Source organism: Spermophilus citellus, assembly GCF_964194105.1.
Source record: "Spermophilus citellus genome assembly, chromosome: 4".
Taxonomy (NCBI): Eukaryota; Metazoa; Chordata; class Mammalia; order Rodentia; family Sciuridae; genus Spermophilus; species Spermophilus citellus.
The window spans coordinates 67,086,112-67,208,007 of NC_138185.1; the positions used below are offsets into that span (position 1 = coordinate 67,086,112).

The 121,896-nt window shown below is 41.5% G+C and overlaps 1 protein-coding gene across 1 annotated transcript; it reads left to right on the forward strand.

Annotated features, from left to right (window-relative positions):
- The first annotated feature begins 16,940 nt into the window (after positions 1 to 16,940).
- ABHD2 (abhydrolase domain containing 2, acylglycerol lipase) lies at positions 16,941 to 120,249 on the forward strand. The gene is made up of 12 exons (XM_081289868.1): positions 16,941 to 17,092; positions 40,399 to 40,498; positions 42,858 to 43,057; positions 77,081 to 77,256; positions 81,791 to 81,958; positions 95,560 to 95,743; positions 105,314 to 105,406; positions 108,703 to 108,813; positions 110,678 to 110,747; positions 112,212 to 112,296; positions 114,211 to 117,404; positions 117,556 to 120,249. Exons 3-11 carry the CDS (start codon positions 42,864 to 42,866, stop codon positions 114,405 to 114,407), a joined length of 1,278 nt encoding a protein of 425 aa, XP_081145994.1. The 5' UTR covers positions 16,941 to 17,092; positions 40,399 to 40,498; positions 42,858 to 42,863; the 3' UTR covers positions 114,408 to 117,404; positions 117,556 to 120,249.
- The last annotated feature ends 1,647 nt before the right edge of the window (positions 120,250 to 121,896 follow it).

Sequence of the window (121,896 nt, forward strand, 5' to 3'; positions counted from 1 at the left end):
GCATGAGGCAGGCAAAGTGGCTACTATTACTACTCCACATTTTAAAAATTAATAATCAATATTTATTCTTATTTATGGGGTATGGTATTATCATTTGTTATTATGTATATAATAACAAATCAGGGTAATAAACACTTTCATATTTTCAAATACGATCATTTCTGTGTGTTGGGAACTTCTACATTCTTTTGGGGAAATACTAGGGATCGAACCCAGGGATGTTCTACCTGTGAGCAACATTCCCCTAGCCCTTTTTATTTTTTATTTTGAAATAGGGTCTAAATTGCTGAGATTGGCTCAAATTTGTGATCTTCCTGCTTCAGCCTCCTGATAAGCTGGGAGTACAGGTGTGTGTCATTGTGCCTGGAAAACTTGAACCCTTCTTCTCTAGTTTTTTGAAAAATATAATTAGTAGCTGTAGACTATAGTGACCCTACTGTGCTACAGATCACTGGAACAGCTCCTCACCAACTGTATTTTGGTACCATTAACCATCCTCTTTCTACACTATCCTTTCCCCTTACTAGCCTCTAGTGACCGCTATACCATTCCCCACTACTATGTGGTCAACTCTTCTAGCTTCCACAAATAAGTGAAAACATGCAGTATTTGTCTTTCTGTGTTTAATTAATTTCCCTTAACATAAGGTCTTCCAGGCTCATCATATTGCCACAGATGACAAGATGACATTCTTTTCTAATCCATTGTGTATAGGCATGCATGTAAGTGTGTATCTACATATAGCACGTTTTTTAATCGATTCATCCATCACAGACATCTCAGTCTACTCCATATGTTGACTACTGTGAATAATACTGCAGTGAACATGGAAGAATGTATCTCTTTGATATAATTTCACTTCCTTTGGGTATATAACCAGTAGAGGGATTTCCAGGTCATAGGCTTATTTTATTTCCTGTTTCTAGAGGACCTCCATACTATTTCCCATAATGGCAATACTAATGGGCATTCCCAACAGTACATGAGTGTTCCCTTCTCTCCACATCCTTGCCAGCATTTATTTTTTTTTGTCTGTTCAATAACAGCTATTCTAACAGGAGTGAGTACTATAGCTCTGCCTTCCATCTTAAAGGAAGGGTTGCCTATCCTTGCCTTCCATCTTAGAAGAAGGGTTGTCCCTAGGCCTGTACAAGGCTCATTTGCCCCCACCCCTCAAAAAGAAAAAGATTTAGCCTCCTTTATCATTCTACTTCTGGATCATTCTCTCCCCTCACCAGTATCTTAAGTCTGTTTCCCACGGGCTTCTCTTGTCTTTTAAAATACCCTGAGTCCCCCACTCCGCATCACTCACCCTGTTTCCATGCTGTCTCCTGCCTCTGCTCACTGAAAATATTTCCCAAACAGGTGGCCTACAACTGTGCCAATTCCTAGGTTTTCCAAAGAAAAAGCCTCTTCCCTTGACCCTGATCCTAAGCTTCACTAGGTAGAAGCTAAAGATTGTCTAGGGTGTTTGAATGGCTAAACCCAAAAGTTCTTCTCAGTAATTATCTCCTTTAATTCAATTGAACAGACCTGTTTTAGTGCCTACTATCACTGGGTACAAAGATGAATCATTCACCATTCTTGATCCCAATGGGTAGAGTTCAGGAACAAATATTATATAAACGAGTCAGTACTGTTGATAAGATAGGAACTATGATGTAAAGTGTGGATTATGTGGTTCTCACCCATGGCAGTCAGCCTTATCACAGGAACTCCCATATGAATAATTTTCAGATGAACAGATGAATGAATGATTGGATGAATGTGTGAATGGCACAGGAAGATAAAGAAAGGCTTTGCTGATGGGGTGACGTTGTAGCAGAGTCCTGAAGGATGAGTAGGCTTTTCTAGGCAGAGGAGTGTGTGGGTAGGTCAGTATTCCAGATGGAGTCAAAGGTATGGGAAGAAGAGACAGCATGGCACATTCCAGAAATGTTGATAATGTAACTGGCTGATGTGGAGGCTGTGAAGGGGAAGGGGAGGAGGGGAGGTAGGAGAAGGCAGGCAGAGAGGAGGCAGAGGTACAAAGAGATGTTGAGGAATCTTTTGTGCCTCTAATAAGAGTCGGGATATTATCATTTGGGCAATGGAAGGTTATTCATGGGTTTTAACAAGGGAATCCACTGATCAAGATGGCATTTTGGGCCAGGACTGTGGCTCAGTGGTAGAGTGCTTGCCTAGCAGGCGTGAGGCACTGGGTTCCATCCCTGGCACCACATAAAAATAAAATAAAATAAATAAAGGTATTGTGTCCATCTACAACTAAAAAAATTTAAAAAGAAAAAAAAGATTGCATTTTATAAAGAGGATAGAACTGCTTGGGGAGAGGGTATGGGGGAGAAGAGCAGAGGGCTGAGAACAGAACCCAGGGCTAAAGAGTCAGCCACAGGAAGAGGAGCTCACAAAGTTGGGAGGGGAATCCCAGGGGTGCCTTGCAGGCAGGTGGGCCTGGCCATCAGCATCTCAGCCCACCAATAAGTAAAGTAAGTGGGACTGAAAACCAATCCTGGATGTGACAGTAAGAGGGTCTGGGGACCTTTGCCACTCTAGTGGAGCATTGGGGGCCGGATAAAAACACAGCAGTGGACGTGCAAGCCTCAGCCCTCCCCATCACATTCCCTCCATCCTCAAGCCTGTGGTTCATGTGTCTGCTCCCTTCTCTGTCTCTCTCAAAGGAAAATCAAATTTTAAAAACATCAAGCCACAGGAATCCACTCCTTTGGCCACTCACTGAAGGTTACTTTTCTCTTCCTCCTATTTTCATTTTTTTAAAAAATTCTTGTTTAACAAAATGTTCAAACACATGCACTACAATGAAACCCAGGTAACCATCATACGCTTTTGTGTGTGTGTGTGTGTGTGTGTAGGGATTGAACCTGGGGCACTTCGCTACTGTGTTATATCCCAAGTCTTTTTGAGACAGGATCTCACTAAGTTGCTTAGGGCCCTGTTAAATTGCTGAGGATGGTCTTGAACTTGCAATCCTCCTGCTTCAGCCTTCTGAGCCACTGGGATTACAGGTGCCAAGCACCATCATACACTTTTTTTTTTTTTTAATGTTTATACTTTTAACACACACCTGCAATCCCAGCTGCTCGGGAGGCTGAGGTAGGAGGATTGCAAAGTCAAAGCCAGCCTCAGCAAAAGTGAGGCACTAAGCAACTCAGTGAGACCCTGTCTCTAAATAAAATACAAAAAATAGGGCTCAGTGTCAAGTGCCCTGAATTCAATCCCTGGTACCCCCCAAATATATATATGTGTGTGTGTGTGTGTGTGTGTGTGTGTGTGTGTATTTTTTCCTAGTTGTAGATGAACAAATACCTTTATTTATTTATTTATTTTTATGTGGTGCTGAGAATCAAACCCATTGCCTCATACATGCAAGAAAAGTGTTCTACCTAACACTAAGCTACAACTCCAGCCCCATCATACACTTTTAACGATGGCCAACTCGTGGTCAATTTTTTTCCCCAGTACTGGAATTGAAACAATGAGTGCTCTATCACTGAGCTATATATACCCCAGCACTTTTTTTTCTTTTTCGTTTTTTTTTTAGACAATGTGTCACTAAGTTGTTGAGATTGGCCTAAAACCTGAAATCCTCCTGCCTCAGCCTCCTGAATTGCTGGGATTATAGGCACTTGCCACTGTGCCCAACTCCTGTTGCCTCTTTTTGAACTTTATATAAATAGAACCATACAACATAGGTTATTTTGTGACTGGCTTATTTGGCTCAACATATTGTCCAGGTTGTGCTTACAGCAATGGTTTGTTCTCAATGCTGTATAATATTCCATTAAATATGAATATACCACAATTTGTTTATCCATTCTAGTATTAATGAACACTTGGGCTGTTTTCAGGCTTAGGCTATTACATACGGTACTCTTTTAAAAAAATATTTATTTTTCAATTGTAGTTGGACACAACACCTCCATTTTATTTATTTTTATGTAGTGCTGAGGATGGAAACCAGGGCCTCACACTTGCTAGGCAAGCACTCTACCGTACTTATTATGAGCGCTCTATACAGTACTTTTATGAATATTGTTGTTCATGGATTTCTTTGTGCATATACTTAGGAATGAGAGTTGTGCATGCTTGCAGTTGCCTAAGTTTTATTCTTGACTTTACTATATACCACTTGTGTGAGCCCATTATGTTCCTTGTCTAGCCTTAATTTCTTGATCTGTAAAATGAGGTCAATAATACCCACCCTGTAGGGTTATACTGAGAATTTCGTGAAGTTCTTTGAACAGTGCTTGGCTCTTAGTGAGGATTTGATAATGATTAGCTATGATTATTCTTCTCCTTACCTTTCTTGTGATCACTTCTCAATCTCCTTCACAGTTTTCCTCCCCCTGCCTCCTAAATGTTCTGTTCTTCAAAGTTCAAGTTATCCTAGCATACTTCCCCCATCCCTCCCTCTAACTTATCTACTCCCATAATGTTCACTGTCTTATACATGGATGATTTTGAAGAGTGTTACATGAAAAACTATGATTCCAAATCTCTGGGTCTACAAGCATCACCAATCCAGTCTTTCTGGTGAGGATGTACTATTTGCTCTTTCCTAGAATTGGTGTGTTTCCATAATCTCACAAACTCCCAACCAGACTTGTGTTTCTCTTTCTTGGAATTTTTTTGGGACCACTATGGAATCATCTCTGACCCTTCCTTCTCCCTGGTACCATATCGAATCTGCAGGCAAGTTCATTTGAATCTCCCTACACTTGAATCATTCTCTTCTTCATGTTCCTTTTTGTGACATCGGCTCGTTCAGTCCTCGATCACTTTATACCTAGACTAATCTAATGACCTGTTTGCCCTCCTTCCTGGCCCACGGCTAATTTAATCTGAACACTGCCTCCAGAGGAATCTTACCACATGCTGCTGCATGATAAATAATCCTGACAGGGCATATGACTTCTGGAATGGGGACATGAGGAACTAACCCTGTGAACTCTCTCCCTATAGAAACAACAACCACAACTGGTGAAAATTGTTTGAAAATCAAAATCACAGCAATTAAAAAACCTCTGGAAATTGTCCTAAGGGCATATAGCAAATTAATAATTTTTTCTTCAAGAAAATCTACTACATTTCAGGAAGAACACTGAGAAGAGTTGCTACCAATTCCTTTTTCCCACTGTATTCCAGACAGTTGAGGCCAAGAATACAGCCTACCTTTGGCCCCAGTTCTCCTTGAGGAGAGGCAGTCTGCCCTCCAGGTCCAGGTCTCAAAAGCTCTACCCCAAGCAAGATTGGCTAGCCGGTCTGAGGCTCCCTTCCTACACTTAGCCCCCACTTGTAGGTAGAAGCTCTATTTCAGGCTAAGAATATTGGAGCCTTAATCACTCTGGCACCTGCTTGCTCATGGGGCAGAGAGTCTATTCTGGGTGAGGCCGGCTAAGATAACCCTGAGCTACTCCCCCTGTCCAACAACCTCCTCATTAGGCAAGACTGTCACTCTGAGATAAGAGGGCCATTGTCCCTGCTAGGTTCCTCCAAGCTCTAGAACAGTATACAGAAGTTTTGCCCAGGGGGAGAATATAACCATTAAGAACAGGGTTCCAGAGCTATCATAAGAGCAGATGAACAGGGCTGGGGTTGTGGCAGAGCAACTTGCCTCGTACAGGTGAGGCACTGGGTTCGATCCTTAGCACCACATAAAAAAAATCAATAAATGAAATAAAATATTGTGTCCGTGTATAACTAAAAAAATAAAAATAAAAAAGAACATATGAACATTGTTCCAGAGTTATCAAGAAAACACTTTATTTGGAACACAAAGTGGGGAAGTTCAAGTGTAAGGGTGCTCTCAAAAGCAATGGAGATTTTATTGGGAAGTAAATAAGAGGAATTTGGGAGCTCCGTTAGAGCAATGAGCTAAACTGTAGACCAGTGTACCAGAGAGAACCAGGAAAGAGTCAGTTCAGAAAAGCCTTCTGGGATTGGAAGAAGCCCCAAAGACTGATCTGAAAGACTACCCCTGTAAAGGAGCCAAATTGAATTGAACAAGCCTGAAGCAATTGATATCCCAGGACGTTATCAACCAGTAGAAAAATCAGCTGGCAATTGATGGAGGCTGACAGGATGTGATACCACAGCAGGCCAACAGCTTAATAGAGAGGTTAGGTAGGGAGGTGAAGAGAGCCCTTTGAAGACCAGTGACATTCCAAGGTGACTGTGTATGTCATGCCCATGGCTGCACCCTCTGAGGGGTGGCAGGAGAATCCATGCACTATGGAGAAATAGTCCAGTCAAGTCACCATATGAATAAAAAAGCAAATGCAATGGCAACAAACCCCAGAGGGGGAAGTAATCAAGATCCAAAGTTGCTATCCTCTATTACCTTAAGTATCCATTTTGAACAAAAAAAATCATGGCCCTTACAAAGAAATAGGGTTGTGTGATCTATACACAAGGAAAAAACCAGGCATCAGAATGAATGTCTTTGAGAGTTCCCAGATGTCTGACTTAGAAAAGACTTCAAGGCAGTTGTTATAAATATTTTCAAAGAACTAAAGAAACTATGCTTAAAGAAGTGAAGGAAAGCAGGGTATGAGGGTGCATACATATAATCCCAGCAACTCGGGAGGCTGAGGGAGGAGGATCCCAAGTTTAAGACCAGTCTTGGCAACTTAGTGAGACCCTGATTCAAAATAAAAACAAAAAAAGACTGGAAATACAGGTCCGTGGTAGACTACCCCTGGGTTCAATCCCCAGTACCACAAAAGGAAAGAAGGAAGGAAGTCAGGCACACAGGCAATATCTCACTAAATAGAGAATATCAGCAAAGAGATAAAAAAAACATGGGGATGTACTTCCATTTCTATTCATCCTCAACTCCACATAAAGGTATTGTGTCCACCTATAACTAAAAAATAAATGTTTTCAAAAAAGTTGAAGGGTCAACACTTCCCAATTTTAAAACTTATTAAAAAATTATAGTAATCCAGACAATGCATAAGGATAGACATATAGATCAGTGGAATCGAATTGAGAGTCCAGAAAGAAACCCTTGTATCTCAGGTCAATTGATTTTTGACAAGACTGCTATTCAATGGGAAGAATAGTTTTTTCAACAAATGGTGCTGGGACAACTGAATACTCACAGGCAAAAGAATGAAGTTGGACGATTCCCTCACACCATACACAAAAATTAACTTAAAAATGGATTGTAAATCTAGATGTAAGGGCTAAAACTATAAAAGTCTTAGAAGAAAATACATAAAATACATCTCTATGATCTTGGGTGGGGCAGAGAATTCTTCTGACATCAAAAGCATAAGCAAGAGTAGACACATCGGGCTTCATCCCATTTCAAAACCTCTGTATTTCAAAGGATTTAATTGAGAATATGAAACGACAACTCACAGAATAAGATATAATATTCATATATCATATATTTGATAAAGGATGTGTATCTAGAATAATATAAAGAACTCTTATAATTCGTGTAATAAAAAGGAAAATTATATATTCTACAGTGGAGATGGACCCTGAAAACCTGATGTTGAATGAAAGAAGATAATTATAAAGATCACACAGCACATTATTCCATTTATATGACATGTCCAGAATAGCCAAATTTATAGCGACAGAAAGTAGTCTTAATGATTGCTGGGGTGGAAGAGGGGATGTTGCAGGAAAATAGGGAGTAATTGCTAATGGGCAAGAAGATTCTTTTTAGGATATAAAGGATATTCTTTTTAGGATATAAAGATGTCCTAAAATTGATTGTAATTATGGTTGCATACTCTGTGACTACTCTATAAACCATTGAATTGTATACTTTGGGTAAATTGCATGGTATATGTATTATATCTCAATGAAGCATTAAAATAATCATGATAAAAACAGTGATTATCACTTATAGAACACTTACTATAGAGTGAGCATTGTATTAAAATATTTCACATGCATTATTTCACTTTTCAGCATTATGAAAGGGGCACTATTTTTTCTGTGTTATCAATGAAGAAACTAAGACTCGTTAAAGCCTTAGATCATTCGATTATAAAAATACAACTAATAAATATACCACAGTCTAGATTGATCAGATAGAATTCAGATGGATCCTTTGCTTCTAAAGTGCATGTTCTTCAATTGTTTCTCATGCATTAGAAGAAGATAAACCTAATTCCTTTCAATTTATTTAGTGGACATTATTAACTATCCGTGACAAGGTAGGCCTTGTGTTTCCACAGAGGATGAAGATTAAGAAAAAAATTTACCTTTTTTTTTTGGATACTGGGGATTGAATCCAGAGGTGCTTTACCCCCAAGCCACATTCCCAGACAGGGTCTCACTAAGTTGCTGAGGGCCTCACTAAATTGCAATCCTCCTGCCTCAGGCTCCTGAGTTGCTGGGATGACAGGCATGCATCACTGTGTCCAGCAAAATTTACCCTCTTAACCACTTATAAATGTGCAACTCATTGGTATTAAGTACATTACATTGATGTGCAACCACTACCACCAGTCATCTTCAGAACTTCTTCATCTTCCAAAACTGAAAACCTATACCCATTAATCACTAGCTCCCCATTACCTCTTTCTTCTAGTCCTATTCTATCTACTTTCTGTCTCTGAATTTGACTATTCTGGGTACCTCACAGAAGTGGAATCATACAGTCTTTGTCCTTTAATGATTGGTTTATTTCACTTAACATGATGTTCTCAAGGATCACCTAACAGGCTGAATAATATTCCATTACATGCATATACCACATTTTACTAATCCATTACCCCATGAATAGACATTTGGGTTGTCTCCTTCTTTTCCCAATTATGAATAATCCCAATGAACTTTGGTATACAACTATCTATTCAAATCAAATTTAACTTTTTAGGTGCCATGAGTGCATTGTGGATGGTGTAAGAGATGATTTTAGGGTAGCATATGGAAGAACATTTTAAAATTTAATAGTTAGGACATGATTTAGTGTAATTAGAATAATTACAATCAACACACCAAGCCTGCAATATCACAGATATTGCTTCAGTCCACAGGGTTTCTCAATCTCAACATTATTGACAAGTGAGGCCAGGAAATTCTGTGTTGTGAGGTGCTGCACCCTTAGGATGGTTAACAGCATCCCCTGTCTACACACTGGATGCCAACAGCTCCTCTCCACTTGTGACAACTAAAAATGTCTCCAGACATTATATTTTAAAAATATTTTTAGTCATTGATGGACCTTTATTTATTTATTTTTATGTGGTGCTGAGAATAGAACCCAGTGCCTCACATATGCTAGGCAAGCACTCTACCACTGAGCCCCAACTCCAGCCCTCTCCAGACATTATTAAATGTTATCTTAGCAGACCCAAAAGGGTCTACAAAGAAACTACTAGAGCTAATAAATGAATTCAGCAAAGTGGCAGGATATAAAATCAACACACATAAATCAAAGGCATTCCTGCATATCAGCGACAAATCTTCTGAAATGGAAATGAGGACAACCACCCCATTCACAATATCCTCAAAAAAAAAAATGCTTGGGAATCAACCTAACAAAAGAGGTGAAAGATTTATACAATGAAAACTAAAGAACCCTAAAGAGAGAAATAGAAGAAGATCTTAGAAGATGGAAAAATATACCCTGTTCATGGATAGGCAGAACTAACATCAACAAAATGGCGATATTACCAAAAGTTCTCTATAGGTTTTGATTTTGCCAATCAAAATCCCAACAGCATTTGTTGTAGAAATAGATAAAGCAATCATGAAATTCATATGGAAAAATAAAAGACCCAGAATAGCAAAAGCAATTCTAAGCAGTAAGAGTGAATCAGGCGGTATAGCGATACCAGACTTCAAACTATACTACAGAGCAATAGTAACAAAAACAGCATGGTACTGGTACCAAAACAGGCGGGTGGACCAATGGTACAGAATAGAGGACACAGAGACCAATCCACAAAATTACAATTATCTTATATTTGACAAAGTTGCTAAAAGCATGCAATGGAGGAAGGATAGCATCTTCAACAAATGGTGCTGGAAAAACTGGAAATCCATATGCAACAAAATGAATCTGAATCCCTTTCTCTCGCCATGAACAAAAGTTAACTCAAAATGGATCAAGGAGCTTGATATCAAAACAGAGACTCTGTGTCTGATAGAAGAAAAAGTTGGCTCCAATCTACATACTGTGGGATCGGGCTCCAAATTCCTTAATAGGACACCCATAGCACAAGAGTTAACATCTAGAATCAACAAATGGGACTTACTCAAACTAAAAAGTTTTTTCTCAGCAAGAGAAACAATAAGAGAGGTAAATAGGGAGCCTATATCCTGGGAACAAATTTTTACTCCTCACACTTCAGATAGAGCCCTAATACCCAGAGTATACAAAGAACTCAAAAAATTAAACAATAAGAAAACAAATAACCCAATCAATAAATGGGCCAAGGACCTGAACAGACACTTCTCAGAGGAGGACATACAATCAATCAACAAGTACATGAAAAAATGCTCACCATCTCTAGCAGTCAGAGAAATGCAAATCAAAACCACCTAAGATACTATCTCACTCCAGTAAAATTGGCAACCATTATGAAGTCAAACAACAACAAGTGCTGGCGAGGATGTGAGGAAAAGGGTACACTTGTACATTGCTGGTGGTACTGCAAATTGGTGCAGCCAATTTGGAAAGCAGTATGGAGATTCCTTGGAAAGCTGGGAATGGAACCACCATTTGACCCAGCTATTCCCCTTCTCGGACTATTCCCTAAAGACCTTAAAAGAGCATACTATAGGGATACTGCTACATCGATGTTCATAGCAGCACAATTCACAATAGCTAGACTGTGGAACCAACCTAGATGCCCTTCAATAGATGAATGGATAAAAAAATGTGGCATTTATACATAATGGAGTATTACTCTGCACTAAAAAATGACAAAATCATGGCATTTGCAGGGAAATGGATGGCACTAGAGCAGATTATACTAAGTGAAGCTAGGCAATCCCTAAAAAACAAATGCCAAATGTCTTCTTTGATATAAGGAGAGCAACTAAGAACAGAGCAGGGAGGAAGAGCATGAGAAGAAGATTAACATTAAACAGGGACGAAGAGGGGGGAGGGAAAGGGAGAGAGAAGGGAAATTGCATGGAAATGGAAGGAGACCCTCATTGTTATACAAAATTACATATAAGAGGAAGTGAGGGGAAAGGGAAAAAAACAAGGGAGAGAAATGAATTACAGTAGATGGGATAGAGAGAGAAGATGGGAGGGGAGGGGGGGATAGTAGAGGATAGGAAAGGCAGCAGAACACATCAGACACTAGTATGGCAGTATGTAAAACAGTGGATGTGTAACCGATGTGATTCTGCAATCTGTATACGGGGTAAAAGTGGGAGTTCATAACCCACTTGAATCAAATGTATGAAATATGATATGTCAAGAGCTATGTAATGTTTTGAACAACTAATAATAATAAAAAAAGTTATCTTAAGGGACAAAATTGGCCCCCGTTGAGAACCACTAATTTAGAATGAGACTGAAGAAGGTATTCCATTTTAAAAGTAAGTCAATTTAAGGAAATTGTTAGGTAAGTCATAGAGGAGGAAGTACAAGACAGTCCAAATTATGAGCAGGGTTATGAATACCCCTGGAGTTTGGGATCCATGCTCTGCACTGTGCTAGGATATCCAAATATCAAGTGATTGAGATGAGGCCACTAGGATGAAGGCATTAACTGGCCTCTGCCATTGGTCCCTTCCACCTGTTCATCATGCCTACTGATTTTTCACTTTGGCTCTGCTTGGGACAAACGATCTTGTATTCTTCCAGTAAGAAGAGGTCTCTGTTCCCGGAATGCCACCACCCCACCCAAATTTAGCCCCATGGACCTTCAAGCACCAGCTCAAGTCCTCATGAATCCAAATCAGAAGAAATTGTTCTCTCCTGTGAATAACGATTGATGACCTGATTATACCGTATTGCTTACTCCTCGTTCATTTAAGCTCTTGAATCTTCAAGTATTTCCTCTTTGTCTTATACTCCCACCTATGCAAGGATGGGACTTTATTTTATGGTTTTGTCTAGCTTTCTAGTACTATATGTCTTGCTTATTAAAAATATTTATTACCTTGTTAATTTAAATGTAAGGTAAAACAATATAAGAGTCTCTAAAAGGATATAAACAGCTTTAAAACAGCTCAATAACATGAATTTATGCAGGAAAGGGTATGTGACGTACTTATTTGACACACAAGTTTTATTGACTCTTTTGGAATTGATAATATGAAGAAGTCAATTTTTATTGCTGTAATTAAGGATGACATCAAGAAGAACAATGCATGGTGACTAAGAAGTCACCTTTAGCCAAGCATTTGTCTCACTCTGTATCTGATTATAAGACTGGAACACCTTTCTACATGTGTGTGTATGTGTGTGTGTGTGTGTGTGTGTGTGTGTTTCATTTTCAGTGTTGGGTCCTATGTATGTAAGTATAAGAATCATCATAAAAATTTATCATTCAAATTGGGAGGATTTTGAGGATTACCCCAGTAGGGTGCACTATTAAAATTTTGCCAGAATGGTCCTTTTCATTATTTTATTATAGATAACCTCACATATAAGTTTAAGGAAGCAGCCCAAACCATAGACAAGGTTGTTTTCATCATTATTTTCATTGAGCAGCTGGAAGCTTTTCCCAAGTACAAAAGGAGCCAAACCCCTGAATTTCATCATAGTTTGTCCTCACAGAACTACTGCAAAACGGGATTTAAAATTTCTAAATAAACTTAATCTTCATTATCAAATGAAATCTATCCAGGAGACCTGAGCACAGGGCATTCTGAACCCCCTGCCTGGACTGCCCACAAGCAATACTGGATGTGACAATAGATTCCTCAGTCTGAGTCATGTTGGGCATCAGGGGAATCCAGGCAGGCCACTGGGGCTGTCGCTTTCAACATTTTGTCAGTCTTATTCATTTCCATTTCCTTCACCACAATTTTGTTGATGAGGTCTAAACTCAAAACCTTAACCCAATCTTTTGAACTGTTTTTTTTTTTAATAAAGATAATACAAAAGAAAATTGCTTCTTATCAGGTAGTAGCTTTTGCTAGTTTTAAAACATCCTGCATATGTTGGCGTGGGGTGTATATAAGAACTCTCTGTCCTTTGCTCAGTTTTGCTATAAACCTAAAACGTCAAAAAATAAAGTTACTTATTTATAATCTCATGATCACCACTTCTGAGGGATAAAACTTAGAAATGGGTTAACACCTTAGAGACAGGTCTTGTTTTGCAGTGCTGGGAATGGAACCCAGTGCCTTGCACGTGCTAGGCAAGTTCTCTACCACTGAGCCACATCCCTAGTCCTGTGGAAGTTTCTTAGTGTGGGTTCCTATCATAACTACATTTATTAAGAATTAACCCTATGGAAGGCATTGTTTGATGCACTTAATATCTACCTACTCATTTGCTTATTCATAGGACCCCATGAAGGTAGCATGTTTCTGTCATCTGCATTTTATTGAAGAAAGTAGAGCACTGAGAGAGACTGTACCTGCCCACAGCCTCAAGGTTAAGGAGGGCAGAACAAGGATATGAGCCTCAGTAGTAGAGAGGTTCCAAAGCTGATGTTCTCAACAATTCTCTGAGGACAAAGAATAACTAACAAACCAAGTAAATTGCTGGTTTTGCCAGAAGAGAATAAACAGAGCATATTATCTGTCCTGGCCACGGCTCCCTGCTGTCTCCCAGGGTGATTTGAGGACTTTCTCAGGTTAGGAAATTCTGCTGAGAGTCTCCTCCCCACCCCACCCCCCATTGAATTAGTGCCAGTTCTACTTCAATAAAGCTCCAGCCAACCCAGAATGTGAGTAGGAGCTCGCTTTCTCTCTTCTCTTTATAACAAGGCACTCTCATGCTTTTGGAAATTTACTTTACAGCCATGACACAATACCTGGCTTTCTCAGGCCAAGGCTCACCAAATCTTCAATCTGATAGACTAATAAACATGAAGGCAAAAATAAGGCCATACTGTCTCTTAAATGGCTTCCCACAGAAATGTTTTGTAGAGAGCCGGGTGTAGTGATGCATGCCTGTATTCCCAGGGACTAAGGAGGCTGAGGTAGAAGGATCATAAGTTCCAGGCCAGCCTTAGCAACTTAGTGATTCCCTAAGCAACTTAGTAAGACCCTGTCTCAAATTTTAAAAAAAGGGCTGAGCATGTGACTCAGTGGTAGAGCACTCCTGGGTTTGATCCCCAATACAAGAAAGAAAGAAAGATGCTTTGTAGAATGAAATATTGTGATTAAACAGAATATGGCAAGAGTCACAGAACAGGGGAGGAAACAGAAATCAGAAGCAAATATGAAAACAGTTATGTGTAGGAAATAATAATATATCATTCTTTAAGCCACCAGAATTGCAGTGAAGACACACATGTACTTTCACTCTCCTTCCTCTGCCTGACCTCAGTTTGTAGCTCTTGTTGAGCTTCAGAGACACAACTATGGTTTTCAATTCCTGAACTAGACATCCCTTCTAGAACTCTTGGCTAAACCTATGTTCCTGAGATGGGAGGAAAAATCCATTTGCACAATGGTGAGCCCATCTGCAATTCACTCCAAACAGCTGTTTTGTGTGGCTCTGAATCAAGCTGGAGAAATCATCCCTGATTTCAAGAACCATTTCATGCTTTTCAGGGCCTAACAGGACATCTCAGTCTTCCTTAGCAAACATAGGCAGGAACAAACCTGCATTGGACCTGGCCTGTTACCTAACAGCTCTTTCCTGGTTCTTAGGGTCAAGAACCAGGAAACTGTGGATCAGAACCAAGCATGCCCATGCATGCATACACATAGACATCTCTGACTAATAATAAATCTATTTTTAAATTATTTTTAAAATTTTTCATTGACAAAAATTGTATATATTTATAACACGACATTTTTTTAATATTTATTTTTTAGTTATCAGCGGACACAACATCTTTGTTTTGTATGTGGTGCTGAGGATCGAACCCAGGCTGCACGCATGCCAGGCAAGCACGCTACCACTTGAGCCAAATCCCCAGCCCATAACACAACATTTTGATATATGTAAACATTGTGGAATGTCATCAAACTAGATAACACATGCATTGATTGCTTCACATACTTATCTGGTGACAAACCTAAAGATCTTTTCTGGAAGTCTAAATTGTTTTAACACCAAGAGTCAAGAGCTTGGAGTGGGTGGGGAGGGGTCCCTCACTAAAATTCTTTGCTACAAAAGCCTGGGTTTGTCTTTTCCAAGATGAAAGAGAACATAGAAAAATAAATGAATGTTGAGATGAAGCTTCATTTTAGGTCATATGACAATTGGATTAAAGATATAACAACAAGCCAAGCATGGTGGTACATGCCTGTAATCCTAGAGACTAGGGAGGCTGAGGCAGGAGAATGGAAAGTTCCAGGTTACCTCAGCAACTCAGTGAGACCCTAAGCAACTTGTGAGATCCTATCTCAAAATAAAAAATAAAAAGGGCTGTGAAGTGCCTCTGAGTCAATCAACAGTACAAAACAAAATAAAAATTAAAAAAAAATCAATGGCAAAGGATTCTTTCTCCTCCTTAACTCTAAAGTATCATGGGTATGGGTTCTTTCAAAGGTGAACACAAAGGATCTGGGGCTCAATTCAGCCTGAAGAGACTATTTCTTTCCATACTCTTAGATGTCCACACCTTCAGAATGGGGAATGGGCTTCAGGAGTGTCTGATAAATGTATTTCCTGCAGTGATTTTTGATCCAGAACTGAGTAGCCACTGAAGGATTTTATTTGGTCACAATTCACAAAACTTGATCCAGCCTGGTTCTTTGTCACAATCCTGAAATATACCGAAAAAAATTAGCATTGCTTCAAATACTACTTCATTTTATTGGCTACATGGCTCCTCCCATTGCATCCCCTGCTCCTTCTCTTTCAGCCCCACTGTGCCTTGGTAGTGTGTCCCTGTCTGCCCCACAGGAATTACATTTCAAGTCTCTCAAGTGTTCTATTCTTAGTAAAGCACATGTATTGCAAAAGCAGTTTCAGGCTCATAGAATTTTAGAACTGGGCCTACTTCCATTGACGGATGGGGTGAGTGGGTAAAGAATCAGTCCTGATGAATGCCTAGGCACTGTTAATGTTTACCAGAGTTAGTTAATCCTCTCAGCAACTACTAGTGCTACCTCTAGTTGCCAAATGAGGAATCAGGGAGAAAACAAGTGACTTTGCCCAAGCCCACATCTCCAATTCTAGGTCTGACCTTAAAGGCTACATTCTTCCAGGAGGCCTCCTACTGGCAAGGGGCTGGTTAAAATCTAAAAGGATAACTGAGTCCATCTGGCCCCTCAGATTCCTGTCCCCATCCCCTTTCCCCAGAGGTCTCTGCCTCCACATCCTTTCATGTCCTTCTGGCTGGGCGACTCATTACTTTCTCTCCTCTCTCTTGCGTTATTATCCCAAATGTCGACCCCTGTGTTCTGGGCTGGCTACAGGTGCTTCAGTGGGTCTGCTTGGGCCCACCAGAACCCTGTAGCTTAGCTACCAGCCGACCTTTCTCCGCCCATCCTCAGATGACACCTGACCTTACCCAGCCTCCCAAACCAGCTTGCGGTCACAATCGCCCCCTCTCTTCACCCCACCCTAATCAACATCAAACACCACCCATCTCGTAGCTTGAGCGCCCTTTTCCAAGCCCCCTCCGGGCGGGCCTTATCCAATAGCGTCTTGGCCCACGGGCCAAAGACGTCAAAAGTAACCAATAGTTAAAGAGCTCTCCAATAAGGACCCCCGCCTCCATTCTGAGAAGCAGCTCTACTAACCAATGGGCTGCCAATCAGGTGCAATGGCTGCGTTAGGCAAGCAGAGTAACAGTTGATCTACCCAATGAATAGGCGGGCTCCTGTAGCTGGGGGCGTGGCAGAGGCGGTAGTCAGGGGCGTGGCGGCAGTTGCTTGGGCGGGGCCGGTAGCGGCGGGAGCTGCACTGGCCAGGGGTTCCGGCTGCGTTTCCATGAGCGCAACTGGCAGCGGCGGAGCTGCGGGAGCCGGACTGGGGACCAGCGGGGCCACTGTAGTCAACGTCACGCAGGTAAAGCCTTAACCTAGCGAGCTCCGCGGAGCCAGGATCGCGCCCTGGTGCCGTCGCGCCAACATCCCGGGCCTCGCGGTTACCAGCGTGGCTCGGCCCTTAGTACCGCAGCCTGCGCGCCCCGGATCCTTAGGGATCCTCGCGGTCTTGTCACCTGGCGCCTCCGGGGTCCCGCCATCTGGCATTGAGGGGGGTCCCCAGGGTCGGCTCGCCCAGTGGCGGAGACAGCCAGGACCACGGAGGGATACGCCTTCCGGAAGGTCCTTTGTCCCCTCCTGCTCGGAGAACCGAGGCTGGAGACAACTCCGACCGCGGCCTCCTGGCTGCCGTCCCATCGATGCGCACTTTTGGGGCCTGAGAGGTCTGGAGAGGTATTTGCCGGTCCACACTTGATAAAGAAGGTCCAGGATCCAAACCTGGAAGGAAAGGATTGAGGGTCCTGTTTACAGCCGACGATATTCGAGGGGGACTCTGCATTTGGGTGATCTGGGGGCGCACCCAGTACCAAAGGGTTCAAGTTCTAGAGAGGCAGTTTTTGACCCACTTGGAGGTGTACTTATGGAGCTCGGCCCCATGCGGGTCTCTGTTCTAGGCGCTTAATGGGTTTTCCCCATAACGAGAGCTGTCCAGCAGCGCTGGAGGCAGCCTGCCAGACCAGGCAACCAGCGCCTCGACCTTGGAAGTGTCCAGGCCGAGGCCGGATGACAGCCACCTGTTAGGGATGCTTAGGAAGGACTCCCAAGGGAGCATTGCATGATCCATCTGTAAGGACTCTCTCCATCCACAGATGCACTATGGCTGACATTTAATGCCTAGATTGAGGATACTTATGGGGGACCAGTAGGTTCAAAGTGGGTGTTGAATTTACCCATAATGAATTTTGAGGTTTCAGCTCTTGAGAGTTGGTATAAGCAAACAGAATGGATTATATGAAAAGATTTACCAAAATATAAATAACCAAATGGTTTACTTCTTTACAATGAAATTCCTTAATTTGAACTATTATGGATTTAGTCTTTCTAATTCCTCTCTCTTGATTGTTCCACCTCCAAACGTCAGTTTCACTTGCATTCCAGTAACCAAATCCAGAGGCAGCTTCCAGAACAGGCTTAGGAGAGGACCTGAGATTGCAGTCTAGCAGAGTTAATATGATCTGTGCCCAGAGCTTTTCATGGACCATTTGGTTATAACCATATTAAGCAGAGTCTAAAAGAGAAACCATTTATTTTGCTCCTTTACTACCTTCTGTCATTTGCCTGAATAGAGAGGACATAATCATCTGAAGGTCAGGAGGCAGAGGAACAATCTTATAAAACTTGCTGCCTGCTTGAGAATGAATTTGGTTGAATAGACAAGCAAAAAACACACTAGTCTACATACTGCTGATTACCAGCATGAACTTGATGGAGCTCATCTAATTCGGTCTCCTCAATGTGCTGATGAGGAAACTGAGACCTGTGGCAATCACCAGGCTGGCTGGTCATCAGAGAGCCATGACTAAGGGCTGATTTATATACCTAAGATCTAGCCAGTGCATGACTTGCATTTCATTCCTAGCCTAGTTCTTTCATTCTCAAGTTCTAGGGGAGACCAGGGAGATTAGGAGCACAGACCTGGTGGCTGAGTGCCTGGGTTTGAATCTTAGCTTTGCCTCTTAGTAGCTGTGTGACTTGGGGTAAGTTCCTTAACCTCTCTATGCCTGTCTCCTCACTTATGACACAAGAAAATAATGTTTAGGTTAGAAGATTGTTTTAAGAAGTGCATGATTTATATTGGATGCATTTAGAACAGTGCCTGGCACACAGTAGCTTCTATAGATTTGCTAAATAGAATGTTTTGATGTCCCTTTGTACAATTTTTCTTCGTATCTACCACCCAATATTTTCTATCAGGAGCTAATTCCAACCCACCCCACCACTTATTTTTTAAACATATTCCAAATTTCATTTTATCATAGTCATGTGCAGGGATTTCCAAGTACCATTGCATTTTTATCTTACGTGTTTTTCTTTCATTGACTCAGATAATTCAGTTTCTCTCTTGTAATTACACTCTTCTTAGATGCCAAGTCTTTTTTATCTTTAAGGGGGTGGGAGGGAATCTGTCAAAGTGGCAAAGTCCCTAATGATGCCAATCTCCATGGAGTCCTTTCACGTATAGAGTCCCTCTGTTCAACCTTCCTCTCTTACTGTCGGTATGATGCAGCTTGATTATAAATGGCTGAACATTTCTAGATTAAGATTTCATGAACCACTGTATTAAGTGCTTTTCGGAAGTTCAGGGATCGAGTGTCAAATGCATTTAAGCAAGTTCCTTAGTCATTTGAGTAGGGGGAGCAGCAGCAGTACCGGCATGACCTGGCAGAGACAGAAGTATGAGATGGATTCTTGCTGGTAATGTAGCTTGTTCACTGATTTATCTGCATTTTTCCTGTTCTTTTCAAGGACTTGAAATTAACCAGAGGGCAAATTGAATCTGTGGTCTTTTCCCTCTTGTTTCAGCCCTTTTTACTTTCATTTTCTTTCCCCTCTGTGTTCTTCATGATTTTGACAAATGGGTACCCTCAGTTTACCAGCTCATTTCTTTTTAATGGAAAGATGTCTATCACCTTGGGTTTTTTTTTAATATTTATTTTTTAGTTTTAGGGGGACAAATGTCTTTATTTTACTTTATGTGGTGCTGAGGATCGAACCCATTGCCTCTCACATGCTAGGCGAGTGCTCTGCCAACTGAGCCACAACCCAGCCCACTGTCAAGTTGTTTTTTAATTTTTTTTCTCTTCTCTGTTTTGACCTGTTTTCTCAACTGAACCCAATACAACCACTGTCCATTGATTAGCACTTTCTTTTGTGTTATTTCTCTGGAGCTTTGGTAATCTAGCACTTGGCCATTTCATTTCTTTCTATCTTGCTCTTTCCTCAGCACATTGTAGTGGAAGGGCTTCTTGTTCACCATTTTCCTTGCTTCATTCACTATTACCTTTCTCTTATTGATCTCTGGCAGGCCCACATACCCTACAGTGGGTTCCCACCACCCTTGCCAGAGATCCTTCCTGCCCAGAACACAGCACAATTTCCTATGGAAGACAGGAAGAGTCTGTCTTAGTTTTTGGCCTAAAATCCTACTGTGTGAAAAGCCCTGGCAACAGAGACACTTCCAATATAATGGAATTCCTTGTGGCAGAATTTCTGCTTACAATATTCTGATTTTATTGGATAGTGGATTTTTAACCTTCCTTGACGAGTTTAAGGATGTAGATGACATGGGACATGAGGTGTTCTAGCATTCCTGTTTCATGTTGGGCTGAACTGTCCCCAGGAACAGAGCACTGGAAGTACAGAATCTCTTGATGTGGTTTGTTGTTAGAATTTTACAGCAGCTTTTCATGGTCCAGCATTTTTTGATCAGTGCATGATTAAGGCCATTTTTAACCTCTGTGCTTTCATTTTGTTGTTGTCGTCGTTGTTCTTTGTTTGTTTTCTGGTGGTGCTAGGGATCCAACCTAAGGCCTCATGCATGCTGGACAAGCACTCTACCACTGAGCCACATTCTAAGCCCCCATTTCTATATTAATAGTCTGTAGATGCTGATATTATTTCCCTTAAGGATCATTTGTGCATCTGTGCATGTGAGTTTTTGTTGTCTTGGTTTGGGTATTAAATCTTTTCTGTTTATAAAATGGCTGCTGTGGACAGATGAGGAGCCCTGCTGTTACACTTGGACCCATTCTCTGTTCTTTTGAGTAGTTAAGTAGATGGCCTTGGGTTTGCCAGGTTTCTGATTTTCTTTTGTTTTCAAGTGGCAGTTCATTAAGTTCAACAAGTTGAGCATCTGCTGTGTGCCAGGAACACAATTAACCAGATTAACAGCAGTATTTGCTTTGTTGCAAAAAGACTATTTTGTTCTTAAATTGATTTTATTTTAAATTTAAAACTATTTTTAATGTTTTTAATTCAAAATAGGTATGTGAGGAAAGAAAATATTTGAAAGGCACAAAAATTTGTGTAGTAAATATGTCTCGGTCCACTCCGATCCCTGCCACCTGGTTTCTCTCTTCAGAGGCAACCGATGTTACTAATTTCTTCATCCTCCAGAGGTAGTCCATGCACATCTAATATATTTTATATATCTAGTGCAAGTTCACCGTGAATGTTCTGTGCACCCCATCCTTTTTAGGCAAGTGGTGGTGCACTATATGCATACTATTTAGATCCCTGCTTTTATTCACTCAATATTTCTTGGCTATATGAAAAGAGCTTCCACGTCGCCTTTTTTAATGAAGGCTGTTTATTTGCGATATCTTGTTTTCTGCTTCTGAGGATGTTGAGAAACCAGTCTTATTTTGGCTGCAGCTTCATATGGAGATTTTAAAGCATTGTGTGGTGAGTTGGGGACAAATATTTTTCTTCTCTATGTTCCATAGCCTAAACCTGAGAAGAGGCTGAGTGAGGTAGAAAGTTTCTCTGCAATGTTACCCTGTGAGGGGAGAGCAGGGGCGCTGGAGAATGAGCAATGCATTAGACCTTGAGCCCTCCACCTTGATCTCTGGGCAGAATGTACTGGAATTGCCAGGGAAAGTTTGCTGTTTTTCTCTCTGGTCTCCAGAGAAGTCTCTTGGCTTCCCTAATGCACATGTCCAGCATCTCTGTTGTGTCTGACCCTTTATCCTGCACTGCAGCATCCACAGTGTTTGTCCTCACCTTTGAGTATCAGAGAGGAACCTTGCCCTTCATCACCGGACTTCCTGTTTGGGGAGTGTTATTAAGTACCCCGTTAAATTACCAGCTGTTGCACCTGTTCCTCTGTGAAGCATCTTTCCTAAACTTGTATCTGATTTTTGTTGCCATCCTTGGAGATATTTCCAAAGATCTCCAAATCACTTGACCACTGCCAAGGTCTTACCCAAACTAGCCTTGCTAGCAAAAGCTTTCACTGACATTGATTCTACAAGAGAGTTTTCAGGTTCTTCATATTTGAATTTTCTATAGTTATGTTTGTTTTAAATAACCACGCTGATTTAAATAGGGTTTTCTGTGGTTCCCAGATTTTGCCTGTGGGTGTTCGTTTTCTCTTTTCTTTGAAAGTGCCTTAACCTTCATCCTGCTTTTATTTACCTCCAAGTCTGATTTAGAGTCACCTTGAAATTGAATGGTCAAGATGTTAGTCAGCCAGGCTAATCTAGAGGCTTTATTTCTTGGTCTTTGCTCATTGTTGGTGACCACGTTATCCTTCAGACACTGTGTTGTGTAGTGTGAGGAGAGGGAGTAGTGTTATCAGTTAAGTATTTTCTAATCTTGCCTGGATAAAAGAGATAGAGCAACTTTTTAAAGCTTTTATCTATCTATGCACTTTATTTTTAATATTTCTTTTTTAGTTGCAGTTGAACACAATACCTTTATTTTATTTATTTTTATTTGGTGCTGAAGACCAACCCTGGACCTCACATGTGCTAGGTGAGCGCTCTACTGCTGAGCCACAACCCCAGCCCTCTATGTATTTTTTATTTTACATATTTACATTTACTTTAGTCACAGGCAGTGAAGAACAAAAATCAGGAAGTTCAACAGAGGATTGTCAATTTTTTTTTTTTTTCAAATACAGCAATACAAAGGCCCTAACTGGGCACATGGTACATGTGTGTAATCCCAGCAACTCAGGAGGCTGAGAGAGGAGGATCACAAATTGAAGACCAGACTCAGCAACTTAGGTGAGGCCTTGTCTCAAAATAAAAAATAAAAAAGGGCTGGGGATGTAGCTCAGTTATGAAGTACCCCTGGGTTAAATCACCAGTAACCATCCCCCACACCCCTGCCAAAAAATGTCCTGAGGTCAATATCTTAGGATAAAGAGCACAAATAGATTGATAAAAAGATTGAGTTAATGGTCATTAAACTGTGACATTTGGGAAGGCCTGAAGTAGAATATTCTATTGTAGGAGCAGTTCTAGTTTCTCAGTTTCCTTAATGCCTGCTAGTGTCTTGTTAGGAAGTCAGCCCACTCATTGAATCCAGCTAACCCACCAGCAGCATCACAGGGTGGGGTTTTGTGTCTCGAACTCTGGGTGGTGCAGACCCTACAATGTTGATATGCAGTTATAGCATGTTGTATTGATACGAGCTAACATTGGAAATTGTCCTGATTGTTCATGTGTAAAGTGTCATGTAGTTCTTAAGGAGGAGGCTGAGGAGGGATCTCAGAGACTCCCTGGATTTAAGTAAGGCCCTTCGGCCATGTTTACATGTTGGTTCTTTTGAAGTGAGCTTAAACCAATTAAACTCATGATTTAGCATGTCAGGTGATGGCTCAAATTCTTTCTTAGAATTAAGAGTGATTTCTCATTCAGGTCCCTGGCATGATGCTGTCTTCCTGTAGCACACTCACCTTGTGCTAAGAATTTCCAAACTGGGTCCAGGATATGGTGTTTTTTTGTTTTGTTTTGTTTTGTTTTGTTTTGGTACCAGGGATTGAACCCAGCAGTGCTTAACCACTGAGCCACATCCCCAGGGCCTTGTGCATATGAGGCAAGCACTCTACCAACTGAGCTATACCCAGCCCATTTTTATTTTTGAGACATGGTCTCACTAAGTTGCTGAGGCTGGTCTCAAACTTTTCGATCCTCCTGCCTCAGCCTCCCAAGTCACTGGGATTACAGGCTTGTGCCACTGCACCTGGCTCCAGGATGTGTTCTTGAGGTTCCTAGAGTTACCATTAAGTGAAGAACACTTGGTTTTTTGGGTTTCATGTTAATGATAGTTGGACATATTTTCAAGGCCTATCCTAGAAAATTAGAATATCTAATTATATCAGTCCACCCTCATAGCTTCAGTGCCCCCTGATTATAAATGAATTTCTGATGAGTTGGAGCCAGGTCAGCCTCAGTATAGAGAAAAATACAGAGATGGGTTTAGTAAAGAAAAGAGGCAGTAGCATCCAGTGAAGCCAAATGATAGCTCTCAGCACTGTGGGGATGAAGGCCATGGCAGCTGTCCCAGCTGAGAAAGGTAGCATGAGAATAGTCATCACACCTGTGTCAGGTTTAGTGTAGACTCTCATAGGACCTGCCCAGGAGCAGGTGGGACCACACTGACACTGGATGATGGTGGCAGGCATTTCAGACCTGAAAAATGGTGTCAGTCTTGTTGCATTAATATATTTCATCTGAATTTTACTGCTTGGGTCATTTTAGTTGTTTATTTGTGAATGTGCTTTGGTCTCCTTAATTATAAATGTGCTAAAAGAAGTTTTAGTTTTAGGCTCATACAGTTTAAGAAATAATGTGATAAATAATAATTAGATGAAAATAATTCAATTTAAATCTAAGAATCAAATACAATGTAATTTAATCATGCATTTTTGACAAGATTAGTTTTTCCCCTTAGCAGGGGCCATTTGATACCTAAATTTGAAAGATCCCAGTGCAGGAATCTAAGCTCTGTGAGGTTTCCAGTCTTATTTGCATCATGTATGGTTCCTTTCCATGTGTTGAACAGTGTGGAAATATGAGTTGAATTGAAATGAAGAGTTAGTTGACATCATTTGGTTTTTGTCTTAGTGAAATCTTGTTTGCTCAGATCTTGAAAGTGGTAAAGTGATTTGGAGAACTTGTATAGGTTTGGGGAAGATGCTTTACGAGAGAACAGATGCTAGTTATCACTCCTATGTATACATGCAAGCAGCGTTTATTGTTCATACCAATGAAAGGGAACCCTCCCCAAAGTAATTTCTTCAGTTATTTTTCAGTTATTTATTTTTGAAGAGAATAGTAAAGTTCTCTTATTGATATTTGTATGACCTAAACAGTTATTAAGAATGATAGTAGTTGACAGTTGCCCAAACTTATTTGCCACAAGTGACTCATAGCTCAGGGACTATGGTGGCTTGACTGCAGCCAAACATTCGGAGCTCGGAACTCAGTGGCTACCAAGTCTATTTATCCTATTGTTAAATAATCATCTATTCATTTATTAGCTTTTTATTATGAGAATTTTTTGGGGGGGTGGGTTCCAGGGATAGAACCTAGGGACACTTAACCACTGAGCCACATCCCTCCCCACTGTTTTTTGGTTTTTGTTTTTGAAACAGAGGGTTGCTAAGTTGCTTAAGGCTTCCCTACATTGTTGATGCTGGCTTTGAACTTGCGATCCTCCTTCCTCAGCATCCTGAGCCTCTGGGATTACAGGCATGCACCACACACCTGGCTTATTGTAAGAATTTTAAAGTCATACAGAAAAAGGCTGAATTAAACAGTGAGCCCCCGTGTTCCCTTTACCCATCACCAGCTTTAACTATAGTCAATTCACGACCAGATGAGTTTCTTCTATTCTCTTAGCCACATCCCTCAACCCATATTTATTTTACAGTCGATCCCAAACATCATACAGTTTCATGTATAAATATTTCCATGAAATCTCTTAAAGATTACGCTTTTTAATGAAACATTTGTTATTATATTTTAAAAATTAACAATAATTCCTTTAACATCCAGTATTTAAATCACTGTTCAAATTTCCAGTTGTCTAAAAATGTTGCTTATCTTCATAAGTTTAATGTTTTTGAATCAGATTCAAATAAGAATCATACCCTGTGATTGGATCCACTTATTTATGTCTCTTTTTAAACTACAGGTCCCCTTCCTTTGCTTTTCTCCCCTTGCCACCAGTAATTTATTGGAAAAACCGAGTATTTTGTCCTGTAGAGAGACTTATTTACTTTTGAACAGGTAAAACATTCACATGACATAAAATTCAACAGATACATCATGGTAAGGAGGGCAAAACCTTTCTCCCCAGAAGCAATCAACATCACTAGTACCTTATATATATTTTTTGGGTGGGGGGGATATTTCATGCATAGCCCGGCAAATGTATGTTTGCATCATATCCTTTTTCTTTCTTTTTTTATATAACTAGTAGCATATTGCACATGTTATTCTGCTCCCTCTTTTAGTTGAGGAAACCACAGTATTCCTAGTATGATGTGATTGCTCTAGAGTCCTCAGAGCTGGGCAGTGCTCATTATTTTCATTTGTTCAGCAAAGATTTACAGAGCCCTTTCTCTGCTGGATATGCTGGGCCTCTGCTCTCAAGGTCTTCCCTGGGGCCTGGATACCTTGTACCTACCATTGGCCACACTAGGAGTCTTTCCCTGAATACACACTAAGCTCCCTGTGTGGCCAGCACTGTATTCACACTGTAAACTTTAGCTTCTCAGATTCCAAATTCCCTGGCTGCAGTTTCTTCCTCTTTTCTAATCATGTAAATAAAGTGCTCACTCATTCTTGTCAATGACATCGAAAAACGTATCCTTCTAAATAGTGAGATGATGGAACATGCCCAGTAGATTATAGCCAGGGATGTTTTTTTCCAATTTAGAAAACAGTCCCTTTCCCTCGGTCTATAATGAATATCATCCATCAGTGATTATTATTGACTCGACATAGCAAACTAGACGTTGCACAGAAATTGCAAGAGACATCTTGATTCTGTCACCAGGGAGCTTCTAAGAGGAGTCTAAATTTTCTTATATCTCACTGGTGGGAAGAAGCCTGACAGAGCTTCTGGTGAGAGGGCTGAGTGGTAGGATCCATCCAGCTCTCCAAAAGCCCTCTCATGGATAGGTACCTTCCCCTCTATATTTGAAGAAGTTTATTCAGGCTCTGGCACAGAGAGTGCCTCTAGCCTCAGTTTCCTTGTTTACATTCATAATAAGTCACAAGGCTGTTGTGAGCACCAAATGAGGTAATGTCTGAGGATGTACTTTGTTAAGTAGTAAATTATGTACTTGGTCTCCACTGTCAACACAAATTCATTTTGTGACATGTCTGAGGAGTAAGTGAGGTAGTGCTTTAAAATCCAAACACTTGATAAATTGTAGGACTACATAATTTGGACATTTTAGTATCTTTTAGTTTTGCCCTTTATTTAAAGATTTGGCAAGTTAAAGATAATGATGTCAGAGTCAGAGAGCAATATTGGACCCCAGGGAAGTCATTGATCCCTGAACTTGGGGTGCTGAAAGCAGCTGATGGTCTGCAATGGGGCAAGGAATATGTGCATGCATGGTCCAACTGTTGTCTGTAGAAGATGGTTAAGTTGGGGCTGGTAGTGTCTACTCAGAGGCAGGATAGAGACCAGACTATCCAGATATCTGGCTCTGGATTGGGATCCTCCATCCTTGGTGGCTGGAGCAAGCCCCTCTGCCTTCCTTGGCAAGCACTGCCACTGCCAGATTCACATCATGTTTGTGTTTTTAATTTTTATTGTAATAGCAGGATGCTCTGGTGTAGGGTACTTGACCTACTCTACCTTATTTGTGCCTCACAATGACTCTTCAAGGAAGGTTTTATTATCCCCACTTAATGGGTAAGGAAAGAGAGGTGCCACCGTTAAGGAACTTGCCCAGTCACATAACTAGTATGTAGTATAGCTGCAGTGTGGGCCAGATTGTGTGCCCCCTGTAGGAGCCTCCCTACCTTGCCATCAGGGCACACCAGAGGAAACCTCTCAATAAAGCATGAGTCTTTGTGACACCAATTGACTATCTTTCCACAAATTTGACAAAATTTGAATACCACAGACATTTGACAAAAGATTTTTCTATTTTCCTTGGATGCTAAAAAGGAACCCTATTTTTTATAATTCATAGTATCTTGGTCTAGGTTTACTTAGGATTAATGCTATTCAAATTTATAATTTATGGACCAAATAAACTCATGTCAGTTGGGAAATACCCTAGGCAATTTTGTTAGATGTTTGGACTGATTAGCCAAAATCATGGGTCTTCTAATAGTATTTAATATTTATCTGAATGCCAATAACCAACGGGTAGGTTTCTGTCTCTCTTCTCTTTTGGGACCTTTCCTTCCTGTTGCTTTCTTTCTTTCTTGTTTTTTTCCCCCTTTCTTTGTGAGACAGCAGTTTCTGAAGTAGATTTATAACTTTCAGCCTGGTAGTAGGATTCCTTAGACAAAAGGAAAGGGGTGGAAGCAATATGGCTTTGGACGATAGCTCTTCTGAATGATAGAAAATGGAAATTTTTCATTTTGGATGGAAAGTTATGTGCCTGAACTTCAAGATCATTCTTTAAAATCTCCAAAGACTGCTGGACAGTGGGTCACATTCTGCTGTTCTGTCAGTGCACAGTGATGTGGCAGTTAACTCATAGAGGCCTGAACCTTGTAGCCTGAATTTCTCTAGTATTTGTAGTTGGTTCTTCAGGATTTAGTTTTCTTTTTTTTTTTTTTTTTTTTTTTTTTTTTTTTTTTTGGTACCGGGGATTGAACCCAGGGGCACTCAACCACTGAGACACATTCCCCAGCCCTTTTTTGTATTTTATTTAGAGACAGGGTCTCACTGAGTTGCTTAGGGACTCACTAAGTTACTGAGGTTAACTCTGAACTCATGATCCTTCTGCCTCAGCCTCCTGAGCCACTGGGATTACAGGTGTGTGCCACCCTATGTTAGGGAGACTATGTATTATACTTTTATAGCCCACACCAAAGTTAGAATGCAGGGAGTGCCTTTGAACCTGTGGGGAGCAAGGTAGAATATCAGAGGGGAAGGGTGTAGTTTGCTAAACATCTCCATCAGTGGTGTTGACACTTTTCTCCTGGGTCCTTTTCACTTGCAAACCACTGCTTTCTCTATGAAGGTGCTGCCAATTTATGCAGGTGAGTTAATTTTTGGTTAATGGCAACATTTTGTATTCCAGTTTTAAAGAAGCATTTGCCCTGTTCTGATGAAACCAACTTCCTCGATGACCACTCAATCACCTCCCAATGAGGCAACAATATGTGTACACTGGGAAAGTCCAGAGAGGAAGCTCCCAGGATGGGACAGGGGCAGAGTGGCTGAGCATCTGCTTTCTGTGGTGTGCCCGCTCTGTATAGCATCTTTCTTCCTGGAGGCAGAGCAGAACTGGGCTTGGAGCACAGCCTGCCTATTATAGTCGAAGTTTGGAAAAAACCAAAGGACGAAGGCTGCTGGTAGGCTAGGGTGGCAGTGGGACTTGCCCTCAGGCTTTAAAGAAGGCTGAGGACATTTGTTTCCTGAGTGGGAGGCAGGAGGGAGTGAGGCCCAGAACAACAGTGGAGTGTTTGTATTGGACGGGTGGAGAGACAGGAACGTTTAAGGGTGTGGATTTCTGTCTCTTTACTTGCTTCTTTAAATGGAAAAGCAACCCATTTAGTGCAAACCCTAAAATATACCAACCTGAAGAGCTTCCTCTTGAATTTTTATTTTTCTAGACTGTTCAGTATCCTCAGTGCAGGGAGCTGATGAAGCCAAGCTCCAGACTGCCTGGAGACCAATTCCCATCCTCTTCATGTATTCAAATTCTCTAGCAGTTGCTTTAAAACTAACATTTTTTTCTAATCTTAAAATATTTACTAAGGCAGCTTTCCTCTGAAGAGTTCAAAACATTTTACAAACCAAAACATTTTTTAATGCACAGAATTTCACCAACTTTCCATCAGTAATCTGTAATGGAACTTCCTCTCTCCCATTTTTTAGAAGAAAACGTAAAATTTCATAAAGTTTAGATGACTCCCAAGATAACTTGGCAGAACCAGGATTCAAACCTAGGTCCTTTCTTTCTAAAGCTTATGTTTTCCAGTTATACCACGTGGGGTCTTAGGCTAAGCTTCAAAATCCCCAGAGAGGGCAAGTAACCCTCCCAGAGCTACAGAGCACAGTGTGCTCAAGGAGAGAATAATTCTAGATGTCGTTGGAAGCAAGTAATGCAGAGACATAAGTGGGATCCCCTCCTTCCTCTGACCTCCAGAATCTAACACTTCTGGGTCTTTCTACTTGGTCTGTGACCTAAAATTGGAGTTGAGACTCTTTCAGCTCTCAGCATCAGTAGGAGTGATAGCAGAGGCTAGATAAGGACTCCCCGAAGGCCCAGCGTTAGTGCCGGCTTGATGAGCATCAGATGGATGGCTCTCCCACCCTTTCCTTCATTTTTAGCCCAAAGACCTGAGCACAAATCAGTCCTCCACATTTATCTGCCTTTTCTGGTAAGCATTTGTTTTCTAAGACTTGGTCACAGTGGAATCCATGTGACCTCCAAGCCTGCAGCTCTAAACTGGCAGGAGATCCTGTTTCTACTCAAAGCGTCCGAAGTATTTATAAACCAGAAATAAGTAAAGCATGCCTAAAATGCCATGCACACTGTATACTCTTGCCCCTAAAACATCCCCTCAGTCTTGGAAGGACGAGGAGACTAGACTTTTCCTATTGTCTAGCCTTGTGTTGAAGGCCCTGGTGGTCCATTCCTGAGGGAGGGGAGCTATTGCTCTCACAACTGGCAGAATTCACCAGACAGCCACTGAGCTGGGAGAGGGAAGAGAGGGAGGTGAGAGAGTGAGCTCAGGCCTGCCAGGCCTGGGGGAGTGGACAGAATAGGTCTCTCCCTTGCTGAGGTGAAGGCCATGGTTTAGTGAATGATCATCTGCATTATAATGGGCTGCGAGTGTACATGTGTCCATTAGAGGCCTAAAAGCATTTGTGTTAGCCAAATTCTGTGGTGCTCTGACACTGGGGGCCTGGGAAACCAGAATGCTCAGGAATGGGAACTGCTAATTTTTATTTTCCCATTAACTGTAGTTATTAAGATCTGAGGGAAACTTTCTTTGCCTGCCTTACTGAGGTCCTGGGAGTGAGTGGTCCTTCAATCAAGTGCTGTGCCAGGCACAGAGACCTGCCCTCCTACCCATTCCCTGTTTCCTCTTTCTGGAAGCTCCTTTGCAGACACAGAAGACCCGAGGATCTGGGCTGTTCCTTGGACATGTCCTGGAGGTTTCTTTTGTGCAATAAGTCTGGAGATGAGCTTCTCTTTGGTTGTATCCAGGTCTTTTAAAATTCCAGTAAACTAGATTCTTGAGTTCACTGGGTTCTGTTAACCTGAGATTTTGCTTCTGATGTTGCAGAATTCAATTATAGTATAGGTTTTTTTTGGTTTTGTTTTTGTTTTTAACAATGTTTAGAGCTGTTGAATTTCTCTGTTAAGGTGTGTGTCCTCTTAGAAAAATCTAGACTCTCAGAGTATATACCTGCTTATGTTCTTTTTTGTTTCTTTGTTTTTTCTTAGGGTGGATTGGTTTCTCAGGGACAGAGAACCAGTTCTGGTTGAGATTTCCTAAGCACCTTCCTTGTTCATTTTTAGAAGATACTACTCTTTCCTGAGGTTTCTTTGGGAGTGGGAGAGGCCCGCTTTGCTGCTGTACTTTAGTAAGGGCATGTAAAGTGCTCAATTAAATGTGCATGTTGAACTGGTGACTCAGGCTTCAGATATTTTTAGTTTAGTGAGTTTCTTTTGTGAAAACTCCTAGGTTAGTAGCCATTTCTGACATTTCAATATGAAGTTCACATTTTCTTGCTCTGGTTAACTTTTTTTTCACTAGGAACTTGTAGGCTGTTTTCTGAAATGTCAGCAGGTTGATTATGTGTGACCTTATGACTTTGTGGAAGAACATGGTTAAGTAAAGCTGTTATCACCTGAGTGAGTTTACACAAAAAGGCAATTTCAAGGTCTTAATTTTGAACGAAACATAAAGCAACATTAACATAGGTGTATTTAATTGTCAGTTCCTCTGCTTCTCTGTTACCAAATTGTATTAACTTTGGACAATCCCTTCCCCTCATAGCACCTGATTTGTAAGAGAAGTGGGATGAGATGGGAGGGGGGCGCTTCTCCATTCTGTTGCTTTCAGCCTTCTATGCCAGTGCACAGGGACAGCTCCCACCTCCTAGGTGATCTTAGGAGTTGGCCGTGTTGAAGGAAAGCAGCTGGGTATTCACTGCCTAGTGCTCAAAAATTAATGTGTCAGCTGGGTGCGATGGTTCACACCTATAATCCCAGCTATTCTAGAGGCTGAGGCAGGAGGATTGCAGTTTAGTGAGACCCTGTCTCAAACTAAAAAATAAAAAGGACTGGGGATATAACTCAATGGTAAAGCACTTGCCTAGCGTGCATGAGACCCTGGGTTTGATCCCCAGCACTGCAAAAATAAGTAAACAAATGTCTCTTGACATTTCTTGAAAATAGCGTTGGTCTTATGTTGTCAGAATTTTTCTACCATTTGGAGTTGGTGGTGGTGGGAGGGAGGATCTTTCAAAACCCAGAGTACTGAGCACTCTGAACACTCTTACCCACAGAACTCTGTGGACGACATACAGGCCTAGACCAACATAGATGTTTTAAGAGGTGGTTCTGTGAGCTGCTGGCTCTAGTGCTCACCTCCCCAGTGACATTAAACCTCACTGGAAGTGGGAACAGGGCCCAGGTCATCAGGAGGTGCAGAGCTCTCGGTAGAGGAAGCCGTATCTCCAGACTGGCAGTCCCTTTGAGGCTCTCCAATGCCACAGCAGTGAGTAACTTCAAGGGCTCAAAGATATGTCTTGGGAGGGGTGCTGGGCTTTCTCCTAGAATTCTTCTGTTCTTTTGCCTACCTCCTGTGGCATGGCTTTTGTTTTTCCATGACAGCTCTGACTTCTTTGGTTAAATTGCAGATAAAAGGGAGAAGCTGGCCCTTTTCCTGTCTGTTTTTTCCTCAGAGGTATCCTGTTGCCTACATTAGTGTTGAGGCATTTTTGGCCACCAAAAAGAATAATGTGGGATGGAAGCAGATCATGTTTTTATGCCAGTGTTGGGGTCTTCCGTTGTCCTCCTCACCCTCGCAGGGCAGTTTTGAGGAATGAAGCTAGCCAAATCTCTAGTGCTGACCCTAGGGGTTTATGTGAAGGTCTGGAGAAGGGCAGCCAGGCCAGGTAAGAGGGGATTTACCTGCAGGAGGAGATGCAGGTGAGGGGGCATCCTTTTCATGGGAAGGAGAGAGAAGGGGTGTGTGTGTGTGTGTGTGTGTGTGTGTGTGTGTGTGTGTTGGGAGGAGGGCGGTCCATGTGTGCATTTCAAGAACCCCTTTTAGCAGAGAAAGAGGAACAGCATAGCTTGAAACTATTAGGAGACTTAAGGATCACCATTTATTATCCAGTGATTTTTTTTTTTCCAGTACTGGGGCTGGAACACGGGGCCTTGGACATGCTAGTCAAGCACTCTACCACTGAGCTACATTGCCGGTCCTTTTTATTTTTATTTTGAGACAAGGTCTCTCTAAATTGCCTAGGTGGGCCTCAAACTTGCCATCCTCCTGCCTCAGCCTCCAGAGTAGTTGGCACACAACACCATGCCTAGCTTTTCCAGTGATTTATTAGATCTAACATGGCTCCTCTTCAGAAGAATCAAGAAGAGTATGTCTTGGGATTAATTTTAAACTTTGTGGAGGAAGTCAGAGAAGTCAGTCAGCTAGACTTTTGTTCTGGTCAGGAAAGCGTATCTTTTATTGTAATTTCTGTCAGATGAGATAGTTTACTGAGCAAAATGGAGGAGAATTCAGTATTGGCGATGGTAATAGCTAATATTTTGAGGCACTTATTGAATTAATATGATAGAATTATTGGCAGAAAGAACATAGCCTAAAATATATAATTGTTCAATTTATTTGAAGACAGAGCAGAGGCCCTGAGGGTTGTTCATTCTTATGAATTTTATTTTATATGGTCTAAAAGAAGTAGACTGCAAATCATGGGGAAAGTACAAAGTACAGAAATAATTTTTGCCTCTTTAGCTGAGGACTGTAGTTCTGTCCCCAGAATCTCAGGCATTTTGAACTGAAAGAGAATCTCTGGCATTGTCTATTTCCAAATCCAGTCTTCTCATTTTGAAGATGAGGTCTTTAGGGTCTGAAAAGTTAAGTGACTTGTTGAAGGTCACCAGGCATGAAGGGACAAAGCAGCACTAGGACCCAGGTCTCAGAACCTCCAAACTGGTGTTTCTCTGAGCACAGTGAAGAAACTGCGTCTCCTGTCCCTGTGCCTCCATCTTAAAATGATGCCCTTGGCCTCTGGAGAGCAGTGAGAAGCATGGGAGGTACAGTCCTGGCCTTTCCCAGAGATGGAAATACCAGTCAAGTGTGTGTTAGAGACAAAGGACAGTACTAAAAGCTCCTTTAATGACTAGTTGTTGGGCACTTGGCAGCACCTTGGGTTCCTTTGTTAATATATAGACTTCAGATGGAGTTAACTATCACCTATAGCACCTACATCCCACTTATACTGGGGTGGAGGTGGGGCCAGGGAGAGATTGATACAGATACACAGGAAGCCCAGCCCACCACAGAGATGGAGACACTGTGGACTGGGAGCACATTTCCTTTCCATCCTCACACACCCAGCCCTCCTGCCCTTCTGGGACTTTTTTTTTCCCTATGTAAGCTGCTGCATGTTCATTTCATTTTCTAGGTAAATTTCACCTACCTAGAAAAAAGGGAGTGAAATATAATACAGTAAAATTTGAGTTTGTTATAACCTCTAGAACAAATTCAGAATATTTATATTTAGTGGCAGGTCAGTCTTGGAAACCACACCATAAAATAAAATGCAAGGTAAATTAAAATGAATGTGATGAGTTCTGTTTTAAAATTGCCTGTTAATTCCTCTTTTGATACCTAGATAAATAGTAGAAATGCATTGTACACACATACACACACACACACACACACACACACACACACACACACAGGCTCATATACACACTTCTCAGTCCTACATTTCATACACCAAGGCCCAGTTCTAGATCCATAAGTCCTTTACTGCTTAATTTTTTCCTGGACTAATTATTCTCAACTCCAAGTTTCTAAAGTACATACATTCTTAACATAAATTTAATTTCTCCCCAGTTAAAATGCGAACTCTACTTAATTGTAGTCCTGCAGAATGCTAGGCACACAGTAGGTGGCCAGGAACTTAAGCCCACTGAGATTCAAGGGAAGAGGCCCTAAGGACAGGTGGAAGAACAGATCTGTTCCTCAGCTCAGGTCTTGGATCAAGGCTGCATATTTGGATCACAATAACCATAAATTGCTCATTGGATTGCCTTCCCCAAATTGAATTGAATTTTTAAAAAAATTTTCTTCCTTTTTTTTTTTTAACACAATACCTTTATTTTTATGTGGTACTGAGGCTTGAACCCGGGCCCCGCCCATGCTAGGTGAGCGCTCTACCGCTGAGCCACAATCCCAGCCCTGAATTGAATTTTTAAACCTTGGCATTTTTCAAGGGTTGCCGAAATTAATTCTCCGCTGCATTTGCTTTTTTTTTTTTAAAAAAAAAAAGGTTGTAGGAGGACACTGTCTATCACATCACTCAAGGTCCTTTTATATAAAGTCCCACAGATTTTTCAAAAAAATAATTCTGTGCCAGAAAAGCCCTGTTTCCATTGAATTTGTGTTATGTGTCTTGGAGTAGGAGCATCTATATTAGCTCTCTTCATCTTGGGAAACCATTAGATTGACTGGGTTTCCCTTCTCCCACTGACTGTCAGAAAGCTCAGAGACCATCTAAGCTGGGTCACATACATATTCTTGCATATGTTGACATGTATTTTCCTTGCTTTAAAATTTTACTTAAATTTTGTTGCATTTTAAAGCTTTTTTTTTTTTTTAATATGCTGGGGATTGATAAGCACATTGCAGGATCTCATGCATAGTAAACACCAGCTACATCCCCATTCCCAGCCCTAAAAGCTTTTTTTCTAATAACAAAAATAATTTTAAGTCATTGTGAATTTTGGAAAATAGAGAAAAATTTTCAATATTCTTAACTAGCAATTCTAGCATCTTGAAGATTTAGGTATATAGTATTTCCTTATGTGTCATTGGAAATTGCAGAGTTAAAGCATACAGACCTAACAGTGGTGTTAAACTGTTCTCTCATATAAAAGATCTCCTGAGGCAGGCAGTCTAGGTCTGATATGGTGGCTCCACTAAATCATCAGGGACCCAGACATCAGTTTTTCTAATCCACTGTCCTCTTAATGGAGTGATGTTAAAGTCACTTCATGGCCTAAGATGGCTGTTAGAATTACAGCCATACTCTTTGCATTCCAAGGAGACAGGAAGGAAGAAGGACAGAATGTTATCTTCCTATCTTTAAGGAGCCTTCCCAGAAATCAGACCAGTCCTTCCAGAATGGACCAGAATTTAGTCACCTGAACTCACTAAGCTGCAAGGGAGGCTGGGGTATGTCATTTCTCAGGAAGGTGCAGTGCTAGGTTCTGCTACTAAGGATGAAGGAGAGACTTACATCTTGGGAAGCAGTCAGAAGCCTGCCACATTTCCAAGTCATTCTCTATGCATATCTAGTCAGAAAGGATGTTTCATTGAAACCCTTTCTAATAGTTTATTGAAAGAGTTAAAGATGCAAATAGACTTCAATAAATATCAATCAAAAGGTATTATACTTTGCTACCTATAAGTTTTGACACTCATCCAGGGCTAGAAATGACTTTAGTTTTCTCCGAGGTTCACATATTCTGGGACCATTCAGGAACCAGAAATGGTTAAAATGGGCCTGGCGTCAATATTGAGAATAACAGGAGAGGTGGGGTCGGTATTGAGGACCTGGAGACAGCTTGTCTTGTTGAAGGGGGCAGCTACCACTCGGCCCTATTCACTGTTGCTTTTTGAAAATGCTGGCTCATATTGTCAGATTTTCTCTCTCTTTTTTTTTTAAGTAGCCAGAAGTCTAGATTTTTATCTGAAATTTCCTGATGTTTATAACTTGGCAACTAATAAATTCAGTTTAAAAATGCCAGGCAGAGCTCTGTATTGTATAGGTCTTTCACCTCTTTTGTTAGGTTAATTCCCAAGTATTTTATTTTGGGGGGGGATATTGTGAATGGAGTAGTTGTCCTCATTTCTGTTTCAGAGGATTTGTCGCTGATATACAAGAATGCATTTGATTTATGCGTGTTGATTTTATATCCTGCCACTTTGCTGAATTCATTTATTAGCTCTAATAGTTTCTTTGTAGACCCTTTTGGGTCTGTTAGGTATAGAATCATATCATCTGCAAATAGTGATAATTTAAGTTCTTCTTTTCCTATTTTTATGCCTTTAATTTCTTTCGTCTGTCTAATTGCTCTGGCCATCAAATCCCAACAGCATTTCTTGTGGAAATAGATAAAACAATCATGAAAAATTCATATGGAATAATAAAAGACCCAGAATAGCAAAAACAATGCTAAGCAGGAAGTGTGAATCAGGCGGTATAGCGATACCAGACTTCAAACTATACTACAGAGCAATAGTAACAAAAACAGCATGGTACTGGTACCAAAACAGGCGGGTGGACCAATGGTACAGAATAGAGGACACAGTAACCAATCCACAAAACTACAACTATCTTATATTTGATAAAGGGGCTAAAAGCATGCAATGGAGGAAGGATAGCATCTTCAACAAATGGTGCTGGGAAAACTGGAAATCCATTTGCATGAAAATGAAACTGAATCCCTTTCCCTCACCATGCACAAAAGTTAACTCAAAATGGATTAAGGAGCTCGATATTAAATCAGAGACACGGCGTCTGATAGAAGAAAAAGTTGGCTATGATCTACATACTGTGGGGTCGGGCTCCAAATTCCTCAATAGGACACCCATAGTGCAAGAGTTAACAACTAGAATCAACAAATGGGACTTACTCAAACTAAAAAGTTTTTTCTCAGCAAAAGAAACAATAAGAGAGATAAACAGGGAGCCTACATCCTGGGAACAAATCTTTACTCCACACACTTCAGATAGAGCCCTATTATCCAGAGTATACAAAGAACTCAAAAAATTAGATAATAAGATAACAAACAACCCAATCAACAAATGGGCCAAGGACCTGAACAGACACTTCTCAGAGGAGGACATACAATCAATTAACAAGTACATGAAAAAATGCTCACCATCTCTAGCAGTCAGAGAAATGCAAATCAAAACCACCCTAAGATACCATCTCACTCCAGTAAGATTGGCAGCCATTATGAAGTCCAACAACAACAAGTGCTGGCGAGGATGCGGGGAAAAGGGTACACTTGTTCATTGTTGGTGGGACTGCAAATTGGTGCAGCCAATTTGGAAAGCAGTATGGAGATTTCTTGGAAAGCTGGGAATGGAACCACCATTTGACCCAGCTATTCCTCTTCTCGGTCTATTCCCTAAAGACCTAATAAGAGCATGCTACAGGGACACTGCTACATCGATGTTCATAGCAGCACAATTCACGATAGCAAGATTGTGGAACCAACCTAGATGCCCTTCAATAGATGAATGGATAAAAAAAATGTGGCATTTATACACAATGGAGTATTACTCTGCATTAAGAAATGACAAAATCATAGAATTTGGAGGGAAATGGATGGCATTAGAGCAGATTATGCTAAGCGAAGCTAGCCAATCCTTAAAAAACAAATGCCAAATGACTTCTTTGATATAAGGGGAGTAACCAAGGACAGGGTAGGGACGAAGAGCTTGAGAAGAAGATTAACATTAAACAGGGATGATAGGTGGGAGGGAAAGGGAGAGAGAAGGGAAATCGCATGGAATTGGAAGGTGAGCCTCAGGGTTATACACAATTACATATAAGAGGAAAGGAGGGGTAAGAGAAAAATAATACAAGTGAAGAAATGATTTACAGTAGAGGGGGTAGAGAGAGAAAAGGGGAGGGGAGGGGAGGGGAGGGGAAGGGGGATAGTAGAGAATAGGATAGACAGCAGAATACATCAGTCACTAGAATGGCAATATGTAAATCAATGGAAGTGTAACTGATGTGATACAGCAATCGGTATACGGGGTAAAAATGGGAGTTCATAACCCACTTGAATCAAATTGTAAAATATGATATATTAAGAACTTTGTAATGTTTTGAATGACCAACAATAAAAAAAAAAAAAAATGCCAGGCAGATGCACCACCAACCCATGGGCTGCCCATATAGGCTCTTGAGTCTGCAACCTTATTTTTCAGCTGGCAGCTGAGCTTGGTGGGTCAGATGCCTATGATGAGGCTGCAACTCTGCAGTTCCACCTCACCACAGCTTGTCCTCGGTGGCTAATTTGTCTCAGGATGTGAAGAGATCATAAAGATTTGAAGTTAAGCAGGTCCACTGTGAAGTTTAATTGAGTCTCTCCTTCAACTGGCTCTTATTTTCTTCTTCAATCATTTTGGAGTCAGAAAAAAACAATGGAGTTTGAATCTCAACTCAACTCTTAACAGCTGTGACTCTGGGCAAGCCTCTGGTGTCTCATTTGTGCCTGTACAATTAGTTTTTTTGCTTGTTTCTCTTTCTCTATCTTTACTGCTTTCAAGTAGCATAGAATGGTGGTTAAGAGAAGGTCTCTGGGGCCAGAGATGAATCCTGGCTTTTCTCTTTACCTGCTGTGTCACTTACCTTGGGGAAGTTACATAAACTTTCTAGGCCTCATTTCCTCATCTGTCAAAGGTAGCATGTACCTCAGAGGTAGATGGGAAGGATTAAATGAGTTAATGTACATGAAGCATGAAGAGCAGAGCTTGCTGCATAGATTGCACCACTTAAACATGGTCTGTTTCCCCATGTTCTTGTTTTGGCTTCCTCTGATGCTTTGTAATCTATAGATCTTTTAGCACATTCTCACAGGGGACTTGGGGCTCTGGCCCTCCATCTCTGGATAAGCACTGGAACCTTCTAGTGCCACTTTGCAGCCAGCCTTGGGGACCCCTGTCCAGTCACAGACCTGGCCATTGCTACAGCTCCCTCACCAATACTTTGAGCTCTGTTTCTACTACCTTGTTTTTGAGCCCATCTGCACCCTTTTACTTTTCTTAGCTCACGTTTTTCCTTTCACTGTGACATGTCTGAGAAGGAATGAGTCAACTGACTGTGCTGTCCTGATCACATTATATCATTGACCACAGAGTTGACACCTGTTCTCTGAGGCATTGCTGAAGGTCATGTTGTAAGATAAAGAGTCAAAGCAGTGTGAAGTTGCGTTAGCCACTTTCTCTCCAACAAAGGCAATAAGGACCCGGCAGATCACTTGTCCCAGCAGCCATAGAGAGCTGTCTATTCTTGGTGGATTAGCACAGGCTTCCCCCAGCAGGTTTGTGAAAATGGCTAAGTGTCCAAGAGTGTGGCACTGCAGGTGAATTAAAGAAGTTGTCTTTTCTCCTAAAGACTTTAAATGCAGAGAAAGTTAGACTTGATTGTGTTTCAATTAAATAGTTTCTCATTCTTTAAAACCTTACAACAGTTACTAATAGGGCATTATGTAAAAATGTGGATGTGTAACCGAAGTGATTCTGCAATCTGTATTTGGGGTAAAATTGGGAGTTCATAACCAACTTGAATCTAATGTATGAAATATGATATGTCAAGAGCTTTGTAATGTTTAGAACAACCAATAAAAAAATAAATAAATAAAACCTTACCATCCAATCTTTTCAGCTTTCAGGTTAATTTGAACAAGAGATCTGACCTGATCAGCCCAACTGTGCAACTCGTTGAGGAAAGTTAATATTCACAGTGAGAAGAATAAGTGATATAGGTATGTATTGCAAGGACTCTTCTGTTTGTGTGTCATTTACACCCCCCCCCATGTGTTAGTGAGCAGTGAGTAGAAGGGGAAGAGGAAGGATTTGTTTTATTTATTTATTTTTTATTCAATGAGAATTATTAACTTTGGGCTGGGATTGTGGCTCAGTGGTAGAGCGCTCACTTACCACAGCGGAGACCTGGGTTTGATTCTCAGCACCACATAAAAAGATTCATATTTTTTCTCTCTCTCTCTCTCTCTCTCTCTCTCTCTCTCTCTCTCTATCCCCCCTTAAAAAAAAAAGAATTACTGACTTAGATCAACCAGGAGACTGATAAAACCATTCATTGCATTACTCTGTTCTCTCCAACAAAGGCAATAAGGAAGGACTTCCATTTCAGTTCCATATTATCAGCACCCAGGCAGAGAAACTGCAACTTCTGATAGGTTTTATTTTTAGGGCTTCCACTTACTAGACTTAAAAATCTATATTAACAAACTGCCTCATCTTGGATATTAGTCGAGCATTGTTCTGACCAGCATAGATGGCAGAGCTCCAGCAAGGTGAGGGCTGAGAGCTGCAGATTCAACCCATTGAGCATCTTTTAGTGCAGTGCTGTGTACTTTTTAAGTCCGTGGACCTTGCTGAGAATCTGAGAGCTCTGAACCCTCTCCCCAGAAAATCACATACTCGCATAAGCTTTCACATATGATTTCAGGGATTCCCCAACCCTAGAATTCTTTAGGAACCAACAGACCTCAAGTCAAGAATCTTTGTTGTAGGAGTCTGTAGAAAGCTTTCAGGGGACACGAAAAGCTTACCCTCACCCTTACCTCCAGGAGTGAGGAGAAAAATCACCAGCAGTAAGTTTTAAGAAAACTGCTCATCACAGGCCAAAGGCAGATCCTGAGGTCTAGTCTTAATGCAAAATTTTGAACAGGGTAAGTTTAAAAACATTGTTTTCTTGCCCTGAAGGCTGCTAGTGAAGGAGCTGTGCCCTTTGATTTCCTTTCTTTGTTCAGTTGAGAAACTCCACCAGAGGTTGTCTGCACTGTTTTTTGGTTCTGTATTTGCCAGAGTCATCTTGATTTTAGAAAAGACCTCTCTGGACTTGCCTTAGGTCTCAGGAGAGCTGAGTCAGTTATACCCCAAACATTTTTGGAGATTTTTTTTTTTTTTGGCCCGTCTATTTTGTCTCTATGGTTGGCTACCAGAGTTCTCAAGATGACTGTTTTTAGCAGAGGCTACTTGAAACCCTTCCAGGGGGATGTAGTTGCCATAGCTACCTGGGCTGTGAGAGTTACCATTTTCTCTTTTTGGTTCCCTTGTGGTTTCCCTAATCCTTGAGGTAACAACTGATAATGTTACTCTGCTGAGTAGCAAGGAAAAATACTAGATTTTTGTTGCTGTTGCATTTGTTGTGTTGTTGATATTTGGTCTTATGCATTTGACATGGGTGGTGTGTGTGTGGGGGGGGTGTGTTTTGTACATAAGGCAAAGCTACCTCAAAAGATGAAATATTAGGAGAGCTTGGGAAAAATCACATGTGCGTATATATTTTCAATACTGCAATTTAATATTTTGACCCAGTAGTTTAATCTGGTCCATCTTTTTTCCTAATTTTGAACTAGTGGCAATAGACCAGTGCCTTCTGCAGGAAAAAATAATTGGTGAGCTTCATTTCACATTATCTAAAACCCCCAAAAGCCAAGATCCCCTGTGACCCAGGCTGAGAATTAACTAGACCTCGCACCAGGGCCTCCGTGAGCAGAGGGCTAAGTCAGACTGAGGTTTCTGTATCTTTACCTGCTTTGAAAAAAGAGAAGTAGGGTCAGCAGGCAGTAAATACAGCCACACCTGCTGGCACCAGCAGTCCTTTCTGTGTTTCCATCCAGGGCTGTAAATACAACACTGAAAGCACACCTGGTGCTCCAGGTACAGATTAGTCTATGGGGAGATTTAAGGTGGCCTGTTAACAGAAATCAAAGCACTACACCACCCCCCCCCGCCCCAGTCCTCTCTTGCCTTTCTGACTAGTCTTATTTTTCCACTCTCAAAAAGAACTCTATCCTCAGTGTTTTCCAATTTGCTTATCCTGTAAATGTTCAAGAGATTAAAGAAAGAATAGAACACCCTCCTCTGTTTGTTCATACTCAGGACTGTGTGTGTGTGATTAGGGCTGTGGCCTGTGTGTTCTCTGCACAAGCCGAAATCTGAATTTTGGAGGCAGCAGAGGTGGGCACTGCTTCTGATAGAGGAAATCATAGGACTGATGGGGCAGGCTGGGCTCACCTGTGGGTTGTGTCACAGTAGGACATGCCCCTGTGGTGGGGTAGGCTCTAACCCTCACACCTGTGCTCTATCCCCCAGGTCAAAATGAATGCCATGCTGGAGACCACCGAGCTCCCCGCCGTATTTGACGGGGTGAAGCTGGCTGCAGTAGCTGCAGTGCTGTACGTGATTGTCCGCTGTTTGAACTTGAAGAGTCCCACAGCCCCACCTGACCTCTACTTCCAGGACTCGGGGCTCTCACGCTTTCTGCTCAAGTCTTGTCCTCTTCTGACCAAAGAGTGAGTAGACTGTGTGCCCTCTGTGTGCCCAACCTGCTGATCTCTTTGGCTTTGTGTGATATTCAGAGAAGAACCTTGTTGGGCCATGGATATAGCTCGGTGGTAGAGGGCTTGCCTAACATGCATGGGTACTGGGTTCCATCCCCAGCACCAAATGGGGATAGAACACAAAAGACTTCTCAGATTATATCCTTAAGGCATCACTGGAAAAATGGACCCATTGGTGTTAAAACAGCCATAGTCTTGTTAGCAGTCTTGTGTTTAAACACTGGAGGGTGGGAGAAAGAATCTGATTTTTGTTGCCTGGAAATTTCCTGTACTCCAGTGTAGTGTCATTATCCAAGACAAGGACTTTGCAGGAATGGTAGTTAATTGTTAGGTAGATATGGAAAACTTGGACTAGTTCTTTAGCAAACACCCTATTGCCAATCACAGGACAGGGAAACCATCCTTACCCCAAATAACTGATAAGCACAAAGGCATAGACCTTTGTGCTTATTTGGGTACTCTCCATCACCATATTGAAAAATATGGCTAGGGTTAGCTAAGAGAATGCCCTAAAAGGGAGTGGCTTCATTCCCAGTGTGCCAGGTTTCTCTGCACAAGCCTAGATCTGAACTTTGGAGGTAGCAGAGGTGGGCACTGCTTCTGATAGAGGAAATCATAGTTGTAAAATTGAGGGCAACTGCCTTCCAGCTCATACATACTGTTTTTAACATAGCAGTATTAATTTTCCCCTGCAGCTGTCTTCTGATAACTGTGCCTTTCTTTGGGCTGAGCCAAGCCTCAAGCCTGGGGCATGCCATGCCCTTCCCATCAATCTAAATTCCAGACTCCTTTCTTAGAATTGCTGCTTTCCTCAGCCTCTTGCAGCTGATCCTTTTCTGCTTGTGGGCCTCACAGGACTGCAGCTCCTTGCAGAAATGTCTTTCTCAAACTGTATTCCTTCACTACTTGACTAACAAAATTTCCAATGCTCAATGGATAATAATGGAAGCATTTCTCTCCACTGTCTTTTGGGCATTGGTAACCCTGGATGAGTGCTTATCTTTTAAGAGCAGACAAATGGGCAACAGAGACATGAGTTCAGCTTCTTGCTTTGTCCAGTTCAGTCATCTGGTTGATTTTCACATTGTGGGCTTCTGGTGCTTGGGATGCCTGTATATGACTATGCAGTTTCCTCATAGTCATGTCAGTGGTATCATGACCTCGAGTCTAAGAGATGTTGCTTGATACTGGTGGTGCACCACACACAACACAAATGTCATCATATTGAGTTTGAAACTGATCTTGTGACGGACCTTACCGTAGGTTCCACAACCAGGCATCAAACTAAGGATGTGGTGTTCTTATATCACACTGGGTTTGCAGTCAAAACTCTTCCTCACAGAGGATGTGCACAGTAATTGTGTATTTTGGAATTTGTCCTGCATCAGTGCATACTTCACTTTGAATGTTTCCCCAATACTTAATTGAGGTAATTCACTAATTTGGCCTGGTACCCACTTTCAGATTGAGAACTTCTAGACCCAGTTTCTTGATCATCTGTATCATTTTAGGAGATCTTTTGAAAACCAAGGTACTTAAAAGCCTGCAAGTTTATATGCAGATGAATGTAAATTTGCACCCAGCATTACTACCTTAGTAATTAGAGAGAGGAAACCTTGGGAAAGCTGCTGTTGCCCAGGCGCCAGAAAAACATCATGTAAAGTTTGATTCGGTACTAATTAGTCAAAGTGTAAATAAAAGCTGAGTATGGTAGTTTTTTATGTCTTTCATATTCTTCTTTCTTTATTGCTGTTGTTGTTTTAATATACTTTTTATTTTTTTATTTTATTTGTTGTTGTTTCCATATTTTCCCTTTCAAAAATAATGCAGAGTCATGAAGTCCCAAGGTCTCCCTTTGCCTTTTTCCTTCCCTGGCACACATTCTTTATGAGCCTTAAGGACTGGCCTGGTGTCCTTTGAGATGGCCCCACCCACCTCCTGATTTGGAAGAATGTCCCTGCTCCCATCCTCTTGGAGGCCCCAGGCAGTGTGCAGAAAGTGAGCCTCAACCTGAGCCAGTGGCTCTGATTTGGAGCCCTAGTTTATTGGCCACGTGCCAGGCTCTCTCCCAGGAAGTCTGGATTAGGAGGGTGGGGTGACCTAGGTTGAAGGCAGAACTGGTGTTTGTTTAGGAATTAGCTACAGTTTGAAGGTGGGTGTGAAAAGTCCCCAGAAACAATTTACTTCCAAAACCTGTTTTGATTATAGGACTGGCCCTCCTACAGCATTATTGGAGCATTATTTAAGCAACTGAATTGCAATTACACAAGTCTTCTTACTTGAACATGACAAATGGTTAAAGGACAAAGAATTCTTTTCCCCTCCACTTTCAGTAACTCTTTTTTTCTGATTTGGATTCTAATTTTAGAAACACCTATATCCTGTATTTATGAAACATATCAGGAAAATGTTTTTAGATTCCTCTTTTGTCCATGTTACTGCATTTGAAATTTGTTGAGTCTCTCCCATAGAGATTCTGTCACTTAATCCTCTTATGGGATCAGATTCATTATTCCTATCATTTAAGGATGAGACTGGGAGTAGCAGCGAGGGAAACTGAACCCAAACTGGAGTGTGATTCCAAAGTTGATTCCTTTCTTATCCAGGGGGAAGCTGAGAGGGAGTTTTGTCAGGGTGTAGGTGAGAGAACTAAGACATGGAGCAGGAAGAAGCCCTGTGTGCCCTTTGATCCCTGCATGACTCTTTCTTTTTCCCCCATCACTCTGGTGGAACCCACTATCCTCTGATGTTCTTTCTCTGTGTCATATTTCCGAAACAGCCTCTTGTGTATTTGAAGCTGTGGGCAGGAAATGTCTGTTATGGGTAAAAGTCCTTCTCCTGGGACTTTGAAGATTTTTTTTTTAATGAGGAAGCCTGTCTGCAGCCTTCACAAGATCTCACCTAGGCTGGAAAGTTGGTTAACTGATTTACAGCAAGCTGTTGGCATTACTCAGTAGCCCTGACTACTGGCACTCCTTATTATGACTTAATGCAAATCGGAACATATCCCCCTGCTGCTCTGGGGCAAGAAGCGAATTGGTGAAAGGTGGACATTCAAAGCATGCTGTAAGAGTAGGGATTTTTTTCCCCCTCTCAGCAGTAAAGCCAATTTTAAACTCTGTTTTAAGATAATTGACCCAAAGATATAGCATAAATGAAACTTCCAGGTCTGAAGGAAGATCTGTGCTTCGGTGGGACGATGTGACTCTTGTTCACTTAGTAACAGATCAATATTTACCTAGTGATTCATTTTTTTGTTTTCAAGAAGTGTTTGCTTTTAGTGAAACAAGCAGACCAAAGCTCAGTTCTGAACTATGAGGAAAATCTAGGTGGTGATACAAATCTCCATTTTTTCAAGAATAAAAGATTTAATGCATATTCATTTTTTAAAAAATAGAAAATAAAGCACACAAAAATCATCTGTAATTCTTCCATCCAGAGATAGCATACCATTGCTATTTTGGTAATCATCTCTGTGGTCTTTTCTTCTGAATGTACTCGCCTTCCACAAAAACAGGATGGTATGATTTGTTTGTGTTTTGAGGTTTGTTTGGTGTGTGTGTGTGTGTGTGTGTGTGGTGCTAGGGATTAAACTCATGGCGTTGAGCATGCTTGGTAAGCGCTGTACCACTGAGCCACATACATCCCCAGCCCCAGGATGATGCATATTACCTGGTGACCTGTTTGAACATTTTGTATGCTATAACCATTTGCCCACACTGCTGCCTGTCTTCTAACATTCAATTTTTAACATTCTGTCATTCATTCAAATTTCCTCATAGTTTGACAGCAGTAGTGGAGAGAAGTTTGAACTAGTAGGCAAACCTAGGTCTTCTACCTCCATACTAGCCAGGAAACTCTAGATAAAGTGTAGCCCCTTTGGTCTCCAGGTTCCTTCTATGTAAAATGAAGTAGTCAAGATATGTGCATTGCCCTTTGACACTAGTATCCTCGGATTCTGACATTCTTGCTTTGCCAGCAAGCATCAGAAAAGTCCTCCAAGAAGGACCCTTGAGGACTGGGGATGTGGCTCAAGCGGTAGCGTGCTCGCCTGGCATGCGTGCGGCCCGGGTTCGATCCTCAGCACCACATACAAACAAAGATGTTGTGTCTGCCAAAAACTAAAAAATAAATATTAAAAAGTTAAAAAAAAAAAAGGACCCTTGATATCAGGCAAGGAAAGAAGCTAAAGAAAAGGGTTTTCTTGTGTGTCTGTCCTCTCCTGACTATTCCATTCCCATCCCCCATACCATGGGGACAGGCTGGCACTGTTTCCCTTGAGCCCCTTTTTTTTTTTAAATACTTTTTTCAGCTATCATTTATATATAGCAAAATGCATAAATCTTAAGTATTCAGTTCAGGACCTTTTTACCTATGTATTCAGCTGTGTAACCACCACTCCCTTGGGCTTTTACAGGAGCACCCCCAGTCTCCTCCCTCCTTCTGATCCAACCATCTGTCACAACGCCACTTGAGTTGGCTTCCTCAAGCAGGCTATTACTTCAGGCATTCTGCAGTGTGACACCCCCAATCTACCAGTCCAGCTTCATAACTCACTCATGACATTCTCCGGTTGCCAGGAAGTGCCTGTCCCCTGGGCTCTTGTCCTCTGGCTACTCCAGATTCCCTTCTCTCTCCATCCAAATATCCTGCAAGAAAAACTTGAGCAGCATTGATTCTGTGGAACTTTCCCTCACTTGTCCCATACCCCTTCAGCTGGAAAGAGTCCCTCTTATGTTTTTCTACCACATTTCCCCAGCATGGAGCTTCTGAGTCTCTTTTGCATGTTCCACTGGTTTTGTAAGAATTTGTGTCTCCCTCTCTTCCCTATCACTGGAGTAGATGTACCGGGATCAATAGCCACCCACTTGGTGAGACAGATTAGGATCCTGGCAGTTCCCAATCTTTAGTACAATGTCATTCTGTCTTTCATTTTCCATAAACAGGTGTAGGTGAGAGATGTTCCAGTTTTGGAGAATGCCATGTGGGCCAGCAAGAAAAACTTCACTGTCTCCAGCTTGTTCAGTGGCACTCCAGGGAATCAGATGTACCTTTAGTTCTGACAGAGCTTTGTTTTTCTGGGAAGCCTCTCCCCTGTCTCTGGAAGCAGATGGATTTCATTCATTTATTGGTCTTTAATTAGTCAGTGCAGCTGCAAGTCCATGTATAATGGCAGTCTGAGGCCTCTACCTTTTCCTGTGGGCCTCCCTGAAGTTTCTGTCACCTAGGTCCAGGTTATAAAGTGAAGATGGGTAGCAGGTGTCTGTCTCTGGAACCTGCTATTAAAGTTATATATTTCCCTGTGGGAAGCCAGGCTGCTGCTATTTCACTCATTAGCAGGCTTGTCAGAGCTGGTCGTGGTGTAGCTAAAGATGAAGGCATTTAGGAGAAGCAAGATGGAGTGCTCAGCTAATAGACAAACCTAAAACAGAGAGCTGAGGCATCTTCATGGGATGCAAGAGACATCTAGGAGCCCCTGTGGGGTCCAGCAAGTGAAAGCAGTATGATCAAAACCACAGCCATGTGTCTGTGGTTCTTTCTTCCCCAGAGATAGAAACATAATAGTTTCTTTTTTGCGACTGGCTGCCACCTGTTTTACTCAGAACTAGATGTTATTGTTCTCCACTGAGGTTGAGATACCTGAAACTTTTTTTTTTTAAGAGAGAGTGAGAGAGGAGAGAGAGAGAGAGAGGAGAGAGAGAGAGAGAGAGAGAGAGAGAGAGAGAGAGAGAGAGAGAGAGAGAGAGAGAGAGAGAATTTTTAATATTTATTTTTTAGTTCTCGGCGGACACAACATCTTTGTTGGTATGTGGTGCTGAGGATTGAACCCGGGCCGCACGCATGCCAGGCGAGCGCGCTACCGCTTGAGCCACATCCCCAGCCCGAGATACCTGAAACTTGACTGTGAGGATCATGCCCATTCCAACCCCAAACCAAAAATAACAGCTCCGCTATGCATGGTGCCCTCTCTGAATGTTTCTTCATGGAAGCTGCTTTACCGGGTTACAAGAGAATGGCAGCAAGCCATGGCTTTTCTGTATGTGGTAATGGAGTTATCTTCTGGGGGTTTCTTCATTTCTGTCTTCACTCAGAGAATAAGTCTCAAATGGGAATTATATTGAAATGTCATTCTCACCCTGTTTAGTTAATATCTTTAGTTTCTCACCAGTCATCTGTTCATTTTGGTTCATGAACATTTGAGGATCTACTTGTCTTGAGACTAAGTTGTTGGGAGAAATTTTTTAAAATATTTTTTTTAATTATGGATGGACACAATACCTTTATTTTATTTGATTATTTTTATGTGGTGCTGAGGATCGAACCCAGTGCCTCACATGTGCTAGGCAAGCACTCTGCCACTGAGCTACAACCCCAGCCCTCTTTGGGAAGGATTTTTAAAAGATCATTTTTAGAACTGGGTATGGTGGGACATGCCTATAGTCCCAGTGGTGCAGGAGGCTGAAGCAGAAGAATTGCAAATTCGAGGCCAGCCTCAGCAACTTAGTGAGGTTCTAAGCAACTTAGTGAGAATCCTGTCTCAAAATAAAAAGATAAAAATGGCTGGGTACATGGCTCAGTGGTAGAACACCCCTGGGTTCAATCCTAGTACTGCAAATAAATAATGATTTTAAAAGAAGCTTTTCATTTTGGAGTTTTCTAGAAGCATTTTTAATTGATTTCTTTGCAACTCTGCCTCCTAATTATTTCTGATCATGCAGAGCAAATCTACTTTTGATTTTTCTCTCAAACAATACCATCTCTCTATTATGGTTATATATACTCACTTCCTGACAGTAAAATCCTTTTTTCTTTTTTCTGTCCCAAATAAAAGCCTGGTTCTATGTAAGCACATACTGAATTTGTCATAGATGTACAAGATAAGCAATTTTTGTCTTCATCTACAAGGAAATATTAAATAATATGTCTAGTTAGACATACCCTACAAAAAGAACTGATTCAAATGTCTAATAGTGCAATACATGGAGTTCTTTTGCAGATCTAAAGAACATAGGACTCCTGTGTAAACTACTCTCCTGCCATTTTTTTCTCCCTGCCTCATTTTTATAAGGCCATTTATTTGCAGTGGCAGTGCCAAAGCAGAGGCTGTGACAAAGGCATTTGATGTGGATGATAGATATTTTCTCAATGTTAAATACAACATTAGGCAAACGCAGCTTCACACACCCACTTCAGTCAGAGTGCCACCCAAGACTCCTCCCAGGTATAGTTTTGGAGCCAGCACAGCTTATTTCTAGTGAGTTAAAGTTGAAAAGAATTTCATTATCTTGGGCTTAAATTCCTCTTAGTTTTTTCTTGCTCACAGACATTCCATATCAGATTAAAATCCTTTCCTCCTTGGCTGAACACTAAAGCTTTGTCCTTTTTGCAGGATAAATTCCTAATTGCTTTAATTCCATTGACCTGATTTTACCCATTTTAAGAGATATACAAATATTTCCTTGGATGCTTGTGGTAAACTATGAATGGTTATAGCCCTCAGACCTGGAAACTTACAGTTACTTAACTGTAACTTAAGTTACTTGCAAACTTACATTAAGTTTAAGATATAAATGTATATCCTGAAAGATGAAAGGCTCAAAATCATCTTTATTGGATGGGACTGAAGAGCCTCGACTGAGGTTACTTTTTCAAGTGACTTCATCTTAAAATTGCTTATGCAATTTTGAGTGATTGTAATTACAATTAAATTGTCAAGACAAAAAAAAATCCTAAATTACTGACTTTGGGATGTAGTTCTCTGTACTAGGCTGGCCAAAACTTTCTAGTTTGGCACTGACAGGTTTCCTAGGACATGAGAATTTCTGTGCTAATGCTGAAGAAGTCACAAGTAAACATGAATGAGTTGGTCACACTCTTACTCACTGGCTTCTGCCATCATTTGGTGTGGTTTTTTGAGTGGGTGTTCACTTGAAGGTGATGTATACTTTGCCAGTGGCCAGGTTTAATTTAACTCTTAGATATTGGGCTATCTGCATGGTCTCTGCCCTAGCAGGTCACTTATTCAAGGAGCTAGTCATGATAGGAAGGAAAGTGCCACCATCTTTGAGGCATCTTGTGTGGAATCCTGATGACTAACCTGAGTCTGCTAAAAAATTCATCCACTTTCTCTAACTTAGATCCAGGCTTGGCTTGTTTTTTTTTTTTTTTTAAGAGTCTTTGTGCCTTCTTTCAGGAATTGCTGAAGCCTGAAATATATAAAAAGATTCAGAATCCAAAATATTAAAGACTTTCTCTATTTAGTTCATATAGAAGAAGTCTCATCTCATGCCAAGCACTCTAAAGCAGTTTCTTAAGTTACCATTTTCTCCAAATGTCTGTCCTTCCTACTTCCTGCCCTGTTCCTCAAGCCTGAAGTTTTTCTTCAGGGGTCTACTATATCTTCAAAAATGTAAAAGCTACCTGTACACAGCAGATTCCACCTGTGCACAACCGAGTCCATTGTCACATGGTGACATCAGACAGTGTCAAACTCAGCACATACGGATGGACAAGTGGGTCTCTACTCCTGTCCTAGATCCTGTTACTAAGTTACCCCTCCATTCCAGTCTTTCCCAGACTAGGAACCAAGGTCCATCTTGACCCACCATCCTTAACTTCTAACTCTACTTAAACTACTTTACTTAATTTACTTTATAGGTCTTGCCTGGTATCCACCTTTGTGGTCCTTCTTGATATGTTGTTGCCTGAAAATTGTTCCAATATCTAGGAGCAGAAAATGGATCTCACCTTCTGGAAAAGTGCAAAATTTCTAAGTGTAGCCAGCTTTTATCAGCTCCTCATGTTTTATTGATCCCATGAATTCCGTAGTTACCAATTTTGATCTCAAGCCGATCTTTTTCTCTGCCTGCCTCTCAGCATGCCTCCCCTCACTATGATAGTCCATTTTCCACTACAAAATAATATGTACGTATTGGTAAAGTATATTTAAGACAATAAATTGACTCCAAAAATAATATTCTAGAGGGTAACAATGTGACTCCTAGACTCTTAGTGCCAGTGTGGTCCTCCAGTGGCTAGAGATCAAGAGCTCAGTACAGTCATACTTCATCTCTGTCTGAAGCAGCAGTGAATGAAGTGACCAGCTTTGGACCCTGGTTATCTTCAGCAACATCAAGACTATCTATCTTTCCTGGGCTGGAGGTGTGGCTTAGTGGTACAGTGCTTGCCAGGCACGCGCAAGACCCTGGGTCCCATCCACAGTACGGTGGTGGGGATGGGGGTGTTCCTGTAAATGGAGTCTGGAGTCTATTGTTGGGGATTGGTTTTAGGATCAGAATGGTAGTGATATCATAGTTACTCAAGGACAGCTTTTTTCAGGTTTTTAAGGAATCTATCCACAGAACTCTAGGAAGCTGTTATTTACACAGAAAGCTGTAATCCTGGTTTGTGTATGATCAGATGAGATGCCGTTGTTGTGGCCACCCCAGCAACTGATAAAGAAGTGCCAACAACTAGCAACAGTATACTCCTCAGCACTCTTCATCTGCCTGAGGTAGCTGCCTACAGTGTTATGGTGAGCCATGGAAGTGAGTCAGTCATTGTGACAGCCTTGGAACCACCCTAAATCTCCACCCAGTGTCAACTTCTGATCTTAGAATGAGGGCTCTTGGTTAGTGTGGGCACTTGACATCCAGCCAGACTACTTAACTTCTGAGGTAGCCATTAAAAAAGTCTGTACTCTGAAACATTTGGGAAGCCTCACCAGGAGGTCAGTGAGTAGCCCAGAATTCTGTGGCCTCCCAGGAAGGGTAGAGGTTCAAGAGAAGCAGCAGGTTATGTATTTTTCCATTTTTCCACTGGGTGCTAGTGCTATTGCCATAACTAGCTTGATTTTCCTGTGACATGTAGCACCAGGTCCTCCTCCTGGCAAGACCCTGAACTTACTCACGCAAGTTGGTAAAGATCAGTTTGAGTTCCATATTAATATGAAATGAGAGCCCCCATAATTTATTTTTTAACTTAGAACTTACGAGCCATAACAGTATGGACTTTTCCTGCTTTGGTATTTGAATAAAGGAAGGTTCTTCTTGTGAATGAATAAGTAAAGAACTATGTATTTTAATAATCAATTAATAATAGTCAGTAATCTACTCTTGCAATCTGCTCACCCCCTGCACCGCACATTCACCTCTTCTTGTATATAGTCACAATACCTTTTCTCTTATTTCCACCTTCTCTAGCCATCAAAATCCTCTCTCTCCTTCCTTCAAGACCTTAAATCCTACCTCCTCCAGCATCCTCTAACATTTACCCATCTCTGTCTCTTTTGCTCTTCCCCAATGATGGGGATATAAGCAGAAACCCTCCGTGTGTATATCTTCACCCCCATGTTACAGGCTTGAAGACAAAAACTGTTTTAAAATTATCTGTCCCCCATGGCTGCTACTTTGTGCAGGATCAGTGAACACCAGTGCTTGAAGATTGTCTTGATAGGAACATGTGGTCAAGTGTCAGAATGAATAATTTAGACAAAGGATAAAGGAATATTAAAAAGGGAGATGGGGGCTGGGGCTGGTGCTCAGCAGTAGAGCGCTCACCTAGCATGTGCGAGGCACTAGGTTCGATCCTCAGCACCTCATAAAAATAAATAAAATAAAGGCATTGTGTCCAACTACAACTAAAAAATAATATTTAAAAAAGGGGGGAGATGAAACTATGCACTTAGAGTGAGGAGGTCTGAAAGATTCATCAACTTTGAATAGATCGGATGGTAAGAGAGAAGGCACAGAGGTTGGTGGGGCAGGAGCCCATGACAGTCATCATTTAAGAAAGCACTCTGGCAGAAAACTGGCTTTGCCTTCCAGGCCAGCACTTCTCACCTATCCACATTTGTCCTTTTGTCCTGTGGGCCTTCCAACCCGCTACCAAGGTAAGAAGGTGGCAGAGACCTCGGCACAGTTGGCACATGTCCTCATTGTTGCTGCTTTACCCTGACCCCACATCACCTCATGCTCCTGTCCCCCAGTTCCATGATTTACATATGGTTAATCTTTGACCATCTCTCGTAATTCCCAATGATGAACGTAGTGTTGTTTGCATGGTGTTTGGACCTGCCACCCAGTCTGCCCTTTGCTCATTGTCCTTTTGATTTTGTTTGCTAATGAGTGTCTGGCCCTCTCACTGGTCTGTTTCCACAGTTGCTTCCTGGCCAGCCCTTAGACAGGTGCCCATGCCATGATCTGGTGACAAGAGCTATCTGATTACACCTGAGAATCCTGGTCTGTAGGGAAGGAAAGGAGGTCAGATCACATGGAGTCTAAAATTCCAAGGAGGAAGGAGTTGGGACTTGTGCCTGGTAGTGGTAGGAAGTGGAAGGTTAGGTCAAACTCCGAGGCCTCCAAGGTGGAATCAGTGGTGTAGGAGGATAATGGAACAGCCTTGGGCACTGGAGGAAAGGGCTGAGTCACAGATAATGCCAAGAGTCACAGATAATGCCAAGGTTACAACGCACTGAGAAATAATAGAATCATGAGCAGAAATAGAGAAGTCATGGGGCTGGGGTTCTGGCTCAGAGGTAGAGTGCTTGCCTACCATGCGTGAGACACTGGGTTTGATCCTCAGCACCCCATAAAAAATAAAATAAAGATATGTGTCCACCTATAACTAAAAAATAAATATTTTTTAAAAAGAAGAAATAGAGAAGTCACATGGGGCAGCTGTTCTCTCGGGGAAGGTTGTTTGGTTTGGGGCTTGTCTCTGGGAATTACACATGGGCAGGTATCCATGTGGCTACAGAACAGCTGTGAGCTCAGTGCCAGACATGCAGATTACAGGTCATGGGGCAAAGAAGTTTAAAAGGGCAGGGAGAGTCCCTGAGGAATGGTGTCCCAGGCACACCATGGTCAGTAAGGAGGTAGAACCAGCAAATAGCCAAGAGCAGACAACAGGACAGGGGAGTAAAGGATCAGGGACCTGAAGTGTCACGGGAGCCAGAGAAGGAAAGCCATTAGGGAGGTGTCAGAAACCACGGAACGTCAGGATGAGGTCTGACCAAAGGCCTTAGACCTTGGCTAGAAAGATTCAGGAATGTTGGAGGATGTGTTTTCAATAGTAAGGTGAGAAAGGAAACCAAAGAAGCTAGTGAGGACACAAAAGACTGAGAAAGGAAGAAATAAAAATAAGAAACTAGAGAAGAAATCAAAGTTCAATGAAAGTTTTCCCCTAAGATTGAAAATATAAGTGAGAGGTGCCTGTTGAGAGGGAGAAGCTCCAGAGGGGAGAAGCTAGGGAGCAACAGGGCGTGGGGATCCAGAACTCAGGCTCAGACTGTGACCCACCTGGGCTCAGATGCCAGTTTTGCTCCCTGGTTTATGAAAACAGAGTGATTGATCTTAACTCATAGGTTCGTATGAGAAGGAAAAGAGGGTGCAAAATGACTTATAGGATGCCTGGCATGTGTAAGAGTTTAGTAAGCATAGCTGCTATCATTATAGCTATTTTTATATTGTTAGCCAGATTAGTTGTACAAACGATAAAGGACATAATGTACACAGAGTTCATGCAAGTATCTTTGAATGTTAACAAGACCTCAGTGGATAACGTAGGTAGAGGATATGTCTAGATAATTTCCATAAGAGGAAATATGAGTAATAAGTACCAAATAATGCTTAGCATTGGTAACAATGAAACTTTTAAAAATGAAGTATTGTTTGATATTCAGAGGAAAATCAGGAAGTATTATCAATATTATATTAAATTAGACACAATTTGTCAAGATGGGCTAGTTTATGCTTTGGTAACTAATTACCCCTAAATCTCAGCCTTAATCACACAAGCATCCATTTCTCATTTGTGCTACATGTTTACTTCAATCAGCAGGAGGGCTCTGCTGACAGAGTGCTTCTGTGGTCACCACTGAGACTTGAAGAGGGATGTGGCACCCCACACTGGCTCTTTAAGGCTGCTGGCAGGAAGTGGCACCATATCACTTCCTTTCCCTTTTTACTACTTAAAGGAAGGGGTGTGGCCATGCCTATCTCAAGAAGTGCACTTACTGTGTCCAAAAGCAGGGAGAATGATGGCCACAGATACAGCCCTGTCATTTGAACCTCCTCTCAGTCCTTCAGTCTCTCTCTCCTCACCAGCCCATTGTCTCTGCCTCTGCCTCAGCCCAGGACATCCCCAGCTTTCACTTGGTGTAACACAGTAATCTCACTTCCATTCTCTGCTGCAGACCACCAAGTAATCTTTCTAAAGCACAAATCCCTGCATCACAGTCCTGCTTTAGACTGCAGTGGCTCCTGACTGGCTCCATCTCTCTCACATGCCTTGTGTCTAGATTAAGATCCCCTCACTTTCCATGACCCCACATAGTCTCTTGTGCCTGTGTTTTACACTGAGATCCTTCTTCCTGGAATACCTTCATAACTTCACACACCTCCTTATTTGAGAGAACACAGATTCCCTCCTCTTTGAAGAAGCCTCCACATTCAGAGTGGTGGTTTTATAGTGTCCAGTCCTTTCATTGTGGAGTTTACATTTATTTGTATTACTTACTAATCTATATACTGTGATAGATTATAAAATAACTTAATGGTAACAGCAACAGAATAACAAATATTATAATTTTAAGGGTGCCTGTTTCCACTGGCTACTGACTTCAGTGATTACCATGTATTTTCTTTAGTCTTACAAAAAATCCTTGACCCACCTCTACCTTCAGTGTTTAACAAATGAGTAAACACAACTCAACAAGATAAATTATCCAAAGTCACACAGCTGTCAGAATGAGATTTGACCATGGTCTCTCTGACCCCATAGTCCTTGTTCTTTTCCTTATGCCAAGTATCCTCATTGCCCAGTATGATATTCAGCACATAGAAGGTACTCACTAAGTATTTATTGAATGTATAACAGATTATAAATAAAACAGTAAAAAATACTGATTCTTCTATCATGAATTTAACCCAAAGAAATAATTAAAACAAAAATAAGAGCACAGGGGCTTGATTAAAAAATGGCAGATTGAAAACATGTTTATCTTTACTCCTCTCTCTTTTTTATTTTTTTTTTGTTTTGTTTTTTCTTTTTTTAATTAAATTTTAATTTTTATAAATGACAACAGAAAACATTACAATTCATATTACACACATAGAGCACAATTTTTCATATCTCTGGTTGTACACAAAGTAAGAGTCACATCCTTTGTGTACATGTACTTAGGGTAATGATGACCATCACATTCCACCATCTTTCCTACTCTTCTCTTAATAGCCACTAAAATGTTAATAAGGGTTAGAGGGGAGAAGGAAGTGAATGAATAGAAAGCAGATGGTCAGGTGGAAACTGACTTAGAAGACCAGAGAAATCTAAAACCCAAGCTTGCAGAGGGGGATCCTGAAAAAATCAGCTGATTGGAAGGCTCAGGCATTGGAGGCACCAGATATCTTTGAGCATGGGTGTGAAATGTGTCTGACAACATGAAGATTGGTAGAAAGTTTCCCAGTCTTCTCTCCTCTCATACAGCCAGAGGACTCTCTGCTCTGCCCTGGCAAGAGACTGGCAGCTTGAGGGTGGGTGTGAGGCACCAGTCCATGGAGTCTGCCTTCAAACAAGTCGGAAGTCATAGCCAATTTCCCCAGGGAGATGGAGGGATTTTCCTGAGGGGAAACAGACTATCCCCAGAGAAAAGTTCCAGAGACACTGCTTTTTGAGGATCCTCTTAGAATAGCTGGAACCCCCAGGTTGACAGTCCTCCCCGTGTCTACAGATAGCTAACTCTGCGTCAGTTTTTTAGCACTTCATCTTGCAATAGGAATAGAAGGACGTTTGAAGAAAGCCTTGAACATGAAAGATAAAGATAGCAAACAGAAGAAAGGAAGTAGAGGAAGCACAATGAAATAGGTTGAAGTAAACTTAAAACCTGTCATGCATATACTCAGATAAGAGAGGGTATGTATGCATTTGGCAAGAATAAACTACTATAAAGTTGGAACATTCAGAGAACAGGAATGAGCTTTTAGAGCAGGAAAAAAAAAGATTATTGGAAGGATTGGAAGGTAAAATTGAGTATCTCTTCCAGCAAGGAGAATAAAAAGACAAAAAAAAAAAAAAAAGCGAATGGAAAGTGGAAGAGAAAATTAGTGAATCAATCCAGAAAATGTAACACCAAATAATTTTAGTTACAAAAAAGGCCAGAAAAAAATAGAGGGAAGGAAATTATCAAGGCAATATCCAACAGCAATCCCATAACTATAGGACTCGACACTCCATAAGTGGTGGCACCAGCCCCTGACCTTGGCATTTGTCTTTCATGTGTAAAGAGAGATGAACTTTGCTTTAGCAGAGCTTTCTAGAGCATGCTTTTCTATATGGTTTTGTGATGCTCTCTCACTGTGTGGACAAAAAGGAAGGTCTGGTCCTTAAGCTGCCTGACTTTGCACAAGGGTACAGTTGTTGACCATTTGAGGACATGTTTTTTTGCATTCTCACTCCATAGGGAGAGCTACCATTTCAACAGGACTAACCCACAGCCATCAACAGTGGCTTCTTTGAGCTTTTTGGAACTATGTTCCTCTTCTTGAAAGGTCAGGGCAGCTGCAGCGTTTCCTTCCTTTTGCATTTCTGCTCAGGGCTGCATTTCCTAGTAGCTTTCTCATCAACCAGTGAGATTTATGACTTTGCTGCCTCCCTTGGTGCTGACCTTGTTGGCAGCAGGCTCTTACATTCGTCTTTCATCTTCTCTTTGTGGAATCACTTAGAGAATCTTCTAAATGACTTTAGGAAGAACATCTCCATTTGTGTCTTAGCTGCTAAGTATCCCATAAACAATTTGTTTAACCAGTCTCCTGCAGGAAAGCTTCATTTATTTGTAATCTTTTGCTTTCATAATGCCACAATGAGTCATTCTGTATTTGCATCATGATGTGCACGTGTGAGCATCAGATGCACTTCTAGAAGTGGAATTGCTGGGTCAAAAGGGAAGTGCATGGAAATTTTGCTAGGTGTGGTCCCTGTAGCCTCTCCCCACGTCCCTGTAGGAGAGCACCTGTTTCCCCAAAGCCTGTCAACATCAAGGGCTCCCCTACTTTTTGATATTTGCCAAACTGGTGGGTGAAATATTTTCTCACTGTAGTTTTAATTTGTATTTCTTTGACGAAAGACTGGTATTTTTAAAGATATATTTCAGAGTTGTTTTTATTTCCTTTTCTATCAACTGCCTGTTGGTAGCCTCTGACCATTTTTCTCCTGGTCAAAAGCCAGGAGAGAGTTCTTTATATACTAGGGAAATTAGCCCTTTGTGATATGAATTGCAAATATTTGTTCCTGGTTTGTCATTTGTCTTTTGACTTTGCCCATGGTAGTATTTGCTATGCAGAATTTTTAAAAATGTGTACATAGTTAAATTTTTCACTCTTCCCCGCCTCCCGCCAGTTGCTGGAATTTCTGTTTTCCTAAGAAAGGTCTTCTTCGTATCAGAATTATTAAAAAAAATTCTGATATTTCTTCCAGCACATGTATGATTTCATTTTTATTATAAAATGTTGGATCCTTGTAGAAATGATCCTGGTGTGAGGGGTATCTCCAGCTTACTTTTCTAGATGTCTACTCTTTGCCCAACACCATTTGTTGAACAATATGTCTTTATCGCATTTATTCAAATGCCACCTTTTTCTCTGATTAAATTTCCTGGATATATGTTCAGGCTTGTTTCCAGCCTTTTATGTTAATGATCCTGAGACTATACCATTAGTTTTATAGCATGTTTTGTAGTAGTATAGTATGTTTTATGGTGGGCAGTGGGGCAGGGCAGATAACCCTTTTTGCTTTTCTTTTTCATCATTTCCTAGGCAATTATCCTAATTCATTTTTCCAGATGAACTTATGAATGCTTGCTTAATTCCAAATGTAAAAATTCTGTTGTTTTTATTGTGCATCTTTTAAATTTATAGGCAATTGAGAGAGAATTGACATGTTTGTGATGCAGAGTTTTCCAGATCAAGTTCATTTGTTTAAGTCCCTTGAGCTTTATATAAAGTTTCCTTCTTTTTCTCTGTCTCATGATTGTGAACTCACTGGGAACAAGAATAGAGTCAGGGGCTGGGGATGTGGCTCAAGCGGTAGCGCACTCACCTGGCATGCGTGTGGCCCGGGTTCGAACCTCAGCACCACATACAAACAAAGATGTTGAGTCCGCCAAATACTAAAAAATAATAAAATAAAATTAAAAAAAAAAGAATAGAGTCAGGTTCTGAGTGTGGCTTCTTAGTAATGATCTATATAATTACTGACAAAAAAATCATTTTTATTAAATATTTTAAGAACCATCTTTTTTTCTAACATCATTGCTTGCCATTTTGTGAGTTATTTTCTGCATATCAGAGGAAGGCAAGCTGTATTACCAAGTGCTCATGTCAAATATCAACATTTGAGTTCCTTTTTTTTCAAATTGCCAGTGTGAATTAATTTAAAGTCCTATACTCTAGCATAACTTCTTGCCACTTCACTAGAGGAAAGAAGTCCTCTTTAGAGGTATCCAAAAAAAAATCGACATCTTTGTTTGAAGACCTCCTTAGGAGCAGTGTGTCCTCTACCTTGAACATCTTATGGCCAGACACAGGGACATCTCTCAAGAGAAGCCTAGAGCAGATTCTATTAATCTGAAAATTTTAGAGGTTGCCAATAGAAACAAAGTGGGGAGACTCCCAGCTCAGCTACCAGGCCAAACCTTAGATTTACCAAAAATCTCCATGTAAAAACAATACACTTGGGGCTGGGGATGTGGGTCAATGGTAGAGCACTTGCCTAGCATGTGTGAGGCACTGGGTTCAATTCTCAGAACCATATAAAAATACATAAAATAAAGGTATTTTGTCCATCTACAACTAAAAAAATAATAATAATACTTCAGGGAGTGCTGCATAACCACAAACAGAAGCTTCTTTTCTGCTCCCAGCCTTTCACCTGCAATCTATACCCCTAGGATTCTTCCCAATTCCACCTACCGCTGTGTTTTGGAGTCTGACCATAGATGAATGAAAGATCATCGGACTGTAAATGGCACCGTTACCTTTCACCAGAATGCATCTCATCTTAAGAGCCTTGGAGAAAGCAGTTCCCTACTGGTGGGAGATCAGGGGCAGCATTCTAAGCCAAACTGTATCCATCTTTTATTAAAGATACTTTTCATAAACAATCATGGTATTCCATGCAAGACATGGGCGGACAATTATTAATAGTATACAGCAACTTTCTAACTCCCTTCTTGGATGGGCTACCAAAATCAGAAAGCCACTATAAAACCCAATGAAGTCTTCATCTGATGCTCTAAATAGGGAGAGTTTAGAGTGAAGATTGACATTTCACATTTAGCATGTTGTTTAGTAACTTTTTACAAGCCAATCCTGACTTTATGAAAATGGCAGAATTACCAGTCCGAAGATCTGAAGTCTAAAAAAAGGAACTACTGCTCTTTTGAGGGATACCATCTCAGTGTTGTCACTGGAAAGTCCAAATGGCCTGACATATTGGTAACTGGGGAGCGAGTGAGGTCCCAACAGGTCTCTGGGATTAAGGGAGACCTTGTAATGGCATAGAGGAGCAGAAGACATGAAAACAAGTTTTCCCACACTACACACAAGACATTTGTACCAAGGTGGCCATATGGGTCAATGTCAAGGAATCCCTCCTTCTGGGAGCCAAGAGGAAGTCTTTCAAAATTAGAAGGGACAGGGGTTTTCCCCACAGCAGTCCTACTTTGGAGATATTTTATCTGTGACATATACCTTTTCCCCAGAACAGATCAACAAAGTGTTTTGTGTGCTAGCAACATAGCTTAAAAAAATAAAGTAAAAATTCTGTATTTTTTAAAAACTTATTAAAAAATAATATTTCAAACTGTGTACCAGAAATATAGAGTTACCAAAAACGCACACATTTCACTTGGCATCTCCAGCATCTTCCACTTTCTGGGCCTGGTCTGCTCTGGCATCTTCATTTTCGGCAGGGCTATTCCCGTCCTCTCCAGCATCCACTGTTCTCTTTTTCCCTTTGGGTACCTTCTCCCCCTTCTTTGCAGGGGCCCTTTTAGACTTGGGCTCTGGCTTTGCAAGAGCAGGGTTAGCAGATAGCCTTGCGGATCTTCTCTGTGGCTCATCCTTCACTGTGGCTTTGTTCCTTAGACTCCTCTCCAGCCTTTCTCTCATGTCAAGTCTTGTTCTTAAAGGAGGATTTCATGTAGATAATGCAAGAGCTTAACAAGTAAGTATTCCCTTTCTTCCACCAGGAATAGTGATGATAAATGATGGAATTTTTCCAGTTCTTCTCTTTCTTCCCACCCAAACATGGCACAGCTTTTGAGGAGGACTTGGGCTGAGAAGGGGCCAAAGGCAATACTGGGTTGGACAAAGAGCAGACCATTGGCATCTATGTGCCTGTCCTCTAGACAGGAGAGAGGTGACTGGGGCAATGGGGACAAAAGAAAGATGTTCTGGGTGCCTTGTGTCAACATGTATCCTGTTTGGTCAGCACAGGTGACTTTTTCAAATCCATAATTTCACAATAGGAAAGGTGAAGCAAGGGAATAGTGTTTTTGCTGTAAAGTGTGGGCAAACAGAGTGTGTTTGTACTTCATGCATAGCACTTTGACATCCTGGTTTCAGGAGCTCCAGTGCATCTTCCAAAGGTCAGGTTTGACTAGCTTTTTGCAGAACTAATTCTCTAATAAATGACATTTGTTTGGTAGAACTTCAAGGCTATGCTGAGGTTGTGACTCAGTGGTAGCATGCTTGCCTTGCATGCGTGGGGCACTGGGTTCGATCCTTAGCACCACAAAAATAAATAAAATAAAGGTATTTTGTCCATCTATAACTTTAAATTTTTTTAAAAAAAGAACTTTAAAGGCATCTAGCAAATTATATCCCCAATTAAAGTATAGTTTCAAACCAGGTGGAAGCATGTGGGAGGCCCTGGGTTCAATCCTCAGCACCACAACAAAACAAGAAAACCAACCAGGTGAAGATATCCACAAGGAGAGAGGACTGTGCATGTGCTTCCACATATGGAGTGATGTGGCCAGTCCTGAATGCTGCTCGTGGGACAAGGAAGATGATGGGATCAGATACACTTAACATGAGAAAACAATTCTAAGGCTTTTTAACTGGTTTTCTTTGAACTTTAAAAAAAGTTTTTATTTTTCCTTAGAGCAAAGAAGTGTGGTTTTATTTTAAGTGGTTTTATGGTAACTTATGGGCCTGTTCTCTTTAGCATTCATGTTTAATAGCTTACACAGCATCCAAGAAGGGTCATAGATGTGCCAGCTTGGCCCAGCAGCCCTGCCATCCTGTATTTAGAAACCAGTAACAGGGGACAGAAGATGATCTTTATCTTGTTTCCTCAGGCCACTTTTGGTCATTTGGGAGAAACAGAATAATCTTTGCATTGGAATTTTCCTGTGCAGAATCCTGCAAATCAGGAATAGAATATTTAGCAACAACAGTGAAAATGTAATGTGTGGCAGCTGTGAAGTCGTATTTGCCTCTAGTTGGGAGGGGAAATGTGTTCAAAGCATATTTCTGATGTGCCTATTAATGGCTATTTGGAAAGCTGAATATGAGATAAAAGGCCCGGATGTTTGTTCCTGAGGCTCCTGATGAAGTCTTTCCCAGCCTCACCCTTGACTCCTGCAGAACTGGTATGATGTGTATGCAGGATCTGCTCCACAGCCAGCCTCCTGAAAGTGCGCAACTTCTGGGCAGCTGAGTCCTAGTGGAGCAGGGTGCAGCCCAGTGGGTGGGCTATCTAGAGATCTGCTGTTGACCCAAGCTGGGTACAGGAGAGAGGCCGGGAAGGGAATTGGAAAGAGAAACCCAGCAGGAGCAGCAGGAGGCCTGAGTCCCAGACCTGTGCAGGGGAAGCTCTGGCAGTTCAGGATCCAGGATGCATATCTACAGAAGGTTCCTGTAAACACCAAAAGGTTCTCCCCTTCCCAGCTTCCTTGCCTCTCCTATGTGTCCATATGTCTGTTGTGCACATGTGTGCATGCGTGCACAAACATGCACAAATCACAGAGGAAGGCCCAGAGGCCAGCATTTCAATCCCTAGAACAACTACAAAGCTTGCTCCCAGAGTTCCCCACCAACAATGCTGGGCCTGTTGAGTTTATTCTCATTTATTAAAGCAGGACAAAAATGCTTCCCCAAATCAGACACCTGTCACCTTTCTAGAAGCATTTCCCTTCTCTCTTAGTTTCACTATCATCCCCCCGCCCCCAGTCTCATTATCTCTGGGGAGAGACCCACTATGATCATATTATCATTCTGGCCTCATCTCAGAAATAACCGAATGTGAATCTTCAAATAATTACCCTCCAGATGTCTCTGCCGGAAAAAACTCCACTAACATGCAGAAGGCATTTACAGTTATGAAAAACATGTAAAACTAAAGAAATGGCTGTCTGTTGAATGCATGTAAAGAACGCCATAGAGAAGTTTCCACAAATTCAGTTATCGATTTGGGGAAACATGATTTCATAGAACATTCTTCAAGTTGATGAGACAGAAAAAACCAGGCACAGGGACGTTGAAGTGTTATTTTGGGGGAGCTGGTGAGAACTCTGTGAGTGTGGCTGGGAAGAAGAGCTTTGCAGTGAGCTGGAGGCGTATCCTCTAACCTGGCGGTGCAATACCAGGCAAGTCCAGGTCTGTTTTTCTTAGCTGTAAAATGAGGATGATATGCAGTTTCCCAGAGTTGTTGTGAAGATTGAGTGAGAGACATGACTAGCCCACCCCTGACTGAACGCTCAGAAGTGTTCCTGCTCCCTGGGAACCCTGGGCTCCCCCTCTTGAACCAAGTTCAACTGATGCTTCTCTGCCATGTGGTTGCATCCTGTAATGTCATTCCATTCTGCCTCTTTACCCATTGCTCTCCCCTCCTCTCTGTGACAGTAGCCCTCTGGGTGTTCAACATGATCCCTGCTCCAGATAACAGACCCTGAAAGGGCAGGCACTGTCACTTGCTGTATGCTCTGTCTGCCTCATAGCACCCATATCTGTCAAGTTTTATTGAATCGATATTTAAAAGCCAAAAGAATCTAGGGGAGGTAGGCTCGGCCCTGATACTGTCTTTGGTTTGTTACCAGGAACTGACAGTGCACCTAGTTAGGCATTTATGGTCCACATGTCATTCTTAAAACAAATCTCTCGGTCAGAGTAAAGGTCACCTCCTCAGTGAACAAATATTTTTCCTACAATGGGAAATTTGTTTTTCTTTACCCGAATGTGTACTTTGAGCAGAGTGGAGGGCCTGTTGAGATGGGCATTCTTTGGAAACCAAGGAGACATCCTAAGCACGTGTCCCTTGATAGTCCCAGCCAGCCTGACTTGAACCCTGTGGGTATCTTGGCCAACAGAGGACATCAGCAGCACTTGAGAGTGAGGCTGCCAGGAGCAGCCATGTGGCGAGGCTCTGTGGATCTGGTGGAGGGAGATGTTTCTTTAGGGTGGCCTCCCTGGGACAGTGGGGAAGCCCTCCCACTGCTTTTTGCCTCAGTTGCATTTTGGGTCTTGCAAAAGAGGGAACCTGCAGGGCAGAGTGCAAAGGGGCGGAGCTGTTGGTAGAGTTGAGCAGCCTCTGTTAGGAACAGTCAGGGTCTGTGCAGTGGGGAGGCTTCCAGGGAGGCGTTAGAGTCACAAATGCTTCTCCCCAGGCCCTGCCAAAAGAGCTGCAGTGCTGACATTTTAGAATCAGACTTAAGAAGATGGTCACCTGTTTTGCTAGATTACCTTTTATTTATTTATTTATTTATTTATTTATTTATTTATTTATTTATTTTTACAATACCTTTATTTGTTTATTTGTATGTGGTGCCAGGGATTGAACACAATGCCTCACGTGTGCTAGGAAAATGCTCTACCACTGAGCTACACTAGTTGACCTTTTAAATAAGCCTCAAGAAAGAGTTCCAGGCTGGGCTGGGGCTATAGCTCAGTGGCAGAGCATTTGCCCAGCATGCACAAGACCCTGGGTTCCATCTCCAATACTGCAAGGAAAAAAATCCCTATAACAAGAATGAGTTCCAGGGCTGGGGATGTGGCTCAAGCGGTAGCGCGCTTGTCTGGCATGCGTGCGACCCGGGTTCGATCCTCAGCACCACATACAAACAAAGATGTTGTGTCTGCCAAGAAGTAAAAAATAAATATTAAAAATTCTCTCTCTCTCTCTCTCTCTCTAAAAAAAAAAAAAAAAAAGTACATTACCATATACCAGTACTAGCTGGGGGTTTGAGATTCCTTGAATTTCAATAATGGCAAGTTTTTGGAGGGGACAAAAAGGGCTCAGATAAAATGGAACAGTTAAAAATCAAGACAGTTGGGACTGCTGATATAGCTGAGTGGGTAGACTACTTGCCTCACATGCACAAGGCCCTGGGTTGTTCAATCCCCCGCACCAAAAAAAAAAAAAAAAAAAGAATGAGTTCCAGGGCTGTGGATGGCTGACAGTTCTCTATGCTGAGAGTTCCTTTTCCTACCCAATGCCTTTGAACTTATGCAGGAGATAAATTAAAGATGAATTCCTTATTTCTTGTTATCATTGCAATATTTAACTATTATCTTGATATGCTTTCTAACATACTGTGGAGTTGCATTTTATGCACATTTAACTTATGCGAATTCAACTCTGTCAAGAAAGAGAGATCCCAGTGGTTGGAAAGGCTGAGGCAAGAGGATCACGAGTTCAAAGCCAGTCTCAGCAACTTAGTGAAACCCTAAGTAACTCAGCGAGACTCTGTCTCTAAATAAAATATAAAATGTGGCTTCCAATGTGGCTCAGTGGAAGTGCCCCTGGGTTCAATTCCCAGTACCAAAAAAAAAAAAAAAGAGAGAAAGAGAGAGAGAGGGAGACACACAGCTTCACTCATGCTGGCCTGTCTACAAGCCTCTCTACTCAGAGGAGCCTAAGTTCCCACTGCCAGTGAGCAGTGTGCCTCTCCTACTGGCGGGATCATCTTGTTACACCCTTGCATCCTTGCATTTGAAGAGGGGTTTTTTGTGTTTCTTTTTTTGTTATTGTTGTTTCACAACCTGGCCCCAACCTCAAAGCCACCAAAACCATGTGGCTAGTTACATGCCAGCCATCTGCCTGGGCCATGCTGAAGAGAGACAGTGTGTTCCTTTCTGTGGGATGATCAGGGTGTTACTTGATAATATAGTTGATAGTTTCACCTTTTAACTTGAGAACCAAGCTGCAGGTGAGACATGACCCCCTCTTAAAAATAGAATGACAGAGGGCTGGGGTTGTGGCTCAGCGGCAGCGCACTCGCCTTGCACGTGGGAGACCCTGGGTTTGATCCTCAGCACCACATAAAAATAAGTAAGTAAGTAAATAAAGTAAAGATATTGTGTCCAACTACAACTCAAAAATAAATATTAAAAAAAACAGAATGATGGAGATGAGAACAAAGTTAAAATGGGAGAAAGGAGTTATTTCTGAGTGATTCTCCTTTGCCATGAATGTCATTGTCACAAACTTGCTGAGTCCCCAGAACTTGGTCTGAGTGTTTGCTCTTTCTCCTGTTCATCACCAGCTTCTGGTTTGATGCCCTTATTCACCAGGTCCTCAATAAGCAGACGTTTATCAGGAACAACTACTAGGGCTCTCATGTTGCTGAAAAGGAGATCACATTTGGAGATGGCCAGCACTAGCTGGGGTGGACCACAGTGCACACTTATCATCCCAACAACTCAGAGGCTGAGGAAGGAGGATTGCAAGTTTGAGGCCAGCCTTAGCAACTTAGCAAGACCATGTCTCAAAAAATAAGACAAAAAGGGGGCTGGGGATGTAGCTCAGTGGTAAAGCACCCCTGGATTCAATCCTTAGTAATCCCCCCAAAAAGCCAACACCAGAATATGCACATCTAGTGGCTGGCCTTTGGGTACTAAATTGGGCTGGCTGTTGGCTATTTAGGGTCAGCCCCATTTGCATTGGTTCTAGATAACTAATATTTTTCAAGGATGACTAGTGGAATCTCTAGAATGAAAGCATTTCTTTGTCCTCTTCATGTCAGTTTTATCATCCAGTTAAACCCTGGACACAGTGGTCAAGGCCTTAGTTGAAGTCTTCAGTCCATTGTTGATCAGCATTGTGACTTCAACAAAGCCCTCAACTCTCTGGCATCTAGGTCCCCATGGTAAACAGGATTAACAACATCAGCCCATTTTACAAAATTGACATCAAAGGTAAATGAGACCACGACTTTAAAAAACTGTGAAGTGCTACAGATGACTAAAAAAGTAGTTTTATTCATCATGCTTCCTGTTCAAAGAAAAAGATACATAAATTCACAGTGACAGTCTCCCTTTGCTAAAGGACTCCCTTTGTTGGGGGAAGATACCCAGTGTATCTTAAGTCATTAAGGAGAGGTCTCGGGCTCCAGCCTAGGTAACTCTATTTCTTTGTACTGAGATTCCAGTGGCTTTTGTCCAGCATGAATCTTATTCTTTTAGATAATTAGAGCATGGTAACTATTTCTTCCCATTCTTTTTTTCCTCTGCAAAATCATGAGCCTTATTCTTTCCTTGCCATGGAGGAGGAGAAGACTCTCAATGGACAGCCACAGAGCTCCTCCCCAAGCAGCCTGTCCAGCCTCCCTTTCCTCAGCCCTGCAGCAGATGCTGCATCTGGGATCTTTTCCAGCACCCAGTTACCTCTTAGCTCATGTCATCTTTTTTGTAAGTCTCTGGTCTCAGGTTGGTCAAGTAAGAAGGAACATGCAGGAAGGGAGAATGAGTTGAAGTCTAGCCACCTGCACTCCTATTGAGAACACGCTCAGGAGGGATTAACCCACAGACATTTTGAATATAAATATTTTCATCAGAGTTACATTAACATTAAATAATTTTTTATTTGTATTTATTTATTAGTTTATTTTGAGAAAGGGTCTTACTAAGTTGCCCAGGCTGGCCTCCAATTTATAATCCTCCTACCTCAGCCCCCTAAGTAGCCAGGATTGTAGGCATGTGCCACTACACCCAGCTTATTTATTTTCTTTTAATAGATATGATTTCACTTTGTTGACTAGGCTGGCCTCAACTTCTGAGCTCAAGTGATCCTTCTCCCTCTGCCTCCCATGTAGTTAGGACTGTTGGCACATGCCACTATACTAAACTGGGTTTTCTTTGAGAAAGTATTTCCTGAAACAAATTCTGCTAAACCTGTTTGATTTTGTGATGAATTTTTTAATATAATACAATGAAATTTTTCCTTCATCAGGGTGGTTTTCCATTTAAATTGTACTACCAGTCTTGGGAGTTAGTGATCACTTTTTCATCCGTTACATGTATTGTGACATGGCTTCATTATGCTAAGTTCTCCTGTTTTAGTTTCAGCAGGTCCAGTTCTTTCAGGTAAATTGTATAGGTCTAAATGTTTTCATGAAAACTAGATTCTTTTGCCAACTTTTAGAAGCTACACAGTTTTAACTATTTTTTTTTTTTTGTGTGTGTGTGTGTGTGTGTGTGAGAGAGAGAGAGAGAGAGAGAGACAGAGAGAGATGATTTCTTTTCAGGTGACAGCAATTGTGAGATGAAAAGGAGACAGATAGTATATTTATTTATCAACTAGTCAGTCTTTTTGGGAGGAAGGGTACGGGGATTGAATCTAGGGGCACTTAACCACTGAGCCACATCCCCAGCCCTCTTTTTTTTTTTTTCTATTTTATTTTGAGATAGGGTTTCACTAAGTTCCTGAGGCTGGCTTTGAACTCATGATCCTCCACCTCAGCCTCCTCACCTGTTGAGATTATAGACATGTGCCACTTCTAATTTGTTTTTTAAATTGTAATTGATTTTAGAGAGAGAGAGAGATGAAAATATAGTAGAAGGAAATGACCCAGAGTCAAAAATGGTAGGGATTCTAAACATCATTAGTCATAAAGAAAATATAAATCAAAACCACAATGAGATACCACTTTACTCAAATTAGGATGGCTACAGTTTTGTTTTGTTTTGTTTTTCCTTCCCAGTACTAGGGATTGAACCCAGCGGTGCTCTCCCATTGAGCTATATTCTCAACCCTTTTTATTTTTTTAATTTTGAAACAGTTCTTACTAAGTTGTCCAGATTGGCCTGGAACTTGTGATTCTCCTGCTTCAGCCTCACAGGCATGAGCCACCCCACCACACCTGGTTTATGATAATTTTCTTTTTTTTTTTTTTAATTTTTTTTTAAAGAGAGAGTAAGAGAGGAGAGAGAGAGAGAGAGAGAGAGAGAGAGAGAGAGAGAGAGAATTTTTAATATTTATTTTTTAGTTCTCGGCGGACACAACATCTTTGTTGGTATGTGGTGCTGAGGATTGAACCCGGGCCGCACGCATGCCAGGCGAGCGTGCTACCGCTTGAGCCACATCCCCAGCCCCTGATAATTTTCTTTTAATAGAAAATTGTAAGTGTTGATGAGGATGTGGAGAAATTCGGGCCCTTGTATGTTGCTAATGGGAATATAAAATGGTGCAGCTGCTATGGAAAAGTTTTGAGGTTTCTCAGAAAGCTAATTATAGAATTACTGTACAACGCAGACATTTCACTTCTAGGTACATACCCAGGAGAACAGAAAATGATTTCCCAGCACAAGGTTGTACTCAAAATTCATAGCATCACTCTTCTAATAGCCAAATGGTGGAAACCACCCAAGGTCTATCAAATGACAAGTGGATAAACAAAATGTGGTGTATCCATACAATGAAATCTTTAGCCATAACAAGGAATGAATACTGATGATATGTTACAGCATGTGTGAACCTGAAAAACATCATGCTAAGTGAAAAAGCACAAGAGAGGAGGCCACAGATTGTATGAATTCATTCATATAAAATATGTGGAATATGTCAATTTATAGAGACAGAAAGCAGATTGCATATGGAATTTCCTTTGGAGTGATAAAACATTCTGGAACTTGATGGTTGCCCAATATTGTGATTGTATTAAATACCTCTAAATTGCATACTTTAAAATGGTTAATTCCATGTAATATGAGTTTTACCTCAAAAAAGTGGAAGGGCCCAGGGTGTGGGTTCACAATGTGCTACTTTAAGACCAGTAAAGATCATCGACTAGGAGTCTTAAAAATTCTACTTTCCTGGGCTGGGGCTGGGGCTCAGCAGTAGTGCACTTGCCTGGCACGTGTGAAGCGCTGGGTTCGATTCTCAGCACCACATATAAATAAATAAAGGTCTATCAACAACTAAAAAGGTATTTTTTAAAAAATTCTACTTTCCTGACCAGCCAGGCACAGTGGTACATACCTGTCATTCCCAACCACTCGGGAGGCTGAGGCAGGAGGATCCCAAATTTGAGGCGAGCCTCGGTGACTTAGGAAGACTCTGTGTCAAAATAAAAAGTTTTTATAAAAGAACTGAGCATGTAGCTCAGTAGTAGAATTCAACTCCCAGTTCTGAAAAGAAAATAAGCCTCTGCTTTCCTGAATGTTTCTTTTAAAGGAAGCACACTTAATGTGTGTGGGTAGATTTGCTTTCAAGAAAGATGGGTGCATGTGAAAAAAAAAAAAACACTTGAGCAATCAGGTTGCCTATTTCTGATCTATATTATTACAGGTGAAGCACATGCTTATAGTCAGATAAATACATTTGAGAAATATGTGAAATGCTGAGGGTTGGGACCAGGGTTGGGGACAAGCACTGCAAGAAAGAGACTTTGGAAAAACTAGGTGGGAATAAAGTGGCTTGATGGGGGCTATGTGGGCATCAGGAACTCTAAAGAAGCCTCTTGAACCAAAGAAAAGTCAGCTCAAAAACTTATAGGAGACATCTGTCCCTTTCTGGTTGCCTAGCATTCCTTCTTCCTTTTGAAGGACATACAAATTTCTTTGGGGACATTCTTTTCTCCCTCTGTCTGCAGCTAATAAATTAAGGTGCTCCACCTACCCTCTCTGAAAATGAAGACATCCCTTTTTCCAGATGTCCCACTCATGGGATACTCACTGGCTCTCAAGTGGAGTTGGAGGATGCTGCTCCTTTCAGTGCAAAGAGCACATCCCTGGAGCGACCCCCAATTTCTTTCTGGGATCCTGCCTGCTCTTCATACCTGTCTCTGCAGCCTCTTGTTCATTTGATAAGCAGCCCAGCATCCCTCTTTATTTTCCTTTTTTAAATTCATCAGAGTTGGGTTTTGTTGCTTTAATTGAAGCGTCTTACCTGTTAGAGTAGCTGGTGATGGGCATTTGGTTTGATGGGGACTCAAGCTCAGGTAATATATCCTAAATACCCACTGTATGTTAAGTCCTGTGCTAACTTGATAAGTATGAGATAATCAAAGGGAATATCTACTACTTTACAGTTGGCTATGCCAGCCAACTGTAAAGTAGTTTAATCTATAACCACAGGACCCAAGTACCACAAGAATTGGTTATCCACTGATTTAGGGCAAAAATGAGCATTAGTCACCTTTATTTTTTCAACTCTTTAAGAGACCAGCAACCATCTGCTCTTGCTCCATCTGCCCAAAGGCTGTGTGTGGGGGAAGAGGACATGGGTGGGAAGAAGGTTCAGATTTTCCCTTGTGGTCTTTCCCATTGGGTAGTTTTGTTAATAAAGCCAGATGTTGATTATAAATAGGTTCAGAAGATAAGGACAGTCTGGCCTCTATATTTCATCAGGGTCTAGCTCATTTCTTGGTAATAAGACTTTGTTAACCACAAGTCACGCATAGCACTGGACAAAATAGCATGTGGATTAGTAAAGAATTAGAAGGCAGAATTCCTGCTTTCAGGAAGTTAGGAATAAAATGTGCCTAGATGCTTCAACTCTTCAGAACAGCCTATAGAAATACCTACAAATTAGTGTAGTCAAACTGAGTACTCTAACACAAAGGAAAAAAAAGTTTTACTATAGGACCTAAGGGAGAGATGTGCCCTGTTCTTAGATGGGAACAAGCCAATGTTTTAAAGATGTCAGTTATCCCCAAGGTAATATATGTTTGGTACATTTCCAATCAAAAATTTCAAAATTTTTATGTAACTGATCAAGCTAGTCTTGTAATTCATCTGGAAAACAGTCTGCCAACTTATCAACTCTCAAAATATCCCATCTGATTCTATAAAGCAGTCATAGTGGCACATGAATAGAAAATTGGACAGATGAACCAGAATACAGAGTATAGAAACAAATATAAATAATTAATTAGGAACTTGGTATGTATTAAAGATGATGGTTGAAATCTGTAAGGAATGGATGGGCCATTTATTGTGCAAGGACAATTGATTCATCTATTAGGAAAAAGTGAGTTAGATCTTTCCTTTACATCATTTACAGAAATAAATGGATTTAATGTTAATCCCTTTTTTAAAAACTGTAGGAACAACAGAAAGAAACAATGGAGAATATATTTATAATTGGGTATTAGAATGGCACTTTTTAAAACAACATACAAAATACAAAGGTTTGAATGAACTACCAAAGTTAATCACAAAATATAAATATTATGGAAGGTAAAAATGAAGTTAAAATATACAATATGAGAGAACATTTGCACCATATAATAGATAATGGCTTAATGTAAAGGCAATAAAAATAATACTTAGAAATAGGAAAAAAAGGTTAAAATATAATAGAAAAAAAATGGACAAGCAATATAAATAGACCATTCATAGAAGACAAAAGTGACTAGTGAATCAATCAGAGAAATGCAAATTCAAGCAAGAAACTTTTTTTTTTAGCTATATATTGGATCAACCTTAAGAAACACAAGTTGAAATGAGATGTCCATTTTTATTAATTAAAGTGGCCAGAATGTAAAATATCCATAATGCAAATTATTGATGAGGGTGAGGAAGGTAGGAACATTATTGTCTTGCACTCTGTGTGGGAATGTACATTGATCCATTTGATCCATCTGTTTTGGAAGGCCATTTGGCAGTATCTATAAAATTTATAATGCACACAGCTCAGTTCCATTTCTCATTCCCCTGGGTTGCCTCTGTCTGATCTCTCACACTGGATAGGGTTCCAAGAAGGAAAGAGTAAAACCTGCCAGGTCTCTTAAGGGTTGGACCCAGATCTGCTCAGCAGTCCTTCCACCACATTCTGTTAACCCATCTAGTCATAGGCCACCCTAGATTCACAGGACATGAATCAAGTTCCTGAAGGGAAGAACAGAGAATGACTTGTGGAGACAGGAATAAGTAAAATGATTGGCAGCTATATTTTCAGACAGACTACCATGTAGGTAGTTAGAATAAAACATACTCTTTCATGTAGCAGCATCTCTTCAGGGTTTGTATGTTTATATAAATTTCAAAATATTTTATTGTTTGGGGCCATATTTCCTCCCTTGATCTAGACCATGTAACTAGGCACCTATTTTGTTATTTTTTGTTTTTAGATTTTTTCCTTGTGGTTTGTGGAGAAGTTACGTAAACACAAAAACATACAGTAAAACCCCACTGTAGTAAATGCGTTCCAAAATCTCAGCTTTGTAAATCTTGCTGTTGTATTACTGTGAAGCTAATTAAAAACAGTGTTTCATCAGTAGGTGGTCTTGTCATCAAATTAAAGGTTGTGATACTTGCTATGCACAATAGACCTTGCATTGCACAGAGAAAGTCCCAAGTGATTTTGAGGCAGTTGTTTCCTAAACACATACACACACACACACACACACATACACACCCTGTGAGGATTTTATCCTACCCCCATCTAAGAATGGGCTGGAGAGAAGACATTAGCCAAATGCAGATCGTGCGATAGCCAAATTTATGTTATCATGGTGTGTATTATTTTAAAATATATTTTTGTATATTTTAAAGACATATTTTTCCTTTTAGATTTACTAAGTGGATCTGTATTCTGATCATTTCAGCAAGTTCCCCCTGAATGCTTAATGTGCCTCAAGTGCCCAAGGGATAGATCCAAAGGTGAATGAATGGCAGGAGGGGTGTACTTAAAAAAAGCTTCCAAATTAACCAGGCCACCTGGGTGCTAGGACAGAACTATGCACAAAGAAGGGGCAACTCCCCCAGCAACCTGATTGGGAGTGAGTCCTGAAAGACAATTGCTGGCCAGCAGGAACTTGAGTGTAAAGCAGAGCATGAGCACCTTGGGTAGAGGCATGCCCAAGTGGGGTGGTATTAGGCCCATGGTTAAGGTTTACTGGAGTTATGCAGAAAATAAAATGAGCACCACAAGTGGCCAGCCTCCCTGGCTGGGCTAGGACTCATACATTGGAGGGCTCTGATCAGATTTGTGCATTGAGGTTATCCCTCCATTGGCAGTGTGGAGGATGGAGCAGGCAGGAGGAAGAGTAAAGGCCAGGAGGCCACGTGGGGGGTTGTTGACAAGATTCAGAGTGACATGATCTTGAACTAGGAGCACGGTATCAGGGTTAACACATCATTACATGTGACATCTGTGAACAGCCAAAATGAGATTTTGTTGCATTCCTTTGTCATATTTTCTAAGTTATATTGTATTGTAAACAAGATCAGAAGATAGGCACAGGAAATTTACCCATTCTTCTGATATTTTTAACTTTAGCATATTTATAGATCTAATTAATATTATAAGCAAAAATAATCTTCTGATTTTCCTCTTAGAGTAATCAGGAGTTTGATTTCTTGGGTCATTCCTCTCTCTCTCTATGTACAGTATATGTCCAACTTGGTAGTCTGAGACCCTTTATGTATTATACAGCTAAATCTTATATAGTATCCAATTGTCTAATTTGACATAATTTTTATAAAGCTGGCTTTTTGTTCCTGTCATAATCCACTCAACTCTTATAAATGCCTTTGTCTGCTTTCCAAATGCCATGGCTTCTGCCCTGATATTTGCACCTGTGGTGTTATACTGGCAAGTGGCTTCATGTCCTTTTGGTTCTTAAAATACTCTTCCTCTTCTCCCCACCCCCAGAGAGGAAGCTGTCTGAGAACTGGCTTAAGATGATAGTTCACTTCCCTTAACTTAATGTACATTTAATTAATTACACATATACAAAAAGAGTAAATCAAAGAAGTGTATCTGGGATCATTTGGTTCTGTGAGAAATGACAGGCATGAATTGGCAAATAGGGTGAATTATTAATAAAACGCCTCTGTGACATAATACAGAGATGAAAGATTGATGTCGTCTTATATTATAAGGACTCTATCAGGCCAACTATCAGGCTTAGGTGAAAAACCACAAAAAAGAAAGGAATTGCAGTTTCAGTAAATGGGAATCACCTTATACTGTGGTCGTGATCATCATTATTTCTTAATTGTACTTGAAACACCTTTTCCCAGTAATTAGCTGGTGTGTGATCTTCGCATTTCTTACCAAAGTTCAGAGTCCCTTGGTGTTTTCACAAAGGACATTTGTAAGGGAGGCATCATACCTTGCTTAGGCCAACAAGCCTTTATCCTTCATTAATCCAACAAATGTTTACACTGCTCTGCCCTTCAAGCATAATCTCTGGGTTACATAGTCATGCTTCCCCTGCCCAACATATCCCAAGGCACTTATGGACTCTTAGAAGAGTTTGCAGCCCTTCCCAGTGTGGCTGAGAGCAGCAGGTTTGGTTAATGGAGCAATCACTGCAACTGTGACCTGTCTTGTTTTAAGGGAAGGGAAAGAAGTGAGTGTTTTAGTGGGCATATGCACCATGCTACCTGTGTTATATTCGTTAGCTCATTCAATACTACGGAGGCTAACCCTGTCAAGTTAGAATGTGTTCAAAATTTCTTTCCTTTTATTCTATGTTATGGAAATAACCCATGATGAATTACTTAATACTCTAAATTTGAAATCCTCTCTATATAAGCATACCCTGGTTGAAATCTAAAACTACTCTGATGATGCAGGATACATTAATAAATGGGGGAAGTGGGTAAATCATGGCAAGGACGTAAGGTAATAAAAAAATCTCTTGCTTTTTGCTTAGGGTATAGAATGTGTCAAGAAAAAAACTCAAATAGTTTGAAAGTTTGTTCAAGGAATGTAGAGAAAATTGACCTCTCTTCTCTTTTTCAGATACATTCCACCACTGATCTGGGGGAAAAGTGGACACATCCAAACAGCCTTGTATGGGAAGATGGGAAGGGTGAGGTCACCACACCCTTATGGGCACCGGAAGTTTATCACCATGTCTGATGGAGCCACTTCTACTTTTGACCTCTTTGAGCCCTTGGCTGAGCACTGTGTTGGAGGTGAGCAAGTTTAGGTCATAAAATTGGGCCATCTCTCAGAGAAGGAACACTAGTCAGTGGGGAACACAGTGAGGAGCACACATGTGGCTTGTGCCACCCACTGTCCCACTGCATTTGGGGGCTGTAAGTCTGCTGAGAGTCATCACTTAGTAGTGTCCTATGAGAATTTGCTCCAGTCCCAATAGCCCTCCAGAGAAAGCATTGTAGAAAACAGTCGTATAATTCTCTTGTGAAATACAAAAGTGTAGTCTAAAAGGATTGGGGAGAGCCTGGGGCCCAGCATCCCCACCCAGGACCAGGGCTGAGTCAACATCGCAACAGAGGCCCAATTATTCTAAGTGCTTTATATATGAGGTTATCTCATTTACTCCTCCTCACAGCCCTGCAAGATTAGTGCTTTTTTATTCTCACTTTACTACTGGGGAAACTGAAGCTTGGAAAAGCAGTATAGGCTGGTTTTGTTTGTTGAATAACAGTATATAAAAGCCATCGGATACCCTATGCATAGGTTTCCTTGGATAAAAAGACACATTCAAGTCCTAGTCATTGTGCATGGGTCAGGGACATCTATTTCTGAGAAACAACTCCATTTTCCATTGCTGCTGGAATTGGGCATTATTCTGTTCAATCTATACAAAAAATACCTGTTATAAAACAATTCATAGTGAGGGCTTTTGAAAAAGTGGAGTTAGATGCCAGCATTCTTTTGAATGCCATTTCTATCAGAAGAAAATGTGTCTTTTACATATTCAAAGGCACTTCCTTTTTTTATAGGAGTGTGGTAATTATTTATGGGTAAATAGCATGCCTGTAATTCCAGCTACTCTAGAAGCTGAAGCAGTAAGATCACAAGTTCAAGGCCAGCTGGACAATTGAGTGAGACTCTATCTCAAAACAAAATGAAAAAGGGGGCCCAGTAGTAGAATGCTTGCCTAGCAAGTATAAGGTCCTGGTTTCAATTCTAGTATCATAAACAAATAAAATGATGATAACAAAAACAAAATACAAAGGGATGAGGATGTAGCTCTATGATCTAGTGCTTGCCTAGCATACACAAGGCCCTGGGTTCAAGCCCCAGCAGTGGGGGAAAATTCCAGTAAATGTATTATAACTCTCATTTATTTAAAGTAACTAGAACTGCTGATTAGCTGATAATAAAGGTTTAATTTTTATTCCTTCTCCCTGAAATGCACATCCCCAGACCCTTCACTTGGCTGCCTTGTCATTCAGATCTCAACTCAAATGTCACTTCCTCAGAGTCCCAGCGCCTCTATCAAACATTTCCTTCCTAGTAGATTCCTCATGCCTCGCTGCTTTGGTTTTTCATGGTACCTGATGGTCTCTAAAGTAATCTGTGTACTTGTTCATGATCTGTCTGCTGGAATGCAGGAATCCCCAGAGCCCAATAAACAGTCATGGAAAGAATGGATAAATGAATGGGATAGGAATTCACATTGTGTTTATAAATCTTGTAGCTGATCTTTCAAATATTTATTTTTCCACCGTACCCAATTCTCTTGTTTTTAGTGCTTTACTTCCTCTACCATTTTTTAAATTTAGCTTAACCATTCTACAGGACTGAGGTAGGGAGCTGAAAAGGGCAAAACTCTGATTTTTTAGTGGTATATATCTGTGCCTCTCTGTCACCCCGTTCATGAAGGATATTCTGGGGAAGGCAATATCTGTGCCCAAGAAATGTTCCAAGTAAAACTTCTCTTTTCCCTGGCATGATTTTTTATGACTATAAAAGAAATAAGTGCTCATTTTAGAAAATTGAGATAATACAGAGAAGTTTTAAAAGAATCACCATCCAACATACTTTTTTTAACATCTTGTTCTATTTCCTTCCAGTTTTATTCCATTATTTTTCTAAAATCTGAATTATTATACATTGTATTAGAAATACTTTCATTTCATGTCATTAAAAGTCTGAAAGTCAGGCTAAGGTTGTGGCTCAGTGGTAGAAGCACTCACCTATCACCAGTGAGACACTGGGTTCAATCCTCAGCGCCAAATAAAGAAAAATAAATAAAGATATTTTGTCTATCTACAACTAAAAAAATATTTTTAAAAAAGTCTGAAAGTCTTCAAACATGTAGTTTTTTAACATTTTTATTTGTAGATGGACAAAATATCTTTATTTTATTTATTCATTTTTATGTGGTGCTAAGGATCCAACCCAGTGCCTCATGCATGTGAGGCAAGTGCTCTACCACTGAGCCACAACCCCAGCCTCCAAACACATAGTTTTAATGATTTCTTTCTTTTTTTTTTTTTTTTAAGAGAGAGAGAGAGAATTTTTGATATTTATTTTTTAGTTTTTGGCAGACACAACATCTTTGTTTGTATGTGGTGCTGAGGATCGAACCCGAGCTGCACGCATGCCAGGCGAGTGCGCTACCTCTTGAGCCACATCCCCAGCCCTTAATGATTTCTTAATAGTCTGTGTTGTGGTCATATTCCATAGTTTAACCATTCTTCTATTATTGGGCAGTTAGCTTGTTTACAGTTTTGTCATTACGAATAATTCTATGATGAGCATCCTTAGTTATAAAATTTTAGGCAAGATTCTGATAATTGGAATACTAGGTCAATGTTTATAAAAATACTAAGGTTTTTCTTTTCTTTTCTTTTTTTGGTACTGGAGACCAAACCTAGGGCCTAGTACATGCGAGACAAGCACTCTCTCACTGAGCTACATTCCTAGTCGCCAAATTTTAAGGTTCTTTATGTATATTATAAAATTGCTTATTAATTCACATTTCCCTGCCAGCATTAAGAAGTTTTCAGTTGTTTTTCCTCTTAATTTAAAGGAAAACTTGTCAGATTTAATGAAAAAAATATGTATTCACATTTTCAAGTAGATAATTCATGCTTGTGATAGAAAATATAAGATGTACTAAAGATACACAGTGAAAGTATAAGTCTCTCTTCCCATCTCTACTGTCCCTCACACCCTTCCCCATTGGTACCCACTGTTAGGTTTCTTTTGTATGATTCCAGAGCTACTGGATGCATTTATAAACATAGACATTCTTTTATCCTCCATACAAATAGCAGCATATTATAAACTTTTCTACATCTAGCTCTTTTTACTTAATATATATAGGAGAGTTTGCCATATGAGATTATATAAAGACATCTAAATTTTTTTAAACGCCACATGTATATCATCACTTGGACATGCAGTCATTTATTCAACCAGACCCCTGTTTCTGGACATTTTGATTGTGTTCAATCTTTTGCCCTTAAAAACCTACTAAATATATACTGTTTTTCATATGTACAGGTTAATCTATGGGATAAATACCTGAGAATAAAATTGCTGGGTCAGAGGAGTCTGTGCAAACACTTCTTTTTATTTTCCTATTCATTTGTTCATGCAGAACAGTAGTAATGTTCAGGTACTTGTGTAGTAATTTTTATAGTAATTTTATGTCTATTGAATTAATAATAAAAAATTGAGCTTCATTCAGTGATGCACACCTGTAATCACAGCCATTCAGTAGGCTAAGCCAGGAAGATCACAAGTTTGAGACCAGCCTGGGCAACTTAGCAAGACCCTGTCTCAAAGTAAACAATAAAAAGAGCTGGGGTGTAGCTCAGAGGTAGAGAACCTCTGGGTTCAATCCCCAGTACTAAGAAAAAATTTTTTGAGATTTATATATTTTTCATTTTATTTATTTTTTAAAATATTTTTTAGCTGTTGATGGACCTTTATTTTATTCATTTATTTATATGTGGTGCCGAGAATCGAACCCAGGGCCTCACACATGCTAAGCAAGTGCCTTACCACTGAGCCACAACTCCAGCCCTCTATTTGTTTTTAATAAATAATTTCTATTGTATTTTTCAAATGTACCTGTATCTGACTGACAGATTGGAAAATTTTTAAATTGACCCTTCATCATAAATAGTTTGGGAATCATCAAAATAGCTCCAGCTGGAAGGGAAAAATACTGTTTTTCACAGAATTGAGTGAAAAGATATATGTTAAATTCCTTTCTCCTATAAATACACAATGGAATATTACTCAGCAATAAAAGAGAATAAAATCATGGCATTTGCAGGTAAATGGATGGAGTTGGAGAACATAATGCTAAGTGAAGTTAGCCAATCCCAAAAAACCAAATGCCGGGGATGTTTTCTCTGATATAAGGAGACTGATTCTCAGTGGGGTTGGGAGGGGAAGCATGGGAAGATTAGACAAACTCTAGATAGGGCAAAGGGGTAGGAGGGGAAGGGAGGGGACATGGGGATAGGAAAGATGGTGGAATGAGATGGACATCATTATCCTAAAGTACATGTAATGAAGACACGAATGGTGGGAATATACTTTTTTTATACAACCAGAGATATGAAAAATTGTGCTCTATATGTATAATATGAATTGTAATACATTCTGCTGTCATATATAACAAATTAGAATTTTTAAAAATTTCTTTCTCCTGTCTTCAAATCCAGTGAAGTGTAGTTGTTTATATTCATTGTCATACTCATTGTATACATCCGGATCTCTTTCTCCACCCTATAGATGATGTCACCATGGTCATCTGCCCTGGAATTGCCAATCACAGTGAGAAGCAGTACATCCGCACCTTCGTTGACTATGCCCAGAAAAATGGCTACCGGTGTGCAGTGTTGAACCACCTGGGTGCCCTGCCCAACATTGAATTGACCTCACCACGCATGTTCACTTACGGTAAATGGGGTGTATGGCCAATAGTGTCCAAGTTTGGACAAGTGGGGGCCCCCTTTTCTGTTCTCTGCAAATGTGCTGTTGCTTTTGCTTCTGCCTTGTGTGGAATTTATGCCTATCTGTAAGAGATGGTGGGGCACACATTTATAACAGTAGCAACTCATGCTGTATGTTTATGATGCCATGCTTCACCACAGTTTTAGAAGTGGGTACGCCAACCACCCCTGGCTCACAGAGGCAGAAACCGAAGCTCACGGGAAAGGCCTTGCCTTAGGTACCCTGGCTGATAAGTGTCACAGCAGGGCTAGGAGCCAGCTAGATCTGGGAGTAGAATTTATGCCTCTCACCACTGTGCCATCCTGACTCTCAGGCAAGTGTGTAATGAGACGCGTGAATGTCAGGAAGGGAATCTGGCACATTAGAAACTTACAGGATTTTCAAGTTCCTCGAGGACCAGAATCGGTTCTCATATTTAGACAAAAAGTAACTCTATAGTCACCAGCATAAAAGATGCATAGTTATTCTGTTTAATTATTCTAAGAGCCACATTGATATTACTATTCTGTTGTAGTTTATTTAACCATTCCTCTTTTAGGACATGTAGGTCATTTAAAGTTTTTTAGCATTTTAAATGATGGTGCTATGAAGCTCTTTTTAACTTTTTTTTTTACATTGCAACCAAATGTAAACGTCTTATTAGCAAACATTAGTTTTTAGGGGGTATATTGTTTGTATTGGGATCTGATGACATTGTCCCTCACCTCAAAGGAGAGGTATTGGATCCCTACAGGGGCACTATAAGCCTTATAGGGTAAAAACAGTAATGCCTCGGATCCACAGTGCTAGAAGGGAAGACACACAAGCAATATAAAAAGACAAGGGAAGAAATTGCCCCCAAACAAATCAAGATACTACATATTAGAATCCATGGCCAGCACAGCAGAAGATAGACCGAGAAGGAGTTCAGGATGTGCATATTTAAAATGTTCTGTGAATTAAAGAATGATATAAGGAGCAAATACAGTCAGCAAAAGATCATTTTGACAAAGAGCTACATAAAGAAATACAGAAAGCAAAAGATTACTTCAATATGGACATAGAGGTTCTAAAAAAAAAACAGAAAGCCTTGAAATGAAAGAAAGAATAAACTAAATTAAAAGTTCAATTGTTACCAATAGATTAGACCACTTGGAAGACAGGACCTCAGACAATGAAGACAAATATAACTATATTGAAAAGAATGTAGATAACACAATGAAAATGGTAAGAAACAATGAGCAGAACATTCAAGAAATATGACATAGCATAAAAAGACAAATGTTTTTATTTCTAAGGTATATGCATTGACAAAATCTGCAAGAAAAAGCTCTTCAATGTACAACTTCAAAATATAAATATGAACATCCTCATTACAATTAAGCTTCAAGTCAGGGTTTTTTATAATGGACTTATAAAAAATTAATGAAAAAAAGTGAAAAAAAACGAAAAAAGAAAAAAAAGGGAAAAAAATTAAAAAAAGAAAAAAGAAAAAAAAAAGATGAAAAAAAAAGAAAAAAAATTAATGAAATACTCTTATTCTTAAGTTCTAAACAGCTGGTTCTGGTGCAAGGAAGTGATTTCACTGATCCTTAGGATGCAAGTGGAAGCTCTTTAACTCTTTAGTGACTTCTTTGGAGTAAGTTTCCAGTGAAATTATGGAGTTAACATTTTTTTATGTGTATTCGTACATAGCAATATATTGCCCTCTAGCAAGGTCATTCCAGTTCATAATGCCTTTGGTAACATATAAGGTCACTCTCCTCCAAGGGCAGGGCAGGGAAGTGGGCACATCCAGGCCTGGGGCTAGGTACTCTGAGTCTGTTTCCTCCTCTGCATTTACTCCCACACCTGAAGACACCCATTGTATAGGCTCTGTTCTGTTCAGCAGTTTCGTCAGTGGCTTGAAGACATAGACAGTTGTACAGATTTGCAGATAAAACACAGGCATGTTGGGAGTGAGAAAAAGAATTGTATCCAGAAGGCATAAATAAGCAAAATCTAATACAAATGAAAACAGTGGGAAATAATCGTAAGGTTCTGTATGTGGACTTAGAGCTCCATCTAAACAAATAGTTGATGAGAGGTGTGGCTTGGCTGCAGGGCAAGCAGAGACTTAGGAGCACAAGTGTGCCAAACTGCACAAGAAATGCCAGTGAAGGCACTTAATGTGAGCCAGCCTTGTGCTTGTCTCACCTAGATATCATCCCCTCAGCCTCACCCAGGAATTAGTGAACTTCTGATTGAAAGACTAAGACACAGAGAGTTAAGCCATTTGGCCAAGGGCATGGAATCTGTAGACAGAAGAGTTAAAAGATAGGAACCTAATCCTGCTACCTCATCCTCCAGAACCATCTCAGAGCTGGTAGAATGGCTAGCTCTGTGGGAATTGGCCCCCCACACCCCGTGTACTCTGGGTGGTGGCTAGAGGAGGCCACATGAATGCATTACCAAGTCAGGGGATCTGGTTAGAAAAAGGTGCAGAGAAGAACAGACTCTGTGTGGAGTGTTCTCTCAGGAAGGACCCCAGTCAAGAGACAGGCCCTGGATCAGCTACTGCAGCGCTGCTGTCAACTGGCCACATGGCCTTGAGCAGTTTGCTTAACCTCAGTTCCAGATTCAACTACAATAGTAGGTGGGTTGCTGAGTACTTGGCAGGTAGTTGAGGGATTAAAAAACTGACGTAGTAACCATTTATTAAATGTTGGGTTTATTCTTATTTCAATATTTGGAGGTCTGTTAATGTTGGTTAATGTTTTTGACCAGATTTTTTTAAAAAAATCATATTCTGAAGGGGAAGTTGAGTCTATCAGTAAACCATTGTAGCCTAGTGTGATGAGTGCCCTAGAAGAGGGGCTGGTGGGCATGGGGACACCAGCTGACTCTGGAGGTGAAGAGTCATGCTGCAGTGGGAGGAGTCTCCCAAGAAAGGCATTGAGCTGGGTCCTCAAAGGTGAGCTTATAAAGAAGGGCTCTGGGCAGGATAATCCCAGCAGAAAAACAGCTTGTTGGGCCTAGTTGGTGGTATAGTTGGGCTAATGAGTTATATCTGAGCATGAAAAAATCTACACAGTTGAGGTGGATCCATTTAGGGAACACATCAGTCCTGTCCCCGTCACCCCCCATTTCCCCATTTCCTTTTATTTGTTACATTTTTGTTTCATCAGAATTTTAGAAGTGAATTCCTACAGTTTGTTTTACTTTGGTAGTTTTCCCAAAAGGTTACTTGGGATGATTTTTCTAGCCCTGCTGTTTAATTGAATACATTGGTGCATCTTTTAACTTTACAGTGCCTCTTATACTCTTTGGAAATAAGATTTTAAAAAATGTGACCTTAATGGGTATAAAATCCAGAAGTCACACACAATACTGAAATCTAAAATGTAAACCATCTATGGTAGCTGGGAGGACACCAAGGAAAGGAAATGCTAGTGTTTCCTTAGGTGCCATTGTGATATATGTTATTTTAGCTTAAAATTATGAGTTTTTAATAAATGGTTCTCTGGACTGGTGGAAAAAGAGCACTCCTTTAGTGAAGGTGGCCTTGTGCATGAAGGCAAAGCCCAGGCTTATTACTTTTATACTTATATATAAAATTAAAATACATATACATATATATTTTTTAATTTTTATTTTTTGGTACCAGGATTGAACTGAGGGGTGCTTCATTACTGAGCCACATCCCCAGCTCTTTTTTATATTTAGAGACAAGATCTTACTAATTTGCTTAGGGCCTTGCTAAGTTGCTAAGGCTAGCTTTGAACTCAAGATCCTTCTGCTTCAGCCTCCTGAGCTGCTGGGATTTTAAGCATGCAACACCTTGCCTGACAGGCTTGTTACTTCTGATAGGTAAACTGAGGCAGCTCAACAGTTAACATGCTGGAACTGAAAAACCCTCATCACTGTTTTGTTTTTGTACTGGGGATTGAACTCGGGGGCACTCAACCACTGAGCCACATCCCCAGCCCTATTTTGTATTTTATTTAGAGACAAGGTCTCACTGAGTTGCAAATTTGAAGCTAGCCTCAGCAAAAGTGAGGTTTTGCTGAGGCTAGCTTCAAATTTGCAATCATCCTATCTCAGCCTTCCAAGCCACTGGGATTCATGGATGGGCTTTTTAAATTAGCAAAAACATATCTGTAGAGTTTTGTTTCCATGCCCAATATCATTAACTTTTAATTGCTATTGTTTTGTGACTTTTTGTAACTACTATTACTATTGTTTACTATTGTATTGTTTTGTATCTGGCCTAATATCCAGCAGTTCTCTTGCTTCTTCAGGGTGTGCTTTTCTCTCCTTGCCTTTCTATTTCATTCTGTTGGACTTTAGAATTATTTACTTGGGCTCTATGTTAAATTTAATATATAATAGATTTGATTATGCTGTGGGAACAAACAGCTCCCCAAATTCTTAAAAACAAAGATGTTTTCTGCCTCACAGGACACATCCATCGTGGCACAGCAGGGGGTTCCGGGTCCCCATCATTATTATCCTAGGGCTTAGGCTGGAGCAGCAGCCACCAGCTGGAGCCAGCCTCACAGAGTATGGAAAAAACCTGACTCTTGAAGCTTCTGAGAAACCACAGAGGTCACTCCTGGTCATAATTTATTGGCCAAAGTACACAACATGGCCAAACCCAACTCCATTGAGGTAGAGATGCATCTTCCAGGAAGGGAAAATAGATACTAGCAAACTCTGCACAGTTTATTACAATTTTTAATAGAATTAATAAATATAAGTTAACTTGAAGAGTTCATTTGTACAGTACTTTTCTTCTTAAGGAACGTGGCATTTTTCTGAAACTCCTAATTCTCCTCATGTAGGTCATGGCTGTACACTGGCTCAATAGTAGAATTCCCCCTGGGAACTTTTTAAAGATCCCAGGGCTGGATGCCAGCTCCTGGGGAGCCCGTGGTTCAGCCTAGGTTTTCAAAGCCACAGACATAAGACTTGTTCCATTTCCTCTTTAGTTTTGTTTTGCTTTTAATTTTTATTATAGAAATTTTCAAAATATGCAGAAGTAGGGATAATAGTAGAATGAAACCAGAACAAACCCCAACGTGCCATCACCCCATAACAGTTACTCTGACCAGTCTTGTCTCTACCAGAAATAGATGCAAATGGGAATCTTTCCACCTCTTTATTTTGAAAATTTGGTGTAGATGTCTTCTTTTGTATAAAGTATAGTTGGATATTATCAGGGAGACACAGATTTTTTTTTTCCATAAAACAAGAAACCTTCGCTTCTGCTGATGCTAAATGAAATCTGAAAGAGGGAGATGGGACTTGCTCCTCTTGCCTGCTTCCAGGATTCGAGTCAGGTCCATCAATATGTTCAATTGGCTGATAGGTTTCTTATGCTTCTTTTAATCTTCTTTCTTCCCCAACTAAGTCAGCTTCCTTTTCAGTATGGAGTGAGTGGATGTGACATTGGGAGGCATTCTGGGTCCTCAAGACACGCTGCAGTCCACAAGTCAGGCTGCATGGTCCCACCCTAAGCATATGAGTGAGTGCCAGGGCCTGGCCCTGGCATCACCAAGTGCTAGAGGGACTCCCGAGCCTGCTTATCTCAGGTCCATCCAAGTTCTGTTTGGAAGGCCTTCCTGTGGCCTTCACACAGCTCCTCCCTGTCATTTGAGTTTCATCCAACATTTCAACTTTTCAGAGAGTCCTTCATTAATTCCTCCCCCCATGTAATGTGGCTCCAACCTCCCAAGTCATCCTCTACCTAATGTCATTCTTGACATTTTTCAAGGCACTTGAGAATTGAAGTTCAGTATTTTTTTTCCATCATTTGTGAACTTATATTCACATGTGTTTCTTTACAATGTTTATTTCCTGCCTCTCCACCCAAAAAATCCACTTCATGAGAACAGGCAGTCTTTGTGCTCCCTGTGGTAGCTCCCATTTCCAAGAATCCTGATGAACCATAGACTTTGCTCCTCTCCTTAGACACTACTGCCTGCTGACTGAATGAGGATCCAGGTGATGGACGTGAAATGGCAGTTTGTGAATGTATGGTGTCTAAGTGGGTGTGCCTTACTGTTCTGCAAGTCCTCCTTTGTGCAAATCACATCTCTAGAGCAGAGGCCAGCCATTCAAGTCGCCAAGAATACCCTTTTGGCTTTCTGAAATAGTTGTCTTCACCAGAAGAAATCAATAAAGGACTTTGACATGAAAACACTATATTCTTCTCTTCCTGTTATATACCTCCTCAGATCTCTCTCAGAAAATTACAAAAGATCTTTTCCTATTTATCAAACTAACTCTGTTCCAATCCATGCAAGCGTTAATCCCTTGTTACTAGCCATCTTTGCTGATGTGATTAGAAATGGTTGAAAACAGATCTCTCTTGCTCAGAAGAACGTCCTAAGTGAATAATTAGGCATTCTCAGAATCCTTGGTGCTGCCTTTCAAAGATAAATTCACTAAGGAAAGTCCTTCATGATAGTAGTCGCCATCTATCTCACACTAATAAATGCCAGGCATGTGCTGAATTTTGTGTGTGTGCTTCACTTGATCTTTACTGCCTCAAAGGTAGGTATAATTAGTATCACAGGCTTGAGGAGGTTGAGGTTAAGTTCCTCGTTTAGGGTCATGTGATTAGTAAGCAGAACCAGTATTCAAACTGTGATTTTTTGTTTTTGTTGTTGTGGTTGGGGAGGTGCTAGGGATTGAACCCAGAGCACTTTACCACTGAGTTACATCCTAAGCCCTTGTTCTTTTTTTCCCCCAATTTGATTTAATTTTATTTTGAGACAGAGTCTCACTAAGTTGCCCATATTGGCCTCAAACTTGCAGTCCTCCTGCCTCAGCCTCACCAGTAACTGTAGCGTATGTCACTACACCTGGCTAAACTGTATGATTTTTAACCCCAATTCAATAACACCTCTGCTGTTGTGTTAATTTCCTATTTAGAATATGGTTCATTAGGATAGAAAGGAGCAGGAAGATATTTGAACATTCAAAAAGGTTTTTCCCCACTTTGGTGGCAGTAGATATTACTGCTTGTATTGATAGCTGTCACTTTCATGGTGTTTGTTCTGTACCAGGTACATTTATTATTTACTCAGGCTCTATGTACGTACAAATTAAACCAGTCATTTCCCTTCTACAGATGAGGGTCCGGCAGGATGTAGTAATGCTCCATATCACAAGGCTGACAGGAATGGGTGACCCTGTTTCAAACTCAGGCAATCTAGCTATTGTCTGAGAGTTCATGTTCCAGAACAATGGGCTACTTTCCCTTTCATATAAGAAAGTGCATCCTGCTGATACTTCTGAGGTGTTAGGAAATAGGTCTCACTCAGATGCATTTTAGATACAAGGCAAAAGAACACCTGAGAGCTGCTTAAAGCCACAGAAATGGGCCTGATGGATTTGGGTTCATTCATCCAGCTTCCTCCAGAGCCTCATGGGGCCACCCGCTATAATGAAGATACAGGTATAAATTTAAGTCCCTGCCTTCAGAAATCTCCCAGTGTATATAAGGAGCACCTCACATCTAACGTGGTTAAGGAAAGGGCATATGGCCACAATCAGTTTAAGCTTATTTGCTGGCTTTATCCAAAAAGAGTATTTACCAATAAGAGTATCTTTATCCAAAAAGAGTATCTACTTTTCAGGGACAAGAACCAGATCTTAGTTTTTTAACTGTTGTATTATTTTCTGTTAATCTCCTGCATCTAGTACCTCTCTTAGATCTTCTCAGGAAAGACTGCACAGGGCAAGAGCCAGTTCTTTAGAGACCCATAGGTGGAGGCTGAATGCCTAGTGGAAGAGTTGAGGAAGGTTATGGGGGAATCAGCAGTAACACAAAAGACACAGAGTCCAGCAGATACCAGACAATGACAATGATGATTGTCTTTATTAGTCCTTTACTCTAACTTTGTGTTTTCTGTGAGCCAACTTAGTAAAGAAGAGGCAAGTGTTTACTGGAACAGTTAACCAACCTTGCCTTTGTAGCAGCTTCGTACAGTGACCTCTTATGAACATTTGAACTTCCACAAGGACTAATTTGAGACACCATTCTTGTTTAGTGCAAAATGTTTTCTTCTTTTTTTGAGCTTGGTCTGAGTTATGTCTCTTTCTGTGGTCACAGGAGTGACCAGGCCCTGAGAGTTATTTTGAAGGAGAAATGCTTGCTTTCCTGTTGCAGGACTTTCAGGATGTGCCTCCTAGTCAAATCTGGTTGGATCACACATCTTCAGCTCAAAGCTATTAGTTTCAATATTCAAATAGTCAGAGTCAACTCGTGTGTGAGTCGGTGGTGCTGGGGATTGAACCTAGGAGCTCTACCACTGAGTTACACCTCAGCCCTGGAGTAAACTATTAAACTTAGTACTGGAAAGATTTTTTAATTGCTTTCCGTGCTTTGTTCACTGTATTTTAACTTCTAAAGATATTTTCTTTCTTTTAAAAAAAATCTCTTCTACTTACCTCAATATAGTCCATAGACTTTTTTAAACTAGAAAATATTAAATATTTCTTTTAATAAATTAAATTAAATGACATTAGCTGATCTGGCCAAAAATAAAATATGAACCTATTAGGATGACTAGTAGCACCCACCATAGTGAAATTTTCAACCTGTCTTAAAGTTCACTAAACTGTCTTATTGGTAAATAAGAAATGGGATACTACACTGGAACAGGCCAGGTTCCATCTCTGTGATGTGGATGAGATCAGTCAATAGCACTTGGAAAAGAAGGAAGACGGAGAAGTCTTAAAAATGTTTTGAAGTATATTATTTACAAAGAGCCTACTCTTTAGTTGGAACACTGACTTAATTGATTTTCTAACCCAGACAATGTTTGGAATGTGAGTGTTTTTGTCAGTGATGTTTGGGGACCAGAAAGTTCAGGGCCTATCTTTGCAAAGAGCCTCATACCCTAACAGTCCTGTATTTATATTCAGAGCAAACTATAACTGGATCATGTCTACCAGCCAAGGAGTAAACTGAAGCCAGAAATTTCCAGCTGATGATGATTCTGGCCCTAGTGTCACATCTTCATATCTTGAAGTTTTATTGCCAGAAAGTTAAGAGATGAGCAATAAAGGGTCCTGAGTTTGATCTTGATTTGAAGAGAGAAAAACTAAAATTTTTATGTCTCTTCTATATCAGGTGACAGGAATAAAAATAACCTAGCTTTGGCCCCCATAGGGCGACCAAGTCCCTTATGACCATGAGCCGCCTAAGAACTTAACACCCTTTCTGACCAGAACACCAAGCATTGAAAAATGGGCTCAAAAGTTGTAAATTGATTCTTCCTGTGAGTTAACTATAAATAATAACTAAATGAGTCCTTTCCTTACTTCTAAATTCTTGACTCTCTAGCATTAGACATCAAGCTGAGAAGTACCTAAAATCATAGCATTGGGATTCTGTTGCTTAGAGAAGGAGCTCTATAATTGAGTTTAATACTAGAAGTTTTTGTTTTTTAAAATACCTTTTGGAACTTGAAGGTAAGGTCAGAAAATTTTACTTTGCTTAGAGAGTAGCCTTTCAGTCTTGGAACTGAGAAGAGAGGCCCTGGACCTGAAATGACTATATAATATAGTATTGCAACTGGGACATTTTTGAGAGTAAAGAAGGACCTTATTAATAGCCACATCTAAATAGCAGGCAGATCCCAGGACTCTCTCAGACAAACTAGGATGGACAGTCATTCCTCACCATAAAGGAGATACATATAATAAAGAAACTTCAATTTTTTTCTACTGTTCAATCCATCTTATAATATTTGATTAGCTCATGAACCTAGATGTTTCTATAGACTTCTCATATCTACCATTTTAATTGATAGAGATTCAATTTGGGATTGTGTTCATGATTCCAGATTGACAAATATGAATTATATTGCCTCTGCCTGAAACAGTCAAGTTGATGATGGCAGAAGAACACAATGGGAAGGAAGGAGGTGGGGAAAGGTGAAAGGAGAGAGAACATAAAAGGGAAAGGAGTAAAATATGGAAGCTCCAGCATCTGGCAAGACCACCTGCTGAAAGTCAGAGCTGGGAGCTTCAGGACATGCAAAGGGGTCATATCCAGAGCAGAATTGTGGAGAGGCAGTGATGATAGGTTCTGCACTTTCAGAATGAGATCTGAATGCTAAAGACGGCAGCTATAAGAGGGCAGTTTTAGGCAGTTTATACCTGGAGAAACAAAACTAAAAGTACTCGTTTTTGTTTCAGAGATGAGACCCACCCAAGCAAACTAAAGTGATGGGCAAAAAGGGGCTCCCACCTTATTGCTACAGCTATTTTCTTCCCGAGTGACCCAATTTAGTAATAGCTTCCTTTTTGGCTTTAAGAAATGACTCACATACTTTCACTATGAAAGTGACAGGCTGCCAGGCCTCTTAGCCACCCACCTGTCAGTGAGCCATGTTCTTAGCCTGGCCATGTTTTTCTCTCAGATGAAACTTAGTAGGAAAGACATTCAAGTGCTTGTTTCCCACCCGCTGTGCAGTCACACTGGCCAACACTGTGTGTTGTCATTCCATATGAATCAGACTTCCTTCTTATCCACCTAACATTTTGTGGCACACCCACCAAGTGCCAGGCCCATGCCTGGCATGGGGAATGCAGAGATGACTCAAAGTCTCCATGAACAAGGAACACTAAGTCCCTGGGTCCTTGTATTTTAGCCTACTTAGTCATGTTAGTGTCATTTGGGAAAGTGGCTTTTGAAATAGTAGCTTTCAAAAAGCCTTTGCCTTGTCTTTCTTTGAGGGTGGGGGCTTGAAGAAAAAGGTACCAAGCCTTTCCTACTTTCAGCAGGGATGGCCTTTCCAGGATGGCCCTGTCTTCTTCCTCTCTCTAAGGCCAGGCCAGTGTATTAAATATCATCTTGTCTTTGAAAAGCTACAACGAGATTAGCTATCTAATCGTGTTACTAGTGCTAATCCCAGAAGGATTAAATATCTAGAACTTCATTAAAATCTCCCTCGTATTAAAAAACAGATTACTGTAGCTCTTGGTAACCTAACAAGCCAGGGAGGGGCTCCCAGGCACTGAGGGTATTGGTAACTGGCATCAATCAGGTAGAGGTCCCGGGAGGACCCAGTTTTTCAGAAGGCTAATCCTGGAGCTGGAGCTTGGCAGGCACACCATGTCTTTGCCCTTCCCTTGCCTGGGGCAAGTGGCAGCTCTTCGTGGATCACCCAACAGCTTGTCCAGCATCAGGCAAGGCTGGCCTTTTATCCAGATCAGATGTGTTTAGATTTAATTAAAAGGAAACTCCCCAAGAGCCTACACAATAAGTTTTAATTGTTCCTCAGTGGTATAGCAAATCCAAGTTTTGTAACTGCCCCAGTGACATCTGAACATCTGCGATAGGTCTCAAATAATTAGTATCAAATCAGAATAAAGATAGATGAGTCTAAAAGGAATCAGGGGAAAATAAGACTTTCAATAATTAAACAGTACAATAAAACTAACAATACGTAAGTACGATTACTTATGTAGAATTGTGATACAAGGCAAATGCTTAGCCTACCCGTACTTCCTAAATCCAAAACTCTGGAATTGGGGCCCCCGATGACTGTTTCAAGGAGCTCTCTGTTTAAACTTATCTCTAGAACTGATTCAATAGGTTTGGAGCAGGGCACAGAAACATGTATTCTGAACAAGTTCCCAGGCAGTGCTAATATTGTTGGCCCAGGGACCACTTTGAGAACCCCTGGGCTAATATATCATTCTTACGATGACATTTAACCTCCGTGTAGCTTTTCTGACTCACTTTTTACAAGAAAGATCACTAGCAAGTAATTGTATATATTTAGGATTTAAAGCTTGTTTTTGTCAGGTGTTTGATGAGTCTGGAGGGTGTATCTCGTTGTGTTGAGTGGGGACTGGCCCCTGTAGAAGCCTTGCATTGAGGAAATGTTTAGAAAGTTGCTACCAGTCTGACTGGAGTGAGAGAGACCTGCTTCCTTCCCAGGTGGAGCATAGGTCTCAACTGTACTGATGCATAATGGTTTCCAAGACATTGTAGAGGGATAAAGGAAGGTACTAAAGAATGTGTATGCTACCACTGGTATTAAAAGAGAGATGGAGGGAGGGAGGGAGGGAGAGAGAGAGAGAGAAAGAGAAAATAGGAAACTTACCTTTTAAGCATCATTTATGTCATTGGAATTCTGTACCATATGCATGAATTGACTACTGACAAAATTTTTGTTCAGATTCCTGGGCCTGGTCCCCATTTCATAAAATCAGCATCTCTGGGGGTGAGGCCCAGGATTGCCCATTTCTGACACTCTGTCCAGGTGATTCTGGGCATACTGCAATTTAAGAACTCCTGCATGTGTTGGTTTGACTCAGTCTGCAGCCCACCATAAAAGGAAGACAGATACCTGGGAGCTTGCCCCAGGCATGGCTTGCTGATTAGGGAAGAAACTGTCCAAATCCATTAGGGATGTCAAAACTTCTGAGCCAGTGCCCAGGTCAGCAACTCATCTTTCTACTGTAAATTCATTCTCTTCTCATATCAGTCTGGGTTATTTGGTTTGATACTGGGAATTGAACCCAGGGGCACTTAACCACTGAACTACAAACCCAGTCCTTTTTATTATTTTTTAATTTTGAGACAGAGTCTCAATAAATTGCTGAGGCTAGCCTTGAACTTGTGATCCTCCTAACTCTGGCCTCCCGAGTCCCTGGGATAATGGGTGTGTGCCACTGCATTCATCACCAATCTGTTTTGTATATGCTTCCTGCCAATATTCCTAACTTTCCCCGGTAGGTGTTACTTAAGTTGGCTCCCTGAGTCTGAGGTTGGGTCTTAGAAGGATGTGGTGAATCACTTTACTTATATATGGCCATTTGTCTCCTCTTCATAGCAAAGCTGTAGAAACACAGCATGGCTCCAATAGCTTCCCAAGGGGATACCAGCTGAGGTCATTCCTCCTGAGCAAACTAGGCAAACACCTCTCCATCCAGAAGGCTCCTCTGAGTATTTCTGAATGGGGCTGCCTCCCTTGGCACCCTGTCCCAACGTCACAAAGAACATCTTATCCTAATCCTACAGAGCATCCTGGCCATCCCTCTGGACTAAATTTGCCTTTCCTTCCCTCCCCTACACTGACAAGAAGATCCTGTAAATAACAGCCACTTGGTACTTTTCTTAACACATGAATCATTGTCCACCTGAGTATAGCATCCCAATGTAGCTCATGAAACTATTCTCGAAGGGATTTGCTCTTGGTTTATTTACATTTGTATGTGAACATATGTATTCCTGCACACCTGAATCTATTCCAATATCCATGAGCATCTAAACTAGTTTCTCATGACCCATCCTTAAAGGAGCATCTATTTGATACATGGAACCTCTGCTTGCGGGTACTTCTGATGCTTGTTTAATACTGGGGGAGGGAGGAGAGACTTCTAAGTAGCCAAAGAATAGTTTCTGTCTACCTATCTCCCCCTACCCTCCCTCAAAACACACATAAATTTCTTGTCTTTTAGTATATTTACACCAATTTAGTAACCTTCCAGCTTGCATTTTCTCCAACATTTGTTGCGCCTAAAATGATTGAGTGACCTCACCTGTTTTTTGCCCACAGGCTGCACATGGGAATTTGGAGCCATGGTGAACTACATTAAGAAGACCTATCCCATGACCCAGTTGGTTGTTGTGGGCTTCAGCCTGGGTGGTAACATCGTGTGCAAGTACTTGGGGGAGACCCAGGCAAACCAAGAAAAGGTTCTGTGCTGCGTCAGCGTGTGTCAGGGGTACAGCGCACTGAGGTGAGTCATCTCCACTGTGTGCACATACTTCTTTTTTCCTTCAGGTTTTCTGTTAGCATTTGTTTATTGAGATGTCCCAATGCACCAGACATGGTTTGAGAACACCATGGCTGACTGAGCAGAAGTTTCTGAGTCTTGGTCTCATCTTGTTTTGATTTCACTTCATACATTGGAGTTGTTATAGCAGACTCTATAAGCCTGATATATGCAGCTGCATATTAGGATCAGATCTACAATTGGGTGAGCCAAGGCCCTGTTAATAGCTGCTTCTTCCCTAGGAAGTGTCTGTTAGGTGACTACTGTGTTTATGCTTCAGGAATATGGCAGAATCATGGGTTTAGGAGAAGACACAGGAAGTTGTGAGTTAGGACCTGAGAGCAGGGCCTTATGATTGCACATGTCTCCTACCTGTGTAAGAGCCAAGTCTCAAATGGCATCTGGAAGGGCTCTGTGGAAACCATTTTACAAGCATCCTCACCTGCAAGTATTCATATCTCTTAGGCATCCCAGATCTCTTCACAAAGGTATTGACCCACTGGGTGGTCTCCTGCCCACAGACACCTACAGGATGACTCCCCTCAAGATTGGTGCTGTCACTGAGCATGTAGCACATGCCTATAATCACAGCAGTTTGGAAGGCTGAAGCAGGAAGGTAGCAAGTTCAAGGCCAGCCTCAGCAACTTAGCAAGGTCCTAAGCAACTTAGCGAGACCCTGTCCAAACAAAAAGGTCTAGGGATATAGCTCAGAGGTAAAGTAACAAATCTGAACACACACACACACACACACACACACACACACACACACACACACACATTTCTCTCCAGGCTCTTCAGATGCATTTGTATTTTTTCCTAGCCAGGCACAGTGGTGCACACCTATAATCCCAGCGACTTAAAAGTCGGAGGCAGAAGGATTGCAAGTTTAAGACCAGTCTCAACAATTTAGCAAGACTCTGTCTCACAAATTTAAAAGGGCTTGAGATGTGGCTCATTGGTAGAGCACCCTGGTTTAAATCCCCAGTATCACCTCCCCTGCAAAAAAAAAAAAACAAAAAAAAAAAAAACTCTTTTTTCCTATAGTCACTCTTCATTATAATGTCTTTTATATGACCAATTATTGAAAATCTCTTGAATAAATCCAAAATTGCACAAGGAAGTAAAAAAACAAAAACTTCTTTATTGATCCTGTCTAATGCCAGATAGTCTTTATACTTCGTAAAAGTCATTCCCTTTTGCCTTACTTACATCTTTCATGCTGCATTTTAAGCCCATTTCATAATTCTGACGGATTAAATTTATCTGTATTCTTTCTAAAGTTATTGCTGGAATTTGAAGCCAGCATATTCAGGGGGCAAATGTGGGCCCCAAATTCAACTTCTGCCTAAACTTGAAGCTGGCCAAAAGGAGGGTTCAAATGTACCCAAAGCAGACATGACAAATGTCCCTGATGAAACTTTTCCAAGAAAGGGGTTCCAGTCTTCCTCATCTGCAATATGGGGACAATAATAAGAAATAGTCCCCAGTGCATAGCTCCATTATGTAGGTAAATGAGTTCATGTGTAGAAATACTTAGAACAGTTCCTAACACATAGAATGTAAGGAACTCAGAACTCTTAATTATTGGGTCGTCATTATTATTATTATTATTATTTACTATAAAATGAAGGAGGTGGGTAAGATTAGTGGATCACAAAGACCAGTCTGGTAAACTACTGGCTGTCTCACTTCATTGAGAATCACTTTGGGGATAATGTTAGAAATAAATTCAGTTTGGGGGGAACACTATCTCTAGTGATTCTGATTGATGAAGTCTAAGGCATGAGACCCCAGGAATCTGCCTGTTGATACATTTCACAGGTGACTCTTGATCTTAGCCACATTTAGGAGACACTGATGTGGTGGCCTCAGAGGTCTCTCCAGTTCTGGCATCTAAGGACTAGATTGGCCCTTCATCTTCCTTTTGGGAAGCTCCCCATGGACCCTGGGAAGCCACCTGAAAAGGACATGTTCCTTTACTTTAGCTTGACTGGAAACACTCAACTCCAAGTTCACAGCCATATGTTACCAGAGCTAACTAAAGCCCCATCCTGCCCAGTCCCTGGGATAGGAAATAAATGAGCAAGGGACCAGCCTACCAGCAGATCTGAGGGAGCTGGGCCTGAAGAACTGGGAGGTTCTGACAGCTGGCACAATTTTCAGCAAGCCTAGAAAATGGAAATCACTAGATTCCTTTCCTAACCAACTTCTGTGAACTTGCTGTGGATACTGACTGGATATTCAAAGAGCCTTGGATTTGATAAATAGGAAGATTAACAAGTATGTTCTTTTTTTCTTTTTTGTTCTTCAAAACGCAAAATCAATAACTTCATTTCATTTTGCTGCAGTAGCGCCATCTGCTGTTGCCAATAGCACATGACACACACTGTCAGCAAACAAGTGTCCTTAACTAAGGCAAAGCAGGTTAAGGAGGGTAGGAAACTAGAACCTGCAAGGTGCTTTGTATTTTGCCCCTTCTCAAAAGATTTCATACACATAATTACATATGGTCACATCAGTCTTATGCAATAAGGAGAAAAACAGGCAACTTTATTCTCAGGAGCATAGAGAATGTTTGAGCTAAGATCATACAGTTCCACACATGGAAACTTGTGGCAGGTCAGACAGGCACCATTGTCCCATGTATGCTGATGCTACCTGGGGCTCAGGTACCCTCAACCTTTCAACCAGATCTTCTGAATGAATAAAGGGACAGTTTTGTCCTTTAAACCAATATAACCTTTTTTTTTTTTCTTGCCAACACTTGAGGGTGATGATCCTTTTCGGCACTGGGATGATGGCAGCTGTGCCTGCGTGTGTCCTCTTACATGGAGGTGGAGTGGGAGGGCCCATCTGCGCCTGCAGGGGCCACACAGGAGTTCGTGCTTCTGGTAAATCCTTTCTAGCTGAGCCTGGAGGACTGCCTTCTCAGTTACTCCCCTCCTTCTGACTTCTCAAACTTAGTAGCTCGCCTCCCTCCCCTCTAGCCTCGCCAGAGCCAATGGAAGGCTCAGAGAGAAGCCAACCATCTGCTTGCTATAGTTAGCAAAGTCTAGCTGCTGCTAAACCAGCTTACATCTTACCACATGCTGCACATGGGGAGTGGGGGGACTGTCTTGATTGATATTCCATGATATGTAGTGGACTTTAACATATTCTCTCAGCATAAGCAGCTGCCATTCAGCCTAGGGAGGCTGCATGGTCAGACATAGTCTATCTTCTTTAATTATTTAGCTGAAACTTCACTATGAAGATACTTGATGATAAATTCATTGATGAGTAGTGACCAGACAGGAGTGTGATGGAGAGACCCAGTGGGACCAGAAGATTACTGATAGGTGAAATTGATTCTTTCAGTTAGACTTCCTCCTGGGCATTGGAAACACAATCCTGAATAAGCTCCCTAATGGAGCTTAAGGAGGAGGGAAGGGAACCTTTTTTGGTTTGGTAGAATCAATCTCTCCTGACAAAGCTCTCAAAAATATGATATTGCAATCCAGGCACTATGGCATACTCCTGTAAACTCAGCAGCTTGGGAGGCTGAGGCAGGAGGATCACAAGTTTGAGGCCGGCCTCAGCAACTCAGCAAGGCCCTAGGCAACTTAGAAAGAGCCTGTGTCAAAATAAAAAAATAAAAATAGAGAGGGCGAGAGGGCTGGGGATGCAGCTTAGTGGTAGACCATCCCCAGTACTGGAAAAAAAAATCTGACATTGAAGAATTGGCCAATAATTATAATTAAAACAAAAGCATTTTGTTGATTAAACAAAAGTAATCAACATATGAGGACCTTATCGCATTTAATGACAATAGGACGATATTTATAAGGCCACAAACCAACACACCAGCTACAAGGTCCTCAGAAATAACAGATTTTCCACTACAGGGTTATAAAACTGACCGAATGGTTTGCCCTTAGCACCTGAAGATTCTTGTTTATTTTGTTGTTGTACTTATTGTTTTTAATCAGAAAAATGAGGGGGTCTGTATGTACCCTTAATTCTAATCTATTCTTGTAAATGTATACCCTGAGAGAAAATATTCTAAGCAAGAAAGGGAGTTGGTGGGTGGCCATTCTTACGCTAGCCTGAGTTCCAAATCCTGCTACCCCAATAGAAGTACCAAGGCCCAGTTAGACAGGTATCAAAGACTCTTAGCCCCCTCCCCAAGGGCTTGGTTTTCTTCCATTCATATTCTCAAGCTGAACTAGATGGAGGTTATAGCCTCTCCTCAGGTTGGCTCCACCTGTGAAAGACAACCAGTTGCTGGCCTGGGCTAGAGACCACCTCCCTCTTCAGAGGCCACAAGCCCTGTACTGTGCTGGTGGTCTGCCTAGGACTGCCCATACGTCTGTGCCCTGCCCTATCCTTTAGGCTACTCCTGGTTTGGCTTCCTCAGCTTACTTCTGTCTTGTAGCATCAAGTTAGAAATAATCCGTATATCCAGCTTGGGGGATAGTTAAGTAAATTATGATACACTGACTCAATGGAACTACAGGCAGCTTTTATTTAAAAACATCAAGAAAAATATATAATGTGACAGAATGTGTACATTAAAATTAGGGGAAAGAACAGCTATATAAAATACAATTGCAGGGCTGGGGATGTGGCTCAAGCGGTAGCGCGCTCGCCTGGCATGCGTGCGGCCCGGGTTCAATCCTCAGCACCACATACCAACAAAGATGTTGTGTCCGCCGAGAACTAAAATAAATAAATAAATTCTCTCTCTCTCTCTCTCTCTCTCTCTCTCTCTCTCTCTCTCTCTCTCTCTCTCTTTCTCTCCCCCTTTAAAAAAATAAATAAAAATAAAATACAATTGCAGGGAAGGAGAAATGGGAAGATATTATTTAATGAGTATAGAGTTTCAGATCTGCAGGATGAAAAAAGAGAAAATATGATTGTATCTGGGCAAAGCCTGGAAGGGAATCCCCTCCTTGCCCAAGTAAAACTAGTTCTTATGTTGATACTATAGCATTCTAGGAAAATACATAATGTACTCTAATTTTAAGGTTTCATGAAGCATATTGCCTTCAAGGTATTTTTTAGTATTGCCTAGATGCACATCCCATAAATTCATCACCAACCTTAAATCATAGTTTGCCTTCTTTCCCCTTTTTGGAATATTAGAGCCAAGCTTGCCCATCCAAGCCATGTAAGGACTTCTCTCTCATCCTCACTCTCCATATTTTCTTAAAGACCATGCTGTCTCACAGTCTTGCAGGAATTTAAGCTATTTATGTGAGTCAGGAGATTTGAATTAATTTGGACATTAGATGATCGGTTTCTCCAGTTCATTTTCTTCATTTTACTCAGTGCTTAGTCTGCTCATTTTGCAAAGTTGAGGAGTTGGAAAGTCCAGACTTTTCTGAACAGGACCCCTAAAAATAATCATGAATGCCTGTTTGTATGGACCCTTTTCTTAGTGATTTAAAAATATGTCAGGTGCAGTGGCACACACCTGTTAACCCCAACAGCTCGGGAGGCTTAGGCAGGAAGATCACAAATTCAAAGTTAGCCTCAGTAACTTGGCAAGGCCCTGAGCAACTTAGCAAGACCATATCTCAAAATAAAATATAAAGAAAGGGCTGGGGATGTGGCCCAGTAGTTAGGCATCCCTAGGTTCAATCTCTGATAAAAAACTATTACCTTCTAAAACACCTTTTTAAATTATTTTAACAGTTCAAAGTCAACAACTGTGAAAACATTGTAGGTAACATTATTATTACTTAATTTGTATTGGATAGAAGTAGTGAAGGCATCTTTCAAGAACTTTATTTTGGTAATGGATAAGTAAATTGATGGATAGACGATAGAGCTTTTAAAAATGCATATGCATCATTCTCAAGTAAGACTGACAGTGAAACCATACTTGTTTGCAGGGTATTCTTCTCTCCTTTGTGACCTCAATGACAGCATCACTTTTTTAGAGCTTTGCTACTTTTAGGAGGCCTCTTTCCTATTGGAATGATCCTGGTTCTTTCTGATGTTTTTGAAACCTGTGTTTCTACCAACAAAATTCACTCTGGATTACACAAAGCCTCTCCTTCCTATAACAGTGACCTAGCTACTTTTTCTCTGGGTTCCACAGTTCTTTGCCAGGTCCTCAGCCCAGTTTCTGCTGGTGGACCAGTATCTGGATGGGCCTGGGTTGTGGTTCCTGCTATCCATTCTCTCTTCTAAAGAGTATAACTGTCTAAAGGCGGGTTAAGGAGTTGGATGTTCTGCCATTTAGGCAAGTAGAAGTTTGGGTAGTGTCTAGTGCCCTTGGCTTCCATGCCCATTTTGTGATTTGCATCTAAACTGTAAAATTTATTTCTTCCATCTGACTTGGCAGCTCTCACCCAACATTCTTTGCATGTTTTTCCCCAAGGTTTTTGGACAACATGGGTCTGTTTTCTTAAGCCATATAGCTTTATTCTGCTTCTCTTCCTGAAAATTGACCTTATTTTGAGTAACATGGTGTCCATCCCAGGGTCCTTCCCATCTCATGAAGTCTCACTGACACCACTGAGATCTTAGGTATTCTGTGAGCTAGTTCGTTTTTGTTTGTGCTCCACCCATTGGCATTTAGCTCTCTGACACTGTAATGTCCTCTTCCCTCCCCTTAGAAGTTTCCCATTTACTCTCATCACAAGTGTTCTTCTGCCCCACCACCATTCCCTTTAAACCTTCTTCTTTGGGTCATGTAGTTCCCGGGTAGATGGGTAGACGTGACCCATCTAGCCCAGGAGCTGCCTATCTCAGGTTAAAGCCAGAGTTCACACCCATTCTCAATACCACTTGCTGGCCAGCTCTCTACTCACCACATCCTCCTGTCTGCAGAATTCTAACCTCTGTTAACAGGAGCAGGAAAACCACCAAGGTCTCCAAGGTGGCCTCTGTTCTGTCTCTCACGAAACTATCTAGATACCTCAGCATGGAAGCAATCTCGGTGAATTCTGTAGTTCAATGAATTCTCTAGTTCGACCTCCTGATTTGGCACATAGGAAACCGAGCCTTGGAAGGTTGAAGCTGCTCATGAAGAGCCTGGTGAATTTCTCAAGGTGTCCTATGGGCCATGTTTCAAGTCCTCCCTCTACCATTTGAGCCCAGACATCTTCTTAGACCTTTATCCCTTCACCAGACCCAAAAAGCCTTTGTCCTGCCTCCATTCACTGCAAAAACAAAGTGGATAAATCAGAATTTGAATCTGTGGGAGCTGCATGTGTGAGGCTCTTGATAGGCAGTGTATCCAGAAAATCCACTTGTCTCTTTTTCTGTCCCTGGAAATGGTGACTGTGACCACTGTAGTCTAACCAGTTAAAACTCACTTTTGACTCTTCTCTGTATCTCTTTGATCTTTAACACTCCTCAGCAGGGCAATTAATTTTCAGTAGTTTGGAATACCTTTCTTTTTAGTATTGGACTGTGTGTTTTTTATAACACACCAATTTTGATTATGTTTTATTAAACTTATATAAAATCAAGTTTCAATTCCTTAATTATATACCCAAAGGTTGTAAAAGACAGCTCCTAAACAGACTGAGTGCAAACCAAAGATCCTAGAAATCAATGTTAGCCAAAATAAACCAAGTGAGACACTGATCTCAACATCCTTGTCTGGTCCCTCCTTGGGCCCAGGCACCTGTGAATCACCAGAGACTTTCATTGAGATATTTATTATTCCAGCGAAAATCTTCTTGCAGTCCCAGAGCATCTTTTTATATCTTAACAGTTTTATGGCAGCCCCCTCCTCCCTTCCCTGCCTGTGCAGCCCCTCTCTTAAGGGGAGGTACTCACATTAGCAAGAATGTTCCTTCAGTTAGAAGGTCAGCAAAGTGAGAAATGGATGATGCAAGACAAAGCTGGGACTCTTAAGGGGAAGGGGCAGCTTGGGTATAAGTTCAGAGAAGAGGAGCACATGGCTCACTGGTTGGGTGACCCCCTTTCTCAGACCCTGAGGTAGGTGTCTACAGTGCTGCCTCAGTAGTGATCTGGCCTGTCCTTTCTGTTTCTGCAGAGTGGGGGGAGGTTCCCATACATTCACATAGTGACCTTCTGACCTTGGAAGGTGGTATTAAGTCTCCACTTTGACTTTTGACCCTTGTGTTTTAGAAGAATATTATAGGCCATTAAATTCACAAACCATTTCACTTTTAATTCCCCACTTTTTTTTTCCAAGATATTATGGGAAATGCTTGTCATTCCAAAATTGAAGTTGGCTGCTTTAGGGAAATTACTTTTATAAACTCTCTGGATTTAAAAAAACAAAACAATTGTGAACCATTCAGTCTCTATTGCCATCTAGAAGATGAATCCTGTGGATTCTACATGGGCAGAGTGTCACCCAGAGGAATTGACAGGGTGGAATCAGGCCTAGAGACTCAGAAATCTGCAAAATGAAACTTTCTTTTTAATTGATGTGGACCAAAAGTGGCCTGCTTGGATTCATACCCAGGAGGAGAGCATTGAGTGGGGAGGACCAAGTTCCCATGGTGGAAACGAGCCCTTTGGGTTTGTTCATCTGTCACGTGGGCATGGACATCAGGCTAAGGGGACCTGTAAACAAGGCCAGCAGTGTTCCCATGCCTCCCTCATAGGGTGATGGCCAAGCTCGGGCTCTGGAAACAAGGACACTATTTCTAGCCTAGTACCACAATTACGTGGGTCAAAGATGACCCTCAACTGGTAGGCTAACCGTGTATAGCCCTAACAGCAGAACGACTTCCCAGCCAGCTCCCCTGTGCCTAGGGGGTGTCACTGGCCTCCCTGCCTTCACTTCTGTCTCCTCACCACTCTGATATTCTAAGGCTAATCAAAAAAAAAAAAAAAAAAAAAAGGTTTGCTTGGATAAGGTCAGATTTTATGATTTTCTTTTGCCTTTCAAACAGCAACAAGAGAAATTGTTTTTAGGTTTTTCTCTGCACCAAACTTCACATCCACCCTCACCTTAGAGGCTCCCAATATTAACCCATTAAATCCCAAGTTTTCAATTCTGCAAATATTGCAATTAAATTGACACAGGTGCATTAAAATTGGTTGGAAATCATAATGTAGAGTTTATATATTATTATATTTTGTATTATTTTTATTATAATATTATGGTTTTATTATTACATAATTGTATATTATATTTGAGTTTTTATGGAAATTTCACATCTGGGATGATAGAACAAAATGGGTTAAGCCAGATAATTTTGCCTGCAGGGTAGGAAGTCAAATGGAGAAAGTATTCAAATGGCCATCAAAGCAGACTATGGAAAGTTCTATGACTAAGGGAAGGCTGGCTGGACAAGTGTCAGGAGCATAGTTCACAAATAATAGGGTCTCTCTGGCCCTAGTTGGTCCTGCTGAGATCAGCTTCAAGGGCACATGGTGGTTCCTCCACTGGTCTCTCTACAGAAGTTTGAGCAATGCACATCAAAGCCTCTGTCCCAGCATCTGAACAACCAGAGCTCTCCATGATAGTATCTCACTGCAGCAGCACGAGCCCCCAGTTGGCCTGCACCCACCCCAGCCTCCCCACCACATCCCTCTCACTCTCCATGGTTCTTTCAGGGCCCAGGAAACCTTCATGCAGTGGGACCAGTGCCGGCGCTTCTACAACTTCCTCATGGCTGACAACATGAAGAAGATCATTCTCTCACACAGGTATGGCCCTTTCCATTCTCTCAGGAGACACATGGCTGCTTTCTGAGCTGTTTTGGGAATCACTAAAAGCCAGAATTCTGTTTGTCCAGAATAACAAAACAAAAAAACAACAGGGTGGTGGCCCTTGGGGTTCTGCCCAAGCAGCTGTGACAGGAGGCTCAGGTTGAAGTGTCAGCTCCTGCGTGCTCGAGGCTGGAGCTGCTCCACATTCATCGTGCTCATCCTGCCTTCCCAGGTTAACCCATCAAGCACTTAGAGCAGTGCCTGGAGAACAGGAGCCTGCGACGAATATTAGCAATAATTATGTCATTATCATTACTACTTTTGCTACCATCTCTTCTTCCTCCCTGATGACTGCCTTTCCCAGCATCTCTGCTTGCAGACCCAGCCCATCCTTTAAGGCCCATCTCAGGTCTCATCCTCTGCCAGGTTGCTTTTCTACAGCTTCCCCTGTGTGAATCCTGGGTCTTAAACTACATGGGAAGACTTGGAGGGCTTGGGCTTGTTTGGATTTTTCCCAGAGCCTGGCACATAATGAGCACTCAAAAATTACACTTTGGAGGGATTTTTGTCACTATACTAGGAAAAGCAATCAAGCTAAGTGATCGATTTTGTAATCTCTGGGTTTTTTGTTTGAGAAGTAGTCTCACTGTGTTGCCCAAGCTGGCCCTGAACTCCTAGGCTCAAGTGATCTTCCTGCCTCAGCCTTCTGAGTAGCAGGGACTATAGGTGTCCACCATCATGCCCAGCTCTTAGTCTCTTTTTTTCAATGGTTAAAAGGAGATGTTGTTGAGCAAGGTCCTAAGCAACTTAGCAAGGCCCTGTTTCAACATTTTTAAAAAAGGGGAGAAGGGGGTTGTTGGTGATGTAGCTCAGTGGTTAAATACCCCTGGGTTCAATCCCTGGTACCTAAATAAATAAATAAATGGAGATGTTGTGCTGCCCATTCCAGCCTGACCCCAGGTGGCGCTTCCTGTGAATGGTTCACCTGATGCCTGAGCAAGGCTGAGGCTTATAGCCCTTCAGGCTGCCAAGCTGCCAGGCATATCCTTAGGTCCTCATGTTGGGTGGATACAGAACAGAGGGACATTTATGTCCCTGTACTATAATAATCAACTATTTGCATTCAGTTCATGTAGTTTGAGCATCAGCCATGTACTGAGATGGGTGTGACTCAACTGAGTGGGTGCTCCGGAGATTTGCCAGAGTCATTATTCCAGAAGGGGCAGAGTCAGGGCACCAAGGCCACATCCAGATCCTCTGCCCTCTACACTTCAAGCGAGACTCCTTCCAAACAAGATCTGTTTTGCTAAAGAATTTGGTCTTGCTACTAAAATGGTCTGTAGGGGCTGGGATGTGGCTCGCCTGGCATGCGTGCGGCCCAGGTTCGATCCTTAGCACCACATACAAAGATGTTGTGTCTGCCGAAAACTAAAAAATAAATATTAAAAAAAAATTAAATAAATAAATAAATAAGTGGTCTGTAAAGTTCATTATGTGATTCTTAACAAATTGTAAAAATGTGCATAAGTATATTTATCTTTTAAACTTTTTCTATAAAAAGCCAGATACTGTGCTGGCATTATGGCTCAGCGATAGAGCACTTGCCTAGCATGTGTGAGGCCCTGGGTTCAATTCTCAGCACTGCATATAAACAAATGAATAAAATGAAGGTCCATCAACAACTAAACATTATTTTTTAAAAAATCCAGATACTCTAAAATTTTAAAACACTTTAACTTGTGAACCCTGTCCCATAGATATATAAGATAATCTTCCTAATTATCTTTTTTTAAATATTTATTTATTTGTAGATGAACACACAGTATCTTTTTTAATTTTTACATGGTGCTGAAGATCAACCCAGTGCCTCACACATGTGAGGCAAGCACTTTACCACTGAGCTACAGCCCCAGCCCCTTCCTAATTATCTTTCGAAAAAAAATAAGTGCTAGAGTAATGTATCTGTCTTCTTTTGGAAAGGTTGTGAAAATATACAGAACACTGAGTTTCTGTAATGACACTTTCCTACTATAGAACCAAACCTCAAAGCAAACTCACTCCTCCCTCAGCTGTGTGACTGAGAGTTCTTGCTGGGAAGAGCAGGCTACCATGTACATTTTGACCCCTTTGTTGTGTTGCTCTCAAGATGGATCTGCTTCTCCCTAGAAATAACCACTGTACTGAATACAGTTGGCTCTGTATCTACATGAGCTCTTCATCCCCTGTTTCAACCAACAGTGGATAAAAATATTAGACCTACAAAGGTTGTATCTGTCCTGAACATGTACAGACTTTTCTTATCATTGTTTCCTAAACAATACAACAACTTTTACGTAGCATCTGTGTTAATTACTATAAGTAACCTATAGATGATTTAAAGTATTCATGAGGATGGCATAGGTCATGTGCAAATCCTAAAGCAAGGCATGTTTGTGGGTGCATCCGTAATCTCAGCTCTCAGGATGCTGAGGCAGGAGAAGCACTTAAGCCCAGGAGTTCAAAGCCAGGCTAGGCAACGCAGTGAGACCCCAACCCAAAATAAAACACAAACACACACACACTAAATAAATCCTACACCATTTTATGGAAGGGACTAGAGCATCCATGGATTTTGTTATCTGCATCCATGGATTTTGTTATCTGGGGTGGGGAGGTGTCCTAGAACCAGTCGCACATGGATACCAAGGAATGATCTTATACAGCTTTTTAGCTAAGTCTTTGGGTGATGTTGATTTACCCAAATGCTGAATAGGTTATCGTTGTCTTCCTTGTTAAGCAACATAAATGGCTCATAAAGGACAAGGGGCCCTGCCAAAGGAGTCATTGTCAATACCAATGTAAGGGTGAGTGGTGAGTCACTACCCACCACTCACCACAGGACTCATCCTGATACCTCCTCTGTGCTGAGGTCCTGTAATATTCAGCTAGTTTCAAACACACAATCTTTAGTTTTTCTAGTGCCCCCAAGAGGACAGTAAGGTCTTTGTGTTCATCTTTCTGAACGTTCTTCAAAAATCACCACTCAGGTTCATCCTCTAGGACATTCTAAAGGCTGAAAGGATGTTTCTAACTTACCACATGGACTCTGGTTCATGTGGTCACAACTCTCCAGACTTGCCTCTGGACATGGAAGCAGGCTCTGTTGGTTTCTCTCTGCATGTGATTTTTTTAAATTTGATTGGTGTATTATAATTATACATAATAGTGGGATTCATTATTACATGTTCATACATGCATTCAATAGAATGATATCATTTGATCAATTTCTCCTTGCTTTTGTGTCTTCCCCCAAGGCAAGCTCTTTTTGGAGACCATGTGAAGAAACCCCAGAGCCTGGAGGACACGGACTTGAGCCGGCTCTACACAGCTACATCCTTGATGCAGATTGATGACAACGTGATGAGGTAGGTCCATGAAGCTGGAGAGGAATGCTCGGGGGTGGGCCGCCAGGTGGGAAGCTGCAGGCCACCTCTGCCCAGCACAGCTCTTTGCTTTTCCCACTTTAGTGGTAAGGGAATAAGCAGCCAGTGTTTAAAAACAGATTTAACAGAAAAATTCTAATTTCTTGAGAAATAGGTAGAGGGTCTGACAACTCGTCCTACATGGCACAGTTGACATGAGTCAAGGGGCTGGGTGTGCACACCCTAGTCACCCTCAGTCCTTCCCCTGGCTGTTCTGCCTCAGGACCAGGACAAGATCAGATGTCACATAAACCTGCCTTCTCAGTGGAAGGAAAGGAAGTGACGTTACCATCAAAAATGAAAAAAAAAACAAAGACCAAGAAAGCTGTGTGTGTCAAGCAAAATGGACAGAGCCTCTTACGTTGGGGCCTGGAGACGTCTCTGTGTAAGATGCAAACCCTGCCTACTTCACTTGTTTTCTCTCCACCTGCCTGGCCCCTCCTGGCGCCTGTAATACGACCCTCACAGTGTCTTCTTTCCTGCTGCCAGTAGTGTCTGACTGAAGTTGGCCTTAGCTGGAAAAGGTGTGGATCTCTGACCACAAAAGATCATCCTTTTTAAATAATCATTTGATACCTTTGATGTGACCTAAAGCAAACAGGTATTTATCCAATAGATAGGGAGAGAAAGGCCTGAGGACATGAAAACTCTACTTTTCTTCTTCTCAAGATTTTAGTAGCCTTCTTACACCAAGTAGCCTTGAAATGTGCTTGTTAATAGTTTCTCAAGGGAAATAGACACTAGGAAATTATTGGTATGTTCAAAAAGAGTAGAAGGAACCATACTCCCCCACACTTAAGATGGGGCATGTGACTTACTGTGGTGTCTAATAAGAAAAAAAAATAATTTTAATTTCTCAATTCATCTTCTCAATTTTTAAGCCCAAAAGAGAATGTTCTCAACTCTTTGTAAATTTCTTCCTTCATAATCATGTTGGGTAGTAGCGGATTCGTATCAGTTTTGGCAACCTCCTCACAGATCTCTCACCAGTCATACTGGAGGAATAGGATGAGAAGGGACAGATTTCACAGGGACAGAGGTACTGGAGATGATGTCTACACAGCAAGAGTCCCTGATGGTCCAGCCTGAGCTTTCTTGGCAAAGATGTCAAAAACAGCTGGGGGTAGAAGTGCCCCAGGTTCAATCCTAGTTCAAAAAAAAAAAAAAAAAACTACAAGACTTTCAGGCTGGTGCACTGAACGTTTTATTAAGTGTCAATTTGTCTCTGATTACTGCTCCACATTTTATTCCCATTTAAGTGACCAATAAGAACTCTTTTGAAAAGAAAGTTGTAGCCTTTGAATTAAGTTTCTTTGTCTATGGTGATTTATGGTTTCATTGATGTTTCAAATGATGTAACATCCACTAATAATTATAGATGACACTGAGTTGTTCCTCTCAGCCAGTTACCAGGCTAGTAGCACTTAAGTGTAATAACTATTGCGGCACCATCAAGAAGTTCCTGTTTTCAGACCTATTTTACACAGGATGAACCATTCTCTTGAAGTCACGCAGCCAGTAAGTAGCAGAGCCAGGATTTGAACTCAGATGCCAAAGCCAGCATTCTTGACCCTAAACACTGCTACCTGTTCTGCTGATAGGACAAGTTAATATAGAAACTAGAGTGGTAATAAAATCAACTCAGCATTTAGACCAGACTTGGCTGCCTGTGCATATTCTACCAATGCAGTGAGTTAGCGTGAGAATTAGATAATAATCAGCTCAATATTTCCATCTTATGACAAATGTTGTTTTGTCCTTTTTCCTTTTCTTTTTTTTTTTTTCTTTCTTTTTTGTTATGTTCCAGGAAGTTCCATGGCTATAACTCCCTGAAAGAGTATTATGAGGAAGAAAGCTGCATGAGGTACCTGCACAGGGTGAGTAGACAACACTGGCTCAGAATTCGTGTCACTCCACCCAGCTCCATCCATGGTACAAAAATATACCTCCTAAATTTCCTAGTGGAAGCTCAGCCAGACTCTAGCTGGATCTGTTCTAGTTTTTGACTCTTTTTTTTTTTTTAATTAAACCAAAGTGTGTCCCTCTGTGACCACCATACACTAATCCCAGAACCACCCCTTAGACCAGGCTGCTCCCAAATCTATATGAAAGCCTTTAATATTGCTGCAACACCCCATTTTTTTCTTAGACTCCCTTTGGTAGTGTAATCCTACCCAGTTTCTACCATTATTCTTTATGGGAGCTCCAGGTTTCTTATCATCCTGAACCCTTCTTTTTGGCTATTGTGTATTTTGTTAGTGTGGTGCCTAGAATGGAATTCCAAATTCCTGCCATGATCCAGTGAGTATAGAGTCAAATGGATGTATTTATCCAAATAATGAAGAGCATGTCTGTTGATCAAGTAGACTGGTTTGCATCAATGCATTTTTTTTAGCAGCTACAATAAGTGTGTGTATTAAATTTGTGGCTAATCAAAATTCCCACATATTTTTTGACCTAGCCCATCACCAAGCCAGTCTCTCTTATTCTCTTGGCACAACTGCCTTTTTTATACAATCACAGAACTTCTCATTTATCTCTGTCAGGGTCCACCTGCTGGTTTGGCTCACCATTTCCCCAGCTATAGCAGATAATTGTGTATCAAAGTTCTGCTCTTTTAGTAGCCTTCCCAGCTACTTTAGCATCATCACCCCAGCTTTGGGCATATTTATTTAAGCCATTATATAAATGTTGAGCTGTGTATAGCCAATATCAGAAAGTTCCAGGAGAGCACAGCCATTCACTAGGCATGGCTGTTCAGGAAAATCTGAGTGCCACGTCAACACCATTTCCACTCAAATGCAAAAGGAGACCATTGGCTGTTTTGCTAAAGTGGATAGTGAATGCAATCCTGCCAAGATCCCCAGCTATTCACCAGTCTACTCATAATTTCAACCTTCAGATTATTCTGGAAAGTCTTTTTTGTCTGGAATGGAGTGCACTTCATTTTCCTTTCCCACAGTATAAACCAAATGAGTAGGCACATAACTCTTGGCAAAGTCATTTTTCTAAAATGTGTGACTAATTTGAAACACTATGAAGACCAATCAGAATTATTTTGACAGTGAATGCCACTCGGCACTCCCCTCTCTTCGGTACCTGAGAACACTGGGAACTTTGCCCCTGCACATACCTGCTGCCAGGTGATGATCACAGTGGCACCTGTAACTCAGCCTGCTGCCAGTGAATACCAGGCATCCTTATCCCATCTGTTTAGCAAGCCAATCTGTGACCCTCTTCCTTTTGCTTCAAAGACATGTCTGGTAGTGATTCTGAACCTTAAATCAATGGGATCTGGAAAAGGGAAATTGATCATTTCATTCAACTCTTTGTTGTTGTAGATTTATGTGCCTCTCATGCTGGTTAATGCAGCTGATGATCCCTTGGTGCATGAAAGCCTTCTAACCATTCCAAAGGCCCTTTCAGGTAAGTGTTTCTTCTTCTGCTCCCCCAACCACTCAGCAAATTCACTATTCCTTTAGCTCTGGGAACCAACCTCTTCAGGGAAGGACAGTTCATGCCTATCCTCCAAGTTCTGGAGTTGTGAAGGGCCTAGGCAGAGTATCATCGTTCAGGAGCCAGAACCATCCTTGATGTCCATCACCAAGACAGTTTGGGGGGAGATTCACCTGGTGTTCTGCAGAATTATTGTCTCAGAGTTATGGTTTCATTAAGTAGGAGAGTTTGACTTAAGAGATATGTACATGTAAAATTTGACCTGAAAAGCAAAACAAAAAAAAAAAAAGCCAGTTCTATTACCTCTGGTGACAGCCTCTCCATCTGCTTTAGGGATAAAAATATAAGCAACTGAAATGGCAAAGAATGTTGCTCATGGAAATGTTACTGTGCCTCATGTGAGCACAGTCTCATTTCGTGCTGAATAAGAAGCTAAAAGGGAAAATAGAGTGCTGGCCTAGCATGCCCAAAGCCCTGGGTTCCATCCTCAGTGGGGTAGGAGAAAGAGAAAGCACAGAGAGCTTAGAAGGAGGATTTGATAGGAAATTGCACAGCTATTTTTCAGTGTAATTTCAGATCCTTAGGACATCATCTCCACACTCCTCACTGATGACCACTTGGTGCATGAAAGGGACATTGAAACCATTATATGAATCTTGCAAATATCATATAATAACCAGAAGGAAGAGCTATACCTCTGGTTCTCCCATGACCCTCAGGAGAGTAAATCGTAGAGCAGACAAAGGAACCACTGCCAGGGCCCTATTACACTGCCCAGGTCGGAGGCTGTGTGTAGGACAAGTGTCACATTGATAAGGAGCTGTCTCCCGTCAACCCCCATCCAACCACAGACTCACTGCACAAGTGCAACCCACTCAGCCACGTGCATGGCAGTGAGAGAAAGCAACAGCACTTGTCCCCTTCTGGAGCTCTAAGTGATGTTCACAGCGCTAGTGCTGTCACATAGAAACTTACAAAACAGCAACTGAAGAGCAAGAATTAAATGGGTAAGACTAGAAAACAGCCCTGGAAAGCCAGCCAGGGGGCCCTTCAGTCATTCCCCTGGGAAGACAGGTGCTTCCTGTTAAACTTGGCTGCCCCTGTCTGCCCCATGTACACACATTTTCGGTAGTGGCCTTTACTAGCCTGTGTGGGATCAACCTAAATATGGAATCAGAAAGTCAAGCTCTAGGTCATTAACCCAGAATGGCTGTCTAGCATGTGGCATTGGCAGCTCAGGCTTTAACACAACTTGCAGCTTTAAGTCTTAGTCTCAAAGATAAATGAGTGGGATGAAAAATGATCGACTCTGTTGAATTCTCCTTGTTCTCAAGGAAATAACACTCTGAGTGTTATGAACCTCTCCTTAGGGTCCGCCCACCCTCAGATTATTAAATCAGAACTGCATTTTAACAAGATACCCCAGGTGGATCCAGATGCACAAAATTGGGAAGCATAACCGAACACCTGGAGCGCTTTAGCAATACCCGTGCCTGGGTTCCCCTCCCTTGCTCATTCTTCTCCTCCCACCCCTGAGTCTCTGATTTAATTAGTCTGGGTGCAGCCTAGACTTAGGGAGCTTGAAAAGCTTCCCAGGTGATTCTAATATGCAGCCAAGTTTGAGAACCACTTAAAAGAGTTCCAAGGATTTCTAAAGCCAGTGCCTGTTCTTCCCAAAGGCATGCCGGTCCCAAAGCTAGCTAGGTTCCACTGTCTTGGCTGGCCAACTTTGGTGAACAAGGCAGTGAGAGCAGAGGTTAGATGCCCACTTAGATGATTCTTCCCTGTTAGCAAAGCCCAGGCCATCCCAGCCAGCTCACTCCCCTTCACATCTCCTGCCTGAAGCTAACTAGAGTGCGGTAACTCTCTGCCTTTCCCCTGCAGAGAAACGGGAGAATGTCATGTTTGTGCTGCCTCTGCATGGGGGCCACCTGGGCTTCTTTGAGGGCTCTGTGCTGTTTCCCGAACCCCTGACGTGGATGGATAAGCTGGTGGTGGAGTATTCGAATGCCATCTGCCAGTGGGAACGAAACAAGTCGCAGTGCTCCGACACGGAGCAGATGGAGGCCGAGCTGGAGTGAGGCCTCTGGACTCTGGCGCGCTCCAGCGACCCTCCTCTGGAACCCGCGTCCCCTTGCCCGCTGTTTCAGGTCTCCCATCTCCCTCATCGACCTGGACCTGACCTCCGATCATCAGCGGGGCCCCATCATGCACAGGTGTCTCGAGTAGGAGGCTCTCCCTGGGAGCTCCAGGCTATTTTTGTGCTTAGTTACTGGTTTTCTCCATTGCGTTGTTAGCCATGGTGACAAATGACAGGGTTCTCACCCTTCTGTCTGGTTTTTTCAGCTTCTGATTGCTTTTAAGCCAATTACATCTAGTTTCCCTATTAAAAATGTGTCTGAACAGCCATTCTGCTTTGCCAATCAAAAGGCTTTTCCCTGAGAACAGTGAAGGATATATGTCGTTTCGTGGTGGTTGTATGTGTCCTATGTAGACCCTGACAAAAGCTCACCATTCTGGGCCAATGCTGAAGATGTGACTCGGCCCAGGAACCTGGGAGCCTGCAATTCCCAGGCCAGAGTGCAGCCTCTTAAATGGCAAAGGAAATTCCACTTGAGTCACAAGCCAAGTTTCCTCCCTCACCATCCACTAGAACAGTCCCCTCATACCTTGTTGCCACTGCTGAGGGTTGCTTGAGACACTTGTTAAAAATTCAGCCTCCCAGGTCCCTCCCCTTAGAAAGGCTGACTCATTGGGTCTGGGAAGGAGCCTGGAGATTTTAATTTTTGACAAGTGCCCCAAGGGATTCTCATCGCGAGGCAAATTTGGGACACATTGTTCTATAGCGCCTTTAAATTAGAAGCATCTTGGTGGCTCATTTTATTGAAATTCATCGTCATTGATGTCTCTTTGCTCCCAGGGGCCTCCAGAGCAGCAAGGCCTGTTGCATAGCTGCCCTTGTGTAATCAGTGTAGTGTCCCCACAAAGGACCCTGAGTGGGAGTGGGCCTTTGGGCTGAGCCCTGGCTCTGATTCTCACCTGCTATATGACCCTGGATAAGTCTCTTTGGACTTGAGTCTCTTCGCCTATGAAATGAGGGACTTGGACCAGGTAGATTGCTGAGATGACCACCAGTCCTAAGTTCAATGACAAACTCAGTTTACTGAGCTTTGAGAGAACATCCCTCCAGGCGAGGCTGGGAGCTCTTCTCCTAGGCTAAGCATTTACCTTTCTTTTTCCCTATCCGCCACCCCCCACCCCACCCCACCCCCGCCACCCCCACATTTCATATAAAGAGATTTTGGGGGTCTTTTGAGCACTTAATTGTAATTTTAGTTTTTTTAACCCAGGTCCCTCTAACTCTGGCTTTTGATACTAAACAATTCAAAAGTTGGATCCGAGTTTGAAGAAGAAAGATATTTCCAACCAAAGAGGGTGTTGTTTTGAAACTGGATTTTTAAATGAATAGCCTCTATTTGTTGTTGGTTGGCTAGATCTTTCTGAAATGTCTTTTCAAGTGGAAATGTCACTATAGATTTCAAGTACTTCTTTTCTCCCATCCTGTGGTACTTGAAGATCTAAGAACCCTGTACTTTGAAAAATCAGCAGTTGCTATCTGGAATTAAATAGAACTATGAGTGAAATTGCCTGAATACTTTAAAAAAATATATTTTCTTTGCTGCATCTCCTTTGGCTCCAGGACAGACTGGAATAAGTGGTCTGTGTGGATGTTTAAGGAATAAAGGGAGCCACCTGGGCACCTGAATGCCAGCCCCTGTGGCCACAGTTTGGGCATTGGCCCAAGTGACTGTGACAATTACATCTGTAACCTGAAGTTGTTTTCTGACAATCACCAGATCATCCTAATAACATCAGAAACAGCCATTATCTCAAAAGACTGAGATTACTGTGGTCTTGACTTTGTCTTGGTATAATTTCTCACACTTGCTAAATCCTGTCATTACAACTTCCCCCCCAAGTTGACATTTCTTTAACGCATCTCCTCTTCATGTTCTTTTAGCACAAATTGGCACTTTATCATCTATGCCTCGATTTGGAAGCTAGTCTTTCTCCTCTGTTGCTTTTCTCTCCACCACCCACATCTGTAATCTGGGTTTAGGGCCATACTTTCGTTTCTCAGACTTTTTACTAAAATAGGTCCATCAAGCAATAACTTAATAGGATGGAATCGGCATTTGGAAGTGAGGGGCTCCTTTCACTTGTTTGAGGCCACATCCTTGACCTGCTGTGGAAGTAGTGGCCCAGGTACCCCTCCCTCCAGGAGAAGAACAGTCCTGAGGCCTCACACACAGGAAGGGGGGCGGGGGCTTGTCCCAGGAGCTGGCCTGTATGGCAGGCCTGGAAGCCTCCCACCCCAGGAGAGGCAGGCTGGGGCAGAGCCTTTGTTGCCACACAGCCGGAATTCCCCACCCCCAGGACTGGGGGGCCACGTCCCAGCTGAAATCTCTTTAGTGTGGAACTCTGAATAGCACTTACATTCCATTTTGGTTCACATGAAATCAACTGAAGCCCTTTATTCAAGCTTCAGGCTCTCAGGCATGGAAATGAGAATATGACTGTGGCTGTCTTACAGGAAAATTCTTGTTTGTCCCTGAATGAGAGCACAGAGGCACTGAATGTAGAGATGCAAACTTGCCTAATAAATGAGGGAGCAGCACTTTATATGTAGGTCATCTTTTCTCCTTTCTCTGGGCTTCCTCGCTTTTTTTCCCAAAGTCATTCCTTTCTGATGATAATGTGAATGCTCTTCTTGCTATGAAGGTCTTAGCTGGGCTGAAACAAGCCTGGATTTTCAGAAAGTGTTTGAATATTCTATTTTGAAATCAAATTAAGGATATAAATTGCATAGATCTAGACAATTCTGTGGCAGGAATAATATGTCAGAAACCAAGGGAAAGAAGCACCCCACTCTTCTCCAGTTGTGCTCCCTGCTCCCCCCACCCCCCAGATAATTTAAAGACGTTGCTCCCAGTCAAATTAGTATTGTCTGTCTTGAAAAAGTGCATTGGGTCTCTTTGATACATGTATGTTAAAAGGGAGTTCAAGGGGCTGGGGATGTGGCTCAAGCGGTAGCGCGCTCGCCTGGCATGCGTGCGGCCCGGGTTCGATCCTCAGCACCACATACAAACAAAGATGTTGTGTCCGCCGAGAACTAAAAAATAAAAAAAATATATTAAAAAAAAAAAAGGGAGTTCAACAGATTCGAAGAAAACCTTTTCTCTTTTTTGTGGTGAGTTTGCACCAATGATTCCAGACCAGAATGAAGATAGAGAGTTATTTGTTGTTACAATATTCTGTTAACTTCTCTGCAGCATTTTAGGTATAAGGGAACCTTAGGCCCCACTGTGAGAGTGGAAATACACTAAAAAGGAATGTTCCTTTCTTGACCTGGTATTAGGGAACCAGAGTCCAGGAGACATAGCTTCTCATCCCTAATGTCTCTGATTCACATTGGACAAGTGGGCAAGTCACTTCACATGCCTGAGCCTGTCACCTCATCTTAGGCCATCCTAAAATGACTTCATTTACATATCATTTGCCTGATCTTTGTTGAACACTTGCCTGAAGTTGGCCTTTTCAAGCCCTTGCAGGTAGAAACAAACAGCCATGTCATCGGCCAAAGCTTATTTGAGGGGACTTGAATGAGGGAGTTTGTGCATTCAGCTTTTCCTGGTTAGGCCCCTGGATAGCTTCTAAAGCCCTGTGTCTCACTGGCTTCTCTCCCAAGGGGAGTTGTCATCGCAGTATCCTTGCTATTCTAAGGGCAGTCTCATGACTATGGCAGGTGCTGGCCATCAGGATGAGGACAATAACTTCATCCTTCAGTGTGATCAGGCAGAGCATGGAAAATGCCCAGGGCAGAAGTCCTTCCTGCCCAGGCTTTCATTCTATCCCATAGTCTTCATTGAAGTGAACTTGTGGGCAGCTGAGCTTCTGACATCAAATGAGAATTCTCTTTGTAACTAGGTGACTTGAGATGGATTTTGCCAGCTCCAAGGAAATGATACGTGTGTTCTTGTTTGTGTTTGCCAAGCACACAGGTGTCCCAGATGTGAGAGGCTTTTCCTGTGGCCTTGACTTAAAGTAAAAACCATTGAAACACCACATCTAGTGTCCTGACACTCAATGAAGACATGAAGACATGAAGGACTCGTGTCTTCATCCTTTAGGAAGGCAGGAGAGTCATAAGTAAGCATTTTGCTGCAGCATTCTGTCACAGTATCATCTGGAATTATTTTCTTTGCCCAAAAGCCTTACCACACCTGTAGAAAATCCCCTGGTATTACAATATCATGGTGGAAGAATTAAAATTCTTCTGCTATGGAATTTTGAAACAAAACCAGAAAGTATCCTCAAGTGTCCTGCAGGCTCCTTATTATGTTCTGTCCCCACCTCCCACCCCTCAACAATAGACATGATCCAGATGGGCCAAAACCCCTCATCTCTGGCATATGTCTTTGGATTACTTGGATGCTCCAAAAAGTCATGAAAAGTGGCCTGCCTGTGGCATGTAGAGGCCAACCAATTGGGACAAATTTTCCTTCCTCCTGTTAGCAGAGGGAAGTACCCCATCCTTCATAAACTAGGATTGTTTTTGCCAAATTATATTTGAAGCTGGCTGGCAGAGAAAACTGGAAAGCCATCCATAGCAAAAGCTGTGCCTACATCACTGCTACTGCCGCATCTGGGTGCTGCAGCCAGCATCCTCCATCGTGGCTCTTGAATTCAGGCCATGGAGTCCAGCTCCCCATTCTCAGGCTCCCAGAATAGATGCTACCCTTTTGGAAGAGTCAGTCCACCATGTTTTCTGAACCTTTTTCCAGGCATATGCTGGTAGAGCTTTCATGGATCGCTAATAAATAAGCTGAAGTTAATTTCTCACTGGTGGAGTAAGTCAAACATTCTGAGTTTCACAAAGTTCTCAGCTTTTAACTAGAACTCCTATCAATTAGTAATGAAATCCATAACTACCTTCTCTCCCTTTTGGTCCCCATTAGCTAAGAAATCCACTATTGCCATAAGTTGGGGACAGACCACCTATAGCATCTGCAGAAATACCCCTAGTCTCAATGGGCATTCTCCTCCCAGACCACTCACATTCAGCAGCCAACAGTCGCCTAGAATAATTGCAACCCGCTTGGTCCCAGTGCCAACCACTTCTCTCCCAGGCTGGCCATGTAAGTGGACCAAGTCCCTGGGTATTAGGAGTTAGTTTTTTTTTTTTTTTTTTCATTCTGGCCACTTTAGTTTTCCTAAAGCACAAGTCCATGTAGAATCCTGTCACCTTTCCAACCAGTTCCAGATGGTCTGGGTCTCTCCCACTGCCTCAGGAAGACCTTCACTGTACCTGAGCTTCTGATTTCTGCCACTGCAGCTGCCTTAGTGGGGGTGGGGGAGGGGGGTGGGAGGGCGCCAGTTTGCATCTCTCTTTTTCTTGGTTAGACTCGGTTCAACCACATTCTTCTGTTGGCAGATCTGCTTCAGATTGATTTTTGAGAACCATCACTTTCACATTCCTGATTCTGGTTCATTTCGTTTTGTTTTGTTCTCTTTGGGTTTTCTGAAACTTTTAAATGCTGCCCTGAAAATATTGTATTTTTGAGTTTGTGTTCTGAAAGCCTCCACACTGCTGGATCTTTGGGGGGAAATAACAGGATCCTTCAGCACCGAGGTGTTTAAGATTCGCAACTAGCAATGCAATTTTTTCTAAATATGAGGATATTTACCTTTATTAAGAAATTATACTAAATGATGGTGTCCTTGATCATTTTGTGTTCTCATATTACTTTCGATTCTATATGATTCTGTGTGGTGGTGAACAAAGATCATTACAAACAAAACTGTAATTTTGTTATCTTTGATTCAACTGAATTTCTTTACTTAAAAAAATAAAGTCTAAAAAATGTGGCATGGCTGTGTGTGCTTTGTGTAGTGGTAAAACCAAGTAGGTTCTATATGTGCCTTCACCAAAGCATGGGCTTAATGGAAATGCACAAAACACCAGTTTTTCCTCACAACTGATGTCAACCCAACCTTGCACACAGATACCAAAAATACGACCAGCCCACGAGTCCTCACAAGCCCATCCTCTCCAGGCAAAAAAGCCAAGAACTGATAAAGTGAGGATGGCAACATTTTAACCAACTGCTAAAGTGAACCATGTAGATGGAATGCAGAGCAAGATGGAGGTAGTGTTTGCCATGCATGGTTTGGGTGATTTTCCAGTATCATTCTTAGATAACTAGCCAAATGTTACCTAAATCAAAGTGGTATTTGTTTGGCTGGTGGTGATGGTGATGTTTTCTTCTACTTTGGATCTTTCTGAACCCAAGCAAAGTGTCTCCCAGGGCCAGGCACAGCTCAGCCAAGAGAGCTATACCACCCACAAGAGCCTTGCACTCAGAGCCCTCCTCCCTCCTGGGCCATGCAAAGCCTTTGATGAGCTGGGTCAGGTGGAGAGTGTTGGCTTTGGAAGATGGGTATTAGCAAGATCAATATCAGATTACGGGGCTGGGGATGTGGCTCAAATGGTAGCGTGCTTGCCTAGCATGCATGAGGCACTGGGTTTGATTGTCATCACCACATAAAATAAAAGATATTGTGTCCACCTAAAACTAAGAAATAAATATTTAAAAAATATATCAGGCTACAAGATTCATCCTTCTTAACAAGCTTCTCCCCATTTCTAGTCTCCCCCCCCCCACCAAAATAACCAGACTACTTTGATCCAAGAAAAGAAACTTGGAAAGAATACTACCTATGAAAAGCACGACAAGGGCCAGGTACAGTGGCACACACGTGTAATCTCAGCAACTAGGGAGACTGAGGCAGGAGGATTGCAAGCTTAAAGACCAGCCTGGGCAACTTGGAAAGATTCTGTCTCAGAAAGCACCAGGGATGTAGCTTGATGTTAGAGTATTCCAAGGTTCAATCCCCAGTACAAAAAAGGAAAAAACACAGAAGAGATTTCAGCTCCTGGGTATTGAATAAGTAGGTGCTAACCGCTTGCCAGTGTGGTCCTTTGCTGTATCTCTGCTAAGCAAACTTTTAGCATTTGTTGCTGCCCCAATACAGCTAATATTTTTTTCAATTATACCTTTCATTAATAGGCTTTTCAGCTCTGGTTGTGTAGGGAGTTACTTTCCCATGGTAAAGACTGAACACCTAACTGGATGGCCCTCTGTATGACCATCTCCCCTCCTCATTTCTCTCTTAATTGTCCTTAGAGGGAATTACAGGAAGTTACCAGCCACTTACCTGAGTGGTTGAAAGACATTACAAGCAGTCTGGCCTTGAACTACTGAAAATCTCCCCAAAGGAGACAAATTAAATCCCTCTCTCCTATGGTTGTGTGCCACCCAGAACTTCCTTTTGACTAGTTGGAATTATATCAGTACCTCTACTGAACACTGGTTGGTTTCTTCTTAAAATTGTTTCCTCTTTTATCTGATGATGGTTGGGGACCCAGATCTGACATAAATGAAGTTCTTACTTCCTTATTCCTCTTTCCCTTTTCTACCTGCACCTCCCCCACCTCCAGAAATAAAT

Excerpts from the sequence above, each read along its gene's own strand:
- ABHD2 (XM_081289868.1), top strand. The coding sequence starts at position 42,864 with ATGAATGCCATGCTGGAGACCACCGAGCTCCCCGCCGTATTTGACGGG. Across the intron at positions 81,959-95,559 it reads ACCACGCATGTTCACTTACG|GCTGCACATGGGAATTTGGA; the intron begins GTAAATGGGGTG and ends TTTTGCCCACAG. Across the intron at positions 105,407-108,702 it reads AAGATCATTCTCTCACACAG|GCAAGCTCTTTTTGGAGACC; the intron begins GTATGGCCCTTT and ends TCTTCCCCCAAG.